General features: G+C 38.5%; 2 protein-coding genes across 2 annotated transcripts; one reads left to right on the plus strand and one right to left on the minus strand.

The window, feature by feature from the left end:
- Nucleotides 1-50,607: 50,607 nt before the first annotated feature.
- mei4 (meiosis-specific, MEI4 homolog (S. cerevisiae)) lies at nt 50,608-92,486 on the minus strand. The gene is made up of 5 exons (XM_063001133.1): nt 92,153-92,486; nt 90,278-90,511; nt 88,781-89,304; nt 78,213-78,344; nt 50,608-51,054 (listed from the first exon to the last, which is right to left on the minus strand). The coding sequence occupies exons 1-5, from the start codon at nt 92,172-92,174 to the stop codon at nt 50,806-50,808; spliced, it is 1,161 nt and encodes a 386-aa protein (XP_062857203.1). The 5' UTR covers nt 92,175-92,486; the 3' UTR covers nt 50,608-50,805.
- A 5,002-nt stretch (nt 92,487-97,488) lies between these two features.
- On the plus strand, nt 97,489-98,643 carry LOC134319869 (5-hydroxytryptamine receptor 1B-like). The gene has a single exon (XM_063001134.1). It carries the CDS (start codon nt 97,489-97,491, stop codon nt 98,641-98,643), a length of 1,155 nt encoding a protein of 384 aa, XP_062857204.1.
- The last annotated feature ends 45,536 nt before the right edge of the window (nt 98,644-144,179 follow it).

Consider the following 144,179-nt stretch of genomic DNA (forward strand, 5'->3'; position numbering starts at 1 on the left):
GCATCTGGTGATTTTTAACAATCGAATTGGGTGGAAAAAGTGGCATAATGCAAACAAAAAAAGAAAAAGAGAAGTTACCTAAAATATGCAGGTAAACAAGTATTACAGTATATTTATTTGAGGAGCTAATAACAAGTAGGGACACCAATTAATTCCAAAAATAGATTTAATCCTTTTGAAAGAACAAGTACAATTCTCCAGAGATTCAAGGGTTAAAGGAAGTGTGTTTGTGTGCATGTGTTTGTGTGTGTGTGTGTGTGTGTGGTGAAAGAGGGGGTATGGGTATTTACTTCACAGTCTGTACCTCAGAACTTACACAAATGCTTAAAGTTGAATAAATCTATTATTATTATTATTATTGAACTGGCTCTAACTAGCAGGTTAAGGGTTAAAGCCTTTAAGGGTGAGGCCTTTAACCCTCAATGGCTGAAATGTGTTTTGTATCAGAAGTAAATTGCTTTGGATTTGAGAGATGAGATGGATGCTACTATAAACTACATATACTATGGTATATATACTATAACAGTTGAGCATTGGATGAAGAAAGGTATTGTAATGAGTTTATTTTAATGTAAAAGTAAAACTAGTTGGAGTGCAGCTGGTGAATTGGGTGCCACAAAGCAACATGGGTCTTAAGAACCTGGGTTCCATTCTTGCCTCTGTTTACTGTCTGTGAGAAGTTTAGAAAGTTTTCTTCTTGTCTGATTTTGTTCAGGTACTCTTAATTCCTCTTACCTCCTCAAAAAGGCAGCGGGTTAATTGGTTGTTCTAAATTGCCCCTAGGTTTAATTGAGTGGATGTGTGAGTGTGTTTTGCTCTACACTGGGTGACTGCCCTGTCCAGGGTGTATCTGTGCCTTGTAGGCAGTGTTGCTGCGTAGCCTTTTTCATAAAATTGTAGGAGGAGGAAATATATTTAAACCAAGAACCAGTTTAGGCTTGTTTAAAAAGACTTCTCTGTGTCATTCTAACAAGTCCAGACAACAAATCTTTAATAACCTTATCTATATTCATATTCCACAATAACAGCTCTCATGTAGTTATTGTTTTGGCACTGCAGTAAATAACACCATATTTAAGTAGTACTGTCTGATAGAAACGAGACATCAAATTATAGTCTTTTGTTTTCCATTGCAGTTTCTGAATATAAATTACTTTGATAAAAAGTTACTTTGATGTGTTTTACATAAGAAAATAAGAAATATAAAGTTTATACCATATATTAATAAATGTTAATAAAAATGACACCATAATTAGGCACAACGGGCTAATGCTCCATAAGCAGCAATCTTGTGTAAAAAAGTTAATGGCATTGCATATATGCTGTCTAGTTTTTCTTTTATTTGTATTTTCCCTTTAATTTTCCTCCCAATCTAGTGGTATCCAATTACCCGATTGCATTACGCTTGCTCTCTACTGATGTTGACCTCCACCCTGACTGAGGAGAGCTGTAACTAACACACGCCCCCTCCGACATGTGTGCAGTAGCCGACTGCTTCTTTTCACCTGCACGAGGCGAGTTCATATGCGGCTCAGCTTTGTGTATGGAGAGTCACACCCTGATCACATTATCCCTCGTCTCTGTGCAAGCGCCATCAACCAGCCAGCAGAGGTCATAATTGCATCAGTTATGAGGAATCTCCTCAATTGTTGTTCGTGTAGGCACCCAGCCTGACGGTAGCAGAGCTGAGATTCGAACCGCTGAGTTTGAAATGTCAGCATGTTTTACTGCTGCGCCACCTGAGCACCCTGCTGTCTAGTATTTCTGTAAAATGAATTCACTGTAGCAGACTTGTTGTCATGAGTTTCTTCATTCCTTGTTCATCAGGTCAGTTCTTGGAGAAAATAATATATACTAGACAGTGTTTTAAAAGATGTTTATCTCTATTTAGTCTTTTGCTAAAAATAAATCCTATAGCATAATGCTTCCACCATTGTGTTTTACAGTAAGAATAAACTGACCAAACTTGTGCTGGATTTAGACCACAAATGAAATTTACAGAGAAACACAGTGTGTGTCTCCATACTAAATATGGTTCCCTATGAGACTCCATCTCTGGCAGTTAAGAAAGAAGCAGCTTGCAGCTGCAAAAAATGTCGGAGGGGGTGCGTAATAGGCTATCTCCAGTCAGGACAGGAGTAGTTCAAGCAGCAGAGATATTACTCATCTCTACAAAATAAAGAAAGTGAGTTGCATCGGCTGTGTATTACATCTCCGCCACACATGATGGATAAGATATGCAATTTTATGGCACACAATTACTAAACAGTATTTTTTTTTTTACCACCAACACACACAAAATAGTTCTGTCCAATTTATTTATGATTCACATTTGTAGATATTGCACTATTATTGTCATCAACTAGTTTAGATTGACTACCTGAACCAGTGATGAACACAACAGACTGAAGTATCAGAAATATACTGAAAGTAAACATCTTCCAATCCACATACATCGTATAGAATCTCAGCTCTGCCATCCGGCTGGGCGGCTATATGAACAACGTTTGGCTGTTGTTTATCCAGGTAAGGAAGCCGGATAGGGACCTCATAACTGATGCAATTACGACCTCTGCTGGCTGATTGATGGCGTCTGCACAGGGTGGAGGAATAATGCTGTGTCAGTTCACTCTCCTCAATCAGGGGTGGGGGTCAGCACCAGTAGAGAGGAAGCACAATGCAATTGGGTAAGAAATTGGACGCACTAAAAATCAGGAGAAAAAGGGATAAAATGCATAAAAAAAGTTGGGACATGGGCAAAATTAAGAGTGAAAATTTATAGACAGTATTAGTACCAGGGTTAATTATCATAAAGAGCACTTCCAGTCATCTAAAACTAATGTAAACTGCTTAAAATGCTTTAAATGGATTTATCTTGTGTCTGGTTTCAGGTCATATGCGGGTCCAGTTTACCTGGAATAACTCTGTCCAAGACAAAAATACACTGTCTTGGACAAATATATTTCTGAGCTTTTATTATCTCAGTGTCTTGAATTGACTGTTGATCTAATTAATACTGATGGAGGTTTAATTTGAAATCAGTTTAAATAACTATTATGTTGCAATTACACAGATAAATGATTCAGTGAAAAAAGTGAGTACAAATAACTATTACATACTAGAAGGAAAAATGCATCTGGAAAACGTCACTCTTTAAATATGCTAACTGCCAAAATATTTTATATATTAGCTTAGTGTTAAGGACACTGCGTCCCTGTTAAAGGTAGCTATCCAGCACTGACAGGTAGCCAAATAAGTCCTCTTTGAACCACAAAAAGACTGAAAATTAGACAACACCATGGAGCTAAAAGGGCTTGGAATATGATCAAGGAGGTCCAGCTGAAGCTCTAAAGAGCACCCGGCTGCAGCATGATGAGCAACGGATGTCAGTGGGGAACAGAAATCAAACACTCTCTGCTCTGTGGACTTGGCTCAGCTGCCAGATTGTCGTTTGGGCCAGGACTGCATAATTCACATCCAGTTTGGGCTGTGTTTGAAGTTAGCTTCAGGTCAGTAATTCAAGTACCCACAGGATGAGGCAACAGATGTTTAATTTTTGAGTGAGCTGATTCTCGTTTTATCTGATTTAAATGAAAAGCACCAAATGTGTTTCAATGCAAATTGTGTTCTATTATCATTATTATTATTATTATTAATTTGCTGTTTTTGTAAGAAGGGGAATAAAGGGGAAAAACTAACTAATGCTGATCTAGAAATATTGTTTCAAAAAAATTTAATATTTTTGGGAACGTTATAGAAAACTAAACAAACCAAAAATAAAACCACCTCCTTGTTTCCTGTTGATTTTATCAGCTCCACTTACCATATAGAAGCACTTTGTAGTTCTACAATTACTGACTGTAGTCCATCTGTTTCTCTGCATGCTTTGTTAGCCCCCTTTCACCCTGTTCTTCAATGGTCAGGACCCCCACAGGACCACTACAGAGTAGATATTATTTAGGTGGTGGATTGTTCTCGGCACTGCAGTGACACTGACATGGTGGTGGTGTGTTAGTGTGTGTTGTGCTGGTATGAGTGGATAGGACACAGCAGTGCTGATGGAGTTTTTAAACACCTCACTGTCCCTGCTGGACTGAGAATAATCCACCAACCAAAAATATCCAGCCATTGATAAAGGTCTAGAAGATGACCAACTCAAACAGCAGCAATAGATGAGCGATCGTCTCTGACTTTACATCTACAAGGTGGACCAACTTGGTAGGAATGTCTAATAGAGTGGACAGTGAGTAAACACGGTATTTAAAAACTCCAGCAGTGCTGCTGTGTCTGATCCACTCATACCAGCACAACACACACTAACACACCACCACCATGTCAGTGTCACTAAAAAAAACAACGGCTAAAAAAAAGTATGCAGAGAAACAGATTGACTACAGTCAGTAATTGTAGAACTACAAAGTGCTTCTATATGGTAAGTGGAGCTGATAAAATGGACAGTGAGATTAGAAACAAGAAGGTGGTTTTAATGTTATGGCTGATAGGTGTAAATGCAACATTGTACTTACAGCTCTAAGTGATTGGTAATAAAAACTCCTGTACATTTAGGTGCAAAAAGAAATTAAATTAATAACTTCAATTTGTATTTGTGGCAAAAAGTCTTAAGTGTCTAAACTTCCTAACATTTAAAGTATCAAGTTTTAGGAAACTTACAGCATGATTTTACCTTAAAAAATCCCTTTAAAAAAGTCGATTTCTCTTTTCCTGACTAAGAGAGAACAAAAGCTAGAATAACTACAGATGGTGAACTTTAAATGCAAGATGGATCTGAGAGTCTCTAATGAAGAACAGAATCTGAGAACAAGAACATCAGCCCCCGGTGCTGTATCATCCGGCTCATTTGGGACGTGGCCCGAATATGAATATGAAGACACTGGCAAGAGAGGACACCAAACCAACCCTTTGATCCTCGGCTTGGTATGCTCATGAATCTAAGTCTCCCGGTTCATCTCTGGCTGTCCCTAATGGCAACTATTAATCAGAGAAGTGGAGCAAAGGGTGTTTAACTATCATGTCATGTCCAGGTGACCCTTTTTAGATTTTACTAAAAGTGGACCAGGGCTTAATCAAGTTTTCAACCTCTGTTTGTTTGCCTCAGGTAGTGTGAGAACTGCATCAAGGTTCTGAAGATCTTCATCTTTAGAACGTGTCTGTTAACATTTTCTTTCATGTCTATGTGAATGTCCTCCAGGTATTCCGGTTTTCATCCACCAATCAAAACATGCCAAAGGCAGATCGGCTACTTTAATGTCTGCTTAGCAAACCGTCTATTTTTAGTCTCAGTATTGCTTTGGTCTCAATTATTAAAGTATTTGTCTTGGGTGGCATGGATATTGATCTCTAATGAGATAATCTTGACTATAACAATACTAAACACTGAGACTTGAAAGTATACCACATGGCCGATATCATGGACACATGACCATGTAATGGTTGGATATTTTGGTCCAAATCCACACCAATTACAATTAAATTAGCTCCTTTTTTGCAGCTCTAAAAGCCTCTATTTTTTTGGGAGGGCTTTTAATAAGACTTTTAAGTAGGTTTGTGGGAATATGTGGCTATTCAGTCAAAGAAGCATCTGTGATGTAATTTACTGATGTAATGGCCTTACTTGCAATCAACATTAATATTCATTCCAGTACTTCAATGGGTCAGGGCTCTATGCAGGCCACTAAAGCTCCTCAATGTTGCCACAACGGTAAAACCATATAGATTTAATTCAACTTCCACCTATCCATCCATCTATTCATCCACCAATCCCACCCATCCATCCATCCCTCCATCCATCCATCCCTCTATTCATCCATCCATCCATCCATCCATCCATCCACTCAACCACTCACTCACCCATCCATCCATCCATCTATCCAACCCACCCAACCATTCATCCATCTATCCACCCACCCATCTAACCACCAACCCACCCATCTAATGACCGAACCACCCAACTCATCCATCCATCCATCCATCACTTACTCACCCATCCTTCCATCCATCCATCCATCCATCCACTCAACCACTCACTCACCCATCCATCCATCCATCCACTCAACCACTCACTTACCCATCCATCCATCTATCCAACCCACCCAACCATTCATCCATCCATCCACCCACCCATCTAACCACCAACCCACCCATCTAATGACCGAACCACCCAACTCATCCATCCATCCATCACTTACTCACCCATCCTTCCATCCATCCATCCATCCACTCAACCACTCACTCACCCATCCATCCATCTATCCAACCCACCCCTCCATCCACCCATCTAACCAACCAACCCACCCATCTAACGACTGAACCACCCAACCCATCCATCCATCCATCCATCCATCCATCCATCCATCCATCCACACACCCATCCATCCCCACACCCATCCATCCACTATCCGTTTTACCACCACAGGACAAACACACACACACACACACACACACACTCTATCACTTACATCGAGGGCAAGCTCCAGTTGGCATGACTGCATGTCTTTGGACTTGTGGGAGGAAACAAGAGTGCCCAGAAAGTATAAAACCCAGGACTTTCTTGCTGTAAGGTGACACTGCACCATCACCTCACCATCCCCATTCACAATCATAAATCCAAAAAAGATGGTCTGGGTCAACTGTACGTTTATCGACAAGCAATAAAAGGACATGATGGTTAAATGAAAACTGTAAGTTATTAATCACTCTGGTTCATGGGGATGAGCGCGTACCTTTCAGGTTTCGGTTCTGGTTATGGAAGGTGAGAAAGATGTAACACTTTTAGACTGAATGTAAAAGATACATTGACAGAATCCTACACAGTTGGAATTTTTTTTCCGATTTAGAGAGACAGGGAGAAATGAGAATGTCATTCTGTTCAGGCTACTACATGTCATCCTGCTCTCATCCTTTCCCTCTCATCCTATCACATACTTACTCTCACATTTTCACTCCTCCCTCACTCTCTAAATCAGTTTCTCTCATTATCACCCCCTCCTTGGCTCATCTTCCTTCTGTCTACCTTAGCTCTCATCACTTCATCTGATTTCATTTCTCTTTCTCACTGAATCCTGTTCTTGAGATTGTGGTGCATGAACAAAAATAAGGCACTTCTACAGTCAGTACTGGCATTCAATGGTTGATCCATGACCATCACCTTCAGTCATAGCCACTGGTTTTTGTGTGCTTTAGTTTCAAAGTTCATTGGTAATCTTGGATCCTAATCTGTTTGACTTGTTTTACATGTATGTATGATGTGAAATGATCATGATTAAGGTTGTTTCTCTGCAAACTTTAGTCCTGGAATATACAAGACAGTCCAACCCAATTTACATTAAATAAACGCAAGAAATCCAGCAGCTGAGACTTCCAGAATCAACCACAAGATTTTACAAGCAGTTAAGACCTACTGAAAGGTCCTAATCACTTTCTGGCGCAAATGACTTCTGGAAGTGATTCTAGAGACTGGCGGCTAGATGTCTAACAACTGGTAAACACAAGCTGTGATCAGGACCGGATTGTTGGCAGGGCAGGAAGGGAAATTGTCCGAGTTGCCAGAGCACTAGGGGCACAATATGCCAGATTACAAATCAGTAGAATGAGTCAGATAAAGCATTTGTTTTTGTATGAAACAGTCAGACACAACACTTTTTAACTATAAAAAGCTGATTGAGTCGTTGCAGCTATCATAGAGAGGATTTAACTATGCAAAATAAAACTGTTTATGGACTGCGCACTCATCATAGGTCATGTAAAACTGATGGATTTCTCCCAGTTTAATAAAATTAAATGAAGCATTTTTATGCAAACAAAACCAGAAATCAGCATTACTGACTGCAAAAGATAACGTTATAGTAACTGCATGTTCAGAAAAAACTATACAAAACATTGCCCTGCAGTATTATTGCCAGTCCCAGTGGAATTTGTAAGACCTATTTGTGATCAATAATGTCACATGAATCATGGTAAACAAGCTCATTGGTCAGGTGTCCTCATACTTTTGAAAATAAAGTGTACATATACATGAACACACACACATAAATCCAAGCAATAACCATGTGGATGAAGAGCCCGCTATCTCTCTATAAACCCATTATTCAATTCAATATCCTGGAAACTGGAGGACTAACTCATGAGCCATATTTTAAGAGGTGCTGTATTAAACGACTGACATAGAAAAAAAATCTGATGTGGGTAAATGGTGTTACATGTCCTCACTTCTTATCTCCTATACTTAATATATTTCTTACGTTATGAGCTTTTATAGAATATTTCAGAGGGAGTAGGCTGAATGATAAAGCATGAAATACAGAACACAAACCTGAAAAGCAGCCTTTTGATTTTTATTAAAATCTGCACTATATGAACAAAATGAATTGCTGTTAATTTAAGAACTTACCTACAGCAAACACATTTCTACAAAAATCATTATTATTAGGTGCTGGCATGTCGATTCTGACTCCTGGTGACCATGGATTTGTGCTAAAAAAAAAGAGGCACAGAGGAGCTGGTTTAACATTTGCACAAGCCAAAAAAAATCAGATTAGATGAAATAGAACTATAATTTAGGTTCTTATTTTTGGAGAGGAAAAGGGTTGTGCGCATGATTCCAACATACTGGAACATTATGTTTTATTATATTAGGATTTTAATGTCATGTTTTCCTTTGGGTTCCCAAAGAAAACCCACACAGACACAGCAAGAACATGCAGGGAAGAACCCGAACCGCTCCATCTGGAAATAGAACCCAGGACCTTCATGATTCCAACATACTGGAACATTTTATTTTATTATATTCTATTATATTAGGATTTTAACGTCATGTTTTCCTTTGGGCTCCCACACAGACGGGGGAGAACATGCAAACTCCACACAGAAAGGACCCAGAAAGCTCCACTTGGGAGCTAGACCTGTCTAGAACCTAGACAGGATGAAAGTCCATTGCACGCAATCACACACTCACCCTTGTACTCACTCACTCACACCTAGGAGCTATTTAGAGCAGTCAGTCCTACTTGTATGTCTTGGGAGGTGGAAGAAATGTAACCAGAATAAAACTGGATACAAAAGTATTGGGACACCCCTTCAACTGCTAACAGGTGTAATAATTCAATGTTTAAAAATGAAGTATATGCTTCCAAATTTGCAGCAACAGTTTAGGGAAGGCTCTGTCTTGTTCCAGCAGCTCTGGAATGAACTGTAATACCAATTTCCAATCAGTGCCCAGCCATACAAATTCCCAAAGTCCTGTGAGAAGCCTTCTCAGAACAGTGGCTGTTGTTATAGCTCAAACGATGACATAGAGGTCACTCTATATTAATACCAATGTTCAATAAGCTCATGTTTAGCTGACTCAATACATGGTCAAGTGTTCATTGTCTCAGATAGGGTGTTTATAGTCTCATATAGCAGAGGTTTTACAGAGAACTAGAACACAGAAAAGTGGTCTCATAACATTGGGGTTAGCAGAAAATACTAGGATCTTCAAAGCACTTGACAGGGAAACAAAAGAGCAATAGAGCACTATCATGTGTGTGAGTTATTGGGGGCGAGCTTTAACCCCTTGTTTTAGTTTTTTAGTTTTTCACACATCCAGTGCACAATTCGGCTCCCAGTTTTTGGATGAAAAAAATTGTATTTGTAAGCAAAAATATTAAGAAAAAAACAAGCCATAAATCCTAAATCCTAAACAGCCCAAGCAGTAAAACTGTATTAATAGTAATAATAAATATAAAAATAAAATATAAAAATAAAAAAATATATAGTAATAAATAGTAATAAACAGTAATCAGGGTCCAATCAGGGTCTTGGGGTGCTGGAGCCTATCCCAGCTTTTCAACGGGTGCAAGGCACACACTAACACCCTGGACGGGGCGCCAGTCAATCACAGGGCAGACACACATACACACACACACCCGTTCACCTATAGGGCATTGTCTCCAATTAACCTGACTGCATGTTTTTGGACTGTGGGAGGAAACACACACAGACACGGGAAGAACATGCAAACTCCACACAGAAAAGACCAGGACCGCTCCGTCTGGGGATCGAACCCAGGACCTTCTTGCTGTGAGGCGACAGTGCTACCCACCGAGCCCCCGTGCCACCTAAACAGAAATAATAAATAGTAAATAGTAATAATGTAATTATTAATAATAATCTGCAAGCAAAAAAATCCGATGACTAATCCCTAGATATCACAATGTGCTCTGAGAACAATAAGGGAAAATGTCAGAAAAGCAGTGCAAGACGACCTGAAAACAGCAGGAACAATAATTACACAGTGAAAAATAAGGAATAAACAGCACCACAGTTATTTCTGTCCTGTGTTTCACACAAAACACATTTGCTAAAAAAGAGGAGAGGCTAAAATTGTGGGCCAGTTGTAGCCTAGCAGTTAAGGTACTGGACTAGTAATTAAAAGATCGCTGATTCAAGCCCCACCATTGCAAGGTTGCCACTGTTGGGCCCTTGAGCGAGGCCCTTATTTCTTAATTGCTTATACAATATACTGTCACAGTTCTGTAAGTCGTTTTGGATTAAAGAGTCTGCTAAATGCTGAAAATGTAAATTTGCACACAAGCACTTGGACAGACCAGAACAATATTCAGATGTAAAAAGGTGCAACAGCTTGGTAATAATTTAGCTTGTCATATTTGAAGATGAAATGTTAGTGTGCATGATCCAAAGAACACCATAACCACAGTAAACTATGAAAGTGAAAGCATCATGATATAAGGGTTTTCTCTGCAAAATGTACTGGGACATTAGTCATGGAATATACAAGACATTTAAAACAAATCTACACCAAATAAAGGTCAGGAATACAGCAGCTGAGACTTCCAGAATCAACCACAAGACAGAGAACTAGAATACAGAAAAGTGGTCCCATAACATTGCGGTTAGTGGAAAACACTGTTTTCTAGGAACTACAATCTTCAAGGCGATTGACAGGTAAAAAAAGGTTTTACGACATTGAACATGAACCCAGTCAATACCCACAGATAATCCCACAGCTGATGAGATCGGCCCAGAGTAACAGTTCCCTCTTAACAAGGAGCAGGTGGCGCCTGTGTGTACAAGAAAAAAAATGTTGATTGTTAACGGTCAATTTTAAAACAGGCAATTTGTCATACTAATTAGTGACAGTGGTACATAAATACGACCCATGGCATGTGTTTACAGAGGTTCCGCTCTGTCTCAGTCCTATGATGAGTCTCATGCAAGAACATGCTAAACTGTAGACAAGGTTCAAACTCAGGTCCCATGAAGATACATGTACTTGATTTTAATCTAAACTGAAATGTGTAAACCATCACCCCAAACCAGGCAGAACTTGATTAGGAGTAATGGGCAATTCTAAGGAATTGCTAATATTTCCATTTTTGTACTTTGTTCGGCTTAGTTAAGTTTTTTTTTCTATTCTAATAGGCATTATTATTCTTTTGGTGTCTACTAAAATGAATGTTTCATTGGTGTAGTTTCTAGGTAAATTAATTCTGTTGCCAAGGTCCAGTCCATCTAAATTCCTGCCACCTGGTTGTCATAGCACTTGACTGACACTACTCTAGTCTAAGCCCGACCAGGCCCGTAGGCTGTTTCTTTGCAGTCTGGCTCAGCGTACTCTCCATAATTCATTCATAGTCTTTGTACCACTGTATTAGGTCCAGCTGATCAGTTGATCTTCATTGTAAATCAAGAGGACAGGAGGAATAGCTCTAGATTACTAGATGGCAGGAGCTTCACCGCTCAACCGCCTGGTGTTTTAGTGCAAGTGTGGCATACACCAATGCCACACTACAGGAAGGGGTCTGGTGATTCTGTTATGACCACTGCACACACACAGATGTTGGGTGGGGTGTGTGTTCGTCTCGGTTCTTCTCGATTAGGAGTGGAGGTCAGCAGCAGTAGAAAGAAAGCAAAATGCAATCAGGTAATTGGATACAACCAGATTAAGAGGAAAATAGATCAGCCGTTTGAGAGGCCCTCAAAAATCAAAAATAGACCTGTAGGTAAATGGTTTGGACATCTCACAAGAATGACCAGGTGATGACCCACAGGACAGACCCAGTATATTATATCTTACAGCTGGATGGAATCTATACCAGAGCTAAAAGTCTGGATTTATCCTCAGCCTGCAGCCACCGGAACCCATACCAGGGGAAGTGGACAAACGATTACATGAGATGAGCTGAACTGATACAAATCTGAGGTGACAATTGATGCCTTTTCGAGGTCTGTTTGGGAAAGATTTGTGTTTGTGTCTGAAGTACCTAGAAATTCAGATAGGAACAAATAAGAGGTAAATAAAAGACCAAAAGCTTTCACAGTCACAGTTAGATGAACAATTTCTTTCAGAGAGATCGATTTCAAAGAATGTGTGATTAAAATCAATAGAAACGGCTCTTTCAATTCTAGCATAAGCTAATATTGTATTTTACTATGACTATTTGAACAATACACCGATCAGCCATAACATTATGACCACCTCCTTGTTTCTACACTCACTGTCCATTTTATCAGCTCCACTTACCATATAGGAGCACTTGGTAGTTCTACAATTACTGACTGTAGTTCATCTGTTTCTCTACACACCTTTTAAGCCTGCTTTCACCCTGTTCTTAAATGGTCAGGACCACCACAGAGCAGGTATTATTTAGGTGGTGGATCATTCTCAGCACTGCAGTGACACTGGCATGGTGGTGGTGTGTTCATGTGTGTTGTGCTGGTATGAGTGGATCAGACACAGGAGCGCTGATGGAGTTTTTAAATACCGTGTCCACTCACTGTCCACTCTATTAGACACTCCTACCTAGTTGGTCCACCTTGTAGATGTAAAGTCAGAGATGATCACACATCTATTGCTGCTGTTTGAGTTGGTCATCTTCGAGACCTTCAGCAGTGGTCACAGGATGCTGCCCACGGGGCGCTGGTGGCTGGATATTTTTGGTTGGTGGACTATTCTCAGTCAGCAGTGACAATATGGTGTTTAAAAACTCCATCAGCCTGCTGTGTCTGATCCACTCATACCAGCACAACACACACTAACACACCACCACCATGTCAGTGTCACTGCAGTGCTGAGAATGATCCACCACCTAAATAATACCTGCTCTGTAGTGGTCCTGGGAGAGTCCTGACCATTGAAGAACAGCATGAAAGGGGGCTAACAAAGCATGCAGAGAAACAGATGGACTACAGTCAGTAATTGTAGAACTACAAAGTGCTCCTACATGGTAAGTGGAGCTGATAAAATGGACAGTGAGTGTAGAAACAAGGAGGTGGTTTTAATGTTATGGCTGATCGGTGTATATTTCAGAAGAGTTTACAGAGCCTGAACAATGCAGCCTTATACAAGTGTGTCCTTGATTCCTCTTCAGACAGATGTGGAAAGCATGTACATTCACGTACAATACCTTCAGGTCATACAAACCTTCCCTGGAGCTTTCTGACAGAAATATCTGCATGTTACCATGGTTATATAACCGAGAGGTGGAAGAGATGAGGGAAAGATGCTCACGTCAGGAATGTTTTAATTAAAAGACAAGAGAGATGATCTGTACCTGTTCTGTTTTTAAAAGCCAGAGGTGAAAACTTCTCATGCTTTTGTGTACATGCACACACACACACACACACACACACACACACACACACACACACACACACACACACACACACACACACACACCAACTGGTCTGGAGTTGTTTTTGATTATCTAAGCCAGACAGCAAAAGAAAACATTTGATGCTACAGCATACAATAGCATTCGAAATAATGCATGGCCGGACTGTTGCATCAGTTTAGGGAATGTCCTTTCTAGTTTTAGTAAGATCCAAAAAGAAATGCGAACCAAGGTGTTCAAAATTCAGGCACTCTTATCGGCACCATACAGACTGTGCCGGTGTGACTGCTGTGATTAGGATGTTTTAGTCTGAGCAATATTTGAACAGTGGTGGTCCTGCGATGGGCTTATTCTCACTGATGGACATGTACACATACAATGCATATACAGACCTGATTAAATGGGTTGAGGAATCATTATAAATACAGCAAGATCTACTGCATGTCACAATTAAACAATTGAAATCTTATGTGATGTAAAAGCTATATGACGTGTAAAAAATGCTAAGCAACTCTAGTTGATCATTTATTTATGCATTCATTGTCTTCAACCAGCTGATTAGTTGATCTTAATTGTAAACCAAAATGACAAGTGGAAAAGATCTAGATTTAAAAAAAACTCAGATGGCAGGAGCTTCACTGCTCAACTGCCTGGTTTTTCAGTACATTTGGCAGTACACCCCTGAATGCTGTACAGTAAGGGGGTCTAGTGATTTTGTTATGACCCTGGTCTACTTGTTCCCTTAATGGGGAATTTGGCTAAAAATGAATTTGGAAACAAATTTCTTCCTTAAATTTAGTCAGAAAGGGGTGGCGCGGCAGTTGCAAAGCTGACATCCTGTAGTTGTGAGTTCAAATCTCAGCTCTGCTCCCGGCAGGCTGGGCGCCTACACGAACAATAATTGGCTCATCCGCCAGGTTGGATGCCAGAGGGGACCTCATACCTGATGCAATTACGACCTCTACTGGCTGATTAATGGTGCCTGCATGGGTACGGGGGATAGTGGAAATCAGTGCGCTAGACTGAGCTTCAAATGAACTCACCTCATGCAGGTAAAAAGACGCAGTCGACTACTGCACATGTGTAGGAGGGGGCGTGTGTTAGTCACAGCTCTTTTTGGTCAGGAGTGAAGGTCAGCAGCAGTAGAGAGGAAGCAAAATGCAATCGGGTAATTGGATACAACTAGAAAGGGACTGTCTGTAACATGCATGAAGAGGACAATATCTGACCAAACTTTCAATAATTAGTCTAGTCTAGTCACACAACCTAGGATGTATATCAGTGAAAAGGTGGACTAGGAAAAATATAGGTGAGTTTATTCCTTGCTTCATACACATCCAGTAATTCAACTGGTCCAGTTGTTTTACAAATGGTTTGAAAAAAAAAAAAAAGGTTTACAAGGTATTTTATAATATAATATGATTTGTCTCTTTTAAATTACAATGCTTCCATTCACAGTACATAAAGGGTTACAGAGGGGCCTAGTGGTTAAGATACTGGTCCAGTAATCAAAAGGTTGCTGGTTCAAGCCCCATCACTGCTAGGTTGCCATGTTGGGCCCTTGAGCAAGGCCCTTAATCCTTAATTGCTTAGACAGTACACTGTCACAGTACTGTAAGTCACTTTGCATAAAGGTGTCTGCTAAATACCAAAACTCCAAACTCCAGAAGGGTTTAATTAGCATTAATATAATAAACCTTGTGATCATTACAATCATTGGATCTCAACAGAACTGAACACCTGTAGGATATTTTGGAAAGTGCTCATCCTCACTATCATCAAAACACCATCTGGGGAAACATCTTTTGGAAGAATGGTGTTCCATTTCTTCAGTACAGTTCCAAAGATTGGTAGAATCTATTTCAAGGTGCATTGAAGCTGATCTGATGGCTCGTGGTGGTCCAACATCTAATCCAGAAACTTTTTCCATGTTTATATAATGAGTGTACCGATGATCAAAGTTCCAAGTTAGATGTATAAAAGAAACCAGTTTTTTTTTTTATCAATAGATAAAATCGCTGGAGCCTATCCCAGCTTTTCACTGGGCGCAAGGCACACAGTAACACCCTGAACGGGGTTGCCAGTCCATCGCAGGGCAGACACAAATACATACGCACACACATACACATACACCCGTTCACCTACAGGGCAATTCAGTGTCTCCAATTCACCTGACTGCATGTTTTTGGACTGTGGGAGGAAACCGGAGCTCCCGGAGGAAACCCATGCAGACACGGGGAGAACATGCAAACCCGCCCTGTCGCCCACCCTGCCTGGGGATCAGTGCTACCCACTTAGCCACCGTGCCGCCCCCTATCTATTATTATGTGACTTATTCACAGACTTGATCTGAAACATGAAGTAATGTGTATTTATAGACCCGTAAAGCATATGTGTATATTTATTGTCCGTTACACAACATACATAATCTTTGTAGTTCTTTCATTCAGGTTGATATTTAATATGGATGTAATATATTGACTCAGTGCAGTTCAGCTGAGCTTCCCATGTTCGCTTGTGAACTTTGTTTTCTGCATTCGGGGGCACTCCTAGCCCCAGGGTCGTTAGCACCAACCCCACTGGAATACTACTGATATGCAAATGATCTTAATTAAACCATGCATTGTACTTCTGCTCTGGGCTGTGTTTCCATCACTCTGCCGTGCCTTTTTCATTAGCTCTTGTTAGTATTTCATCCTTTTAAAAGACATTTACACACATAGATGTAATACGTTGAATTTATTTTAAATTAAATGAATGAATTGGTTCTATGATACAATTTCTAATCTATTAAATGTAGTCGAGTACTTAATCTCTTAGTCTATTTGTTAATCATTTTATTTTAAATGAGTATTTTATTCCAACCATCTTTGTGTAAGATAGTATTCTATGGTTGCTAATTCGCCAAAGGAACTTTATGAATGTCTCAGCTAACTTTTAATTACAGAAACCAGTCAATAATGAATGTTTTCAGTGAGTGTAACAAGGTGAAAAAAACATCAACCTCTCCAATACTCCTACTGAAATGCTTCAAAATGCTTCTACTGACTCATCCTGTACATAATATAACTTGGACAGTACAAACTCTGAAAACTAAACCTTGAAAAGAGGACACTGCTGGACTTCCGTATGTATATTCATGGCTATATAGTGCTGACATACCAAAGCCAAAAGTGTCGTGTTATGACTTAAAGACAATACCCACCAGAATTTAAAATGCCCTCCTTATAGTGTCATCAATTCAGTATCGCCTCTTTTGACATTGACCCGTCTGGAACTGCTGAGCCAGAAATCCCTCAAGATGAGACTGAATTTCCAATGCGTCCCCTTTGTCAATATGTTTGTTACCATTTTTTTGTGAGCTCTCTTCAAAACAGTCCCATTGTCAGGCCTGAGGCTGTTTTCCAAAAGAATCTACAGTACACCAATATGAAGGTAGCAATAAGCAATACACTGGCTCACCTGCTCCAGATCGAAAAAGTGAAATAAATCAATAGAGCCACTTCTTTTATGAATCATTTATGATCTGTATTCATACTGTCACATGGTTTCTCATTGCTTCCCTAACAAGGCCTTGGTGAATAAGAAACACCACCATTACATTTTAAAATTAATACCTCATTGATTTAATTTTAATTACAGTTGTGAATACATCAGCATCTATCATTAGCACCAACTATTTCAAGGTTGTTGTTCATGCCCAGGAAAAGTGGGTAGGGCTGCTCAGTACTTCTCGCTAATTAGTATCAGACTCAACGATGTTAATCAATAAAATGCTTACAGACACAACTAGAGGTTAAGGTAAGGTCAAATATCTACAAACCAAAATCAGCAAGTTCAGCTATACACTGATCAGCCATAACATTAAAAAGACCTCCTTGTTTCTACACTCACTGTCTATTTTATCAGTTCCACTAACCATATAGAAGCACTTTGTAGTTCTACAATTATTGACTGTAGTCCAGCTGTTTCTCTGCATGCTTTGTTAGCCCCCTTTCATGCTGTTCTTCAATGGTCAGGACTCTCCCAGGACCACTACAGAGCAGGTATTATTTGGGTGGTGGATCATTCTCAGCACTGCAGTGACACTGACATGGTGGTGGTGTGTTAGTGTGTGTTGTGCTGGTATGAGTGGATCAGACACAGCAGCGCTGCTGGAGTTTTTAAACACCTCACTGTCACTGCTGGACTGAGAATGGTCCACCAACCAAAAATATATCCAGCCAACAGCGCCCCGTGGGCAGCGTCCTGTGACCACTGATGAAGGTCTAGAAGATGACCAACTCAAACAGCAGCAATAGATGAGCGATCGTCTCTGACTTTACATTACAAGGTGGACCAACTAGGTAGGAGTGTCTAATAGAGTGGACAGTGAGTGGACACGGTATTTAAAAACTCCAGCAGCGCTGCTGTGTCTGATCCACTCATACCAGCACAACACACACTAACACACCACCACCATGTCAGTGTCACTGCAGTGCTGAGAATGATCCACCACCTAAGTAATACCTGCTCTGTAGTGATCCTGTGGGGGTCCTGACCATTGAAGAACAGGGTGAAAGCAGGTTTAAAAAGGTATGCAGAGAAACAGATGGACTACAGTCAGTAATTGTAGAACTACAAAGTGCTTCTATATAGTAAGTGGAGCTGATAAAATGGACAGTGAGTGTTGAAACAAGGAGGTGGTCTTAATGTTATGCCTGATTGGTGTATAAGCTGCACTTTCGCCAGCATAACTATCTAATCAAGTGCACCATGTTTAAATGTCAGTCTGCACAGCAAACACTGGAGAAGTAGATTGGGTTGTACGAAAGACTTCAGTGGAACTGTCGTGAAAGGTAACAAGCTGGTTGATTAACTGTCCGAACTTCTAGGCGCTCTAGGCTAATTTGAAGAAACAATTTAGTTCATCCAGCAGAACACACATTTGCGGAGTCTACTGTTGCAACACTCAGTAAAGAGTTCACAAGTGATTAAAAGAAATGTCAGCACGTGAACTTTCCTCCGGGAGCTATTTCAATTTTAAAGGGTAAACAGCTGCACAGAAGCTAACATCAATGTGAGCAAAGCTAAGCATTATCTAAAGATGTTAAGCACACCACTGTTAGACTCTGGAGAAGTAGCTTTTCCCCAGTAATCAATCAAGGTTTACCATGTGGCACCAGACGTCCTACCTGGATGGGAACAATAAAGAAATAATAAAAAATAATGGAAAATTCTTCTAGAAAATTCCAACTTTTTCCAAGTATGTTGGAAAAAAATTATTTCAGGTGGTCAGATGACGCAGCGGGATAATCCACTAGCACACCAGCACCGAGATTCTGAGCTCCCTCCCAGGTTCGAATCTTGGCTTTGCTACTGGTCGGCTGGGCGCTCCTCTAGCAGGCACAATTGGCTAATGCCTGCAGTCTGCTGGGTGGGAAAGACCGAACTAAGGGGTGGGGTTATCAATGCTGTATAAGGACCTTGGTTGCCCAGGGTGCCTGTACAGAAAGTGGAGGAGCGCAGAGATTGGGGCGTGGCTCTCTGTACGCAAAGTTGACCTCACACGCAAAGATTAAGAAGGAATTGCTGGACTGAGCACACATCGGAAGTGTCAGGTGGATATACACCCTCCTTGGACGCCGTCAGGGTCCCTAGCAGCAGATCGGCTACACTAAATTGGGAGAAAAGGGGGGTAAAATGCATAACTAAATACTGAGTTTATTTATGAGTGTGGATCACAGAGTCTGAAAAGAAGATGAATTTGTATGGGACTAAAATAAAATTCTCTGGTATTAATTACATCCTACACTTCATTTATTTATTATTTCATTTATTTATACTAAGCATTTCAAATTGAACAGGGTCACAATGGATACAGTGCTTCACAAAAACACTGGGAACATGACCGGAATACACCAATCCATTGCAAGCAAACACTTTCATATTTACATACTCACACATTCATTCATACCCCATTTTTTTGGTGTTAAAACAACCTGAAGCAAACCCCTGCAGATATAGAAAAGATGAAACCTTACAGAAAGTACAAGGATGCAAAGGCTGAACCCTGGTCCACGGGATCACCGTTCCTGTGTGGCATTTAAATCAAATTTCCTTTAGTAGCTGTTACCTATAAAGACCTGAAGCAAAAACACACCCTGGACCGAGCACAAATCCATCACAGAACACTGAACGCTCCATCCATTCACTTATTTAGTCCTTGAGACCGAAGCACAATTTCGAGTGATCATGTATTTGGAGGTGGGAGGAAATCGATGTACCCAGATGAAATCCACATGGACATAAGAAAAACACGCCAAACATAACACATATTGTAATTGGAGCCACGGCTCAAACTAAGGTCACTGGGACCCTAAAGCTGTAATGCACCAGCGCTGACTTAACAATACAGTCCACCTCCAAAAAAGCAAGATTATCCCAAACACATTTTACCCAAAGCCCTGCACAGCAAGCCAGGCCCTTAATCCTGTGTGCCCTGCTTTAAATCTACCAGGCATTGGCACACAATAAAGTTGTAAAAGAACATTGGTTTGCTGAAGCTGGGCTCAGGTGCCAGCAGGTTTTTTGAATGACACCTAAATCAATATTGCCAGAATTCTTTCTGAAATGCACCTTCTTTCTGCTTTGTGCCTTATCGTCAATAAGTTCATCCATAGCTCTGCGGTGTTTTTTTTTCTCCTGAACCCTAATTTAAAGTTGTCCCACGCTTCTTTGACTTCACACTTTATAGTCCAATTTGTTTGCCTATCCAGCACCAAACAGTGATTATGTCTAGAAGTGGAAAGTGAACAGAATTGAACTTTCTGAGATGCTGTTAAGAGCAGAACAGCATATTATATCACTAAAATAGTTTGGAAAATTTGAAAAGAAAAACACTGAATGTTTTAAAAGACACATCATGAGTGTGAAATGATTTAAAATGTTTTAACAACCATGACAGTTTTATTAAAAAACTCCAGACGATGGACATGATCATTTCCTTTTCTCAGATCTCTCTGTGTCCTGTTAATGCAGCACATTGAGGCAATTAATTTATGATTAATTCAATTCAAATCAATTAAAGTCTAGAAGTGGGTCTGGCTTCCTCAGAATTACTGGGTGCAATGTAGTTGTACACACCTCGGAAATAACGCCAATCCATCATGGGGCCTTGGCAACTCCTTCCCTTAGACATAGCCAATCATGTCGTATGTGGACGCCTGACCGACCAAACCCTGGATCCCAGTGATAGTGGCCTAGTGCAATTTACTGCCCAAATATGCTTTTTACTGAGACGTGCCATATTGCAAAAAAGAAATATACAAACTCCATTTCCGGAAGGGTTGAAACATTTTGTTAAATTGTTAGAACAAAAATAGAACAAAAAAGAAGAATCTGTGATCTAATATTTAATAGTCATTTATTTAACTACATAAATTGAGCTAATCTTCTCACAGTATTATGTTTGGTAGATGGTTAAAGACCTTTTTGCAGTCTTGCATTGAGAAATGAGCTACAATCCATCTTTGCTTGTAAATGCTGAAGCTTTGTTGGATCCTATTTTGTTTGTTTGTTTATTTATTAGGATTTTAACATGTTTTACACTTTGGTTACATTCATGACAGGAACGGTAGTTACTCATTACACAAGATTCATCACTTCTCAAGATTATATCAAACACAGTCATGGACAATTTTGTATCTCCAGTTCACCTCACTTGCATGTTTTTGGACTGTGGGAGGAAACCTGAGCACCCGGAGGAAACCCACGCAGACACGGGGAGAACATGCAAACTCCACACAGAAAGGACCCGGACCGAGGCTGTGAGGCAACAGTGCTACCCACTTATACCCAATCATGATTCCCTCACCTGTTACCAACTCACCTGCTTATTGTGGAATGTTTCAAGAAAGCGCATCTTAAATAGTCTATAAACTTTTCAGATTGTCCCCCTGTCCCAACTTTTTTTTGCGTGTGTTGCAGGCATACGAATCAAAATGTGAGTACAAAATACAACTGGGCGGCACGGTGGCTCAGTGGGTAGCACTGTCAACTCACAGAGAGAAGGTTCTGGGTTCGATCCCCAGGTGGGGCGGTCCGGGTCCTTTCTGTGTGGAGTTTGCATGTTCTCACCATGTCCAAAGATGTGCAAGTGAGATGAATTGGAGATACAGAATTGTCCATGACTGTGTTTGATATTAAACTTGTTTAACCAGTAACTACCTGTACTGTCATGAATGTAACCAAAGAGTATAAAACATGACATTAAAATCCTTATAAATAAATAAATAAATAAATAAAATACAACTAATTCATGTCAGTAATAAAAATTCAAGAAAATGACATGGCATAAATTCTTCTTATTACTGCACTTTACAAAATTCTGGAAAACGTCTGGTAATTTGTTTTGTGATGATTTTTGACTTTAAGTTGCAGAAGAAAAATGTCTGTTTTACATTCTCTTCAAGTCACTGAAGCTAAACTTTTTTTTCTTCACTTTTACAACCGCTGTTGATCATAAATTCATAATTTACATTTAAAGTTTGTCTCAGTCTTAGTTTATTTGTATCTAACTGCTGTGCTTGAATCATTATTGCTTTGAAGACAAGTCTGACAGTTAATTCGAAACTTTGTGTAGGATTTTCCGGCATGAAACAATACAAGGCAAAGATTCTAAATCAAGTTAGGATTTACGTCTGTGAAATTAATTTGTAAATCCTATAGTAAATCTATCAGTTCCTAAAAGGAACGTTCTGTAATGCGACCACACAACCGAAGACTTAACAGAAACAATATTATAATAGTAATAGTATTATTATTTTTGCACAGGAATAAAAATGGAAAAGATCACATCAGGTTTAACCAAAGCAAAGTCTAAGCACAGCTGACAACAAGGAGTTGAAAACGACTTTTTGTGTAAATGCTGCATTATAATAAAGCCGAGGCCCTGGAGTAATCTGCATGCTTCAGTAGATGCCAGGGAACCCTGCCTACTCTTGGCAATTTAGTGATTTTGTGCATGACTGAATTATGTGGCAGACATCACCCTAATTCTACAATGCACTGACATCCAGTCCTGGGAGTATCCCTTTACTGTGTCTGGTTTTATTTATGTATTGGTTGTATTTTTCTCCAGCTCCAGCTCCAGACCCACTGGAAATGGAATTGTAATCAGGATGACATAGTTATTAATGACGATTGAACAAATGTCACCCCAGAGTTGCTCTGTTGGGCTTTGTTGTATTTGGGGCCTTAATCTTTTAACAACCTTGTTTTTAGTAAGTAAAATATATAATATAAACATTTAGTTAAGCTTACTTTGAGTCTACATACTTGAGTAAAAATCAGATGTATTTAAATGATCTTGTTTGGGTTGTATCTACTCCTTGGTTAACATGTGGTAAAAATATTGGTAGATGACACTGTGGTTTTAAGAAAAACCCTCCCTCTCCCCTTTTTCTCCCTTTTAGCGCGTCCAATTGCCCGATTGCGTCACGCTTCTACGCCACCAATGCCGTTCCCTGCTCTGATTTAGGAGAACGAAGCTACACTTTGACGAGTGCAATGCGGATCAGCACTGTGTACGGAGAGACACACCCTGACAGCACTTTTTTCTCGTCTCTGTGCAGGCACCATCAATCAGCCAGCAGAGGTTGTAATTGCATTAGTTATGAGAGAGACCCTATCCGGCTTTAATATCCCACCCCTATCTGAACAACAGGCCAATCGTAGCAGGCAGGCAGAGCTGAGACTTGATACGATGTATTCGAGATCCCAGCTCTGGTTCCAGCATGTGTTTTTACCACTGCGCCACCTGAGCACCAAGAAAAAGCCTTTTAACCTATATGTCAACCTGAGCTGGCAGCTGAAAAATCATCCATGAAAAGTTGCATCACTTTTGTAACAATCTCAACTGTTTGATAGAGGCTCATTAAAACATACTGTGTGCCCTAGTAAAAAAATACATTTACATTTTCTGCATTTAGCAGACGCTCTTAAACCAGAGCGACTTACAGAAGTGCTTCCATAGTAAACATTTCATTTCTCTAGTTTAAGTAAACAACAGTCGAACTTTTGTTAGAACCAAAGTGGGGTTTTTTTTGGAAATGGAAAAAAATTGTTAGTAAATAAGTACAAGTCAGCTTAAGTGCTTAGTAAAAAGGTGGGTTTTTAATCGTTTTTTAAAAACAGATATTAATTGTTTGTTGTTGGTATAGTCCCAAGAAACTAAGAAATTCAAAGAAATAATTTTTTAAACATTATTTTCATTGTAAGACCATTAAAGGGTAGAAATTAGGTTGACTGACCCGATCAGTCTAGAACATTTTACAATTTGATCTAAAAACCTTGCTGTAGAAAGATGTTTTAGATTCTTGCCCTGATGCAAGGTGAAGCACCACTTACAGGGTTATAAGGCCATTATTAGACAATTCAGTAGGTAGTAAAATTTATCCTGCTGCTCCTGCTGCGTAGTCAACAAAGACAAGTAAGGCCATGTCACTACGTTTTACAGATGAAGTATGTAATTAATTTAAATCTTATCACATTAACACTCTCTTCAAAAAACCTTCAGTTAATCACTTAATAACAAGAATAATATTGTCTTAATTGGCAGTGCTTAGACGCGCAGTGTTTCCAGAAGACAAACTACCCTCTGACTTGAAGATTTGTGGATTAGAATGGCAAGTTTTACTCCAAGACCCTTCAGCGCTTATGGCTTGTCTTGACACTCTGCTTGCTATAAAGGCCGAATTTATGGACTGCTGCAGAAATGGTTGTCCATCCAAACATCCTTCTATCTCCTCTATCTCAGCACAAGACATATTAAGCTCTAATAGTAACTGTTGGGTTCTTTTTCACGCCCCAGACCAAGGCCCTTCTTGCCCCGTTGCCCAGTTTTCAGTGGACAGCCAACTCTACAGGTTCAAGGTTGTGTCAAGCTTTTTCCATTTCAAAATTATTGAGGTCATTGGGATCCTCTGAACACTTAAAGCCTTAGCTATTGTTTTATATCGTTTATAGCCCTGATTTATGTCTTGTCACAATTCAATCATGGAAATCCACAGACAGTTCATTACGCTTCATGGCTTGGTTTTATACTGACAATGTAAACGTGTCAAAGGTAAATTCTGAGCTCTTATAGATCAAGGTTTGAGCCTTTTCAAACTGGGTGGACTCCAATTCTACACATCTAGACATCTCAAGGATAATTATGGAAAACAGGATGCACCTCAACACAATTTGGAGCACTACAGCAAAGTGTCTACAAACAAGTCATTAAAGGTAATCAAGTGTAGATCAATGGGTAAAAATAGCTTGTATGTATTTAAAATCAAATCCACTGCATTTCTACATCAAGGTCAATGGTGTACTAATATATTTTGTAGCCTTAATGTAGTGAGCATTAAAAGGGACGTGCAACTAGCAGAGGTCACCTGGGTGCACAGAGCAATTGAATATAATATATTAAACCTAATTTGATCCAGATGGTGAAACCTCCCTCAAATAAAATACAATATTACATTCAGATACTAAATCTTATAACTACTGTTAAAAGGCAACGTTACAATTGGTCTTGTCTCATGTGTTATACATATCAAAAACAGCGTGTGAAATAAAGCATTTGTTTAAATTAAGAATAATTGCTGCTCGTAAGATTTGCCCTAGAAACATGTCCAGCATTAGCATAGATTTAATTCAAAATCAGAAAGAATCCTTTAACTGTTCTGTCATTTGTAGACATGTACAATTATGAGCTCGTATTTGTAAATATATAATTATAATTGAGTGAGTCCAAAAGTTTCTAAAAAAGAAACCAAGAGATTTTTATTAAACTTGTCCCTTAGTGTAGGACTTGTAAATTAGGAAAGCTGAAACATAAGCAAAGAAACTGCAGTGATTTATTGTACTGAAGCAACAGAACACAGAAGGAACAAGAGATGACAAGCAAACGTTCCTGTCATTATGTCTTTTATCCACCCCTGATCAGATTCTGCTTTGATGTAAGTGCTAATGAATATTGCTTTTATGTTAAGCACTTTAACAAACACATGAATCACAGAGACAGAGACATCTAATGTTTTTCATTTTTTTCTGTAAAAGCTGAAGCAGCCTCTGTAACCTCACACTTTCAGCAAAAGCTCTTCAACAATTCTTAGTAACACCACAACACTTAAAGCTCTTCTAGTAATTGAAGGTTAACAGCAGACATGCAGTTATTCCATCCAGTTGGTGTATGTGATTAAACCTGGCAAACATTTTCACTATAAAACTATTTTACAGAGCAAAACATTTCAATCCTAATATTAGCAATAAAAGCAGATTCATGAGGTACTTTACTTTTATAATTTTTACAATAAATTTTACTATTATATCTCCTTCTAAACTGTAGATATGCACTGCTGAACACTTCTTAAAATAAGCACTAAAAGAAAGTTTACAATGCATTATGTAATCATCTGTTAAGAACCACAAGGATCCAGTCTGGGACCAGTGTTTTTCCTTTAATTATTTTTTACATTTCTTATTTTGCTAATGGATGGCATAGTGGCTAGGTGGGTAGCGCTGTCGTCTCAAAGCAAGTTCACATGTTCTCCTTGTGTCTGTGTGGGTTTCCTTCAGGGAGCTCCGGGAAATACTTTTCTATCACTGTAGCAGCAATGCTTAATCTCCGGGTAAGGTAAATTAATGGTAATTAGAAGAGGTAATTATTATTATTATCATGGTTTGAACTACAGAGGATTGGGGGGGTATTAATTATAGTAATACTTGATTGCTTTCAGTTTATTGTGATTTGGAAAGACAATGTGACGAATAAATATAAATATAAATCACACTCAAAGCATGTTTATTAAATCCAGTAATGCTATTTTACAGCATCTCTCTTTTAATGACATAAATCATTAGAGGGATCACTCGCCTACCTTCATAGTAGTGAGATCATACATTAAAAAAATGATTCAAGCTTTTATTTTAAATGTGACATTTAGAATAATAGTCTGGGAGACGTGTAAGTGCTTGTCCTTTATATCATTTTTTCCTCTCCCTTTGCATAACATAAAGTCAATTATTGAAGTTAACATGACTGGCTGCCTTATTATTTGGTCAACATTTAAAACAATAAAACATATTCTGGAAATGCAGTAATACATAAATGTTTTCCTTTTTTGTGAGTTTTCTAAAAATATACATCAGGCAATATACATCAGGCATAACATTATGACCACCTTTTTAACTGACTGGTCTGGGGCTATGCAGCTTATACGCAACAAACTGCAACGCACTGTGTATTCTGACACCTTTCTATCAGAACCAGCATTAACTTCTTCAGCAATCTGAGCTACAGTAGCTCGTCTGTTAGATTGGACCACACGGGCCAGCATTCGCTCCCCACGTGCACCAATGAGCCTTGGCCACCCATGACCCTGTCACCGGTTTACCACAGTTTCTTCCTTGGACCATTTTTGATAGATACTGACCACTGCAGACTGGAAACACCCCACAAGAGCTGCAATTTGGCCCTTGTCAAACTCGCTTCAATCCTTACGCTTGCATATTTTTCCTGCTTCTAAGGATAAAATGTTCACTTGCTGCCTAATATATCCCACCCACTAACAGGTGCTGTAATGAAGAGATAATCAGTGTTATTCACTTCACTTGTCAGTGGTCATAATGTTATGCCTAATCGGTGCATGCATACACATACAGCACACCTTATTTATTCTTTATTATTCCATCAACTATCTGCAGTGCACCAGTTCCGCTTGTAGAACCAACATGTTTGATAGTAAGAACAGTGTCTCACCTCATTTCTAAATTATGCTTGCAGTGACTGTGGCCACAAAAACTCAGTCTTTGTTTATGTAATTAGCAACAAACTGGGGCAGTGGGGCGCCCAGGTGGTGCAGCGGGATAATCTGCTAGCACATCAGCGCGAGATTCTCGGCTCTGCTACCGGTTGGCTGGGTGCCCTTTAGCAGGCACAATTGGCTAAAGCCTGCAGCAGATAAAATTGGCCTCCAGTCTGCTGGGTGGGAAAGACCAGACTAAGGGGTGGGGTTATCAACGCTGTGTAAGGACCTTGGTTGCATAGCATGCCTGTACATAAAGCAAAGAAGCGCAGAGATTGGGAAGTGGCCCTCCGTACTCGAAGCCGACCTCATGCGCAAATCCACTGAAGGATGGGTGGACTGCACACACATCCGAGGGAGTGTGTGTCAGGCGAATATACACAGTTGGTGTCCCCAGTAGTGGATTTGCTATGCTAAATTGGGAGAAAAAGGGGGTAAAATAAAAAAAAATTTAAACTTTAGCGTAGCTTTTAGGTGCTGATTTTGGACCAGGAGCTACTTCCCTGCCTCTAAAGCCCTGGAGATGTAATGATCTACTGTTTGTTCCTTATACAAGCTTATTTAAAATGAATGCACACTAAAAAGAAAATACCTGAAATAAAAATAACACATTAAGATTAAAATGTCACTTGTAGAGACTTTTTGTGTCAGAAAATGCTGATTTTAAATATACAGTAAGTCTATAGAAAAACAAGCCTTTTGCATCACATTGCTAAAGCATGCCTCTTGTTATGTGGTGCTGGAGTGGTGGCTTTAATAATTTACCGTCTGAGAGAATGCCAGTCCCTTAGATAACAACAGTTTAGAAATATATAGACAGTGTAGATAGAAATGCATTGGCAATGAATCAGCCATCAGGTAAACAAGCTTAGAAAACAGAACCTCAGAAATGCAACATCATAAAGTGATGTCTGAATGATGTGCACAATACAGCCTTACTTTAGATGCTAGTAGAACAGAGTGTGAAGGTAATGGAAGGTAAAAGTCAGCTGTAAGCCAGCACCCTTGATGTAATTGGAACTATTTTTCTTTACTCCCTTTCCATTAGAGGAGATTATCAAAAACTGCTTTACTCACAGTCGTGACCACTAAGTTATTACTGCTGTTTTTATACGACTGTATCCATTGCTTCCTCTCTACTTATGTTGACCTCCACTCTGACCAAGGAGTGCCGTGACTAACACACGCCCCCTTCCGACAAGTGTGCAATAGCCGACTGCATCTTTTCACCTGCACGAGGCGAGTTCATATGTGGATCAGCTTTGTGTACCAAGAGACACACCCTGATCCTCATTATCCCTCGTATTGACCAGGAGAGGTCGTAATTGCATCAGTTGTGAGGAATCCCTTCCGGCACCCCCCTTAAACAACAAGCCAATCGTTGTTCGTGTAGGCGCTCAGCCTGCTGGGTGGCAGAACTGAAATTAAAACCAATGAGGTGTCAGCTCTGGTGTGCTAGTGTGTTTTCCCACTGTGCCACCTGAGCGCCCCTGGAAGGTCACTTTTGTGGAAAAGGATAGCTTATAGCTTATTGGATAAGTTATTATACGCATCATGTAATGCCAAATATATTTTAAAGATGTGCTCTGAGGGGCTGAGGAATGAGGAATTGGTGCCATTAGAGGCACAGTTGCAGAATTCAGCATCATTATTAATTGCTTAGACATGCATTATACATCAATGTTGGATCACAGAGATGCCAATTTGGTGATGTCCATGTAGGCAGTCATAGACATCAAACCTGTGTCCTTAATTATGTCTACTGTCCTAATCCTGACTTGGATTGAAGTGCCAGAAGTTTATTCATTAAATAATTCTTTTATCACAAAAAGTTCTAACATCATGACAGCAAAGCACCTCACAATATCACACTACCATAACAATATTTGATTGTTGCTTTAATGTCCTCATAGTTATTCACCAAAGATAATGAGAACCTTGTTTTCCAAAAGTGATTCATCTGCCCGTAGGCCTTTATCTCAAAAGGTTTGCAGATCATCCAGGTTTGTTTTGCAAATATATTACAAGCAGTGCCTCTGTGCTACCCTTCCATTAATCACATTTTTGTATTTTCTTTTGTTTATTGAAGGATCATGAACACTTGGGCTTAACAGACACTAGGTTCTGCGGTTCTTTTGATGATGTTCTGGAATTATTAGTGACCTTCTGATTAAGTTATTATGTTATGAATGGATAGATTCACTACTTCTTTTCTTTGTTTTGTAGATAATTGCTCTTACTGTCATTCAGTGGAGTTCTTAAGAGTTATACAATGCATTTCCCTGTGAAGTAAATGGGATTCCAAACCGTTGGGAGTGAAAACGTTTAGCTGGAGAGGGAACTTCAAACTGTGTAGAGAGTAGTGAGCAACGGTTCATCACTATACAGGATGCTGACAGTAGAATTTACCCATCAGTCATTCATTGAGAGTAGCAAAAGCTATGACCAGGATTATGACCTAGCTAACCCTGAGCAATACAGCACAATGTAAACACGACACAAACCTGTTGCATGTTCATAAAATCACATTAATTCTTACATTACAAACACAATATGGTACATGGATGTGGTTTATTAGTTTGCTAGTTAGTTCAGAAAGCAAAGGAAGGGTCAAAGGTTGCTGTCAACACGACATTTTTACGTGATAACGTTGCAGATCATTCCGCATGACGGGAATTAACCAACTGAAGTTCCCTAAGCCGATATCACGTGATTAGTATGTAGGAAATACAAGAGCACTGCGGGACCCTGTGGAATGGAATCCATCTATAGAAAGGACACTGTTAGCGCCCAGGTGGTGCAGCGGGATATTCCGCTAGCACACCAGCGCTGAGATTCTGAACACCCTGGTTCAAATCTCTGCTCTGCTAGCAGGCACAATTAGCAGTGCCTGCAGCAGAAAAAATTGGCCGGCATGTCTGCTGGGTGGAAAAATCACCGGACTAAGTGTGTGGGGTCTTCAAACGCTTTAAACTGCAAGCAGATAGAGAGCACGAGCGTAAAGAAGGGGTCCGCTAGAACTGCATGTGAGCAGCAATATAACCTCCTCGAACACAGTCAGGGATCCACGGCAGCGGAAGTTAAATTGACTTTGCTAAATCGGGAGAAAAAAGGAGAGAAAAAATGGCACTGTTACCAGTTTAGCCTAATATGGTTTAATATCTTCTTTTTTCAGCTTAAATTTTCTTAGCTTGTGGCATAGTGGTGCTGTAGAATATCTAAATGAAATCTGATTACTGACTGACCAATTATTAAAGTCCATGTAGTCAGATTTAGTTTTAACATATGGGGTGGTGAGAAAGCACAAACTTGACTCAACAGAGTCAGAAACAAAAAGGTGGGTAAATGATGTAATGTGTGTCTAACAAAAGATCTCACAGGGATGTGATGTACTTTCAGGAACAAATGTAGAATACTGAGTGATTTATGCAATTCAGTCAAATTAAATCATGTCTTAGAACAATATAATAACATACAACACTTTATACTGGAGAGAAATTCATCATTTTGGGTGTGCGTGGGTGAAACGAGGACACAGTCAGTTCTTCCATTTTTTTATGTACGAGATCAAGTATACAAGCTGATGGATGAGCAATTAGGATGACTTCTGAAATGTTATTTTTAGTATTCTAGTGGGATTTGTGTAATGAATTTGTACTTTTTTAACTTGATCAAATTTGATTACATCCAGGGTTTAGGTGCAAAGCTATTTTATCAAAATGTAGTTTTATTGGCTTGTCTACATTTTGCTAAGCCATACAAGGACAATACATAGTGCGGTAAAGTGCACCCTGTTTAGTCAAATCTAATAAAGATTTTTAGAGCATTTCCTTCTCTTTTCCCTACTGACCACCAACAGTGATTAAAAGTAGTGGAGCAGCATAAATTGGATCAGGGTCCCAACCTCAGCGTGAATCATGGACTTAAATAAGTTTTCTATGCTATTCTTATATTCACATAAGTTTTCTTTGGGTACTCGAGCTTTCTTGGACATTAACATTCATAACATGGATTGTCCACTCTAGATTGCCTTCTAGGTATAGAAGAGTATGTAAATGACTGAGTGTGCTGCGCTTCAATGGAATTGCTTCCAGTCCAATATATATTTTCTGCCTTCTACCCAGTGCTAGTGATTTAAGATGGACCTTGCTGCTCTGTAGGATCCTGATTCATACTAAAACTAGAACTTTGTCCTCAACTTAGTCTTTGTACCTGTTTAGGTATGTTCATTACCGGAAAAGAAGTTTCATTGCACTATAAGAACAAAATTATGTGGCACTTTGCAGTTATAACAGCCTCTACTCTCTTGGAAAAGCTTTCAACAAGATTTTAAAGTGTCTGTGTAAAATTATTTGTAACTATTACCAATTAAAACCACCTCCTTGTTTCTACACTCACAGTCCATGTTATCAGCTCCACTTACCATATAGAAGCACTTTGTAGTTCTACAATTACTGACTGTAGTCCATCTGTTTCTCTACATAGTTTTTTAGCCTGCTTACACCCTGTTCTTCAATGGTCAGGACCCCCACAGGACCACCACAGAGCAGGTATTATTTGGGCAGTGAATCATTCTCAGCACTGACATGGTGGTGGTGTGTTATTTTGTGTTGTGCTGGTATGAGTGGATAAGACACAGCAGCGCTGCTGGAGTTTTTAAACGCCTCACTGTCACTGCTGGGCTGAGAATAGTCCACCAACCAACTTTAATTATAGAACTACAAAGTGCTTCTATATGGTAAGTGGAGCTGATAAAATAGACAGTGAGTGTAGAAACCAGGAGGTGGTTTTAATGTTATGACTGATCGGTGTAGTATTTAAATTGTTCAGTAAAACTGTAACAACATGGTTTGCATTCAGTCAGAAGACTTAATTAGAACTAAATTAGATGAATTAGAATTTGTAAATGTGTGTGTGTTTTCATCATTCACAAAGGCTGTTACCTTAGTCTGCTAACAGCGCTCAGACAGGTGATCCAGCTTGGCAACAAACTCTTAATGTATAAAAGTTTGTGTTCATCTAGGACCTGATTTGGCTCCATGATTTAGGATATATATCAATAATGAAGGCTGCAAAATGAGAACAAACTCGCAAATTAGTCCTAATTAGGCAAAGCTGTGATAATTTACAACAATGGTGGTTCATTTGCAGCTAAATTCAGGCAAAGCTAATACGCTATTCACGTCCACAGAAAGAAAAATAAATAGCCTGGGCACTTGCATTAAAAGCAGTCGGCACTAAATAATTAAATCACTAAATCAATGTTTTTCTTAAAGATTATTAAACAAAGATTTAGCGCCACAATTATCTGGTCTCATCTTTTTTGTGCTCTGTGATGCTAGTTAGATGTCACCCTGAGGTTTAATTTATTTCTGTAAATGAAACTTGGTGCCATTATGTATTCAGAACACGTAAACCAATCAGCGTACCTGCTTATTTTCTGAGCTCCTATGTAATGAGGTGCGTTAGAACATGTGAGGGAGAGAGGATACATGTTCCAGTGTATGTGATTTGTGTGAATGAATTGATAATTACATATACACTGATCAGCCATAACATTAAAACCACCTCCTTGTTTCTACACTTACCATATAGAAGCACTTTGTAGTTCTACAATTACTGACTGTAGTCCATTTGTTTCCTCTTTCATGCTGTTATTCAATGGTCATGGCCCCCACAGGACCACTACAGAGCAGGTATTATTTAGGTGGTGGCTCATTCTCAGCACTGCAGTGACACTGACATGGTGGTTGTGTGTTAGTGTGTGTTGTGCTGCTATGAGTGGATAAGACACAGCAGTGCTGCTGGAGTTTTTAAATACCTCGCTGTCACTGCTGGACTGAGAACAGTCCACAAACCAAAAATATATCCAGCCAACAGCACCCCGTGGGCAGCGTCCTGTGACCACTAATGAAGGTCTAGAAGATGACCAACTCAAACAGCAGCAATAGATGAGTGATCATCTCTGACTTTACATCTACAAGGCAGACCAGCTACGTAGGAGTGTCTAATAGAGTGGACAGTACGGTGTGTCGGATCCACTCATACCAGCACAACACACACTAACACACCACCACCATGTCAGTGTCACTGCAGTGCTGAGAATGATCCACCACCTAAATAATGCCTGCTCTGTGGTGGTCCTGTGGGGGTCCTGACCATTGAAGGACAGGGTGAAAGCAGGTTAAAAAGCTATGTAGAGAAATAGATGGACTACAGTCAGTAATTGTAGAACTACAAAGTGCTTCTATATGGTAAGTGGAGCTGATAAAATGGACAGTAAGTGTAGAAACAAGGAGGTGGTTTTCATGTTATGGCTGATCGGTGTAAATTACAGTTACAGTATACATATTCTTCGCATATCCCAGCTTATTTGAAATCTGGGGTCAGAGTGCTGAGTCAGCCATTGGCCCAACAGTGACTGCATGGCAGAGCTGGGGTTCAAACTCTTAACATTTTCAGTTGATAGCCCAAAGCCCTACCCACTAGGCACCACTGTCCCAATTTTACAACTTATTACATACTGCTGTACTACTTTGGTAAGAAGATAAATGGCAATATTTAATGTATACCTAAGTTTAAAACTTTTCCAGAAGCATGTTGTGCATTATTTGTCAACATTTGTTAAATCTGTAATATTTTACATCTTTTTTTTCCATATAGCTAAACTTTTCAAGCTGCTGTAACATTGCAAATTTCCCCCTGTGGGATAATAAAAGACTTATCGTATCTCTTATATCAAAAACATACTGTCAGGACTCTTTTACTTCGGTTTTTCATATGCGTTGATAGTCAAGAGATAACAATAAGAAAAAACAAGCAAACAAAGAGGCCCTAGTAAAACAGTAAATACTAATAAAACTACCAAAACTACCAATGTCATTTGTTCATTTATTTTTCATTTGTTTTACTGTTGTTTTATCCTGGTCCATCATCATTATCTGAGATTATGATCAAAGCTGCTGGGTGGTGTCACAGAGACGGGATCATTTCAATTAACAGTTGTAATTATTTTCAGATCGCTTGTGGGAAATCAGGGCAAGACTTGACATGTTAATAATTACACTCCAGTATGTAATATTCATAAAATAGCTCCCCAATCACATACTGAGAAGCACCCCAGTAGTGTCCTTACATCATCTGGTTTATTGATCATAGGTCTTTGAGACCTGTGGTTATCACTTGTCTTGATAGATAGATAGATAGATAGATAGATAGATAGATAGATAGATAGATAGATAGATAGATAGATAGATAGATAGATAGATAGATAGATAGATAGATAGATGATAGATAGATAGATAGACAGACAGACAGACAGACAGATAGATAAACAGACAGACATATAGATAGACAGACAGACAGACAGACAGACAGACATAGTAAATTATTTTTAGCCTACATGGAAGCTCTGCCATCTCTATTTCTTTTATAACTAAAGTATTTGGACACCTGACCATAATCGTGATTTCTATGTGATTTTTTAGCAATAACAGAGAAGGCTCTGAGAAGGCTTCTCACTAGATTTTAAACCATGTGTGTGAGAATTTGTGCCCATTCATTCAAAAGCGCATTTGAAAGACGGGGTCAAGAAAGCCGCAATTGATTTTCCAGTTTATTCCAAAGCTGTTCAGTGTGGCTGAGGTCAGGGTTCTGTGCAGACCACTGGAGTTTCTTCAAACCAAGCCTTTCTTCATGTCTTTTTAAACTTCGCTGTAAGAGGAAAGGGCCTTCCCTAAACTGTTTCCAATTTAAAAGCAGATAATTACCTTTATATAACTGATTTATTACACCTGTTAGCAATCGTTGTGGCTTCTACTCTTCTGGGAAGACTTTCCACAAGATTGTAGAGGATGTATGTGGGATCTTTTGCCCATTCAGTCAAAAGAGCATCTGTAAGGTCAGGCACTGATGTTAAAAAGCCTGACTTGCAGTCAGTGTTAAAATACATCACAAAGGCTTTTCAGGTCACTGGAGATTCTCAACACTAAACAAATCAAAGCGTGTTTTATGGGCCTCACTTTGTACATGTGGAACAGTAAAGAGATAAAGGAGGAGGGGCTGAGAGTACATCTTTACCATCGTACAATGCCGTGATTGCAGCTATACTCCAATCATATATGAATAGCTCATATGGCCATTGTAATTATTGGTCATTGTGATTTACATATGGATCTGATCACCGGTTCCATTGTTATTCACCACCAGCTCAGACTGAAGAAGTCACTTGAGAGAGTGTCCAGATGACTGATTCAACTTTGTGGATTTGTGGACCTGGATTGTTGAGCCTGCATCAAGAGATTTCTCACATCCTGTTCTCACATTTTGTTCTCATTGCATATTCAGAAAAATGGTTTGTAACATTCATTTTTAATTTTAATACAAACTGCGAAAGAAAGAAATATTTCATTAATGATAATGCTGTGGTTCCCAAACTTCACTTTAAATCTCTTTTGTACTAATCTCTTTTTTTTGGCAAAGCCTTTGTGGGCAGTTACAGCTTCCAGACATCTACAGTACAAATGAACTTTAGCAGCTCTGCAGATTCATTTTCCATTTCATTGGCAAACTGTCTTTAATACCTCAAGGTTACGAGAGTCCCTTTCATAAATTACCATACATTTTAGACGGGATGCAAGCACTGTATTTAGTTACATACCCCATTTCCAAAAAGAGTTGGGATATTGTGTGAAAAAGTAAGTAAAAAAAAAAAAAGAGTCCCTGAGTTCTTGTGTATACTGTAGGTGTATGTTTTGTTACTTTGTTTATACAGATTGCAGATTATTTATAAGTGTTATCTAGCTTGCAGTTGTTTTGCCCCCAAAGCCTTTATTTAATCAGGACTTTTTATTTGTTAGGAACTGCAGTGTTAGCATTAGAATTAAATTACAACAGCTTAAAAATGCAGCGCCGGCAGCATATTCAGATGCATTTTCATTTTTAAAAGCTAAAACACTGATTCACCTAAGTCTTAAATAATGTATTCACTGAGTAAAATATACTACGTTTGATAAATTAGGTAATTTCATTTCTAGGTAGAGCGCTGACATTTCAGATGCTACTGTTAATCTTGTTTGCCTTCAGTAAAAATGAGGTGCTGCTTTATAGAAATTAAAGCTGCCACGCTGCTACAGCCAAGGCTACATAAACACTATCATCCTGGATTACTACAATCCTGAATTACACATCTTAATGACATGGTTTGGTAGATTGATATTAGGTTTAAAAATGTTAAAGTCATTTATTCTGGTTACATCCACAATATTTACATTTACGTTTTCGGCATTTAGCAGACGCCTTTATCCAAAGCAACTTACACTTATCGGCCATAACATTAAAACCACCCCCTGGTTTCTACACTCACTGTCCATTTTATCAGCTCCACTTTCCATATAGAAGCACTTTGTAGTTCTACAATTACTGACTGTAATCCATCTGTTTCTCTACATACTGTTTTACCCTGCTTTCACCCTGTTCTTCAATGGTCAGGACCACCACAGGACCACTATAGAGCAGGTATTATTTGGGTGGTGGATAATTCTCAGCCCTGCAGTGACACTGACATGGTGGTGGTGTGTTAGTGTGTGTTGTGCTGGTACGAGTGGATCAGACACAGCAGGGTTCAAGCCCCACTACTGCCAAGCTGCCTTTGTTGGGCCCCTGAGCAATGAACCCTTAACTTAACCCTCAATTGCTTAAATTGTATTCAGTCATGGTTGTAAGTCGCTTTGGAAAAAAAGCGTCTGCTAAATGCTGCAAATGTAGACTTCACAAATGTGATCTTTTCAGCTAGAACAGCAGCCAGGCTTCTCGCTAGACTTTAAAGTATGAACTTGTGCCCATTCTTTGAGCCATATAGAGCATTTGTTTTTAATCTTAGAGTGACATTTGTTGTAGATATCATGAATAAAAAGTGGCATGTTTCACATGACGCCATCTGTGAGTGCTGCAGAGAATTTTCCGTATCGAAGCACACAGACAACAAACTGTAAGAAAAATGATGAGGAGTCATTTATGTTTGTATTATTAATATGTTAATAACACTAGCTGAATGAATGTGTGTGTTACAACTGAGTTATCATCATATGGCCAAAAGTGTTTAGACACCTGACCATGAGCTTCTTGGACATCACATTTAAAAAAGAATTGTAGTATTATATAGTGGCCTTTATGTGATCTTTTCAGCTGTAACAACAGCTACTCCTCTGAGAAGGCTTCTCGCAAGTCTGTGGGAATTTGTGCCAATTCAGTCAAATGAGCATTTGTTTGGGTGGGTTAGTCAAATCCAAAGCTGTTCAGTGGTGCTGAGGTCAGGGAGGCCACTGGAGTTTCTTTAAACCAAGCTTTTCCTCTAGTCTTTATAGACCTTGCTTTATGCACAGGGGTACTGTCATGTTGAAACAGGAACGGAAAGGAATCCCTAAATTGTTGTAGCAAAATTTGAAGCATATATTTTCCTTTATAGCAAATTCTGTGACAAACACACAATTAAAATATTTAAAAAGGGTATCCCAACACTTTTGTTTATATAGTGTACCACAGATCACAGATAGTAAAGCCACTGTGTAAGCTCTAAACTTAATAATTCCATATTGAATTATTAAAGGAGAAAGTGATGCCTCATCATTATGCGTTGTCATGGAAAGAATCTATCTATGTTTGATTTGTGAAACTAATAACTGGAGTCCCACAAGGTTTAGTTGGTAAATCGATATTCCCATTATTTCTATGCTGATGACACACTAACCATTTCCTTCCCTCATACATTCAAGTTTCAAGCTGCATCTCGACATGCCTGAGAAACATCTCATACTGAATGTCAACGTATCACCTCAAGCGTAAGCAAAGCGAGACTGAGCTGATACATATATATTCATGAAGATACATCCCTGGATGACCAGCTATTGTTTTCTCTCCGCTTATGCTTGACCCCATCATGCAGGTTTCCATTCTAAAGCCTCCAGAGGATTTTATGATTTCTCTACATGGAAGCCACTTAGCTGGATGTTTCTCTTATCGTCTACTGCAGCTTTCTCCTGACAGGTCTTCTATTGCATACTATCAAAACCTTCAAGTGATTTTAAACAGAGCCTGTCACCCCAGCTTCCCTTAGCTGTCTACATTAGATTAGATAAAACGCCAAAAAAATTGCACTGCCACCACTTTCCTAAAGCACTGGTTAAACACTCCTGCTCTTTCTGTATTGCCTTGGGAATCAAGGAAGACAAGCATTAAGGGTATTTTCTGTACTGTAAATCTGATGAAATCTGAACTTTTCCTGGCTGTCGAATCACAATCCTGCTTTATAATAGCTGGTTTTCGCTGAATATTGTGCTTAAGGGATTTAAAAAAAAATAAGAAGAAATAAACGGCACATAAAAACTAATAAACTTGTGAAGGCTTTATGTTACATCTGGTAAACCACAATGGGACCAGAATGCCACTATTTGTATTCATTAAGTATATTTCGTTTTGTGTCTCGCATTGATGCATTGTTTGTGTTGCCAAGTCATGGTAAAAATCATAGATAAAATGTGGGTTGCTTGAAACAGTTGTTCTAGCATGACTACTGAGATAAAATGACTCTGGATAACAGTCTATTAAATCACATATGAGTAATTGTTGTGATATATTTGGCTACACTATTTGGCTAAATACATTACTAAATGCATGCCAGTTCGATTCACTGCTTGAACTCCACTGGAATGAATTAAAAACATGACATTTACATTTTCGGCATTTAGCAGACGCCTTTATCCAAAGCGACTTACATTACAGTTACAGTATACAATCTGAGCAATTGAGGGTTAAGGGCCTTGCTTAAGGGCCCAACAGCAGCAACCTGGCAGTGGTTGGGCTTAAAACCAGTCACCTTCTGATTACTAGTCCAGTAACTGTCCTTAGTTCTTAACCACTAGGGCAGTGGTCCCCAACCACTGGGTCGCGGACCGGTACCGGTCCGTGGGTCATTTATTACCGGGCCACACAGAAAGAATAAATATTTAGAGATCGCTACAAGAGCAATTACATTTCCAATACTCTTCGGGTGTTATTGTCCCCAATCACCACTAGATGGGAGCAGCATCTCGTTGCCCCCCGCCGGTCCGTGAAATTATATCCTATATGAAACCGGTCCGTAGTGCAATCCGGCTTGCTCATGAGTGTATCTTTAAACCCTGAATAGTTCCTGTGGTTACGTTTCAGACTTTTAATCAGAACGTCCAGGCTCAAGCCTCTGTGTACACAATCTCTTGATACAGCAATGGCTCAACAGTTAAGGCACTGCACTAGTAATCACACACTCATCCCCGAGCTGTCACTGTTCAATCCCTGAGCAAGATCCTTAACCTTCAACTGCGTTCACTGTAATTGGCTAGAATTGTAATAAAGATGTCTAATAAATGCTGTAATTGAATGTTGGTTGATTTTTTCATCTAACATAAGTACAGTACATGACATCACAAATGTGTGGGCACTTTTAAAAGTATGTGCCCAAATGTCAGCAGACACACTAAAAATCTAGCTGAAAGCCTTTCCAAATCATTGGAGGTTACTGGTCACAAAAGGTGGGGTTTTAGTGGGGGGCAAGTCCATAATATTGACAATGGTTTCAAAAAAAGATGTCCATCAAGCTCATTGTAGGGTGTTCACATATTTTGAGCCATATAGAGTATTCATTTTTAATCTTTAAGTAACTTTAGTTGTAGATTTCATGAATAACAAAGTGGCAGGTCTTAGATGATGCCATCTGTGAGTGCTGTAGGGAACTTTCTGTATCAGAGCACAGGCAACAGACTGAGAAAAATGATGAGTCATTAAGTTTGTATTATTAATATGTTAATAACACTAGCTGAATAGCTGAATGAATATGTGAGTTACAGCTGAGTTAGAAGGCTGCGTGCTGCCTCCACACACATCAGCAAAAAATAAAACAAAATGTATTGGATAACCATCATGGTAATATATTTTTATTTAAGGCTTCTATAATCTGGATATGTTGCATTGTGTGTCAGTAAATAGGTAGATCTCGATGTACTGTATCTTAAAATAACTAATGTTGTCAGAAAAAGCTTTAAGATACAGAGTGTATCTCAATTCTTTAATTAGCATGATTAGCAAGTCCCTGAATCAAACTGATCCCTATGAATGTTGTGTAAAATCTATAAAAATGGATCTGCTCGTAATCTGTTTGATTATTTTCATCTTACTGTTCTACATTAACATCACATTTATATAAAGCTGGTTATAATCAAGTATCAGGACGTAATATTATAAAGCTCAGTGCTTTTTTGTGTTTTGAAAGGATGTTATAAGCTTGTCAGGTAAAACTACAGTAGACCCTTGAGTTACAAACCGTTTACAATACAACATTTTAGGTTACAAACGATCTGTTTCAACTTAACATACGAACAATTTTCGGATTATGAACCGAAATTCGCGAACCACGTGATGTCACGAACAAGTTAACTCCGACCGTCTTTCTCTCTATATATATACACAGTGAGCGAACATTCGGACAGCGGACTGTGTTTTTCTGGTGTTTTCTTCATATTTTGTAAAATTCAATATTAAAATGGCCCCAAAAAATTTGCAGAGAAAGCGTCGTGGTGAGAAAATGAACAAATCTATTACTATTTGTTGTATAATTACTCCTGCCAGTAGCTGTCACTGTGTATCATACAGAAGGGACAGTGAGTGAGAGAGAAGAAGGAAATCGTAAAGTATTCTTTCTTTCGTGCAGTTACACCTACAAAATACAACACTATTGAAATAAAGAAGGAGATAATAGAGAAGTATGAGAGTTATTGTTGTTTCTGGTAGATACATTTTATAAAAAAAGAAGGAAATGTATTATGGTGTATGATACAACACACGTACTGTACTGAGATGTGGTGTGTGTTTTATGTACAATACAGTACTACTGTGTATTGTTGTTTATTATTGTTTATTACAGGAATGTCTATTCTATAATTTAAGATTTAAGTGAAAATATACTCGTATTTATAACGAAAAAGAGCATTTAAGACATCAGAAGGGTTAGGTAAGGGGGTGGCTTGGGAGGTCTGGCACGGATTAATTCTATTTACATGATTTCTTACGGGAAAAATAGGTTTAACTAATTAACATTTTGACTTAAGAACAGCCCTTTGGAACCAATTAAATTCGTAAGTCAAGGGTCCACTGTATTAGCAATACAGCCTTACAAATATGCTATAAACTATGGAAAAACAGTATTGCGACACTGGGAAGCCTTTTTAAAAGAGTGGCTGTTGTTCTAGCTGAAAAGATCACAAAGGTAACTCTATTTTAATACCATTTGTTTTTTAATACAATGAGTCCAACAAGCTCATGGTCAGATGTCCAAATACTTAGTAATTCTGTTACCAAGTTACTAAACCTGCATTTCTTCCTTTGTCCTGAGCTCTTTTTTATGATGACCCTGAGACCATTTCCACCTCCTCACAGTGGCTTTTAAACCTCACATCTCATGCAGAGTTGAACCAGCAGGCAGTGCCATACAAGCTTTGTGGAAATTCTGTGCACAGAGCAAAAATACACCTCGACAAAGCTCCTGCATGCAGTCGCACTAACACATTTAAATTTGGGAAGCCAATTTTCCTGCATATTTTTGGGGAAAATGAGAGGAAACCAGAGTGTTTGGAGAAAACCAAGCAGACATGCCAATCTTCTCAACGGCAGTGACTGGGAGGATTGAACAAAGGGAACTTGTATTGCCTGCTGCACCACCATGATACCTTAGCTTTAATTTTAACAGTTAACTTCATTATTTGAGACTTTAATGCAACCTGAGTCATCAACAGATAGTGAGTGGCTGAATTGTATTAGTTACTAAAACTAGAAAATGATTTTTAAACAAGGTTTAAACAAAAACAATTTTAGGTCATGGCAGTGATGTTTAGAAACAGTGGTCAGAATGTTATGGTTTACTCACAGGGACAGACAAAACTTAACATGATAGCCGCTACATGCCTCAAAATTACAGGCTAAAAATAACCACAGAAGTGAAAACCACCTTTATGACCACGCCTCAAAGCCACTATTTAGAAATTTGAAGTATGAATTAGGAAATGCTTAGCTAGTTGTCTTTATAAAGGATTGTGACCATCACAATGAAAATCACAATGTATTTGTAGCACAATCTAGAAGCTTACCAAGAGAATCCATTCCAACACTTCTTCGTTATTCTAATTGCAACAGTAAAGTCTGTTTAGTCAACTTTTATGTTTTCTACATGGATGCTTTTTGTATTGAATGGAAATCACTGGGATGCCATCGACCAAAAATGTCTTTTGCCAGTTGTTAAGAACGTTGGAGGATCCATAATGGCATGGATAGTCATCGGGTGAAAATGATTAGGGTCAAACAATAGCTTTGCATAACTCAGCCTAGACATGGGGAAATATTACTTAAAAGTGGTTGAATGATCAAGGATGATGTCCTTAATAACCAGATTTGACTCTGTGTCTACGTGGGTTTCCTCCCACAGTCCAAAAACATGCAAGTGAGGTAAACTGGAGATTCATTGTCCATGACTGTGTTTGACATTAAAAGACTTGAACTGATGAATCTTGTGTAACCAGTAACTCTGTCCTGTCATGAATGTAACCAAAGTGTGTAAAACATGACATTAAAATCCTAATAAATTAATAAATAAATAACCAGATTTGAACCTTCTTGTTATTATTGAACCCCTGGACAATCTGGACCTGTAAAGATACATCTATCTCTGATCTATCTCTGTCATCTCTCAAAGATCTGGAAGATTATTCTTTAAAATAATGGTCCAACATCTATCACAAACCTTCTCACAAAGCAAGTGTGCCCTACAGCTTGTTAGATCCTTGATACTAATATGTTATGAAAAGCTGTTCACTTTATTTATTCCATGTACACTTTTTTAACAACATGTTCTAGAATACTTCCCAGGCAAATAAGCACAATAAGTACACAAGGCCCTTGTGGGCTTATAAGATTACACTTCAAACCCAGAGCATTAACATGCATGGGTAAAGAAATGTGACTGTAATCAAAAGGAGTCTGTCGTATCATGCAGCTTTTATTGTGCTCAGTGGGTTCAGTACCCTGCAGTGAAGATCTTATTTTTGCAAGCAATGATCAGCATTCACCGGGGTGGCACATGAAGAGAGCTCGATCCGAGCACGAACTGCTGTCATTTTCCCCCTTTTTCCAAGCCCATCTGTTAGCCATCATGCCGCCGGCATCCTCAATTCATGCTGAAGTTTACTGTCAGAACCCGGTTTTACAAATGCAGCTCATGACTAACAAGGGTAATGACTGATTAAGTGTAATGAGCTTTTAATGTTTTCACACACACTGATAATTGCTCAACTGTAATTAAGAAGTCATCTTGCTGTGATGGAAAACCTTGTCAGATACCCAAATATGGTCGTAACGCACTGGGGAATAAACAGGAGGAGTCTTTGGCAAACTGTTTTTAGCATATTTACATTGAGGGAAAACAACATTCACCTCAAACTGACACACAGCGCTTGTTGATTTTGTACCTCGAAACATTAACAAAAATGTGCATAAGCATAAAGAAAGACCCCACAAATTAGCAACATTAGCATTTTGTTGCACATCCATTGTTGGGAAAGTCTATTTTCTAATCATCTGAGGTTTTTGCAGCATTGTGGGCAAATTTACCAATTTTATAGGGGTCACTTGAATTCTTCTTGTTCCTCAGCCTTTGTCCCGTTTTTCGGTTATGGGGTCGGTTAGGGGTCGCCGGTGGGATTTGGCACAGTTTTTACGCCGGATGCCCTTCCTGACACAACCCTCCCTATTTATCCGGGCTTGGGACCGGCACTACAATGCACTGGTTTGTGCATCTAGCGGCTAGGTAACTATTGGACAATTCAGTGTCTCCAATTAACCTAGCGGCATGTCTTTGGACTGTGGGAGAAAAACGGAGCACCCGGAGGAAACCCACGCAGACACGGGGAGAACATGCAAACTCTGCACAGAAAGGACCCGGACCGCCCACCCGGGGATCGAACCGAGTACCTTCTCGCTGTGAGGCGACAGTGCTACCCACTTAGCCACCGTGCCGCCCCATAGGGGTCACTTGAATTTACTTTCTAAAAACCTTACAACTTCTTTGGGTTCATAATTAATGCTGCTTGTGTAGAATCTTCCCTATCACTGGCAACATCTTCTATAGTAAAACCAGGTTTTACTCTTGTTTGTAGAAAATTATCCAAAACTTAAGGCGGCTCAAATTGAGATTTTAAAGCAACATACACTGATGAGGCATAACATTATGACCACGTTCCTAACTGACTGGTCTGCAGCTATGCAGCTTCATACGCAACAAACTGTGATGCACTGTGTATTCTGACACCGTTCTATCAGAACCAGCATTAACTTTTTCAGCAATTTGAGCTACAGTAGCTTGTCTGTTGGATCGGATCACATGAGCCAGCCTTCGCTCCACACGTGCATCAATGAGTCTTGGCCGCCCATGACCCTGTCGCCGGTTTACCACTGTTCCTTCCTTGGACCACTTTTGATAGATACTGACCACTGCAGACCGGGAACACCCCACAAGAGCTGCAGTTTTGGAGATGCTCTGACACATTCGTCTAGCCATCACAATCTGGCCCTTGTCAAACTCGCTCAAATCCATTTTTCCTGCTTCTAACAACATCAAGTTTGAGGATAAAATGTTCACTTGCTGCCTAATATATCCCACCCACTAACAGGTGCCGTGATGAAGAGATAATCAGTGTTATTCACTTCACCTGTTAGTGGTTATAATGTTATGCCTTGTCGGTGTATACAGCCTTTTTCCAGGAAGTCCATAGTTATTTCAGCAAGTCAATGCATAGAAAAATACAATAAAGTCCAGCAGTGAAAACATTGGACATCTTTTCTTTGTACTTTTGTCAGTTAAAGATTAAAAAAATTGAACAAAGCACAGATCCTTGTTTTATTGCATTTTACAAGATATCCCAACATTTCTGGAAAGCATTACCTTTGTAGCATTAGCTCAGCAATTAAGGTATTTTACTGTTGATTAAAGGGTCATTGGTTTAAGCCCCTGAGCAACACCCTTGACCCTCAATTTCTTGCATTGCATTTGTTCACTTTGGTTAAAGCATCTGCTACATGCCAGAAATGCTGATGTAAATGTTAACATCACCAAAAGCACTTTTAGTTATAAGAAACGTCAGATGCCTTTATTACCTTTATATCCTGAACCCTATCTGACACAGCCCAAGCAACTTATGGGGGTGGGGGGTTTACCTAAAGCCGCTGATCCCTCTGGTTTCTAACTCTTATTTATCAGGAATCAAAAACAAAACTTTCACAGAATCAGAGTTTTATTTTAACATACAGTAGCTCTTTAAAGGAGTCCTAAAAGATAAGGCCATAACCTTAAACCAGACATTAAAACCATCATAAACATTCACCAAGCTTGAAACAGCATTTGATGTTCAAGCACTTCAAGGTTTGCTGCTTTTAAATAAAAAGCCTCAGCCTGGGCATGCCAAGGTCAGCGGGTTATGAGCTTTTAGGGGTCATTTTTTAGTGTCATTTCTATTTAAACCTAGCATGTCATGAGTGGTAATAAAATAAAGCATGGATATACTTTTTATGTGATGATTAATGTGGTCACAGAGTGATTTATGTTTAAAGAGACTGCAGTGAATGAATTATTAAAATTAGTTATACTAATTATATTAGTAGAAAATAGTTTTTGAACCCCTACTAATTATCTGGATTTTATATTAATACATATAAACATCTATGGCTACTCCATATAGATGCCCATGGTTTTGGAATCTGGTATCTATTGTCTAACAATGATGTTGGGTGGCACAGTGATCTATTCCGCTAATCTACCTTCTGTAATCACAGATCTCAGGTGTACTATTGGACAGCCTGGCGTCTATACAGACACTCTATGTCTGAGATGGGGTGTTAAATAGCTGATGACCTACAATGGATTGGAGCTCTGACCAGGGTTTTCCTGTTTTACTCCTAGTGTTTCCTGGGCAAAATGGACCCGCTGCAACCGGGCCAGGATAAATCGGTTGATCAGTTGTCCATATACTTTTATTATATTTATATTAACATTTAACTGTATAAATATTAATAAGAAACATTTACATTTGCAGCATTTAGCTGTTGCTTTTATTCAAAGCGACTTATCATTATGACTGAATACAATTCGAGCAATTCGACCCAACAGTGTCAACTTGGTGGTGTTGGGGCTTGAACCAACAACCTTCTGATTACTAGTCCAATACCTTAACCGCTAGGCTACCCCTGCCGCTTTTTATATACACATTTTATAGACAATAGATATTTTTACTATAGTACAATCTAGACTATATACAAATGTTAAAGCCAGGATTACATAATAAAAAATTGCTGCCATTAATGAAGCACTCACTCACTTTCTTAACCGCTTATCCAATTAGGGTCGCAAAAAGGGGAGGGGGGGGGGCACAGTCCATCGCAGGGCAGACACACATACACACACACACCCATTCACCTACAGGGCAATTCAGTGTCTCCAATTAACCTGACTGCATGTTTTTGGACTGTGGGAGGAAACCGGAGCTCCCGGAGGAAACCCAAACTCCGCACAGAAAATACCCGGACCGCCCCACCTTGGGATCAAACCCAGGACCTTCTTGCTGTGAGGCAACAGTGCTACCCACCGAGCCAACGTGCCGTGGGCGCCATCTATGAAGCATTACATTTAAATGCATTTTTATGTTAATGTATATATGATTAATTTGGTAAAAACAGAGCTTGAAAGCCAAAACCAAGTATAAAAACTACAACATATTTATTGAAAAAAACAAAAAACAAAGATAAAGATTCAAAAATAATAAATAGAAACACTGTGTAACACTGAGAAATCAAACCACAGCACATTAAACAAGTAACCGCAACACGTTTCATTTGTACATCCTCAAATCCTAACTAGCCCATCTTACACATGAAGCACATAAGAACCCCATACAACCCCCACTGCACTTGGAGGTTATTGTTTTCATATGGTTTGTCCCCAGAGTGCTGAAAACAGGAAATGAAAGATGCAAAGATGTCAAGAGATGAATCGGGAGACGAGACAATGCCCAGACGATAGATATCAGCGGTAGCACAGAGTTGCAGTACAAGTCGCATGGCAGTGGGATGAGCTCCAGCAACATGATTCATGACGCCCTATCATACGCATTCAGTATCGGGGACGTTATTGCCTGTGCAAATGTCTCGGCACGTCAGAGTGACATCAGGGGGTTTCTGCTTAACATGGGGCTCGTGCAGTCAGGAAAGTGGGAGAGAAGGAGGCTAGGGTAGGTAGGAGACAAATACAGAATATGTGTTTAGAAAACAAAAATGGAATTTTGAATCGGTGGTATGATGGCGCAGTGCGTAGCGATGTTGCCTCACAGCAAGAAGGGCCTGGGATCGATTTCCCAAGCCAGGCAGGCAGGGTCCTGTATGTGTGAGGTTTGCATGTTCTCTCTGAGTCTGTGTGGGTTTTCTCCGGGTGCTCCGGTTTCCTCCCATAAGTCCAAAGACATGCCAACAAGAGCTACTATAAATTGCTGTGTGTATGTGTGTGTGCTCTGTGATAGACTGGAGACCTGACTGGGAAGTTTCCTGCCTTTTGCTTAATAAATTACACCCACCACAACCTTGACCAAAATAAAGCAGTGGTATAACAGTGAGTGAATTAATAAAAGAATTCGTTCAGAGAGGGAAAACCGGGGATGATGGTAAAGCTTTGTATAATTAATACATTCACACAAAGGTGTGTTTTTTAATCTAAGACAGGCCTGGGCTTTATGATCTTTATCATACACCTGCCAAATCCTACAGTAAAGGTCTTGAGGTTTGAATGATATCTGCCATTGTGAATAAAATAGATATATACATTCAAATTCGCTGGATCCAAATTGTACATAGAGCAAATTACATCATGAATTGAGTGTTGTAACATGTTCTGTTATATCATTTGTGACACGGCTTCTGTCTCGTTCTTGGTTGTGATGATTGACTGAGTTTTCTGTGCTCATAAATATCAGGCCGGTTTGATTGAATGCATTAAAAATAATGTGAAACGAAGTAAATTGGAAAAAAAAAACCAAACTGCAACCTTACACTGAAAGAATATTTGTGCAGATGGTCAGATGTAATAGTAACCACAAAGCAACAGATCTGTCCGCAGTGTCTACAAGCTAGCATTACATGCCACATGTGATAATTAGTTGAGTAGGTGCTGAAAAGCAACAACTCATTACAAAACTTTCTAATAATTGACAAATGGGACATAATTTATTTGTAAGTGCTATAAGATTATTAATAATATCTTAGGCAATAATCCTAATACTAAAAAATAACACAATTTGTCGTTTTATATTAAACATGAAAAACAGACAAATTAAAGTTTGGAGAACAGAGATGTTCAGAAATGTAAAGGCCAATTTTGAAGCAGATGAAAGCCCAGCTTTTAATCTATGAAAGATCAAATCCACCCTCAAAAGGGATCATTCAAGATAAATGGAGGATTTAGAAGGAATTTCAGACTTATCTCATTGCTCTCAGGTGAAAAAGGCCTATTAAAAGTTTGTTGAGCAGTACATGTGAGTGGTGTGGCTGATGTAATGAATTAGAATTTAATGTGACTGTTAAACACTGTGTGCTGTTCTAATGCTAAAGTGCAGCAATCGTTTTTAATGACAGTGAGAAAGTACAGGAGTCTTTATTCTGCTTAGCTGGGTTATAATTGTAGTTAAAAGTAGTTGAAAACTTAATGCATTTCCTGTCTGTATTAGCCAAACTTTGTAGCAACAAGATGTACCATTAGTTATATCTATTGTCTGAGAAGTCTTCTCCTGTCAGCATTATGCTAATAACAATCAATTTACAGATCAGTTTAAACGAGGGCTGTCACGCGATTACAATTTTTAATTTTCAAGATTAATCAAGATTGAAGAACCAAATTAATCGTAATCAATCGAGTGCAAAAATAACTAAGCACAATTTTAACAGTTATGCACATTTTTATTGCAAGAACATGTTTACCAATAGAAAATTAATAAAATTATGATAAAATTATTAAATCTAAATTATTTTTAGAAAGCCAGCCAATGCCTGTATAGAGTTGTTAACAGCTACACATCTTTCAGCCAGTTATTTAAAATAAGTCTGTTCACATTATCTGACAAAAGTGAGGATCTTTTCCTGTTCATAACCCTGCCACTGAAAACAGGTGCTCATAATATGAACCATTTCTAGATGCAACACCAGTGGTGTAACTAGGAGCTCATGGGCCCCAATGCAAAAAAACATTTTGGGCCCCCTCAACAAATTGCATATGCTGATAGCTGATCAGAATGAGTTAAAAGTCACTTAGAAGTTACACTTCAAATCCAAATTCCTGCCTCTGGTATTTTAAATGCACAGTTTTAGTTATTTTAAATTTACTTAAGGAAAATAATGTAATATAATAATAACAACGACCTGGCGAGTGCAGCCAATGGGGGGCAGTGAGGTGACACCCCTCCCCAACCCGTTAATTAACAACAGCCCTAGTTTAAACCTTTACCTACATTTGTACAAGTAATGGCAGTCTGTCATGGGAAAAGAAAAGTTCTGTAGAAATCACTAAAATCCAAACTTCTATCTTGTCATATGAAGTTTCAAAACAATTCTGGAATGATATCATACTACACTATGAATAAAACAGGAACCTCTAAACCTTTGCTCATAAAAATGCTTTCACTGTTGCAGTGCCAGATCATTTCACTCTGCATCAACTGTATTCTGTTGATAGAAGAACTGAAAGTACATTTGCACTTTCTGAACACTGTCTACATCTTAAACACAAACACCAGTGGTGTCACATATGAGACACAAATTTTGTGGAGGGTGTGGCCGAGGCACCACAATGGATTGGCGTTCTGGTGTGTTACTGCATTGTGTCCAGTGATTCCAAGGAAGGCAGACACACCGTGACCCAAAGTGGTGGTAAAACATGAAAAATGAAAATAAACACAATATTAACAGGAAACTAAGAGTTAACTTGTTTATTTAAACAGTACTTTTGTATATTATAATAAAACAGAAGGAAGCTGTTTTAATTCACTTTATTTAATTTAATACACTTTAATTCACTTTATTCACCTGAACATTTACTTTAAACAGACTGTCAATCAAAATAAAAGTACTCTCCATCTCCTTTAAGCCCACAAACTGAATATAAAATCAGCCTTCAGGGTAAAAAGCTGTGACTCAGGATAAAAAATACACCAATAACTAAAGCTCTGAGCTCAGGTCCCCAGAGTGTTACTGAGTCTAAGAAGCCCTCCGATTCTCCACATGTAGAGAGCAAACAGAGGAAATTCATCTGATAGCGAGAGGACGTGTCTCATCAACTGGCCATGAAGGTGCTGGTGCTCAGTCCTTCCTCGACCCTGTCCGGCTTCCAAAAGTTGCTCTAAGATCCAAAAAAGGTAAAACGAGTTCTCATACCTTACCCAATCTACCTGCTGCTTCTGCTGTGATCCTTCATGTGATTCCTGCAAAACAACAAATTTCCTTTTAAAAGGAAACACAAGAGCTTCCAATACTTAAATATAAAGTTCTGATTAACAGAACAGCTCATTTATCATCAACAAGTTCAAGCTGTTTGCAATTACATGAATGCTTTATTTTACTTCCATTAACTGTTTCATCCTGGGAAGATACAGTTCACCCGTCAAACACTGGGCGCAGTGCAATAATACCCTGGACAGGGGGCCAATCCAACACCCTAGCCAATCTATCAGAGGACTTCTGAGTAAACCTAGCTTAAACTTTTAAAAATATATTTTTATTTGTCTAAGAAAAAAGCTATCCAACACCACCGGGCCTTTTGTGAAAATAATAATTAACTAAATTCTAAGTTAATTAAACGATGAATTAGTATTGATTGAAATTAATAAGTGAATTTAATTAGATTAGACACACTAAAATGTTTTAACAATCTACAGGCTATGACTGAAACAAAATCAATTTTGACTAGAATAATTAAATGATTTATTAATTCAGAAATTAAAACAGGAGTCCAACAAACCACACTGAAAAAAAAAAAAAAAAACTAGCAACAAATGTGAATCTTTCCGAAGATGGCCAGCCAATCAAAAGCCTGAGGTTTTCCATCTAGCAAATTAGCAAATTATTGGTCACAAAATTGGCATCATGTGGGTCGATAAAGGTCATAATACACTGTTTCTCACCAAAAAGATAATATTAGTAAAGAACATATGACGTATCATCCAAACATAGTACCGTTTGTACTTTTACAAGATGGGTCATTAATTCTAGCAGGAATAATTAAAGATCATGTGATAAAGTAAATAAAGGAATGTTGAAATGTTGAAAATGACCATATATCGAAACTGCGCTCTTATCTATGGTAAAGATTCATTCGTTTTGCTCACTCTGTGGTGCGTAAACAACTCTGGTTAATTTCATAAAAAGATTCAGCTGTATAAACCAATCAGATTTTGGGCGGAATCTCTCTCTTCATTGGTTGTTGTATAAGTGACAGCTTAGTGAACGAATGACCAGTTTCAGCTTTTAACCGCGACAGCCGAGAGAATAAATGATCTAAAACAGTTTTTATTAGTTAGGTGGACAAACACAGTTGGAAATTGATTTATATATTCTGGAAATATTCTGAAAACATACAAGATGGCCTCCAAAAAGAAAAAAAACCTAGTGGATTATATCCCTAATGGAAGCTCAGGTAAGCAGCGGTTATGCTTTTATGCTGCTGTGTGGTTGATCTGGGTTGCGGTGCTGCTGTTAACCGTGCACTTTCATTTTGCAATGATAGCAAAGCTTTATCAAATATTAAACGTTTTCGAGATTTTTTTTAAAAACAGACAGCAGAAATGTAATTGTGAGATTCTGCTGGTTTGTTTATTATAGATAATGTCAATATGAATACAAATACAGCCTTACAATAATACAAAATATAAACAATGTAATTAGTCAGAATTTATCAGAACTACAACGTTTTGTGTTTTTAAGATAACTTATAAACAATATTAGCTAAAATACGGGCAGTGGCCTTCCGTTGTACTTTACTTAGTTTACATTATATTGTATCATATCGTATCGTATCTCGTTTAGTCATATCGCACAACCCTAATCCTAATAAACCTTCGGTGCAAAATCTGCTTAAAGTAACCAAGTGCCCACACCACTGAGTCTGGAGTGGTTCCATAAGAAAGAAACAGACTATGTTATCAGTCTTATCAAGGTCTGCTATTAGAAGAAGAGATACTAAAACAAATAACACAGATAAAGTCCTCGAACTTCAAAAAGGCTCAATATATGTTACCAGATTTGCTCTGAGTACCCCAAACCAAAGACCAATAGCTATCAAAAACAAAAGATGTCTAAAGAATGTAAGATGTTGACTGTAACAGCATCACGTTTGTCACATCTCAAATTAGCTGTGATGAAAAGCATTTAACAGGCCCAGTTCAATCAGTCTGACTAGAGGAAATGACAGAAATCCAAATTCATACCATTTACGCAGTGGAAAGCAAGAGATGACTCAGTGGCATGAAAACAAAGGAACTAATTAAATCTGGATGCACAGCTTGATCGAGGCAACAAGAATGATCCAGAAAAATGCTGTTCAGCCTTGTGTGTAATCGTTTCAGGATGAGGTTGACAAAATAAAAAAATGAAGAGGACGAAAAGTTTCCATGCATCCAAGGTGATGAGGATTCTTCTCAATGACACCTATTAGTGAAAGGGACAGCTTCCTACTTTGTTTGTGACTGATTAAAATAAACACACACTGCATGGACAAATATATATAGGGACGTCCTTCTTATTGGTGAAATGTGAGGGTGGTGGTGGATAATTGCTTACACTTTTTAACACATTTGTAACAGGCTAAACACTCCTTCAACAGAATCTTTCCTGCCATGTGTGCCTGGGTGTGTTTGGTCGGATTAAACCAATTATTAATAATATTTGGTTGATTGTTTTGGTGGCTTTACACTATATTTCAAAACATGGTTGCGGTCATGATAATTTATTTGTTTGTTTATTAGGATTTTAACATGTTTTACACTTTGATCACATTCATGACAGGACCGGTAGTTACTCATTGCACAAGGTTCATCAGTTCATAAGGTTGGACAATTTAGTGTCTCCAAATTCACCTCACTTGCATGTCTTTGGATTGTGGGAGGAAACCGAAGCACCCGGAGGAAACCCATGCAGACACGGGGAGAACATGCAAACTCCACACAGGAAGGACCCAGATCGCCCCACCTGGGGATCGAACTCAGGACCTTCTTGCTGTGAGGCGACAGTGCTACCCACTTAGCCACCGTGTCGCCCCATGATTATTTGGGTGATAACTACTAGCTCACACTTGGCATTACAATGGGATTGAGGTCACTTCTTTGTTTAGGTATATTCACCACCAATGTAATGTGTAATCAATTCTCCACCATCACCCTTACATTTTGCCAATAAGAAAGAGTGTCCATATACTTTTGCCCATGCAGTGTGTGTTTACTTTTTGAAGGTGTGTAGGTATCCCTTTGCTAATAGGTGTCATTGGCAAGAAGTGCATGCCATCCTCGTCTCCTTGGACGCATGGAAAACGTTTTTTGTTTGTCAACCTCATCCTGAATTGATTACACACAAGGCTGAAGAGCATTTCTCTGGATCTTGCTGGATCTAAACAAGCATCACATTTAGCCATGATCAAAAGAAATTCTGAAGGATAAGCAAAAGTTACAGTGGTGAATCCCAGTAGTGGCCAGCCTAGCAAAATTCTTCCAAGAGCACATCTTACAAGATCACTCATCTAGATCACAAAAAATCCCAGATGAATATCTAGGAAGCTACAGGCCCAGCTGGCTTCAGATCAAGTCAGCAATAATCACTCCACCATAAGTAAAAAAGCCTGCAAGGAAAACACCAAGGTATTCATATACCTTTTCAAATAAAGCTTTTTGGAATCATTTTTTTGGAGGACCAGTTGTGTGTCCTGTTACCTCAGGCACAAAGCTAGAGTAGTATTTTACACGAAGAGCATCATACCAACAGTCAAACAAGGTGGTGGTTCTGTGATGTGTAGGAATGCTTGCTGCTTCCGGGCTTACGCAGATTACCATATTTGACGGGACCATGAATTTTCCTCTCCACCATAATATATTCTACATCTGAGTGGCGAGTTACTGGAAGAATCTGGTTGCATTTGTTACCGGTTAAACTGGCACAACCATTAATTAACGGGGGTTTAGGTGTTTCTACCTTTTTGTGCAGTACACTAAATCATTAAATTGTGTTCTCTCCTGATTTTATTTGATATTTTGTATAAAAATCAGAAGCCACATAGAATGAGTTTTTTTTACTTTAGTTTTCCTGACAGCACTGTATATGGATAAAGACATGCTCTGCTTGTCAGACCCCTAGACCTTACTTCAAGTTTCATCAAAAATCCCCTGCTGGCTCCCCTGTACAGGAGAACTCTTTAATACATTTCTCATAACTTATTTAACAACCAATACTACAGAAGTCTATTGTAAAAATGATGATTCATCAACAGAGCGAATATCTGGATTCAGCACTGTTGTTTAAAAAGTAGCTATAGGGAAGAAAAGACCCTAGTTTTAGCAAAATCATGCACATAAGACTACCAACATAAAATGTAATTTTCATGTTTATTTAATGGGTGCATGGGTGGCACAGCGGTAGATTACACTAGCCCAGTACTGGTGGAATCCAAAGGTCAAATCCCCAGCGGTGCTGTCTGCAGGTTGGGCATCAACGTACAGACATGATTGGCTATGTCTGATGCCCAGTGATAGATTGGTTTGGGATGTTTAACTGATTGGGATGTGTTCCTGCATTGTGCCCAGTAATTCCAAGAGGAAGCAAACCTATTGCAACCCTGACCAGGATAAAGCCCTGGTAACACATGAAAATCAAAACAAACAATTGTATTTAATTAAATAACCTTTTTCCAAAGTTTATTATGGAAACATATCACGCTGTCTGATGAAAAACACGTATCTCCACTTTTAGCAGTTTTTACATGTGTTGACTATGGGTATAAATCTCTGTCTGTCCATAGCAGCTAATTTCAAAACGACCAACGACGCAATCTCTTTAACGAGTATCTCCATTGGCTGCTAGATTAAATGTGCTGATTTTGACCAGGTATAGTCTAGTATAGTAAGATTAGACTCTGCTCATGCTAAAACATGCATTCATACCAGCAGTATTTAAAAGAACACACAAGAGGCTGTGCAGGAAGTTGGACGTGCTTTTTGGAATTCACCAAAAGAAATCCCTGTTTGCTGTCTACAATACATGTAAGATATATTTTTTATTTCTGTGCTGAATTGTATCTAAATTGTGCTATCTGTGGTTTGTTTGCACCATTACTATCAGCGGAAAAAGTTTTTTCCTTTTCCTGAAAAGTTGGGTTTTTGGAGACATGTGTTTTTTATCGGACAGCGACGATATTTGTTGTTAAAATTGTGTGTACAGTTAAAAAAAAAAATTAATGCCCTTGGGTGCAAAAATGCAAGGAATAAGGAATTTTGCTGTTGTTCAAATGGCTTTCCTTCCACTTTCAAGAGTGAATGTAAATGCTATGTGTGATGCCCTCCAATGTATTGAAACACTATCCAGGTTATCTGCCTCTCTGCAGTGTTTCAACCCACTGTGACTGTGATCAGGCTGAAATGTTAATGAAGAAAATTATTCCCCCATATGCTATACGACCTGAAGTATGTAAATTTGAAATTCTATCATGATTTTTAAATATTTTTACTTTATTGCGTATGCACGTTCACATCTTTGAAAGTTTGCAAGTTGAAGGTTTGCATGTACTGTACAAAGTCGAGGCATTGGTTTTGCACCAAGATTTTAATAAGGTTCCTAAAAGCACACAATGCAGCCTTATTACAGCTGAGTAACGACTTTGATTAAATGTACCTAAAGACATACTACAGAAAACATACAACACTGTATTTTAGACACGTTTACAGACCTAAATATCACACAGGGTTGCCCTTGAATAAGCTGAAAAGGGCAGTGTTGCTGGATTCGGCTGGTGTTCTATATATTTGCTTTGCATTCAGCGATACTTCATGCGTGAAAATATCAAAAAAAGCATCATGACAGAAACATGATGAAATGATGGATGATAATCCAACGGCTGGGACACATAAGGTAGTACATCACTCCAGGCTTACTGCTAAGTCACTCAATCATGACCTGCTTAGTTTTAAGATTCGAACTTGATTTATTTCTCCCAGGTGAACGAAAGAGACTTCTTTATTTTTGACTGAGAGAGTCTAAGAGAACAGAAAGAACTAACAACTGGTGGAAGAAAATGTTAGATATTGAATGTGAAGTTTTTCTTTCCTTCTTTATGCTTAAATCATTATTCCCATCTCAACCGCAAGTCAAACATCAGATGTACTGTATATGCTTAAAAAATAAATTAGAAAGAAGATGAATAATACACCATGTAAAAGGGATGTAGAAGTGAGCTTGTGGTGCAGTGAGGAGGAGCGCACTCTCTCTGCAGAATTAACGCTCATCTAAATGCATGGACTGCTCAATGTACACAGGAGCAGAATGTCCCAGCCATGGTCACTGTATGCTCCGCTTCCGCTGAGTTTAATAGGCTACTGACAGAGGAGGAGAGAAGCACAGCGCTGGCATGCCACAAAGTAGGACATGCACTGCTTACTCCATGCTAATCAAAAACAGGAGGTTCGAACCTGGCCGTGGTTTCAAAACTACGAATGTACATTCATTCATTCATTTTCATATTTTACCACAGATTAATTTTGGTCATGGTCAGGTTGAGTCTGCTTACCTGGAACCCAACCTTGGACAGACTGCCAATCCATCAAGGGGCCTCCCCAATCCCCCACCACCCTCCCACAAATCTCGCCAATGATGTCTATATGTAGATGCATGACCAGCTGAACCATGGATCCCAGCAGTAGTGGGCTAGCATAATCTACTGTTGCACCCTCTGAATGCCCCAAACATACGTCTTTAAAGTCTTAAAAAGAAAACTTAGGAAGTTTTGTTTTCTTGTCACCATGATACACTTGATGCCAAATGCTCTTGTTTTGCCAAACAGCATGCTCTGGGTTAAAAATGCTATTAAAAAAGGAAGCCAAATATTTGACTATCGTACTACTTACCAACTTATAATAAAGAGTTCAACTGTGTAGTGATCTAATGCAGTGTGAGCTAATATCTCAATGAGTTAAAAGTAGGGCTGTCAAACGATTAAATTTTTTAATCGCGATTAATCTCAGAATTTCATATAGTTAATCGCGATTAATCGCATTAAAAAAAATCTGTGTAAATGTTATAGAAAACAAGGATTATTAAGTGAAATGTTACAATTAAAATGGTGAACACATTTTATGCTAAATGTACTGATGTTAAAAACTGCTGGGACAAGAGAAAACTGTAAGGGAGTTTTATTCACTCACATACTAGGCAGTAAATGTCAGATTGTAGGTTAGAATTTCTCCATCAGCAAACATTGTAGATCAGCGGTGCTTTAGGTGGGATAAGGCGTAGTTATTGTAACAGACTTGTCTGTGGTTGTATCGTGACGATGGTTTGATGGACGTTTCTACACGAAGTGAGTGTGTTTTGACCCTTTGGGGCTTCCATAGTTCATGAACTAACGTGCTCGACTCAGCTTTCCGGTATTCGGTACAGAAGAAGAAGTTAATTAAGTGTAATAAAGTGTTCTGCTCCCGACAACTTGTGAATATAGCGTGTATTTATTTCTTTATTATGCAAGTGCATCACTACCACGATCGGTTACATTATGTTAACAAACCGCAAATGAAAAACGGTGGCAAGTCCGACATTAAAACGTTTGTTCTACCAGTCAAGTGTCAACATGAACTAGAATTTGCGTTAATGGCACTAATTTTTTTAATCGCGTTAAATTGAGGTCGCGTTAATGCGTTATTATCGCGTTAACTTCGACAGCCCTAGTTAAAAGTACAATGCTGTACATTGATTAGTCTTTGCACATATAAAATAATATTAAATCCACTACTGAATAAAATTATTCACTCTTCTTGTTTTAAGTGTAGTATGTAGGATGAAGCATGATGATATTGTTTTTTATTTTTAGTATCTGCTTCTGTAGATCACAGATTTCACAGATTTTTTTTTCTCCCCATTTTCCTCCTGATTTAGCACACTCAATTTTGTCTTCTGCTGCTGAGAGATACCAGATTGCATCCAAAGAGAGCACGTCGCTGTACACGCCTCTCCCGACACGTGTACAGCCCTCCTCTTCTTGCCCCTGCATTCTGCACAGGCGTCTCTTCCGCCAATCAGGGTCCTTACACAGCATATGAAGACCCACCCACCCATACTTAGTCCGGTCTCCACCCCGCAGATACGGTGGCCAATTAGTATCTGCTGCAGGCACTGCCAATTATGCCCACCAGATGGCACCCAGCCGACCGGTGGCAACACCGAGTTTCGAACCGAGGAGTTCAGAAACTCGTTGCTGGTGTGCTAGCGGAATATCCCGCTGCGCCACCTGGGCGCCCCCTTTTCACAGATTTTTACAGAAAAGTGCCACATTTCACGGCAGTCATTAAATAACACTCATGGATCGAATGATAGAATAAGTGAAAGCTACAATACACAGCACAGCCTAGCTTAATGGTCAAATGTAAACCTAGAACATCTAGCGATGGTGAGAGGCTCCGGTACAAATATGAAAATTTTGAAGCCCTCTGCGTCCACAGATCTGGTTGGAAGTTTGCCAAACTCAGTTACATGAGTCGTGTTTTTAGCTGCTTTAGACTTCGACAACGTGGACCTTTTGACTAAGCGATTGCTAACTGAATTGCCGTAGGATTGCTAGGACCGCCTCATAGTGCAAATTAACCAGTAAACGTGAGGCACTTGAATGCCACGCGAATGAAAAATGTTAAATCACTAAACACAAACCTTAACAATAAAATATTTGATCATGATTGCAATTCTATAAACTGATATGAGACAGATGAATAACAAGCCTAATGGAAGCCAATTGTTAACGTGCAAAAGATCACTTTATTTATTCAATACGAAAAAAAAACAAATTCTAACAAGGAAATGTAATGGCATGAGACAAACTCAACGACTCACACTTTCCTGAAATATAAACAAGAAAATGTCTGTGATCCAGGAGCTGTACACATAGAAGTTTCTTTTCCCCAGTGCTTGTGGACAGGAATGCATGCGACTAAGGGCAAAGATTTACTGCCGTGGCTATGACCTTGCTGAAATTGGTTAACTGTAGCCTCATGTCACTGTGGTTCATATTGCTCTGACTGAATAATGCTCAACAGTGGAATCGTGTTCTGCTCTTTGCACTGTGTTCATGATATAGTGGCTGTTTGATTGGGGCAGTTCAAACTGGTGTAGCCTTACACACAGGGAAGAAATTAAGCTGAAGGTAGACATTATTCTCCCCTTGTAAATTAAGCTGTTAGCACAGCACAATACATAGGACAGCTTAATATAAATGCAGTATTGCTTAAAACTTTTTAAATCCACTACAAAGAACTTGTTTAAAAACACACTAGATCAACACATTATACACCAACTGAAGTCACAAACTTATCAAGAAAAATGCAATGTTTTTAAAATGTGACATGGCAAGTAGAATAGGGACAAGTGTGTTTATTACATTTACATTTTCGACATTTAGCAGACGCCTTTATCCAAAGCGACTTACAGTAGTGTGACAGTATACTGTCTGAGCAATTGAGGGTTAAGGGCCTTGCTCAAGGGCCCAACAGCAGCAACCCAGCAGTGGTTGGGCTTGAACCGGCGACCTTCTGATTACTAGTCCAGTACTTTAACAACTAGGCTACAACGACTTAACCACTAGGCGACTGACTGGTGTTTCATTAGGGTACACCATACACTCAGTATCCCTCTCCAAAGCAGATTAAAAATTAACTAAAATAATAACAAAAAACATGATATCTGAAATCAGTTATCAAAACTAGGACATTGCATACCAGAAAAACATCAAGAATATGTTCTTACTAGGGGTAAAAGTGGACTTAATCCAATCCTTAATCTGCTGGTAAATGGGTAAAGTTGTCCACAGTCAAGCAAGCTTTACCATGCCATGGGCTTAGAAGCTGCTGTGTGAAAAGAAAACCACTGCTACTGCTTTTTCTCTGTCTATATGATAAGCAACAAACATTAGTGCATTGTTAAGGTGCAAATGTTTAAGCAGCAGCTTCTTCTTTGTGAAGCAAGTTCATGTCAACGTTGCCCATGTTTCAGCTAATTCAAATTAATAACAAGGAATTAATTTCACAAATCTAAATGACTTACAAAACTTTCTACATGAACAAATTAACAGTCTAAATAAAAGTCACCAACAATAAACTCAAATTAACTGAAATGCGCTTATTTGGTTTCTTTTAGAAAAATGTACCATTAGTCAGTCAAGTCACATAAGAATAACAAAGAAAAAAGTCGATAATCAGAATCAAAATCACAAAACTGCCATGAAAACCTTTTTTTAGATTTCAGCAAAAATTAAATGTAGGAATTAAAAGTTCAGTATTTATTTATTCGGATTTTAACGTCATGATTTACACACTTTGGTTATATGCATGACAGAAACGGTAGTTACTCGTTACACAAGATTCATCAGTTTAAGTTTAATGTCAAACAGTCATGGACAATTCTGTATCTCCAATTCACCTCACTTGCATGTCTTTAGACTGTGGGAGGAAACAGGAGATCCCGGAGGATACCAACACAGAAATGGGGAGAACATGCAAAGTCCACACAGAAAGGACCAGGACCGCCCCACCTGGGGATCGAACCCAGGACCTTCTTGCTGTGAGACGACAGTTCATTATGGCATTAATATTGTATGAACATCAATAACACTATAATGACATTAACAACTATTGAAACTGTTGAAATGTAAGGATGTTAATCAGGATTTCATTAAGTGTATGGCTGATTGATAACCTCAACTAATCCTGTTTTATGTGAGGAAATAAAGGCTGTAGGAAATGACCAACAACTGTGTGAATGTACAGAAGTCCATTAGTCAACTACTGTAGGGATTGAAAAATGCCCATTAGTACCTCCATGACACTTCTCAAGAAACACTGGACACCTCAGTCATCAATATCTACAGACCTTCAATATATCACTTTTTTTTTTTCCCATGCACTGTCCACAATCAGTCATTTCACAAAAAACTTCATGCTGCCAGAGCGACCAGTTATCTGTCCTAAACTTTCTTGATCCATTTACAGCTTTCAGAGCAGAAACGTATTCTTCTGGTCATTAGCTGACTTTGAGTAAGGTTTTTTTTAATAGTATGGTTTCCATTTATTCTGGCACAGAATAAACAATTGCAGAAACTACCAAAATTCAATGAAGTCCTTTACATTGTACCATACAAATGCATGTAAAATTTCAACTGTAAATCACAACACAGACACGGTTGTTCAAGTCTGTGTCAAGTGTGCATGTGCATAAAGGGATAAAGCTCTGATGATAATCAAAAAAGCTAATAAAATATGTAAGCCTGAAACGTCCCTATGTAAGAACGGTCAGAGCAGCCAGAACAGTCAGTGTCTTACACAAATTGATTTTTCTCTAGCAGTGCTGTCTTACAGGGCATCTTTTTTCCCTCAGCCTCAGCGTGATATACTCACAATACAGAGATTTACAAGACAGCAAATCGATTCAGCTCCAAAAGTGCATTTGTTAAGCTTTATCTTACAGCGGCTGAGTTTTTGACATTTCAAAAAATAAAAAATAAATACATTTTTGCAGATGCAAATTTAAAAGTACATGCCTTTGTTCAATTTGTGGATAAAAGAGCTTTGATATAAATTCATGACACAACGATGAATTCTTATCCAATGTGATACAGTTTTACAGTAGAGAAAATCTTTCCACTGCACTTTAATGTTGTGCATCGTAAAAAAAAAAAAAAAAAAAATATTTTAATAGAAAGTGCACCAGGATGCACCCTGGGAGGAAAGCAAGGTGGAATAGTCCACCATTGTGGTGCACTCAGCTACTATATATATATATACCTAACTTCAAATCTTGAAATTAACTCTGGTCTTACAAGTTTGTTAAATACAAATTCAATTCCTAAAATCAACTTGGAGGACCAATTCAAGTGTTACATCTAAGCTAAGTTTTATACATTTGAAGCTGATCAAGAAAGCCTGGCCCATAATTGATGTTAAATATCTCTAACGTATCAGGGCATCACTGTGGTCACTCAACTGTGCAGACCACTGTTATTTCTCCAAACCTTGTCAAACTGCTGCCACACTGTCAAACACTTCAGAAGTATATCATTAAATGTATCCAATAGCTTAATTTGCAAGGGAAAAAACACTAAACATATACATGCCGTCCACATAATTTTGTCCATTGTATTTATTTTCATCAACCACTTTATTCAGGTGGGTGCAACACCAGGCGCAAGGCAGGGATAGCCTGGATAGTGTGCTTAACCATTGCAGGGCATTAGCCAACCCGCCACGCCTAGTCAGACATAGCCAATCATGTCTGTTTTAGTGTTTTTTTTTGTTTTTTTTTTTAAACAATATTTGTTGTGGTATTAAATTGGTACAACATTCATAAAAGCAGTTATAATAAATAAAATGACCACTATAAGTGTGAGACTTCTAATTTTACACTTCAGCAATCAGATTTGACCAGGTGTAATAAAAGCTGTTTACATGCCCCCACAATAAATTCTTCAGCTTTATGTGCTGATGAGTCCTAATATTTTCCCAACAATCACCTAAAAACGTCATGCATTGTCTACCTCAACTGTCAGCTCGCTCAGACAGCATGCTAATTCATAAATATTATTTCATTATTTATACTGCTGAAGCACCATCACTTGTGATTAACTTCTCAATGAGATGGAACATTGCTGAACTGCCTGGCGTGTTCCTTTCACTAAAAAGAATTATAAAAACTGACACCTTCAACGGCCACTTTAAACATGAACTGTTAGCACAGGATTATTTTTAATGAGGGTGCTCAGGTGGATCAGCCCGGGATTTATTATGTCAGATGTGCTATCGGCCGGTCGGGAGTCTACACAGGCATGATTGGATATGTATGACTGGACGTGGCGGGTTGACCGATGCCGTTCAATGATTTGGCATCCTTGCCCCGTGCCTGGTGTTGTGCCCACCACAACTGACCACATAAAACAGTTAATGAAAAGGAATTAAATTAATATATTGCATTATTTTTCATATCTGCTTCTTTTCAGTATCATAATAAATGTATTTGTATTTTTATTTTCAGCTGTATGACTTATCCCTATAGTACAAACAGTGTTTTTAGGTGATGTATTAGAACTTAAAAAATAGAAAAATAAGATGATTAAAAACAAGAAAGATTTTTTTCTCCGGATATGAAAACTCTGTTTTATAGAATGCATACTAAAACAGATGCTGAGCCAACATTGAACCCATCTAAGCAATAACATGACTTGTGCTCTCAATTTGTCCTTGTAGAAATTGTTTACAGCTTATCTGGTGTTTACACTCTATCAGGCCATGTCATGTTTTATTCTCAGCACAGTCTTTGCAACAAATGCTTTATGTACTGCCTATTTGTTTGCCCCGCGCTATAATGTTTTTCATTACCTTCACAATAAAATGTCTTCTATAGGGTCCTTCAATCCTGTAATCACATTTTCAAACACAATGCCACCTGATCAGAACACAAAAGAATTGTCGAGCATGAGGAGCTGGATTTGATTTGATGGTCATTTTGTCACCCTAAAACCAAATTACAGCAAATCAATTAATGCGACCTTATATGCAACATGTACACTGATCAGCCATAACATTAAAACCACCTCCTTGTGTCTACACTCACTATTTTATCAGCTCCACTTACCATATAGAAGCACTTTGTAGTTCTACAATTACTGACTGTAGTCCATCTGTTTCTCTACATACTTTTCTTAATCTAATTTCACACTGTTCTTTAATGGTCAGGACCCCCACAGAACAAATATTTTTAGGTGATGGATCATTCTCAGCACTGCAGTGTGTGTTGTGCTGGTATGAGTGGATCAGACGCAGCAGCGCTGCTGGATTTTTTAAATACCGTGTCCACTCACTGTCCACTCTATTAGACAATCCTACCTAGTTTGTCCACCTTGTAGATGTAAAGTCAGAGACGATCGCTCATCTATTGCTGCTGTTTGAGTTGGACATCTTCTAGACCTTCATCAGTGGTCATAGGACGCTGCCCACTGGGTGCTGTTGGGTGGATATTTTTGGTTGGTGGACTATTCTCAGTCCAGCAGTGATAGTGAGGTGTTTAAAAACTCCAGCAGTGCTGCTGTGTCTGATCCACTCATACCAGCACAACACACACTAACACACCACCACCATGTCAGTGTCACTGCAGTGCTGAGAATGATCCACCACACAAATAATACCTACTCTGTGGTGGTCCTGTGGGGGTCCTGACCATTGAAGAACAGCATGAAAGGGGGCTAACAAAGCATGCAGAGAAATATATGTACTACAGTCAGTAATTGTAGAACTACAAAGTGCTTCTATATGGTAAGTGGAGCCAATAAAACGGACAATGTGTTTAGAAACAAGGAGGTGGTTTTAATGTTATGGCTGATCAGTGTAAGTCATTTAAGTGGTTTAAAACGTCAGCATGTGTAGCTCTTCAGTACAATTCATTTAAAAAAAGAAAATTAAACCTATGACACTACATCTTGCATGTATTACTTTGTGCCACCTCTCTTTGCCATTAAAATAGAGCTTCAGCTATAATGCGTAACAAGATTGGAGATTTCTTTTCCCATTAGGAACAAAGTAAATTGACAGTATGTGTAAAAATAAAAAAAAAATGTCTGCACTGGATGTGTAATAAAATTACACTGTACCTATGAAAGGTTAAAAAACAACATATTCTCTACACTTCCTGAAGGCATTTAAATGCTGAATGCCAAGCAACTACATAGAGTCAGTTGTATAGTTAATAAAATGTGCTGATTTTAATAGACCTTCAATAAGAATAATGCTTAATGCTTGGTGGTTTATCAAATTAAGTAGAACTTGCTATCAAGAGTTTTTGTTTCCCATACGTTTCATATCATGGGGTAGAGTTACACTTCTGATCAGAAGATAATAGTTGACCAAGACAGAAGTTATTCCTACACTAACATCCAACCACCATTACTAAAGAAGCACATTTTCTTTATAAACAAATAAAACACTGACAAAACCTTCAAATGGACAATTTAGGGTAAGTTGACTAGTAAAGGCACTTAGAAGTAAGCAATTATTATTATCATATTATACTTGAATATATTTTTTAAACTGTTCCATAATTAAAACGTTAGGTGAAAATGAATTTTGCTTACCCCCTACAGTTTAATTACAACTGGCTTAGGCAGAAAGCCGTCAGATTTCTTGCCTTTTCCCAAATCATTCTGCTGTCTCTGCTCTTAAATTATTCCCTGAAATCAATTTGATGCTTCATCATCTCCTCCACCGTCAACCCTGATCTTTTTAATGAAACTGGAAAAAGCCAAGATTTTAGCTGAATGATTGCATGCCTATATATTCTGACAGCTCAGATTTTATCTTGGAAGTCAGGAAAGATTTCTCTCTTTTTTTCTACAGGAGCTTGGAGTTTATCAGAAGTAGGCATGAATGGCTGAGAATGTGCCAAGACAGTTATACTATTTCCTTTGACAGTGAAGTGCCAGAGCATTGATGAGGATGAATCACAGACTGTAAGCAATGCAATTCTATAAAAGATTTTTTTACAAGAAATGACGTGAGAAAATCAGTTTATTATTTTACTTAAAAACTGAGGTTTATATTCAGGGTTTGTGATAATGACAATGAGATATAGCGATATTTGGCCAGCCAAAGGCAAACATATCCAGTCTGAAGAATCTTCTGAGTGCTTCTGGAGAGTAAATCAGAGTTGGATTTCCTACCTTCTGAGTAGCTACATGAGTACCTGAGTAGTATTATGATCCATGGAGAGGGGTCTAAGTTCCTGACCTCAACCCTAATGAGAATATGAACACTGTATAGAAAAAAGTCAAACCCAGGCCAGAAATCCAACAAATTTGGTTAAACTCAATAAATTTTGGCAAGAACAGTGGTCAAAGATCCAAACTGAACTGTACCAGAATCTTGATAATTGCTATCAAAAGCAGCTGAGCAACCAAAAATGTGAGATTTTTTTACAAACCTAATTTGCTGACCAAAAATGAAATAAAATTAAGAATTTGTGATTTGTTAATGCTCTTGAACCTTTATTAAACTGACAAAAATACAAAGATGTTTTTCTAACCAATTTGATTTAGTAAATATGAACAAATTTTAAAGGCTTGCAACACACTAAAAAAACTTTAGACAGAGGCAAATAGCGGCCTGCAGTTCAGATCTGTCTCCTTTCAGAATATATGATGCATCTTGAAGAGGAGAATCGGACAACGGAGACCACAGACTGTTATCAGCTGAAGTCTTGTATCAAACAAAAATGGGTACAAATTCCACTTGCAAAACTGCAACAACTATTGTCTTTACTTCCCAAAGTGTCATTAAAAGAAAATGTGATGTAACACAGTAATAAATATGCCTCAGTCCCAACTTTTATTAGTGTTGTAAGCATCAAATTGGTCTTCTGTTTATATTAACCAAGATGGTCAGTAAAACGTTGGAAATCTGGAATTTGTAATTTTTAGTTCAAGGAAGTTCAAGGAAATTTACTCTTTGCTTTATTTTACAAATTCAAACTTGTTGGGAAATGAGGTCTGTATCTTTCTGCATGGCAGCAGTCTTTTTTTAACCCACAAAAAAAGCTTGTTTTAATTCCTCAGGCACAAAAAAGGTTGCAGAAATTATTAAAATCTCAAGACTGGCAAGGCAAGTGTATGTTAATTTTGGCAAGTGTGTGCCAAAGTAATTTTCAATTCAATTACAAGGTTTTTGACATGGCAGTTGATTAAACAGACAAGAGGAGTAACAATTAAGAAACAAAATGTTTAAATTCAGTTTTAAATATTCTTCATGCATCTTTTAAAACCCTACAGCCAAAAGTGGCAAATCTAATCATGCTCAGTCATCCCTGACACCTCTCACAGTCGCACTACACCCGTTATAAATGAAAAGTACAAAGCATGTAATAGGTTCCCGGCATGCTATTAGTCAAGAAGAAAAAAGACAAAACGGAAGAGTAAAAAAACAGACAAAAACGCGAGCCAGACAGGTAGACCTACTGTTTCACATGAGTTCCCACTAAAGAAAAAAGAAGTGCTGATTACTTTATTAATCCAGTGAGCTGCATACTGTAATGTGATCCAAACACAATGCCAGGCAAAATGGTTTTCATTTTCATCAGCAAAATATTATAATACTAGAAATGTTTTAAAGCAGCCCACTCTGGTAAACTTAAGAAAATATTTATCTTATATTTTGCCTAATCATTTTTACTAAACCGGACCCGCTATGACCCTTACAAAGACAAAGCAATGGTAAAACATGACCATTCAATTAAAAAAAATGGAAATACTGTGTGTTTGTTTGTTTATTAGGATTTTAACATCATGTTTTACACTTTGGTTACATTCATGGTAGTTACTCATTACACAAAATTTATCAGTTCACAAGGTTATATCAAACACAGTCATGGACAATTTAGTATCTCCAGTTCACCTCACTTGCATGTCTTTGGACTGTGGGAGGAAACCGGAGCACCCGGAGTAAACCCATGCAGACACGGGGAGAACATACAAACTCCACACAGAAAGGACCCGGACCGCCCCACCTGGGGATCAAACCCAGGACCTTTTAGCTGTGAGGCGACAGTCCTACCCACTTAGCCACCGTGCCACCAAAATATTGAGTGAAATAAATATATAATGTGTAAAACTGATGTGTGAAGCAAAGCACAAAGACTTTAGTGAGTTACATCAGGCTCCATGTTAGAAAATCCAAGTTAAAAATCCAGGAAAACTGGGAAACATGCTAGCTAGCAGGGCAGGCTAGGCTAGTGGGCCATTTACACTACCACATCCTGTGGTTTAGGTTAGAGCAGTTGTATAGGACAGTGGTCCCCAACCACCATGCCGCGAACCGGTACTGGTCATTTATTACCAGGCCGCACAGAAAGAATAATTAATTAGAGATCGCTACATCAGCAATGAAAACACTGCTTCCATTTCCAACACATGGGTGTTTATCATCTCATATCACCCCCAGGTGGAAGCAGTGTCTCGGTGCAGTGAAAAAAGCGCATTTGTGAGTAGTATAGTTATTCTATTTTAAATCCACCTGCCCCTGCCAGTCCGTAAAATTTTATTTTATATGAAACCGGTCCGTGGTGCAAAAAAGGTTAGGGAACGCTGGTATAGGAGATATCAAGATGCCATCAGTTTGCGTTTCTTACTTCTTTTTTGTTCTATAACAGTTTTCATTTTCTCCCCTGACGTCAAGCAACACGATGTGAAGTCACTGCTAGGTTATGAATCATTACTAAGGTTTCGATGTCATGTACTTCATGATTCAGAAGGAGCAAAATCCACATCCCTAGTTTGAAGATTAAGCTGTCAAGACTGATCAATCTATCCATCAATCCAGGCAGTTACGGAAATGACTTTTGTCAGAATAGATATGTGAGATGTGTCATAAGTCTCAGTTCATCAAGAACTTTTGTCCATTTTTAATGACATTTAATCCAATTTTCTGAAACTGGAACAATATTTACATAGTAAACTTAACCGCAATAACACTAATTGAGTTTTAAAGCATATGCCATCTACAATCCATCTACATCTTTCAATCCCCAAACATGACCTTTAAATTATGTTACCCATTATTTAACTGTCATCATTCTCCTTTCATCTTCTGAGAAGACAGGTCATGTGACATCTTCTGTGCTAGTGTTTCCATTTTAAAGGACTTTTTAAAAGTCCTCTAACTGGGTGCCAAGAAAAGACATGATCTGGAGAAATATGTTAATATTTGTATGAACCAGATATGTAGAAACCAAAGCAATTAATTGGATCCAACCAGCATTTGAATAAACAGTTAAATTACTTGTTAAAAAAAATGCAATTCACCAGTCACGAGGTGGAAAAGTTTTAAGTTACAGTACATGTTGGACTCTGGGCTACAATGCTATCTTAACATGAGCCATTATTCTGTTGGCAGGCTGGCTCAGTCATCAAGTCATTCATCTTATGAATCTCTTTAATAAAGAGCAAATGAAAGAACAGATGGAAAACGACAGTATGTCCTGTTGTTCTACCAAATGTTGTGCTGTCTAATGAGTTTATCCATCAGCAATGCCAGCACAAACATGCAGCAGAATTTTAGGCTAGTTTGAACATTTCTAAAGACAAAAATAGTCAATCCTAACAAATCTAATCTGCTAAATGTTTAACTACAAATCTTACAAACTGGCTCCTTAATTATCCAATTTCTTATAACACCATTATAATCACAAAGCTGGTGTTCAAGATTTTGTGTTTGATGATGGAAAATGGACCATTTTCAGGACTGCAAGAACTCTAACATAATAACATTTCTAATGGGTAAGCGTATACCATGCTACCTCAGTGTAGAGGTGAGTGTATAAAGTGATGTATCAGTGGGGTGAACAGTTTCCCTCCAGGCTCATTCAAAAGCAAATATTAGCTCCCAAAGTTTGTCCGTTAGCAAATGTTAATTCTGAAGCAAACGTTATTTCTTAAAGCAACAAAGAAGCTCAGCACACATCAACCATAGAAACATTGAGCCCAGGCCTTATAAAAGATTCAGGCCATGTAAAAAAAAAATCTTAATTAAAGTCCCAGCTCCTAACTGGCTGATTTTGAGGATACAGTAGAACATGAATAAAATGCATTTTACACTTTTAAAAGCAGCTCCTCAATCTGCTCGAAGTCCTGTCCACTGAACAAGAATATTTTTAAAAGCAAAAGCACAGTAAAACAACTTTAATCATGAGCAAGACATGTGCTTTAATTGTTGTCACTAATACATAATTAAAACCTTACAAAACATCGAGGCAATGTCACATTTACATTTTCAGCATTTAGCAGACGCCTTTATTCAAAGCGACTTACATTACAGTTACAGTATACAGTCTGAGCAATTGAGGGTTAGGGGCCTTGCTCAAGGGCCCAACAGCAGCAACCTGGCAGTAGTGGGGCTTGAACCAGCAACCTTCTGATTACTAATCCTGTACCTTAATCACTAGGCTACAGCTTGTCACTATATAGAAATTAAAAATTATTTTAACCAATAATCAACCGACCAATGGTTGACCATTTACTGACAAGCACACAATATTAAAAACACGTTTGTTTTCAACCTTTGGGCCTGGTCCCCTCTTGGGGTCACCTGAAATGATGGGTCCCAGGAGATTAAAACAAATAAACCACGTAAATATACAATTTGTAGCTGATAGCTCAGTCTCATAGACGCCCCAACCACTCCCCCCATTAGACAAGTATCTTTATTCAGAGCTCTTCTCACACACAAACCCATATAGAGTTCAGTATTTCCCTCCTGATTTAACTGTTGAATGTGATTTGTTCATCTGCATGTCTTTAAATAACATTAAAATGGACCTACATGAGGATTATCTTTAAATACAAACTTTAAACCTAACATTCAACCTAAGTGGCCAATGGCCAAAAAATTCCTGGCTTTAATGTTTGAGGGGAAAAGAACACAAAAGGAGCAAACATGGCATTAACATAGAACCAATGCATGAACACAAATGCTAATGCTAATTAGGGCAGTGATAGCTCAGTGGTTAAGGTACTCGATTAGTAATCAGAAGGTTGCCGGTTCAAGCCCAACCACCGCCAAGTTGCCACTGTTGGGCTCCTGAGCAAGGCCCTTAACCCTCAATTGCTCAAAACTGCGTTGTCATAATTGTAAGTCACTTATAAAGGCATAAAGGCATCTGCTAAATGCCAAAAATGTAAATGTAATCTAGGCCAACATCTAGGTCTCAGCATCATTACATTCTGTAATATGGTCAGCAAAGCTCTATTATTATACTGTGGCATGAAGCATATCATTTATTTTAATGTTACGCCCATCACACACTGAGTGTAATACAATTACTACATGCACAATATGTATGCATAATTTTACACTCCCTGTTTACAAATTCAATTATTTACATGATTAATAGTTTTCTTGTTTATGATTTCAATTATTAATAATGCATAATAGCTTTTTCGTTGACAACTGGGTGCTGAATTTACACTAAAACGTGCGTTGTGTCTAGCTGGATTGAACTTGTTCATGTGCTCTAGGGGATAACATTTTGTGTCCTTTATAGTGATATTTTAGCACAACATCAGCCTTGTCTCAATGATGCTGAAGTGTGTATTAACCACAGCTATTACCATTAACTCTCCTAATTTTAATATCACACCTAAGCTGCTAGAAATGACCATTTAATAATGCCATTTTAACTACATTTATTGAGCAATTACTTAATTTTGGTTGTTGGTTAATCTTGAATATCCCAAATTCAATCAGCAACAAGGGTCAGAATTCAGAGTAATACCTGCAGCAACTACACTGGTTAACAATGTTTTTCTTGCATTGTAAAACTAATAATAATGCCAAGTACCAAGATAAATAAACACAAAAAATCAACAGCACATTTGGGCACAATTTAAAGAGACCTGCTACATTTACACACCTTCCTCAAATTAGCTGTTTTAATAAATGTTAATGCTTCTACTGTACAAACAATATACAGAAATAATTAGAGATGGGACGATCGGGGTTTTTGGCACCGATTCCGATCTCCGATCTCCTTTCAGGGACATCTGCCGATAGCCGATTGCGATCGGGGGGGCGGGGGGGATAGCAGTAAATAAAATAAATAAACTTAAAAAGAGCCTCACAGTGAAGATAAACCGGAGCAGCGCGCGCGTGTTTGTGTGTGTGTGTGTGCGCCTTTAGAAGAGACGCTTTGTTCACTGTATCGCTATAAGTGATTCATTGATTCACGAGTCATTTTTCGCGAAGCGTAAGTTTCTCTTCTCGGTTATCTCTCCGTGTTTACTGTTATTAATTAAATGTCGTGGTTTTAAATAAACACCAGCTACTACAGAACATTTTGTGTGACTCTCTTACATTAAAAAGCTTCATTAAAAAGCTTAATTAAACTGCTATTACCACAGATTTGTAACCGACCGTCAGACTCGTTCCGTCTAAGGAGCTAAAAGTTCAGCAGATGATCCTGAACTAACGAATTTGGTAATGAATAAACTTTTGCCTCGGATTGGCTCTGTAACGTTTTCTGTTCTCATCTACATCACAAGTAAGAACCGCTTACGATTTACCAAAGTGAACCAGGAGTTTATATAACGTGCTGATAGAATCGACTCAGATGTGACCGGGTTGAATTATCTTTTTAAAGTAAATATTACAATCAGCAAAATTACATCGTATGTATGATGCACAACGTTAATGATGTTATTTTAGGTCATGAAGAGCTTTCACTGTGGTTTCTGTACGATGGTTGATGAATGGTGATGTGATGGTTGGTGCTTCGTAGCTCAAAGTCTGGATCAATCCACTGAGCTGTTAACTTAACGTGATCTTTATATATCACACGATCGAATCGTATGGAAGTAAATCTGTCTCATCAGATTTTGAAATTTAAAAGCCTTTGAATTTTGATTACTGAACTTTAAGCCTTTGAATTTTGATTACTGAACTTTTTTTGCCTTAGAATTCAACCCACACATTTTACAATAACTCATTTTCACTTTCATTTTTCGATGTTAACAAATTCAAAATCAAAAATTCAAGTTTATAAAATTCAAATAATATATTCAGGTTGCTCAAATTCGATAGGTCAAATTCAGATCACAAAATTCAGATTAAAAAATTCAGACTAAACATCCGGGACACGCAGGATGAGCAATCGATTCCAGAGCCGTAGAGAGAACAGAGCAGCGACACTCCCATAGAGAGCCGCTGTGTATTTCTCTGCACAGCTCCGGGTGGAGCTCTGTTCATTTCCACTACTGAGCAGCTTTTTCAGCTGTATGTTGCTTTGTTTTAAAAAAAATAATGAATTTGATGTCATTAATATACTTAATCCTGTTATTGTTTAGCATTTGCTCAGCACTAAATGTTACATGTTTATCTTATTTAATAGGTATAACTGAATTTAGCTTAGTCAGTTAAGCTAAATTAATGACACTAGAGTCTTTTCACCTAAAATGAGTTGATTAATCAAGAGTCTTGTTACAGAAATGATCATAAAACATCAGAGCCATAATAAATCATTATATTTTTACTTTCATACTTAAGTACATTTGAAGGTAAATACTTTAGTACTTGTACTCAGTGAAGTGGAGGTAAAGAGTATTTTACTTTTACTACTACTTTTACTGGAGTAATATTTTACCTTGGCTATCTCTACTTTAACTGACCTACATGGTTTGTGTACTTTGTCCACCACTTACATTAGACAAAATGAACTTGTGCATATTCATAATGAATTCATTAATGTATTACATGTAGGAATTAATTATTAATCACTCATGAAATAAGACATGAATGAAGCTATGTCATGTACCTGCACTATAATGTTAAAGGTACGGTAGTGTGTTTATGAATCTGTTCATTCAGTGCAGGTAAAAACCTTATGAATCCAGCCACATGGCTTAGTGTTTAACCAAAATGATTATTATTATTATGAATCCTCAGGAAAGTGAAGGGAGATTATAGTTTATGTAAAAAAATAAAAAAATAAAATAAAATCTCTGTACTGTATCTTGTCTGTACTACTTAATGATATGGCATTATGTAATGTATGCTAATATAATGTACTGTGTTAACAAGAACGACCTAATAACACGTCATTATACATCAATCTTCCACTTCATATACCAAACTGACATTAAAGCAGATGCAGTAAATGTAAAGGTACTTGAAAATACCCAGAAATTGTACAAATGTTTATTATTTAGCGTTTAATATTTCATTCACTGCTGCTTGTCCCATCCCAGCTAGCCTTGTAATTGTGGCCCACTTCCGGCGCAGCTGGGCCAGAATTGCCCCCAAAACACTACGATACCATTTATTTCCCGTTTTCTTCTCCTTTCACATCCTCATAGATAAAATAATACATTTATTCTACAGATTAACTTCAGATTGTGCAGCAGAAAGTATTTTATTAAGATAATTGCAGCAAGTATAAAAATAATAATAATAATCAGAATATTAAAAATAAGACAAATTATATAATATATTATAATATATTAATATTATATATAGAAAATAACATATAATTGCATCTGTTCTCTCTACGGCTCTGGAATCGATTGCTCATCCTGCGTGTCCCGGATGTTTAGTCTGAATTTTTTAATCTGAATTTTGTGATCTGAATTTGACCTATCGAATTTGAGCAACCTGAATATATTATTTGAATTTTATAAACTTGAATTTTTGATTTTGAATTTGTTAACATCGAAAAATGAAAGTGAAAATGAGTTATTGTAAAATGTGTGGGTTGAATTCTAAGGCAAAAAAAGTTCAGTAATCAAAATTCAAAGGCTTAAAGTTCAGTAATCAAAATTCAAAGGCTTTTAAATTTCAAAATCTGATGAGACAGATTTACTTCCATAGAATCGGCTACTTTTAGGAAATATCGCCGATCGCCGATAGCATATTTTGATTAAAAATCGGCCGATACCGATTCATAGCCGATCGATCGTCCCATCTCTAGAAATAATCATTTGCACCTTAAGCAGTGGAAATACCCCACATGTTGCTAACACCATGCACAAAACAACATATGCATACATGATTCATCCAAGTCACACTTCAGAGAGCTTCATTAAAGAGAAATACAGAGTGTACACTGGCATTTCTGCTACAAAACCTACTAACAGTTGTTCCAAGGAAAAAAAAAACTCTCAAATTAGCACACCATACACCTGAGCCAAGCAACAACTTCTTATTTTAGAGATAGAGCTGCAGCAAGAATTTGGGAACCATTTAACATTTTATGCACCTGTGCCTAAACGTCCCCTTGTTTACCACCCAAAACTGACTCAATATTTAAGTCTCATGTACATAAATATGAACAGCAGGACTGCAAGTTTGCTTCATTTATTCCAAATTCCTAAAAACACGAGAAAAAATCATCTAACTGCACTCCAGGCATCCAATAACCGGCCTAATATAATGTTTGCTGCCTCTCACCATTATAGCCACTTGACTTTTGATTAGAATTGATTATTTTTGGTTGTGAACTGCAGCATGATTAGCTTCCTGTCTAGAAAAATAGGTAATTGGAAGAACTGTTACCCAAGGACAGACAATAGTTACCATAACAGGACATGTATTTTATCTAGTCTTGGGATTAAAACAATGTCCCCCACTGTTCTTTTTGTCTGCACCCACCAAGAAGGCCATGGTGTAACATTTTTTTCTTTTTTTCCAAGCACAATGTGTCTCAATGTTTCTGTAGTCTTTTATCATAAGACATCACACAACGCTGTCAGCTTTGTATTTTAAGTTGAAGCACTATTCTTCTCCCAGCATTGACAGTGAGGTGTTTCAAAATCCCAGCAACACTGCTGCACCTGATACACTCATACCAGAATAACCGGTACACATGTTAGTATTATAGTCATGCTGAGAACAATCCACCATCCAAATGACATCTTGTCTTTAGGGGTCCTGTGGGAATCCCTTTAATTTGATAAATGGGATACTGGAGGGTGACGAAGTATACAGAGCAAAAGATGGGTTACAATCAGTTATTGTATACCCACAGAGCTAATTTGTATGGTAGGTATAGCTTATTAAATATTCAGTGAATAATAAATGTACATACCAGATAGGTGTACCTAATCAGGTGCTTGATGAGTGTATATAAACCAGACAGGTACTGTACAGTGCTTTAATAATAAATGCACTTTAGCTCAATGAAGAGAATAGAAAGAAACAAAAGAGTATTTTAGTCTTTTCGTCTTGTGTTTAAACAGCAGTGAACAGCTCTACCACTTAGTCTTTTCCATTTTTTATTTCATTTCTATCAACCCCTTAATCCTGGTCAGGGTTGTGGCAGGTCCAGTTTTACCGCAAAACACTGGGCACGATACCCTGGACAGGACTATATAGCCAATCATGTCTGTGTTGATGGCCAACGAGCCGATAGCACTGGCTAGAGTGGGCTGTGGTGAGCGAGAGTAATGGACTGCTGCACCACCTCGAGAATTCTTATTACTGATATTTTACTTTTACTTCTATATCTAAAGTGCAATTTAAACAGTTCATGCAAAGATGTTATAATATCAATTATATTTTCTTTGTCATCAAAGAAAATCATCCTTTTTTAAATGAAGAAAAAGTAGCAGTTAGGAAACCACCTAATTATTTCTGTTTCAGGAACTGTTCAGAGAGATGAAATAAAAAGCCATCCCCCTTCAGTACAGAGTACAAATTACACATTTGCTTTTAAATCATGCTCCCTTTTGTTACTTTCTTTAGGTAAGTGCAAATGATTCAGGGTCTTCTAGTAGCTTTGGCTACGATATATCAGTCCTGCAATCAAAAGAACATGCAACTGCAATTTCCTTTAACATGACACACACACATTTAATCAAAATCCCTACAAAGAAAATGTCAAACAAACATTTTCAGCCATGGATAAATTTACCATGTTTGTCTTGTTCCTTATTTGGAGACATTTTCCTTGTATGTGGAGACATGTGACAGCCCTTTATAAACCAGTGTAAAGATCAAAGAGAGTCATTTGTACAGCCTTTTTTTCCTGTTTTTTTTCTCTCCTTTACATTTCACTTACACAGTTTTGGTGGAACCAGTTTACTTGTGTAAGTGATCGTATAAAAACACATTACCTCAATTAAAAATGCTGTTCACAATTTTGCAGTATGCATTAAGCCACTGCAACCCACTAAGCGACTGAAAATATATTTTCTTATTGTACCCAGTCTTCCCTTATTGGTTGTGCAACCCCAAGATAAAGCAGTTACTACAGATAAATGGATAAACATATGCAAACATCAATAGCTGTTAAAAGCCAGAGAGCACTAGCTCTTTGAACAAAGCTTTTAAGCTACATGTGTGTCTTGTTTGCAAGTCTCAATAAATAAAAGTGACAAATTAATTACCGAAATAAACACAACGCTGCATTTACATGATAAGTGCATTGCGATTTGTTTACCGCAAGGCTGGGCGCATATTGCCATTTACCGCAGTGTTTAAGTGTTCCTACGTCATCAGAACACGCTAGCTAAGTGGAAGCTTAAACATTTCCCAGTTAATTTCCATGCAGTTTTCATTAGGTGCATTATTTTAAACATATTTTAGTTTAAAGCTTTGGATATGGTCATAATGACAAAGTCTCCATGAAAAAGACAATTAGGTTTAATCTTATTTTAATCAAAATTAATTTTTTTAATGATAATGTACTGCCTTACTCCACTGGTGATTCTGTTTGACTCGTTGGTTGACTGGTCATAATTCTTGTTAACACTGATGAGTGAGTGAGTGAATCATGGTTTGATTTTAGATTTTCAGAACATGAACTTAGTTACATTCCTCCACAATGGTCCTACCTGACAGGCAGCCCAGAGATGTTCAGCAAGCTGGATGACGTGGGTCAGGACGAGTCTGATTAGCACACATTTAAGCACACTGCTGCCTCCCAGACTGATCACACATTCTGTCAGACTTCCCTGCATCGCAAACTACAAGAACAAACAGAAAAAAAGACAGTAAGTGCAGAAGAAGAAAAAAGAGCGAGTGTTGCACTCACTTTCACCGCTGTCTACCCCAAAGTTGACTGGTTGATGGAAATGTCATCAAATATACTGTAAAATATGAGGGATCTTCAAAAAGTTTCTGCACTTTTATATTTTCATTGGAAATGGTGAGGGCGGGAGGAGTAGTAATTGGTTGTGTATGATTATACGCGTATAGTCCGGATTTAGCGCCATCTGATTTCCACCTTTTTGGGCCACTCAAAGAAGCGGTGAATCAGTGCCTAGGTGCTCAACCAAAATTTTTTGCTGATGCCATTAAAAATTTTGTACGACACTGGGGAAAAAAAGCATCTGAAGGTGACTATGTAGAAAAGTGATGTCATTTGTTTTTGAATTTTTAATAAATAGAGTTGTGCGGAAACTTTTTGAAGAACCCTTGTACTTGTGTTCACAAATGACCATTTAAATGATTGAAGGTGTCTCTCTGGGAAAAGCTAAGTTTTGTGTTGTAAAAACAAAGTAATTTGCTTATTATAGCTGCCCAATAAAAAGGTATGCATGGAGGTATGTAAAAGGTCTGTACTTCTTTAACTGTATGTTAGAGAAAATATGGTAAGTGGAGCTTTACCTTTATACTGGGACACAATGCAGAAATATTTTATCATTTATGTAAAGAAATTACATTCCACACAGACCAACATGTGCAGAGTTTAACATGCAGTCAGACTCCAAACTGACACAAACCAGCTTTCGTTTGTGATTTTGATACGTAATAGTTTCTTTCTTAAGGGCAGAACTGTAACACATTTGTACACATAAGTGAGGAGTTTTAGTTTGCTGAGAAAGAAAGCGACCTTTAGCTGCGCTCTCAATTAAGCAGTATCACATTCGAGGTTTTGCTGTTATACGATTTACGGCCTTGTGAATATGACAATCACAGTGTGCTGATATTTAGTATTTCAGCACGACCTTGAGCGTGATATTGCTTTTTTACAACAGATAATGATTCCACTCATTCTTTAATCATTTCTTTTACTGTACGAACACAAATAGTCCTGGACTGTTGCCAGGCAACACAAACTGCACACTGGATAGCTCCTTCTTTGTTTGGTTAGGTCAACAAGCTACTGCAGGTTGACTACTTTCTACCATTTATACCACACCATGTAACCAAAAAAATAAGAGTCACTTCAGTGGCACACGTATTTCTGATGAGTCAGTATAGTCAGACAGTATGTCGCTCTCCATGGAAGGAAAGCAACATTTGAGGCCTCTTTACACCCCTTCATCATCTCCTGATGAAGGTATTTGCAAGAATGCATGTCCACGGGTCTGTCTGAAAACCTAGTGAGCTGCCTTGCTGCCTACCTAGGCATCTTCCTAAGTAGAGAGGATTCTAACAAGACATCAAACTTATAAGGGAGGTTATTTAGATGCACTACTTAGACAGCGACTGCGGTGATTACATTACCAGTTTTCTAAGGTGGCACAACCCGTTAGCATGCCAGCTAACATTTCCCCTTTGTGTACTGAAAACAGTTACATTGTCACTGACGAGCCCAAACTTGCAAACAAATGACACTTGTGCACCTTCATACGAGTTAAAAATCAAAAAGAATTTATTTTTGCTCGTTGCTCTGCATTTGTCTGCCAAGTTGTTCTATTTGTGAGCATGAGAATGATGACTTAAAATGCTTTCTATGTAGAGACCCCACTAGGTTTTCAGACAGACACATTGTGTTGCATTGTATATAATTAATGGTTATTACAGGTAATTAGATACCAGTCCTGTTATACTATATATCAGTACTCGTCGGATACCTCTTGTCCAATTAAATAACTTGGACAAAAGTAACTGTTGTATCATTTAGCTGCTGAAAATGAATTTTAATTATATTTTTAGCCGACAGCTTTAACAGAACAAAGACTTTTGCAAGGGAAGCACAGACACACTAGTTTACATTAAACTAACTGAATGATTTTTGGTTGACACATTACACCTGTGAGGCATACAAATACAGCTTACCCCATGCAGCCCACGCTACATTTATTTTTCTATGAATTTTAAACCAGGCCATTCTTCGAGCTGCAAGTAGCCTATAGCTTTTTGCAGGTATAAACTAAAAGGAAAAAAAGAGTATCTGCATAAAGGTCCCTAAAAGCTTTGCTCTACCCATAACTGTGTTGTGGAAAATCGACTATCTGGTTGGAGGCGATAAGAGGCCTTTCGATTTCCTACTGTGCAGCGATCACTGATGACGAAAAAGAACCTTGCATAAACACACACTGAAAAATTACTGCATCATGCAGGTCTTTTACTTCTTGTTTAAGTAAAATAACATTAAACAACAGTAAGCCTTTACAGATCTGAAGTATACTGTATATACAAACAGGGCAATTGGGGCTCAGTGGTTAAGATCCTGGACTAGTGATCAGAGGGTTGCTGGTTCAAGCCCCATCACTATCCCCGCTATTACTGCCACTGTTGAACCTGTGAGCAGGGCCTCTTATCCTGAACTGCTTGCACTGTATACCATCACAATTGTAAGTCAGCCAGCTAGCCCACTACCACTGGGATCCAGGGTTCAAATCTGCCCATCTTGTAATTACAATGGCTTTTTCTGAGAAGGGGAATGTTTGAGGCCCAGTGATGGATTCTTGTCCTGTTCGGGGTGTGTTACTGCACTGCGCCCAGTGATTCCAACAAAACCGGACCTACAGCAACACTGGCCAGGTTAATGTGGTAGTAAAATCCTTTATTCATTGGACACAGTGGGTCCCACTAAAAACAACTTTTTGCCAGCAAAGCAAAAATAGACTTTGGACAGAATGACAATCCATAACAGGGCAACACACAAATATTACAAGCTGGATCTGCAATCTAGATCAATCCACTGCATAGTACCAAAAGGAAACCTATGGCTTATGTCTGGATATATGGGTTTTAATGTCATATTTAGCATGTGTCACTTAATTGCAAAAAATAGGTATAATGTTTCTGTCTGTTTATTTTATCTTATATTTATATTTTATATTTTCATTTCATTTTTATAGCTGCGAGGTAGGTTAAAACTCCTATGTCTGGATAACAGAAAAAAACATTGTCAGTCCTACATCAGCCTACGATGTTGGCATGTGCAGCAGCTGAAAAGCTGAAATAAACAGCACATTTGCTCCTCCTGAGCCTTGATGCACAAATTAGATATGCACATAAGAGAAATCATTACCAAAACTAATTGAAAGTAATAATGAAAATTAATTAAAGTATGAGCAAAAGAGTCATCCAGTCAGCTGTAGCATTAGTGGATAGTGAGCATCTTATTGCTTACAAGAAATCAAAACAAGACGCGTTAAAAGTGATAATTTATTCATTTCTAATCTCTTATTAAAGAAATATTACCAGCAGCACAGCCAGCAAAGCATGCAGCTGTAGATATTCACACTGCAAAACTGTATTTAGACACAGATCAAGGGATAAATAACACAACTGCATATATTTAATATTAAATATTTCAGGTATAGTGAATAATCACAAATATTTAACTAGAATAAAATAATGTGAATAATTAATATTTAACCAGGATGGCTAGGTGGCACAACTGGTAGTGTCATTGGCAGTAAGGAAGTTGGGATAATCTTGCCAGGGGTTTCAGGTGCACTGGATTCCTCTCACCTCCCAAAAGCATGCTAAGAGGTTGATTGCAGAATTTGCCCTAGATCTGAGTCAGAGAGTAAACTGTTTGAGTGACACCCGGCAGTGGACTGGCACTTTGTCAGTGGTGTATTCTCACCTAGTCCCCTGTGGTTCCAGGAAGCTTTTGGATCCACCCACCCAACACTGTGGCGCAGCAGTTGGAGTAGGTGCCAAAAGGAAATATGAGTCCTGGAATCAAGTCAGTCAGTAAGACGTGTATGTTCTTGTGTCCCAATACGTGGGTTGCTTAATGTAAACATACCCTTGTAGGAAGTGGGTGAACGAGTGCACTGCCATGGATTGACACCCTATCCAGGTTGTGATTTCTAAAATACAGTGTCTTTAAAAATAAACAAAGCTATTTGCTACACTTTGTAAGAGTCAAAATATGATCGAAACCTTACTTGTCATACTGAGGTCAATTGAATCTCAGCTCATTAAGTGCTTGAACTCAGCAAGCAGGAAACCAAAAGCCTGGGAGAAAATTGGTTCTGCTGAATGATTGCAAAAATGAACAGGCTTCAGTTCGAAGGGTTATTGTGTGTGTTCATCACGCTGACAGTGTCAGTACTAATGGAACTGTGAAGGCTAATCTGTAGGCTCTTGATAAACCCACTAAGAGACACAGCACTACACTCAGGGAATGGCATGTCATCTCATAAAGAGTTACTGCGCTCTTCTATGTGCAGTCATCCAATCAGATAGCCCAGTCTTAGACAAGGGAACGTCTTTTGGAAGTCACATTATTAGCTGATACATTGACTTCCCACAAGTACTGACCCTACAGACCAAGTAAGCATTTTCATTTTTTTTAAGCTGAAACCCTTGTCAACTTGGTGTCATTTGTCACACGTGAATACATATTTGAGAATTAATCACTATCTGACTGCTTCAGTGCACATCAACATAAAATGAAAATGAATCTGAAATATCATTCCCTTAAGCGCAAGTCAAACCCTGTGAGGTAAATGCATTTTCAATTTGATTTGACACTTTTACATCTTTTGAGTGTCAAGATGACTCGCTTGGTTTATTTGATGGAAGAAACTAATAGGTTGTGGTGCGCCAAAACCAGAATTTAAAAGCATAAATGACACTAATTTTAGCTGGATTATTTTTTTGTTATGAAAAAAAAATCATATAAAAAATGTATTAATCAATTTTCACTCACCACTTCATCTTGTTCATGGTCTGGTGAGTTCAGGGGCAACCATTTATTCACTCACATCTAGAAGCAGCTAATCTAGCTACTGCATGTTTTTGGGAGGTGGTAAAAAACTGCCAATTGACCCATGTTAATGTTGCACCCACTATACCAGCTGTGTCACCATGCAAAAAAATACATGAAAGATACTATGTACCAAAATCAAGTACTGGTCTGACCACAACTAAAAAAAAATAAACATTTATTTATAATTTTGTTTTTTGAGTAAAAAGTAAAATACTTTTAAGATTATGAAAAAAAGAGTCATTTAATAGAAATAGATTTTTATAGCATATAGCATAAAACTCTAATTCAGGATTGCCAACAACACACTCCAAAATGACGATGTTTTGTCAGTGGCATTTTGTAAACATGCTTTCACTGGAATCAGCATTACTTTATTTATTCTTTATGATTAGAAATGACATGCTATGAGCGTTCGAGTGGCGCAGCAGTGAAATACTCTAATCTTAGCTCTGCTATCAGCCCGCCGGGTGCTTACCCAGACACATGATTGGCTGTGTGTCTGTAAGGGGTTGACAATGGCCGAACAGGGTTTTCTCAAAACTGCTGCGCCTGCATAATGTTTAAGTATTGTTTACGCAAACACAGTCATTATTAGGGTATGACAAGATTTAAGTGATGTAAACATATATAACAGGTGTGAATTACATCAAAGCGAGAGTTAGTTTAGTCTGCTGATGACAACTGAACCTCTGAACTCATTATATTTATTTTTAAAGATGTTACCCACCAAATGAATGTGTAATTTAGTTAAACACACTTACACTACATGGCCAAAAGTATTTGTATGCCTGACCATGAGCTCCCTGGACATCACATTTCATAAAAAAAGGTATTAAAATAAAGTCACCTTTTGTGATCTTTTTAGCCATAACAGCCACTCTTCTGAGAGGGCTTTTTACAAGACTTAAGAAGTATGTCTGTGGAAATTTGTGCCCATTCTGTTAAAAGAGCAGTTGATGTTCCAGTTCATTTCAAAACTGTGAAGGTTAGGGCTCTGTGCAGGCCACTACACATTCTTTAAACCAGCGCTCCCCAACCTTTTTTGCACCACGGACCAATTTTATATAAAATAAAATTTTACGGACGGGGGTGGGGGGTTGGATTAAAAATAGAATAACTATACTGCTCACAAATGAGCTTTTTCCACTGCAAAGAGACGCTGCTTCCACCTGGGGGTGATGTGAGCAGTGTTTTCATTGCTGATGTCGCGTCTCCAATTATTTATTCTCTCTGTGCGGCCCGGTAATAAATGACTCACGGACCAGTACCAGTCCGCGGCCCGGTGGTTGGGGACCACTGCTTTAAACCAAGATTGTCATGTCTTTACAAATCCTTACAGAACTTTGTGCAGAGGCACATTCATCCTGGAACAGGAAAAAGCCTTCCAAAAACTGTTGCTGCAGAGCAGCATATAATTTATCAAATTTATAAAATAGATTGTTTTTACACCTGTTAGCAATTGTTGTGGCTGAAACACATGCAACCAGATATAAATTAGATGATGAGTTGAATCAGGTACATTTGAATTCAGAAGAAAACAACAACATAGTCCATTATGACCTGATTTAAATGTCCCGTAGTGCCTCTCACACAAAGGACACAGCGTGAGTCCTCAACTAAAAGACTGAAACACTACACAAAACACACATGCTTTCCACTTGCCTTTTAATAGCTTGAAACAGGCAAGGCTGAATCTAGTTAATGTGGAAGGACATCGGAGATTATTTAACAATAAAGCACTGTTATTATAAAAAGTCATCATTTTGTCTGCAACAATGCATGCACATGAAAAACATCCATCAAGGACATTTGAACAGAAAAACACCACTGAGTAACAAATTGCTTCAGTGCAAACTGCAAACACAGAAGATGTTGCCCTTCATTAAAACAGCTGTTAAATGCTAAATCAAAGGCAAGCACAAAGAAAAGCAAGCAATCTTTTCTCATTTCATCAGCTCAGAAATGTTTCAAGAGAAGCGGTTCACTTCTTTATGTAAGCAAAATGGTAACGTGCAGTGAAAATGTATTCATTAATCTTACTAAAGAAGAAGACAAATACAATTTCACTGGGCCATTGGTCAAACGTGTTGACACACACAAGGAATTTGGCTTTAGCCGTTGGTGTCTCCACACCACAGCTGGGAGCCACATCAACACAAGAATTGTTCATTTAAAGCTTTATGAATTAGGCTCCCATGACTAAGCAGCCACACACCAGATTAAAAAAATGCTAAAAGTGCAGTGGTTCTCAAATACACTGACCAGGCATAACATTATGACCACTGACAGGTAAAGTGAATAACACTGATTATCTCTTCATCACGGCACCTGTTAGTAGGGGGGATATATTGGGCAGCGAGTGAACATTTTATCCTCAAACTTGATGTGTTAGAAGCAGGAAAAATGGGCGAGCGTGAGGATTTGAGCGAGTTTGACAAGGGTCAGACGACTGGGTCAGAGCATCTCCAAAATTGCAGCTTTTGTGGGGTGTTCCCGGTCTGCAGTGGTCAGTATCTATCAAAAGTGGTCCAAGGAAAAAACTGTGGTAAACCGGCGACAGGGTCATGGGCGGCTAAGGCTCATTGATGCACGTGGGGAGCGAAGGCTGGCCCGTGTGGACCGATCCAACAGACGAGCTACTGTAGCTCAAACTGCTGAAGAAGTTAATGCTGGTTCTGATAGAAAGGTGTCAGAATACACAGTGAGTCGCAGTTGCAGAGCTGTTTTGGCAGCACAATATTAGGAAGGTGGTCATAATGTTATGCCTTATCGGTGTATTTTGGAACCATCCAAAACATTTTATGTGCCAAAAAAATAGCACACAGATTTAGAAGACGTTGAGCAAAGATTCATAGTCGTGTCTGCCAATTTTCATTACTTTAAATTTATTTCCTTTTCCCGATTTACCACCACTTTATTCTGGTCAGGGCTGCGGTGGGTCCAGTTTTTCCAGAATCACTGGGTGCAATGCAGAAAGTAAGTCTTTAGTGATCATCAGAATGAGTTCAATTTCTAAAGGAATACTAACAATTAATGTAAAAAAAAAAAAAAAACACATAACAGACAGTAACTGGCTTGTGTTTAGTGACATGGGGGTGAGTTAAAGTGGTGCAATATTACTTTTTAGATAAATATAGTAACAGCTTACAGCCATTAAGAAAATGCAATAACACTGTGGCTGGCAACTTAAAAACCCCCGTTCTAAAGAACTGTGTGCTTTTACACCTTTCATCAACACATAATGATCTCCATACACAAATAGAATGCACTAGTTAAAAAAAAAAAGACTATTTTATGGGTCTTATTATTCAATATTTCAAACCACACAAATACTCTTGTGGCAAAATGGAAGTGCATACCTGTAGTCCAGTCATGTTTCGAAATCTTAACTAAATCCTGCTTAGAAAAGTTGAGGTTCATATGGCTAAAGAAGGGGGGGGGGGGGGGGGGGGGGGCAACTGTGCCAACAATTTTTCTTCCATACTTTTCCATTCCACTGAATTGTCTGATGGTGACACACACCTCTAGGCAGGGATTAGATACTGTGTGATTTTTTTTTCAGGTCACTGAAAACATACAGTCATCACCACAGATGTGAAGATAAAGATTGATTCTGAACCTTTTTTTTAGATAGGCCAACCATATCTCAGAAAAAAAGGCTACAACTGAAGATATGGTCTCCTTAAATAACCTTAAGCAAAGAAATATATATACATATACACCAATCAACCATAACATTAAAACCACCTCCTTGTTTCTACACTCACTGTCCATTTTATCAGCTCCACTTACCATATAGGAGCACTTTGTAGTTCTACAATTACTGACTGTAGTCCATCTGTCCAGCATGCTTTGTTAGCCCCCTTTCATGCTGGTCAGGACTCTCCCAGGACCACTACAGATAGGGTATTATTTGGGTGGTGGATCATTCTCAGCACTGCAGTGACACTGACATGGTGGTGGTGTGTTAGTGTGTGTTGTGCTGGTATGAGTGGATCAGACACAGCAATGCTGATGATGGAGTTTTTGAACACCTCACTGTCACTGCTGGACTGAGAATAGTCCCAAACCAAAAATATCCAGCCAACAGCGCCCCGTGGGCAGCGTCCTGTGACCACTGATCTAGGTCTAGTAGATGACCAACTCAAACAGCAGCAATAGATGAGTGATCGTCTCTGACTTTACATCTACAAGGTGGACCAGGAGTGGTAGGAGTGTCTAATAGAGTGGACAGTGAGTGGACACGGTATTTAAAAACTCCAGCAGCGCTGCTGTGTCTGATCCACTCATACCAGCACAACACACACTAACACACCACCACCATGTCAGTGTCACTGCAGAGCTGACAATGATCCACCACCTAAATAATACCTGCTCTCTAGTGGTCCTGACCATTGAAGAACAGGGTGAAAGCTGGTTAAAAAAGTATGTTGAGAAACAGATGGACTACAGTCAGTAATTGTAGAACTACAAAGTGCTTCTATATGGTAAGTGGAGCTGTGTATATATATATTCTCACTTTCTTAGCAGAACATTTTTCAATTACACATAGTGTTTTTATTAGGATCCACTGATTTATTTCACTGTCCTGATGCACAAGCCATTTACACCTCAGTGTTAGCTCAGAAGCAGACCTGACATTCTCCTGATAGATATGAACTCAATGTTCCCATATAAACAGCAGCTATCCAGGTTCTGACACAGCTAAAACAAGCATCACCCATACCCACTAACATCGCCATGTTTGACTATGTTCCTATCAAGCTACTTTTGCTTTTACCCAGACATACTGAGACCCTTGTTTTCCAAAAAGCTTTAATTTTGATGTTTTATGCTTAGAACACTATCTTGGTTGATTAGGTATGTTCATAGAGCATTAGCCCAAATGGTTTATGGATCATACTGGTGCTTTTTGCCAAGGTCTGATCATCCCTGGTGTTTCTTGTACCGTGGAGTCTTAAACTCAGGCCTTTGTTTTTCTCCTTGCTGCTCTTTCCCCTGACTACTGCACATTTTTTCGTGTCCTTCATTTGGAGATAATGACTCTCACTATGGTTCGGTACAGTCTTGTACCATGAAATAGCTCTGTAAACCCTTACCAAGTTTATACGATTCAATAGAGAAGCTTTTCTAGACTAGCTTTAGATGGTGTAGCGTTTCTGCAACAACGTAAAATGTATTTTTCATTTTCCTCTTTTATCACCACTTTATCCTGGTCCGGGTCACAGTGGGTCGGGTTTCTCCAGAATCACTGGGCACACTGCGGTACCACACCCCAGACATGATGGCAATTCAGTTTTGTAAACTGGTTAATTGGCTAACCAAGTAAAAATACTTGTTGGATTCCTTAAATACATTTCATTATGTTTAATAAAATGTGTTTTATTTATTTACCCACTAGGTTTAATGAAAGTAAAACATTAAACTAAGGTAATTAAAAAGGGAACTATTACACCAAATGCCAGACCATACATAAAGCTAAGGAAAGACTCTTACCTTATTAAGCTGACTGTTGCTCAGCAGAAGTCTGAGCAGCTCTTCAAGCAACTCTTCTGCTCTCTCCGTATACTGCACTGAAGGTTTCTGCTGGCCTCCTCCTGTTTCCAAAGCCTGTGCTGCCAGGCATGAAGCCTGGACTAGAAGGTTTTGCTGTAAAACATCTCCAAGGCTTTCTTTCCCAGATACACGGTAGGCCTCCACTATAGATCTGATCATGTGAAGAGCAGAGTCCTGCACCACCGAATCCCCTTCATCCATCTCCATGTTCTTACCAGTCCTGCGCAGTGCACACAGGTTTTGCAGAAACTGCATGTGCTGGGACAGATTGCATTCCTCAGTGCCACCTTGCAGGTAAAAGTGATGAACGGATGATGGCAGGCTGGCAGACGGAAGCGCAGCATCTACTGGATCTACTGTTTGGGAAAAAGTCTGGGTGTTGCTGCTTGTACCACAGCCTGAGTCATTCTGTGAAAGCTGTGCATATGTGAGATCCTGGGAGAGAAGCTTCACTACATCTTCACCTGTAGAAAGATTAAAGTCTGCTGACTATTTTATTGTATTTCCAAGTATTTTGCTTAATATTAAAAAGTTTTTTTTACAGTTATTCAACTAATCTAAAATTCAAATAATTCATTTTATTCTCGCAAGGCCATCTGTCGTCTAAGATAATCCAAAGTGTTATGCCTAGTGCACACTAGAAGAATTTTACAACCATAGCTGGTTTTAAAGTTGTATGAGACCCAACATATATAATTAAATCTTTACTCTTAAATTATATCTAATTTATCAACCCCCTCACCTTTCCCCTTTTATTCAGAACAAAACACTACATGCAACAGTTGTAGTAAGGCACATTTAAAATGTCTTTGTACTTTATTAAATCCATAATGCCATGTATCCTAACAAGGTTCCCTGGACATCTAACGGAAGAAGAGCTCCAAAACATCAAACACTCCAATCTGACCAATAGGGAGTAATAGGTTCATTTCTGGAAAACCATCTTCCGTTAAATAAAAAATACACTTTATAAGTATTGGTTGCCAAAAAGCTCTGTTTTTGTCAGTTGACCCTAGGGCCAGCTTACAAATCAAGTCACAGCAGTGTCTAGTAAACTCCAGGCACCTATATTTGTGGTTAAATAATGCAAAATATTATGGTAACAGAGTTACCACTTTATTAGGCACATCAAACTTGTACCATCATTTACTGACCATCTTAACAAAAACACCTAGCACAAGTGCATGTAGCTAGCAGTCAGCAGTCTATGATGGACTAGGTTGATGATTGCTAAAAACTATACACTATATGGCTGCACATCTTTAATTATAGAGCTATGGCATTAAAGTAACATGCAAAAGAGAAATGGATCCAAAAATACATTTCTATTAAGCATGAAAGGTCTGTTAGTATTTTTTTATTACTTTTACCTGGACTGTAATCTGTTTAATAAATGTGTTTTAAAGTACGATGTGGATGCAAATGAATGCCACTTACCCTGTGCTGCCTCAGTGCCACTTCTCTGCTTTGTTAGCAATTTAGTGAGGAGGAGTTCTTGTCTCAGTTGTAACACTTCACCTCTCAGACCTTCTGCTTTCACTTTCCAGTTCACCTCCTGCTGTTTGACTTTAGCAGCTAGATATTCTGCATGCTCTCGTCCAGTCTTATCTGCCGGCTTGCGTTTTATAATGGCTAGTGCTATAGCAAGCTTAGCACTTCTGGTGAACCATTCTGTAAACAATAAAATAAAGAAAACAATGTTTTACAAGCTAGAGGTCAGTTGTGGGGGATTACGGCTTAAACGTTAATTTAGAATTTAAAGACAGTGTTTAACATTTTACATTTTCGTCATTTAGCAGACGCTCTTATCCAGAGCGACTTACAAAAGTGCTCCCATAGTGAACATTATCTTACTCTAGTTTAAGCAGACTACTTAAGTAGATTTAAGTAGTCTTTAAGACTTGAATGCAATGTGTGTCAAATTCTTTAACCAATTCTCTACTCTAAAACCAATTAGAATTAACAAATGACCATTGTTAGTCAATGATTAACTGTTAACCAGACAAAATATAAAACACATTCCTGAGTTTTAAATCAACATGGCTTTGACTGATGGCTTGTTGACAGTAATGTAGAATAGAAACATAAATGTGAATAGCATTACCAGAGCTAGTTCAGCATTCAGAATGTAGTTATTTTAGTTAGTAAAGAGCAGTTCATCACAGTCCACACACACACATTTACTCAGTCCACAGTCTAGGGGCAATCCACCTACTTTATTTTTTACATCTATTTATTTTATCTTATTTCATGTATGTTATTACTTATATTTTATTTCATTTATCTGTTAATTTATTTTTGAGTGATAAATGTTTTTTGGAAAGAACCAAAGGGTAGGTATTGACCCAGGTCATGTTGTTCTAGGAATGAACAAAAATAGACTGTCTGAATAATTTTAGTGTTTACAGCTCTAATGTTTCCATAATCCGGCTTATTTTAGAGTACATTTAACTTGCAAATACCAGCACCAAACCACAGCGGTATAATGATTTGATTTCTACCTACACAAAGTATAGTAAAATAAACAGCTAAATTCAATGTTTTGTTTGTTTTATTAGGATTTTAACGTCACGTTTTACACTTTGGTTACATTCATGACAGAAACGATCGTCACTCTTAACACAAGATTCATCAGTTCACAATTTTAATGTCAAACACAGTCATGGACAATTTTGTATCTCCAATTCACCTCACTTGCATGTCTTTGGAAACCGGAGCTCCCGGAGGAAACCCACACAGACACGGGGAAAACATGCAAACTCCACACAGAAAAAACCTGGACCTTCCCACCTGGGGATCAAACCCAGGACCTTCTTGCTTTGAGGCTACAGTGCTACCCAGTTAGTCACCGCGCCGCCCGCTAAATTCAATGACTGACACCATGGTTATTAAAACACTGACCGCACCAGCAGCTTTGTGTTTATTTAAATAATAATAATAATCCCTGATCAAAGTGTTATTGCTTTTAAAAGTAAAAACACCTTCCACAGAGAACAACCTTTAACACAAGATAATGTTGTGCAAATAACTGTTTTACTGGCATGTGCAAAAGTTATTACATATTAACATATTATTATTATTTTAGTTTTTTTATTATATTAAATGTGGCTAATAACATAAATGTACAATAAACATGAGCAAACCATGTTGTTAGGTATGTTATTTGTACTTAGAAAATCAGAACATGGAGTGTTATATGGGTGTACAAACTTTTGCATAAGACTGTAGCCTGACAGTACTGTTGCTAATGACAACACCATTTATTACACTGCTACTCTATGCTAATTAGATTAGCTAACAAACTTCACTCACCTTCATGTTTATAATTCGACATTTTGGGACATTCACCTCATCCAACGCTCAAGGAACTGTTTCATTTTTAAAAAGCGTAAAGAGAAACATTAATTATATTGTTCTAATCTCTTACTTTTTATCTTTTTAAACATTTTATGAGCCAAAACGCGTTTGTTTATAAAAGTCAGAGGAGTAACAGAGCGTCACGTGACCGCACCGCGCGCGAACAGAAGCGTCACGAGGCTGCGTCCTGATCTGCAAACTGCAGCCTGGATAAAGGACGAGCACAACTCTTATTTTACTCGTTCATGTTCACTTATTCACTTAATCGTGGTTGCGGTGAGTCCGGGGCAACCTGAAAACATCGGGCTCGTGTCGGGGTTGTATTCCACAGAGTCGTATTTACACAGGGTTGCCAGATTGGAGAGTTTGAGCTAATTTGAGGGTTGTGGTTGTTCAACTGCTAGTGTACAGATCCACCACAAGCCAGACACAGTAGTTAAAAGAATAGTAGATAAAAAGAATGAATAAGTACAGTATTGGGTAGCACTGTCGCCTCACAGCAAGAAGGTCCTGGGTTCGATTTCCAGGTGCGGCGGTCCGGGTCCTTTCTGTGTAGAGGTTACATGTTCTCCCCGTGTCTGCGTGGGTTTCCTCCGGGAGCTCCGGTTTCCTCCCAAAGTCCAAAGATGTGCAAGTGAGATAAACTGGAGATACAAAATGGTCCATGACCGAGTTTGACGAATGAATCTTGAAGAATCTTGTGTGATGAGTAGCTACTGTTTCTGTCATTAATGTAAAGTGTGTGACTTTAAAATCTAAATAAATAAACAAACAAACAGTTAAACAAATGTACACTTAATTTAACTTATTAAACAAAGCAATGTGCTGGTTGTGACTATGGTACAGGACTGGTAATCTGTTGGTTGCTGGTTTAAGCCTCACCAGCGCCAAATTGCCACTTGGATACCTGTGGAAGGCTCTCCACTCTGTTGCTTGCATTGTATTCATGTATGATTGATGGTCTGGCAGTGTATTCAGAGGTCTCTATTATATATTATTCACAAATACTTTTACTTCTTTTGTTTCTGGGAACATTAGTAATAATATACATTTTTATAATGCTTTACAATGCATGTTCATACTTTTCTTCCAAAAAAGACTGAAGAATCCAGAAGGTGGATTGGTTGCTCTAAATGTTTCCTGGGTGTGAGGGAGAGTTTGGCTCCATGTCTAGATAGAATTCCCACCCTAAGCCCAGTGTTATTAAGTATTTTAAAACCCATAGAATGCATGATAAGGATAAAGTGAGATAAATTATGTACATACACACACTGATATTAATATAATGCTATATTAGTGGTACATTTACGCATCTGGTACAGGTGGTGCACACACATTAACATGAGTTATCTGTGTCCACATTGTTTTTCTTCTGGATACTCCAGTTCTGCCCTGTCCAGGGTCCAGTTTTCTCCCAAATCCCAAAACCATACAGATGATTGATTGGCAACCCTAAATTGCGCCTAAGCGTAAATAATTGAGTGAATGTGATTAAGTATTGCTTCGGAAATCCTGCAACACACCTTAAAAGATTGACACAGACAACCGGAGTAAATGATAAAAGCAAATAACCAATTTATTTATTCAGCTGAATGACCATTTTCTTAGTGCAAACTCTTACACAAGTTTACAGAAGAGAAAAAGGGTCCCTGCTCCCCCCGCGTCTCCTTCTTATACTCCTCTTTTCCTACCCCTTCATTGCAGCTGTGCTCAGTAATCTAGCTCAAGATCAGCTAATCATCGTTATACCTTCCACAACAAACTTTGCTTGTTAAGCAGGGAGTACGAGCCTGATACGGCTTTTTCCACCAAGGCCAGCATGCCCTGAACTTAACCTAAAGTTACAAACAATTACACTTGTGATTTTTAGTCATGCTATTCTATCAAGAATATACAGTATGTTCATTAGTAAAATATAAATTTTTCCACCACAGTATGTAAGATGAGTAATTGAGTTTGTGATGCTCTGAAACAGTTTGACACTCTGTCCAGGGTTTATTCATGCTTTGCACCCAATATTTCCAAGTAGTGTACAGACCCACCACAACCCAGACTTGGACAAAGTGGTTATTAAATGAATGGATAAGTACAGTATTGTTATTTGTAGTATTTCATTAGTACATTATGCACACTCAATTTAACTAATTAAACAAAACAATGCTGGTTGTAATAGACAATTGACATGCATATTGTATAAGTTGTATGTGACCCAACAAGTTGAAAAAATACCTGGAATTAGGCCATGTGATTGTCTTATTGTTCTGCAAACTTTACTCCATTATTAATCTATATAATAATTTATAATTGCATAATTATTATTCACTTTTCTTTGGCATATTAAGCACACAGCACAGAAGTGATGAAGCAATTTAAACAGAACAAAAAGGACAAAGCTGAATCAGAGTAAGGCTCTAATGAGCACAGGAGACAGTGAAAAGGTTACTCAAGAATAATAATTGTAAAGGTGACAGAAGAAGCAAAAAGTAATCAGCATCATCTTCTATACAGTTCATGCAAATGATATATAAAGACCAAATATGATGTTAACATGTTCTTTTAGTCTATAAAAATAAATCCTTTCAATATCACAAAGATCAAGTATCACCACCAAGTAGTATACAAATGATTTAGTTTTATAGACCAAGATGATAGGGCTGTTTTTTTCCTAAATATGGTGAGTTTTCCTTCGTATTAAATCATGCTTTGTTTATAATTTTAAAACCATTTAGTGTGACAAATATATAATAACAGAAGAAACCTAATACCACTAAAAGCCAGTTAATAATAGAATTTAGGCTGAAATCAATGTTACTTTAATATTTGCGAATCTCAACTAGAGGCTACAAGGCTATAAATGCTAAAACATCTTTAATCTTTGAGCATCTTAAATAAATGTTTATTGGTTCATTATCCAAAAAGGCACCCCTAGCAGCTTTGGATCCAATGTACCTCATTTTACCTTTTACTTTTGTGAAGATATCAATATACTTTACTGTCCTTTTGGTTGCTTTCACACAAGATTTGTTACATTAGGTTCCTTGAAGGATTTTTATCAAATCATTTTTGTGTCAGTGTTGTTTCTTTACTCACCATATAAACATTTTTATCTATCTGAATCGGAAATTTCTATCTGTGAGCGGTGCATCATGCAGTGTAAAACAACTGCTATTTCATGGGCATTTCAACTGCATCATAGGCCCAATGAAGTTAGACCAACTGAAAAAATACAGTGTCTGTTGAAGAACACTGTGAAACCCAGCAGGTAAAATAGGCAGCAAAATCTCTGGAGTCGCTGGAAGTATCAGTGCTGGAACTGAATGTACTGACAGTGCTGCTGTAGCACCAGGGGAATAAAGCCACACAAACTAGAAAGTTGCTGATGTTGCTTCTGAGATTCTTGGCAGTATGTTGTGGACTGTTGTTGTAAATGTATCAAATATCAAAATTAATTAATTCATATGTATTAAATTCATATGTATTAAAAATTAAATAAAGAAAGAAAGAAAAGAAAAGTAAAGAAAGCAAGAAAAAGAAAGAAGGAAAGAAAGAAAGAAAGACAGAAAGAAAGAAAGAAAAGTAAAGAAAGAAAGAAAGAAAGAAAGAAAAGAAAAGTAAAGAAAGCAAGAAAAAGAAAGCAAGAAAAAGAAAGAAAGAAAGAAAGAAAGAAAAGTAAAGTAAAGAAAGCAAGAAAAAGAAAGAAAGAAGGAAAGAAATATAGAAAGAAAGAAAGAAAAGAAAAGTAAAGAAAGCAAAAAAAAGAAAGAAAGAAAGAAAGAAAGAAAGAAAGAAAGAAAGAAAGAAAAGTAAAGTAAAGTAAAGAAAGCAAGAAAAAGAAAGAAAGAAATATAGAAAGAAAGAAAGAAAAGAAAAGTAAAGAAAGCAAGAAAGCAAGAAAAAGAAAGAAAGAAAGAAAGAAAGAAAGAAAGAAAAAAGTAAAGAAAGCAAGAAAAAGAAGGAAAGAAATATAGAAAGAAAGAAAGAAAGAAAAGAAAAGTAAAGAAAGCAAGAAAAAGAAAGAAAGAAGGAAAGAAATATAGAAAGAAAGAAAGAAAGAAAAGAAAAGTAAAGAAAGCAAAAAAAAGAAAGAAAGAAAGAAAGAAAAGTAAAGTAAAGTAAAGAAAGCAAGAAAAAGAAAGAAAGAAGGAAAGAAATATAGAAAGAAAGAAAGAAAAGAAAAGTAAAGAAAGCAAGAAGAAAGAAAGAAAGAAAGAAAGAAAGAAAGAAAGAAAGAAAGAAAGAAAAAAGTAAAGAAAGCAAGAAAAAGAAAGAAAGAAGGAAAGAAATATAGAAAGAAAGAAAGAAAAGAAAAGTAAAGAAAGCAAGAAAAAGAAAGAAAGAAAGAAGGAAGGAAGGAAGGAAGGAAGGAAGGAAGGAAGGAAAAGTAGTTTGTGAAAAACATTGATTTGGACCCATCGCGACCCTGTGGACTTTTTGAGTTCACACAGATTCGAAGTATGGAATCGACACCGACAGTTTGGAGTCGACTCTTCTTATCAATGCACGACAGAAAGTTAACTCTTTAAAACGTTTTTTCAGTGCACATTCAGTGAACTTTTTGTAATATGTTACGTAATTTTAATAAGGAGCCAGTTTCTGTGAATTGATAAAAAAAAAAAAAACAGACTTCAAGAATAAAAAATAAAGAGACATGTGCACCAGTGAATCTATTGCAGAATGCAATATTTAAATAAAACTGAATTAAACCACAACGAAAGAACATAATGAAATCGATTCATTATTTGATTCATTATTTTAGGACCCGGGTGTTGAGACATTTTGCCGGTGATTGAGTGAGTGAATTGTGAGCGCGCTCTCCGTCAGCGCTCCCAGCGCGCGTTCCCGTGGCCACAGGAGCGCATAAAGCACCGGCGCAGCTTTACCAGCGGCATTAGTACCTGTGCAGTTGTTCAGAGACGCTGTGTTACCTCTGCTATCACACCTTACACTGCGATCTGACTGGAATTAAACCACAACAGCAGACACAAACTGCTTCACGAACCGGCTTGTTTACGCGTGGAACATAAAAAGCAACTTACTTGAAGATAATGGGGTGCAAGTGTCTTTGTGCGCGTTTGAGCTTTCGGAATATCACTTAAAGGAAAGAAAATCACGGAAACATCAAGTTTACAGAGTTGTATTAATGCTGGAGGATAATACTTTTTTCAGCTTTGCAGGATCAAGATGACACGAAAGAAACGCTGGATAAACTGAACCAGGTTGTAAAACTAGATGCCGGTTCCATAGGAAGAAAGGCGCACGGCGGCGCATGATTGCGCGTGATGGAGCGCATGATGGAGCGCTCCGATTCGTTCAAACCCACACCGTATGGTGCGTTACTGAACATTACCAACTCTACCGACTCGAATTATACAAATGACACGTCGGAAAAAAGCGCAAGTCTTCTGGCACAGACAGGTGCGGCTGTCTTTTTATCCATTCTGACATGCGCTACCGCTCTATCCAACGCATTCGTCATTGCCACCATATACCAATCCCAAAAACTGCACACACCAGCCAACCTTCTGATCGGCTCTCTAGCTTTTACTGACCTTCTGGTGTCTGTATTGGTGATGCCAATCAGTGCTGCATATACAGTGACTCAAACTTGGACCCTTGGCCAGGTTGTATGTGACATTTGGTTGTCTTCAGACATCACCTGCTGCACAGCGTCCATCCTTCACTTGTGTGTAATTGCTCTTGATCGCTATTGGGCCATCACAGATGCTGTCGGCTACTCGGCTAAACGGACACGTGCTCGTGCCGCCGCTATGATTGCTGGTGCTTGGGTGATTGCCATTTCTATTTCACTGCCACCCTTCTTCTGGAGACAGATCAAGGCAGATGAAGAGGTCACTAGCTGCCATGTCAATCAAGACCACGTCTTCTATACTATCTACTCAACCTTCGGAGCTTTCTACATCCCCACCCTGCTCCTGGTGGTGCTCTATGGTAGGATATACGTTGAAGCTAGGAAGCGAATCTTGAAACAGTCACCCAAAAAAAAGGGGAAAAGACTCACCTCGGCCCAGCTGATCACACACTCGCCAGGATCGGTGGCATCCACTACGTCGCTGACATATGGCACCGCTGAGCTGGTGTCATATGACGGGACAACATCAGTCCCAGCTAACAGCCAGGTGAAGGTCACCATGTCGGACGCGCTCCTGGAGAAGAAGCGGATTTCTGCTGCACGGGAAAGGAAGGCGACCAAAACTTTAGGGATTATACTGGGGGCTTATATTATTTGCTGGCTGCCGTTCTTTATCTACACATTGCTTGTGTCTATCTGCACAACATGCACATTTTATCTAGAGTTATTTGACTTGTTCACATGGCTCGGCTACCTGAACTCGCTTATCAATCCTATTATTTACACCATGTCCAATGAGGACTTTAAGCAGGCCTTCCATAAACTTATACGCTTCAACTGCTGTAGAGCTTCATAAAGGGTCTAACCAGAACATGAAGAACATTGGCATTAGACAGCATCATATTTAAAATGCTACAGACTAGAACCTTTCTAATACCATTGCTTTGGGAAAAATCAACATACAGACGAGTGACAAATGGAAGTCCAATGTAAAAAAAATAGTCAGGTATTGACCATCCATTCAGCAAGTCTCTTTAAATGTAATACACAGATCAAACCATTTGACCTAGAGTTTTGATGATTATGGCTAACACATCCATAATATCCTATACGGGTTCAAATGGGTTGAGATCTAGTGAATGCAAAGGCTGCAGCATATCGTCATACTCATTCAACCATTAAGTCACCCTAAAAGAACCCAGTCTGGGTAAAAATGTTCAACCAATTAATTAGCCAGAATAACTGTATTGATTTGCAAATGCACTCAAATCATCTCAGTCACATGCAAACATCCCCAACCATCATACTAGAGCCATCTGAACCTTACTGTAGGGTTTAAGCATTTAGGCCTGTAGAACCTCAAGTCAGTCCAGGAGTGACTGAAGCTCCTGCCATCTGTGCCACAATAACGAAGCCTCCTGTTTTCTGTTTGTGGTCAGCAGGATCTGCTCAGCATTACACATATCATGGTAGAATGTACACCTGTCTGGAGCCATCTGGATGCTTTTTTTTCTTGCATTTGTCACCCATCTCTATTTAAAATGCATCGTAGGTGGACTTCTCAGCTGTGCGTTTTCAATTCTGTAAGTTTATCTAATTTACTCCTTTATAACAGTGTTATTCAGTTTAATCTCTGAACCTCGTAGATGTCTGGATTTTTAAACATAAACCCATCTCTCTCATTTGCACCAGGTCCTCTGTGTTTTCTTCTTGTTTGGTTCAGGTGTCATTAGATCTGGAAGGAAAATAATCTAAACGTGTTTGAAAAAATCTCCAAGCTATACAGTGGTGTAAAAACGTTTGAATCAGCTATACACAAAATGTAAAAGAAAACTGCCAGAAAAGGTTCCTGAAAGTGGTACCAGAGAAGAACCTGTTTGGTTAACTAAAGAACCTGGTGCTCCCACAGTGTAGTAAGGAACCATTTGCCAACTATTATGTGAAATGCTCTCTGTGTATTAATGATCTTTTAATGATTAATAAATTAATGATTGTTTGCTTATTTGTAGCACAAACAAAACCATCCAAACTAGTTCTATATGGTATCATTCTAAATGACCTTTTCTGGTAGTTATATTTTTAATATGCAGTCTTGTGCAGTCTTTTCATTTTAAATGAAACAACGCCAAACTGTTGATCGAAATTTTGTATACAGTATACAGTATGCCAGTTTAGTATGATAGAAAAATTATATAGAAAATCTTCATTTCTATAAATAACATGATTTAAATAAGAAATGGAAGTCTAAATAGAAGTAAAATGTTTCATCTGGACACCATACTGCTACATAAATCACATGTTTACATATCAGGCTACTGGTTTGCATTTAATGTACCTATTAGGATGTTGTAAATTTGTCAACAAGTACATGTTTATCCATAAGTATTCATTTACATTTCTGTTATATTGTTTTTTTCCATTTATAACTGTATTTTCCAATATATTTCTCAGACCGTCTGGATTTTTCAAATCTGAACCCTAAGCACAACATTGTACATGCATACACTCATGTAACATAGTTTTATAGTGCTAGAACCATTACTGGCTCTTTTATTCTAAATGCTGCTTTTGGACTTCTGTACTTGGACTTCTGTAACTAAATCCATGCTTAACTGTCCAAATACAGAAAAACAAGCCTCCTCAAAATCATATCACTCAGCAAATAGAAATGCAATAAATTCTTTGGACATTAAGCTGTTATGCTGTTAACACCTAATTATTTGCTCTTTATTATTTAAAAATCCACCTTTTCCTAGTTTAGATATTTAGAGTGAAATAAATTAGATGTCTTTTTCCATAACATTGTTTCTCAATCTACTCCACATGACCCCCTTAAACCATCAACATTTAAGTTCAATTCCGCCAGGTTCTTTGGTGTTCCTGCTTGTTTAGTTCAGGTGTAAAAACCCTAGAAAGCAAAAAACATGCACATCCTTGGGGTTCTTACAACCTAGATTCCAAGAACAAGATCTCAGAGGTGTAGAGTAATGTAAAAATAGTAGAATCACTTATAAAAGCGAGTGACCTGATTTCAAATGGACCATTAAGTATTACTTTAAGCAGGCCTTTCATTAATTTATATAGTTTATATATTTATATAGTTGTTGTTGTGGTTTAGAAAAAGTCAAGCTAGAACATCAACATTTTGCATTAGAGAGTAACATTTTATATGCTTTTGTCATTTTCACTTCTAAACAACAGTATTTCACAAATAAGTCTTCCAGCTCAAGAGTCCAGATTATTTTGCTTAATCTCAACTAACTGAATAACAGTCTTCTTTTAGACCTAAAGCAAAAACAAACAACACTTGGTGGTTTCTGACATCTGTAATGGAAGCACAAGTTATCAGACATCTACAGTGGTGTGATAGTTAGCAAATATTTACAAACACATAGTCACTGTAAATGCTGCTTTTTTACTTCTTTATTCCAACTTATGTTTAGCTTAGAAATTATGTCAAAAAGGTACTCGTTTGTTTGTTTGGTAAACTCTATATCCATGTGCACCTCTGCTAGGCAACCTCTGCTGGTTGCACAACACCCTTGCTGGTCAAGAAGAGCCACAGGCTAGCACACACATTCTCTGTCGTATGTGAAGCCATGAAGTTCAGTTTAGGCAGGACTTCCATAAATGTGAACTCTTTTTAAGCTTTGTAAAAGGGCAGTCTGGTTCATAAGGGTCTATGCAGAAGATAAACATTGACATTTCCTGAGCTGAACCCTTTTGAACCTGTTTTGAGTTTTGTCCATTGGTGGCGTGGCAGCTTTCTGTGTTCTGTTGTCATTTCTGGTTACTGAATTCCCCAGAGGTTCTCTGGTGTTTGGGTTTGGTATTTCATCTCCCATAATTCAGATTTCATAATGTCTCCTGTCACAAGGTGCTCACTACTGATGTTTTCTGTAAGAAGTGGGTGAATGTGTGAGAATATGAGAGTTGTACTGGGATGGATTGGGCTATGTCCAGGCTATGTACCTGCCTTGTTTCTGGGTGGTGTCAGATGAATAAATCCAGCTTTATGAGGTCATAGTTCTCTTTGATAAAATGGCTCACTGGATAGAAATAAAATGCAGGCATTATTTACACTTGGCTTTTTTTATACATGATGTATCTGCATTGACATGAATTTATAGTCACAATGGGTATAAATCCATATCATAACTTCATAATAATCCCACTGGTTTTGAAATAGGATGTCCAACAAGCCTAGAGTCTAAGAACGAACATTTAGGCCAATTCCTTTAAAAAAAATAACCAACAAACTTATAGCATCCCATCAAAATATAAAACACAACACTGAGTTATGAGTATTATATCTTTATACTTTATTTAATAAAAAAAACTGTGTAACATAGTGAACGTGGCAGAAATGTAGAACAGATAAGGCAAGGCAAGGCAAGGCAAGGCAAGTTTATTTGTATAGCACCTTTCATACACAGTGGCAATTCAAAGTGCTTTACATAAGGAAAAAATTAATTCTAAGAGATCTAAAACCTTAGAAGATAACCATAAACACCATGTGCAAAACCTATTCAGCATTCAAAATGTAGATTTTAAACAGTAGTGAAGAATTTTTAAAAAACACCAACTCAGAGGTGTACGGCCGCTCAGGTGGCACAGCGTTATAAACACACGCTAGCGCACCAGAGCTGGGATCTCGAATACATCATATTGAATCTCAGCTCTGCCATCCAGCTGGGCTGAGCGGCCACATGAACAACGATTGGCCTGTTGTTCATATTAGGCCCGATAGGGTCGCCTCGTAACTAATGCAGTACGATCTCTGCTGGCTGATTGATGGCGCCTGCACAGAGGTGGGGAAAAAGTGCAGATCAGGGTGTGTCTCTCCGTACACAAGGCTGATTCGCATATATGCACTCGCCTAGTGTAGGTGAAAAAATGCATACGGCTGCTGCCCACTTGTCGGAGGGGGCGTGGGTTAGCTTTGTTCTCCTCAAATCAGAGCGAGGGTCGGCATTAGTGGAGGGGAAACATGATGTAATCGGGCAACTGTTGGGAGATAAAGGGGAAAAAACCAAACATTGAAGCTCTTTCTGACAACTTTAGTAAAGCTTTTATGAGCCTATGAACAGATTTCTACCTTTATACACAAAAAGATCTAAAATATCTATATTTTTTAAAAATAACAATGACATAATAAAATATAATATATAAATAATAATAAACAAATCCACAGGTTAACATGCATTCAGACTCCATACTGACACAGAACAACTTAAATGTGTTATTTAAATGTTTATTAGTTTTGTAGTTTATGATTTAAATTATAAAAACACCTAAAAAAAGAAAATCTGCTGTGATTAGAACGGCAGTGCTTTCCCAGACTGAGTTTGAGCACCTAGCTGGTGTAAGCACACTAAAGGTGTTAAAGTGAGTCTCAAATCAACAGTCTGAAGACTCGCTAGTTTCTCTCAGCTGTTGGAAATGAATTTAAATGATCTTTTTAACCAATAGTATTAATCAAACAAGGCGTTCTATGTTGGTACCATTACCGGATTAATCATTAGCATCCTTACTATGGTCATGTGGTTGCTGGGAGCCCAGCTGGTAAACTGGGACAGCTTCTTGTATTGTAGATGCTACAGGCACCCTACTGTTTTGAGTTTTGTTTATTGGTGGCGTGGCAGCTTTCAGGGTTCCATTGCCGTTTCAGGTTACTGAACTCCCCAGGGGTTCTCTGGTGAGAGTTTTTAAGTGGTAACTCACTGGTAGACTGAGTGGTTGGTGGAATTGCACCCAAGCTCTCTTTTGTTTCTTCTCCAAATCTGTCTCTTTGTTTTAAGAGTTTTTTTAGCAATTATGTTGTTTGGAGTGCAGCATTTCTGCTCCCATAATGCAGTCTCCTGTCTGGGTCACACCTGGTGCCTCTGTCACGAGGTGCTCACTACCCATTTGTGTGTTCTTCTTTCTGCGTTGTTTTGGTCTGGATACTGGTTGAAGATGGTTAATTGGTTTCTCTTAATTGCCACTAGGTGCAAAAAAGGAGTGAGTGAATGTTTGACAGTATGAGAGTTGTCCTGTGTTGGATTTGACTATGTCCAATTGCCGGGTTAATCATTAGCATCCCTATTATGGTCATGTGTCCAAATACTTCTGATATAGGGTGTTTTCTAAATCCTATTCACTACACTGTACACAGTTTAAGACTTGAAAAGTTCAGTATGGTTCAGTTAGCAAATTAGCTGTGATTTAGTGTTTTAGCTGTACCGATCTTGTAACTTGGAAATGTATTTTGGGTTTGCTGTGTTCACTAATGTAATTTTACCTCCCGAAATAATTATTAAAGACAAAATCAGGTTCTAAATGTAGACAGAGTTTAGTACATGGGTTTGTTGGTGCCTGTTATTGTCACTGTCAGCCTACATTGATCACATTGATCTATATAACATACAGTATATACACATTCTAATCCATGAAGTTGATTTCAAACTTGTTGCTTTATTTTTATTTGAACATTTGGATTTATGATGAAATATATTCTAATAAATCTTAGATGATAAACATCATGGCCGTATTGGATCAGCTGTTTTCAATGTAAAACAACCCTGCACAGCATAGCTTTTATGCTATTGCTTACAAGCATGCATCTGGGGGTCAAAGCCTGTTTTTGGCTATTTTTGTTTGTGCCAGAAGATGGTAATAAAAAAAATGTGAAGTACCAGCAATCCCATTAAAATAAAATATAATTTGCCTGAACTTTTTGGCATACAAAACCTGTTGCTACTAAGACTTTGGTACAGTGTGTGTTGCATTTGGCATTCCCTTACCATGTCTGCATTGGTTTCTTCAGGGTATTCCAACCTCCACCCCCACCCCAAAAACATACCTGTAGGATTGGCTACTGTAGGGTTATTTCAGTGTGAGTGATGTAAATGATTGTGTGGTGCTTTATGATTTAAACTCCAGGATGAGTTTCCACCTCTGTGGGGTGAACACAGTGTTTTCAGGCTCCTGTTCCATCATGACCCTGAATAAAGCAGCTACTGTAGATGAATAAATGGATGAATTTGTAACAGTTTGTCATATATTATGTATTATTATCCTAGTTTGAAGTTTATCATGTTTACAGTGATAACTGTAGATGAATGAATGAGTTATAAATCAGCACAAACTTATAAATTAACTACTAAACTGTAGTTGGATGCAATTAAATATTACTTAAACAGTAACAAATTAATTCTTAATAATTTATAACAATAAATGAAAACGGTAAAAAAAAACCTGGTTCAAAAAATAATCACACCACTGTGAATGTCTTCAAATAATCAAATGTACATAGTACATCTTAGTGTACACTCAAATGTCTAAACAATATGCTTTCTTATTATGGATATTTGCAGTTAGATTAAAACAAATCTTGGTTTCCTATAGTCTTTTGGCAAAGAGGTGACTTGATTTGGAGACTTTGTAAGACCAAAATGCTACCATTGTCTAAAAAAGTGAAAGTGCATAGATCATTTAAATAATTTTTTGCCATTCCATTCTCTTTACTCTATATAGAGGCAAAATACATTTCCAGATTCATTACAGCTCTAATTTTTTAAGTTCTAACTATTGCCCTAACAGTGGGAATAAGCATTTTAGACAAATATCAGCCATCACCCGATTTATAAAGGTCAACACATTTGTCTAATCTGATCTTGTCTGGTATAATCTTGTCTGATCTCAGTATTTAACAGTAAAGGATTCAGCAGTCTGAAAATATGACACATTCTGGCACTTGGCAGAACAAGAATATAGGAACTGGAAATATCTAGAGATGTAAAGATTTGTCCCTTCAAACAAGGATCAGAACTGTCCAAACTTTAATCCTCACTGTGGTGGATGTGAATGCTGGACATTTAAACATGCAGGACAGGAAGAAAATCAGTGCCTTTGAACTTTGCTGCTGGTGAAGACTTACAGTATGATGATTCCCAGCCAAATTAAACCTAACTTCTGACTTAAAGCAAATATAACCAGAAAAAAGCGTTCTTATTTTGGACACATTATAAGAAGAACCAGTTCATTGGAAAAGACAGTTATGACTGAGTTAAAGAGTTAAAGATAAAAGAGGAAGAGGACAGCCAGCAATAAGATGATCCTAACAGAAGACAGGATATTTTGGAGAAAAACTATTCATAAGGTCATCAGGAGTCAGAATCAGCCTGACATAATAATAATAATTCTGGTATCTGGTACCCGTGTCTTTTAAACACTTATGTGAACCTAGCATCAAATACATTTTTAAAGCCTTTTATACTTAACTTTAGTAATTACGCCACTAATTCTGGAGCTTAATGTGCATGCCTAGTTTCTGACGCCCTGGTTTGTGAGGCAACATTATCATCCAATTTTAATGACTGTAATGAAAAACCTATTATGTCTGCTGTACTGTGAACGAGACAGTACATCGTTTCATTCTTTTCTCTTTTGCATAAAGAATTATTTATGTATGCATACATGTTGGTTTTAATATATCTAGCTTTATATTATTGCTTACTTTCTTTATTATTATTCATGCCCTGTTTATAGATTCATTGCATCAAATTAGGCTAGACATATTCCCAAATGAACACAAGCTACCATCACTGCTAACAGCTCTAGTTTTAAAATTTTTAACAATTATTAATCCAAACATGTCTGCATGAATTAAACTACACGTGGGGCATGTGAATACCGATCTAGACTGGACCTAAATATAAGCACAAACGGTATGACATGAATGTAAATGAACTGGTGACTGTGGCCATGGATACAAAACAATTAAGAATGCAACATATTTCTGGTAAAATAAAGCAAAGCTGCTGTATTGCCTGAATTTATTTGTTTTATTTTATAAGCAAAGCTACTGCTGTACTATAAGCTTCTGCACATAAAAGCAATGTAACTACCTTGGCATTGTGGCAAGTTCACTTCTGATGGACGTAAAGATCTGCTGCTATTAAAACAAATAAAGGAAAATGCAAGTACAATTAAGGGTTACTGATTTTTAGTTGGCATGCAAGTTTTATGGACTCGGGTTCCATCCTTGCCTCCATCCATCCTCTATTCATTTCATTTATTAATAAACCTCCATTCCTGCATTTCAGGCCTGCAACACATTCCAAAAAAAGTTGGGACGGGAGCAATTTGGGACTAGTAATGAGGTGATGTCAACAGGTGATTGTAATCATGGTTTGGTACAAAAGCAGCATCCAGGAAAGGCTGAGTCTTTGATGAGCAAAGATGATCTCCAGTTTGTCAACAAATGTGTGAGAAAATGATTGAAATGTTTAAAAACAATGTACCTCAAAGAAAGATTGGAAGGGATTTGCACATTCCTCCCTCTACAGTGCATAATATCATTAAACAATTCAAGGAATCAGGAGGAATTTCAGTGCATAAAGGCCAGAGGTGCAAGCTTAAGCTGAACGCCCGTGATCTCCGATCCCTTAGACGGCAATGCATCAAGAACCGTCACTCAACAATAGCTGATATAACCACATGGGCGGGGGATTACTTTGGCAAACCTTTGTCAAGCACAACAATACAGAGTTACATGTACAAATACCACAAAAACTTTACTGTGCAAAAATGTTTATGTTAATGTTTATGTTAACCATGTCCAGAAGCAGCGTCAACTTCTCTGGGCTCGAAGGCATCTAGGATGGACCATCACGCAGTGGAAATGTGTATTGTGGTCAGATGAATCAGCATTCCAGGTCTTTTTTGGAAAAAATGGATGCCGTGTGCTCCGGACCAAAGAAGTAAAGGACCATCCAGACTGTTATCAGCAACAAGTCCAAAAGCCAGGGTCTGTCATGGTATGGGGTGTGTCAGTGCCCTTGGCAAAGGTCATTTACACTTCTGTGATGGCAGCATTAATGCAGAAAAGTACATTGAGATCTTAGAGCAACATGTGCTGCCTTCAAGACGTCATCTTCTCCAGGGACGTCCAGCATTTTTCAACAAGACAATGCAAAACCACATGCTGCACACATTACAAAGACATGGCTGCGGACAAAGAGGGTACGGGTACTGGACTGGCCTGGCTGCAGTACTGACCTGTCCCCCAATAGAGAATTTTGAAAGGAAAAATGCAACGACGACCCCGTACTGTTGCACATCTTAAGACGTGTTTGCAGGAAGAATGAGACAAAATAAAAGCTGAAACACTAAATCACTTGGTCTCCTCGGAGCCAAAATGTCTTTTAAGTGGTGAAAAAGAATAGCAACATTACAAAGTGGTAAATGCTTTACCGTCCCAAGTTTTTTGGAATGTGTTGCAGGCCTGAAATGCAGGAATGGATGTTTATTAATAAATGAAATGAAGTTGAGCAGATAAAACATGAAATATCTCAGGTTCATCCTGTCTGCAATCAAATAAAAGTCAAAGTAAATGTAAGAAACTCTGTTTTTTTGTTATTTGCTTTTTCCATACTCTCCCAACTTTTTTTGATTTGGCGTTGTATTACTTTTTGTCTTCATGGATAAAATGTCTTCATGGACCTCACACTGTTTGCCCAAACTGTTTCCACAAAGATGGAAGCATATCACTGTGATTTTATACACCTGTCTGCATTAGGTGTAGCTGAAACACCTGAACTCGTCTCTTTCGGTTTTGAAATAATCTGCATATTATGCAAATTTTACTTTCACAGATCACTCAGATTTTCACTCTCAGTAAACTGGTGTAAAAATATTTAGAAATACGAAGAGTGTTTGTAACACGGTCCAGGATGTTGTGCACGAATGAGAGGAAGTAAATAATCATTTTTGACAGGGTTCTTCCGATATAGTAATTCCTGTCTCCAACCTTTCATATTCAATCTCGTCAGAAGTTAATACGTTTTAAAGCCATGATGAGTCAGGAAATAAAGAAAATTTCAATTAACGTCGTGTCCATTTTCTTCTGTCTGTTCACCCGGATCACTGACTCAGCTTAACAGGGTAAAAATTCAACAACACCATGGTATGCAAAAAATAGTGCTAGTTGTGTAGTGGTGTGTACACTTAGATAATGTTGTGTAGTGGTGTGGGATTTCATTTACACTGGTTTTCACACAGAAAGTAATGTTCAGTGAAGGATGTGGAGGTGTTAATGCTGTTTACTTCAGCAGCAAATCTCTTACATAGATATACAGTATATCCTCAGTCTAACCTATAACCTCCTCCTATCCTCTAAACACAGTCCTCCTCAGGGTGCACAGGCTCATTAAGGAGTGCTGATGGGATGAACGATGTGAGAAAAGATGAATGAATGGGAGTGATTTAAGCGTGGGAAGAGTAAACAATCCTGTTTGCCCTTGACAGCCACAAGATGAACACGGGCAGATATCAGGTTAAAGGAAGAGACAGGGAGGCTTCTGCATCAATGACACGAGTCTCACAATGTCAATGAACAACAGTTCTTTTAAAAATGGATATGATATGCTCTTATGAATCTGTATTAATCTATAAAATATTTCTTATCTGTTTTATAGCTGATAAACTATTTAATCATATTTAAACAGAATGATTTTCCAATCCAGAAAATGTCAGGCACAACCACACATTTATAAAAAATATAATACTCAAGGATCCAAGCACCAGATGAGCCAGAAGCCTGATGTAATAAGTAATGATTTCTATTTTTACACCAATTGAACAGATCATAAAGAACAAGCATAAATCAATTGTTCTCAGCCTTTTCATCTGCTGGGTCTGATGGGGCAGAAACAGTGGCCGAAAGCCAATCTTGTGCCATATGCAATAACATATGGAAATAAGAGACCTATGGCATTAAAGTGTGCGCCACACTTCCATTTGTCACAGACTGCAAATGACCCACGGGCCACAGGTTAAGAATCCCTGTCATAAATCATACAGATATGAATAGTGGATATGCAAGTCTGTTCAGCCCGACTAGCCTGATGGCTTAATTTTTTTATAGCTGAATTGTTGGTTCAGTCCACAAATTTAAACTATTTAGTAGTAGAATATTCACACGATGTGCAAAAGCTTATAAAGGAAAGCAAGAATGTGCATCTCCAAACTGCCAGTCCTGCAAATTAATCAAGGCCCTACCCCAAACTGTAGTGACAACCTTAGAGGCATATAGTCTATCTTAAATAATTGATTCATTCTCCTTTGAACAATTAGTGTAGCTGAAGGACCTGAAGTTAATAATTAAAAGAGGTGTCCACATACTTTTGGCTATCATTTTGATTTTTATGTGGTTAATTAGCATACAGAGTAATACAGATATTCTGGTCCAATTTTATAACCCAGTGGAAAAAAAGCCACTAGCAGAAATTAATATCCTGCCTCTGTGATGCAGATACGCTTCAGACACACTCGAGCAATTTCCACACTCCCACATGATGCTACAGTTTCCATGGTTTCGGACGTTTAAAAAAATTAAGAGCAGGGTTGATGGCTGGCTCTTTATTCCATTTGATTCAGTGAAGCGCCGCTAACGGACCACTGCTTGATCCCACCACCGACCCAATAATTGAGTGATTTCTGTGTATTCACCTTAAAAAAATTGAGGCATCGGTCAGTGAGGCATTAAAACCAGCTCTCTGCCTGTTCCTTCAAGCAATCATACAGCATGTCTTCCTGTATAATCCCACTAATCAAATTCTGCCTCCTGCATGTCTGAAGCTGATGATTATTTCGAGAGTCTCAGCACAAGCACAGATTGACTTCATCTGTCAGCTTGACCTCATCGCGGCTCAAACTCATTAAATGCTGGCTGGCTAAGTCTGCTGTGCTAAAACAGGCAGTGTGTGAGATTGACACACGCCTAGATCTGGAATACGACTGCTTTGATTTCCTTTTATTTCCCATGAGAGCATTAGTAAGGTTAGACCTGGCTAACAGTCAGTATTCCAATTAATCCCAGGTGTTAGATGAGGTTAGGTCAGGGCTCTGTGCATGCAAGTCCAGTTCTTCCACACTAAACGACTAAATCTTTAAAGATAAAGCTTAATGAATCACAGTTTCTGCATGAAGGCAATGCAATGCTGAAGCATCTCCAAACTGCAAGTCCTGCAAATTACCACACTATTTGTAAAACAAGATTATTGACACTGTGATTGTATGCTGTACCATTAAGATTTCCATGTACTAATCTAAGTTAGACCAAGTCTGTCCAGGTGGTGCAGCAGGATATTCCACTAGCGCAGCAGCGCTGGGATTCAGGACTCTCAGAGGTTGAATCTTGGGCGGTTGGAGCCTAGCGGTTAGGGTACTGGACTAGTAATCGAAAGGGGTGCTGGTTCAAGACTCACCACTGACAGGTTGCCACTGTTGGGCCCTTGAGCAAGGCCCTTAACCTTCAATTGCTTAGATAGTATACTGTCACACTACTGTAAGTCGCTTTGGATAACAGCGTTTGCTGTTTGGGCGCCCCCTAGCAGGCACAACTGGCAATGCCTGCAGCAGACAAAGTTGGCCACTAGTTTGCTGCGTGGACAAAGACTGAACCAGAAAGAGGGCAGGGTCTTCTACACTGTGTAGAGACCCTGGTTAGTAGTCTGAGGCGCCTGTACAGAAGTGGAGGAACGCAGAGATCAGTGCATGACTGGCCTCATACGTGAATCCACCAAAGTATGGGAGAATAAGGAGGGGTCAGGAGACTAAACACGCGTCAGAGGGAGTGTGTGTCAGGCAAATATACCAATATATACAAATTGTAACCTCAATCTGTGAAGCTACTCAAGAACTGTTTATATGATAACTTTTTAACATTGTAGCAAAGCCAAAACCAAGGATATACACCTATCAGCCATAACATTAAAACCACCTCCTTGTTTCCACACTCACTGTACATTTTATCAGCTCCACTTACCATATAGAAGCACTTTGTAGTTCTACAATTACTGACTGTAGTCCATCTGTTTTTCTGCATGCTTTGTTAGGACCCTTTCATGCAGTGAGTGTATAAACAAAGAGGTGGTTTTAATGTTATGGCTGATCTGTATATAATTAAATGTTCTGCTTACGTCCATACCCAGTGGTAGAGTTCTGTGGAATGCTATGAGTATATGTTTATGGACCTGTAATACCACAAATTAATCTGTATTAATCCACAGCTTAGTGTTTGCGAATTCAAATTGGGGTGTTAATACAAACAGCAGAGATTTCAGGCGCCAGATTTCAATGCAAATCATGCCCGTTCCTTATACCCATCATTCTGCCCGTCACTTGGCATTTTGACTGAGAAGTTACTCAGCAGTAAGCTGTAGGCTGTGAAACTGGCTGGATCAATGATGGTCTAAATTATTTCTCAGTCCCCCAGCAGCTTTTTGGCTCTGATGACTTTATCTTCTTCTTGGACAAGCAATGAGCTTTAGTTGGCAACAATATTATAAACCCTCTGGATACTTTTTTCTAAATTTCTGCCAAAATGCACTTAATTTGTAGCCGTAATGATTCATGCATGCCAAGGAACGGTCATTGCAAAGAAACACTGTAAGGCCAAAGGAGTGTGAACACTCATCCTAATTACTGAGTTCAGGTGGTTAGTCAAACCCATTGCTGAAAGGTGTATAAACTCAGTTTTAGCTGTGGCAACTATGTGGCAACACTTTGGAGAATACTCTTTCCTGTTCCAGTATGATTTCACCCCTGTGCACAAAGCGAGGTCCATAATGAATGGTTTGGTGTGGAGGAACTCGCCTGTACAGAGCCCTAACCTCAACCTTAACCATACCAAACACCTTTGGGATGAATTGAAACATCAGATGTACATAAACTGGAATGATTTAAGTATTATAACAGGGTGGGTTGCAAATCACTATGGAATTTGAGACAAAGTCCCACACCTTCAAATGCTTTAACCAAGAAAGAACAATACTGTGGCTAACAAAAGGAGGATAATTAAAAATAAATAGAGTGGCCAAAATAACATAAAGTTACAAATGAAAGACTCAAAAACATCTGCAGCCCACAATGGAGAAAATAGATCCTGTGAACTGGTTGCCACAATATGACTGGCTGCTTTGGCTATCAGTAAAAACTCAGTTCTCAGAAAAAAAAACCCTAAATGCAAGCTGGGGGCAGCAAGCCAACCGGCACAGCCTATGCTTAGTGTTGTTCCCCTACTTAGGGACTGCTCCAGCAAAGGGGCAGTTCCAAGGTGACACACCCAAACTGCTCTGGTGATGGCCGAGTTCCCTAAAAATAAATAATCCCGGCAGAAAACCCAACCGGATCTAGTCCAGCATCACGGTTCCTCTGAGAAAAGCAGGTTTGCCAAACAGAAGAGCTGGCAAATCTGAAAGGGAGAAACCGTGATAGATAGAAGAACTTCCACCTGGAGCAAATTAATGCTCTATGCCTCCCCTGCCATTCTTTATATTGCCATTTTATATATATATATATATATATATATATATACTGTATATATATAATGCATTTTTCCCCCATTTTATCCCAATTTGAAGTAGTAAATTTTTCTTCCGCTGCTGGTGATCCACGATTTTTTGCAGTTGAGGAGGGTATATTATTGCTCACGCCTCCTCTGACCTGCATGCAGCCCTTAACAAAACCCTTTCCACCCATGCACTATCCGCCAACCAGGGTCCTTACACAGCGTTTGAAGACCCCGCCCACATATTCCGGTCATCCCTCCCTGCAGGCACTGCCAATTATGCCCGCTAGATGGCACCCAGCTGACCGGTGGCTATGCTGAGTTTTGAACCTAGGAGTTCACAATATCGGTGCTGGTGTGCTAGCGAAATATCCCGCTGCGCCACCTGGGTGCCTATGTTGACATTTTTTTATTATATTTTAAATGGTTTAAGATTCAAATATCTATTTTTTGTAAGTTAGTCAGAACAAGTTTGTATTTATTTGACCCTCTAAACACAGATACTGTAGGGATCAATCATTATGGCCATTACCATTCTCTTGGTGCAGTATTGTGTGTTTGTGTGTGTTTGTTTTTGTCAAATTTTTATGTAATTAAGTTTGGGTGTTAAATATTTTTGTGAGGAGACTTCATGCATTAAATTCACATTTGCGTAATAAAGGTCATTGTGTTCGCCTCTTTCCTCCGTGCTTCTGATTCACCTCTTCAGATGTTGTCTCTAACATACTCAGCACTCTGCCTCTCTGCTACCGTCCAGCATCAAGCCCCGGCTATTTTTACCCCTTTACTTTACGTGAACAATGGGTTGCTAATGAGAAGAGAGAGGGAGGGATGGATGGAAAGTGCAGACCCTCGCCGTCAACAAAATATGTGCATGTGCTGTGTTTCTGCCAGAATGAACAACACTGTTCAGACTGTGCTTACCTTTTGCCAAAAAACACATATTTTTAGTCATAATGGTGCAATAACGCATGATAATGAAACCAGTGTGATTCATTCAGATGGAGTGTGCTTCAAACCGTGTAAACAGAGCTGAAAGGCTAGGTTGCTTACAGAAAGGAACATTATGAGAAATCTGTAATCATGTTTGTTTACAAAAGGCTTTACATTTCCAGATAGAATGACATGACAAATGCCATAACAGTGCAGCAACAGAGCCAGGTTCACATATACTCTTACCATATGGCCAAAAGTATGTAGACATCTGAGCATGAGTTTGCTGGAAATCCCATTCCAAAGTCAAGGGGTTTGCCATAGAGTTCACCACTCCTTCACCACTCAATTTTGTTATTATGTATTTTGTTAGTGCTGCCAATAAAAGTTTATTTGCTAAGTAATTTTACAGTGTAATTCCAATTGTATTGTCTTACATGTTTACTATTATTCTAGTGTATTTATATATCTAAACTGATCAGCCATAACAATTACTGACTGTAGTCCATATATTTCTCTACATACCTTTTTAGTCTGCTTTCACCCTGTTCTTTAATGGTCAGGACCCCCACAGAGCAGGTATTATTTAGGTGGTGGATCATTCTCGGCACTGCAGTAACACTGACATGGTGGTGGTGGTGTGTTAGTGGATCAGACACAGCAGCGCTGCTGGAGTTTTTAAATACCATGTCCACTCACTGTCCACTCTATTAGACATTCCTTCCTAGTTGGTCCACCTTGTAGATGTAAAGTCAGAGACGATCACTCATCTATTGATGCTGTTTGAGTTGGTCATCTTCTAGATCTTCATAAATGGTCACAGGATGCTGTCCACAGGGCACTGCTGGTTGGATATTTTTGGTTGGTGGACTAGTCTCAGTCCAGCAGTGACAGTGAGGTGTTCAAAAACTCCATCAGTGCTGCTGTGTCTTATCCACTCATACCAGCACAACACACACTAACACACCACCACCATGTCAGTGTCACTGCAGAACAGCATGAAAGGGGGGTACCAAAGCATGCAGAGAAACAGATGGACTACAGTCAGTAATTGTAGAACTACAATGTGCTTCTATATGGTAAGTGGAGCTGATAACATGGACAGTGAGTGTAGAAACAAGGAAGTGGTTTTAATGTTATGGCGGATCGGTGTAGTGCACATTCACATCATTTGACACACGACTTCTGTTGCTGCGATGTCTGTCCTCAATTTCAAAACAGATCTTCATTACAACAAAACATGAATTTCTGTTTTGAAACGGTGTGGCCGGTAATCGTTCAAAACATAATAGAGTATATACTCACACTCATTGATCTGTTGTTTTCAAAGCTGCTGATTCTTTTGAGTGCTTGGGTATAAGGATTTTTCTTATTGTTGTGATGAAAGCGTCAGCACAACTCAAAATGTCAATGCATCCAAAAAGCACTTAGCTGAAAAGATTCTTTAGCTTTTATTTCACATTTATTCATTTGAAAGACGCAAAGTGACTCACAATGAGGCAGAAACAATTCTGAGTATACAGCTCAGTAGTGGAAGGAGACGTACCTTTGTTTTAGGGACTCTCTGGTAGTACTGGTATTTAAATTCACAAATACTACCAGTCATTGGAAGAATAACAATCACCACATGCCTATTAACAGCATGTATTAGTTAATAGGCATGAAAGTGTATATCAAACATCCTGTAGCTAATAATGAATAGCACAAACCACAGCCATATATGTTACATTTTGTTATGTTATTGTTAGATATGAATAAATGTTGATGTTTACTAAAATATAATGCTCTGGCTATTTCTCCTTACATACTTCAAGATAACAACATGCTAATCATGACAAAGAAAAGGGGTAAAGAAAACACTTAAGTTTTTATTCAGGACAACATTACATTACTATTGTAAACAACTTTAAAAATAATGGACAAGTGAAATTTACTTATAAACTCAAAAAAAAGTTTATGCAATCTACATAACAAACTTTGTTAAGTGGATTTTACTTCAAATCAAACAAGCCTGTGGCATGGGCATCGATCGAAGATGCCTGTCTTCCAGAGTGTCTTATTTTAAGAAAATCATGAAAGCTGAAGGGCTTTAAAAGCAAATGATACATTGGTGACTCAGAAATCCATCTTTAAAGATGTCTTATTTCTCTAAATGCTTAAAAAAAAAAAATTGCTCATAAAAAACAGCCTAGTTTACTGTGTCCTTTCTGTGTCCTTTCCTAAAGGCACTGCAAAAGGTAGGAGACAAAAAATTAAGATGATCTTAATAGATCTTCTTAAGCAAGAAGAAGATAGTTCTTAAACAACAAGAAGATAGTTCTTAAACAACAAGAAGATAGTTCTTAACATCAAGAAGATAGTTCTTAACATCAAGAAGATAGTTCTTAACATCAAGAAGATAGTTCTTAAACAACAAGAAGATAGTTCTTAAACAAGAAGATAGTTCTTAAATAAGATGATAGTTCTTAACATCAAGAAGATAGTTCTTAAACAACAAGAAGATAGTTCTTAACATCAAAAAGATAGTTCTTAGATAAGAAGATAGTTCTTAAACAACAAGAAGATAGTTCGTAACATCAAAAAGATAGTTCTTAAATAAGAAGAAAATAATTCTTAAACAAGAAGATATTTCCTAAACGAGAAGATAGTTCTTAAGCAAGAAAAAGATAAGAAAATAATTATTAAACAAGAAGCTAGTTCTTAAACAAAAAAATCTTAAACAAGAAGAACATAGTTCTTAAACAAGAAGAATATAGTTCTTAAACAAGAAGAAGATAGTTCTTAAACAAGAAAATAATTCTTAAACCAGAAGCTAGTTCTTAAACAAAAAATCATAAACAAGAAGAATATAGCTCTTAAACAAGAAGAAAACAGTTCTTAAACAAGAAGATAGTTCTTAAACAAGAAGATAGCTCTTAAACAAGAAGAAAACAGTTCTTAAACAAGAAGCTAGTTCTTAAACAAAAAATCTTAAACAAGAAGAATATAGCTCTTAAACAAGAAGAAAACAGTTCTTAAACAAGAAGAAGATAGTTCCTAAACAAGAAAATAGTTCATAAGAAGAAGACAGTTCCTAAACAAGAAAATAGTTCATAAGAAGAAGACAGTTCCTAAACAAGAAGAAGCTAGTTCTTAAACAAGAAGAAGATCGTTCCTAAACAAGAAAATAGTTCTTAAACAAGAAGACAGTTCCTAAACAAGAAAATAGTTCTTAAACAAGAAGACAGTTCCTAAACATGAAAATAATTTTTAAACAAGACAGTTCATATGAAAAAAGAAGATAATTCCGTAAACAAGAAGATCGTTCTTAAACAAGAAGATAGTTCATAAGAATAAAGAAGATAATTCCTAAACAAGAAGATACATAGTCCTTAAACAAGAAGATAGTTCTTAAACAAGAAGATAGTTTATAAGAATAAAGAAGATAATTCCTAAACAAGAAGATACATAGTCCTTAAACAAGAAGATAGTCCTTAAACAAGAAGATAGTTCTTAAACAAGAAGATAGTTCTTAAACAAGAAGATAGTACTTAAATAAGAAGATAGTTCTTAAATAAGAGGATAGTTCTTAAATAAGAAGATAGTTCTTAAATAAGAAGATAGTACTTAAATAAGAGGATAGTTCTTAAATAAGAATATAGTTCTTAAATAAGAAGATAGTACTTAAATAAGAGGATAGTTCTTAAATAAGAGGATAGTTCTTAAATAAGAAGATAGTTCTTAAATAAGAAGATAGTTCTTAAATAAGAAGATAGTACTTAAATAAGAAGATAGTACTTAAATAAGAGGATAGTTCTTAAATAAGAAGATAGTTCTTAAATAAGAAGATAGTTCTTAAATAAGAAGATAGTACTTAAATAAGAGGATAGTTCTTAAATAAGAGGATAGTTCTTAAATAAGAAGATAGTACTTAAATAAGAAGATAGTTCTTAAATAAGAAGATAGTTCTTAAATAAGAAGATAGTACTTAAATAAAAAGATAGTTCTTAAATAAGAGGATAGTTCTTAAATAAGAAGATAGTACTTAAATAAGAAGATAGTACTTAAATAAGAGGATAGTTCTTAAATAAGAAGATAGTTCTTAATTAAGAAGATAGTACTTAAATAAGAGGATAGTTCTTAAATAAGAAGATAGTTCTTAAATAAGAAGATAGTTCTTAAATAAGAAGATAGTACTTAAATAAGAGGATAGTTCTTAAATAAGAAGATAGTTCTTAAATAAGAAGATAGTACTTAAATAAGAAGATAGTTCTTAAATAAGAAGATAGTACTTAAATAAGAGGATAGTTCTTAAATAAGAAGATAGTTCTTAAATAAGAAGATAGTACTTAAATAAGAAGATAGTTCTTAAATAAGAAGATAGTACTTAAATAAGAGGATAGTTCTTAAATAAGAAGATAGTTCTTAAATAAGAAGATAGTTCTTAAATAAGAAGATAGTTCTTAAATAAGAAGATAGTACTTAAATAAGAGGATAGTTCTTAAATAAGAAGATAGTTCTTAAATAAAAAGATAGTTCTTAAATAAGAGGATAGTTCTTAAATAAGAAGATAGTTCTTAAATAAGAAGATAGTACTTAAATAAGAAGATAGTACTTAAATAAGAGGATAGTTCTTAAATAAGAAGATAGTTCTTAAATAAGAAGATAGTACTTAAATAAGAGGATAGTTCTTAAATAAGAAGATAGTTCTTAAATAAGAAGATGGTTCTTAAATAAGAAGATAGTACTTAAATAAGAGGGTAGTTCTTAAATAAGAAGATAGTTCTTAAATAAGAAGATAGTACTTAAATAAGAGGATCGTTCTTAAATAAGAAGATAGTACTTAAATAAGAGGATAGTTCTTAAATAAGAAGATAGTTCTTAAATAAGAGGATAGTTCTTAAATAAGAAGATAGTTCTTAAATAAGAGGATAGTTCTTAAATAAGAAGATAGTTCTTAAGCAAGAAGATGCAAAATGCAAATCCTCCTTACAAACAATAGCATCATCACATGCTAGCACATGTTCCCCACAGCAAGCAGAACATTAAACATTCATAGTGTTAGCATTAACAAAACCCACATATTCAGAGGAAAGAAATGATTGGACAGTTTAACTGTAATTTAAAGTTGGTCTCTGGTTGAATAACTGTTGCTCGGCCCTCTGAAAATGTATAGCTGGACCACCAATCACCATCATTCTTTTCAGCAACAACAGAAGCGGAGGAGGACAAAAGGGCTTCTTTCATTTTCATGTCCCAAGGCAAATTGAATAGGCAGGTATGAAGGATTTATTTAGTATTGGTTTGAATGTTGATTCTTAAATTGTGAGTGCATAAAATGAAATTAGAACTGCTCACTTATCTTAGGCCCTTTGATGTTCTGTAATACTAATTTGATTAATGCCAATGACAGGCAACATAGCCCATCTGATGTCTTCTAAACGAGACGGCATTACGAAAGGAGAGCAGGAAAAAGAAAGAAAGGAAACAACATCAAAGAAATGAGAAGCACCTAGTTTCTTTTTTCTGAAAGGAACTAACACTTAGTTGTCTGTACTCCTGACAAGCTACTTCACCACGAGCAGACAATGACAGCACGACAACTTAATTTGAGTGATGCAGCAATCCAATCAGCTATTCACAGCAAACCTGCTCATTGTGTAGACATGACAAGAAAATGATAAATATGAAAAAACAGCAGCTGCTACCTGAATATCACATCCATTCAGTTCAGTGTCTGCAAGGACGGTTCAAAACTGAACGTAAACAAACATGATGTAGACGTTAAAAATTATAATTAGTTTCTGAACTATTGGGTGCAAGGCAAGATGGGAGCTCTGTGCAGATCAGCTGCGGCCGAATGACGTCAGTAGAATTTGTACACACAGCTTCATCAGCATACGAACCAAAAATAACTGTCACGCATAATCATGTTAGAAACACCTCTCGCTTTACTCCAACATGTGAGAAAATGAGAGAAACAAAGCACCGTTGATTCTCCCTCTACTGTGAAATTCCCCTTTAATTGGTTTACGTAAACTCCCAGTTTTCAATTTATCCTCCAAATTGGGAGCTCTTATCAGCCTGGAAATTGTTCTTTGCCTCTCTTCCTCCTTCCAAAACACAGCAACACTCCGTCAGAACAATTACACTCCTGGTTAAACTGGAAAAAGTTTACTTCATGCACAAAGAATAATAATGTCCATTACTGTTACCAAATTCTGACCTGGTTTAACAACAGTGAAAGGATTTTTGGACGGATGTGTTAAGGTGCACTCACCGCAGGCCTTGGTGCAAATTACCGCTTTGCTCAGTGCTTATGGTAAAAATGTCATCAAAGTGTGAATATGAGACGAATCTGCATTTGTGTGAAATAATCTTCAAATCCATTCCGAAAGCATCCACATGTATCTGTGTTTATCTGGATTTTCCTCACTGTTTCACTTTTAAACTTGTGTTACAGCTCAGGGTGCTGAGAATTAGTGAAAATCAGCTTTTCCAAGAGAGTCTAAAAAGCTTAACGTAGTTTGATGCAGAGGTCCCCAACCACCGGGCCGTGGACCGGTACCGCTATAATTAGAGACCGTCTCATATAACCCCCAGGTGGAAGCAGCGTCTCGTTGCAGCAAAAAAAGCTCATTTGTGAGTAGTATAGTTATTCTATTTTAAGTCCCTCTGCCCCCGCCGGTCCGTGGAATTATATTTAATATGAAACCGGTCCTGGGTGCAAAACAGGTTGGGAAGCGCTGGTTTAACATACTAAAAGAACGACACAGGAACACTAAACCTCTTTTAATTATTACTGCTCATAAGTTCTCTCCAGGGCGGCACGGTGGCTCAGTGGGTAGCACTGTCGCCTCACAGCAAGCAGGTCCTGAGTTTGATCCCCAGCCGGTGCGGTCCGGGTTCTTTCTGTGCAGTTTGCATGTTCTCCCCGTGTCTGCGTGGGTCTCCTCTGGGAGCTCTGGTTTCCTCCCACAGTCCAAAAACATGCAGTCAGGTTAATTGGAGACACTGAATTGCCCTGTAGGTGAATGGGTGTATGTGTGTGTATGTACGTGTGTCTGCCCTGCAATGGACTGGCGCCCCGTCCAGGGTGTTACTGTGTGCCTTGCGCCCATTGAAAAGCTGGGATAGGCTCCATATATATATACATATACAGTATATACAGTATATATATATATATATATATACCGATCAGCCATAACATTAAAACCACCTCCTTGTTTCTACACTCACTGTCCATTTTATCAGCTCCACTTACCATATAGAAGCACTTTGTAGTTCTACAATTACTGACTGTAGTCCATCTGTTTCTCTACATACTTTTTTAGCCTCCTTTCACCCTGTTCTTTAATGGTCAGGACCCCCACAGGACCACCACAGAGCAGGTATTATTTAGGTGGTGGATCATTCTCAGCACTGCAGTGACACTGACCTGGTGGTGGTGTGTTAGTGTGTGTTGTGCTGGTATGAGTGGATCAGACACAGCAGCTCTGCTGGAGTTTTTAAATACCATGTCCACTCAATGACCACTCTATTAGACACTCCTACCTAGTTGGTCCACCTTGTAGATGTAAAGTCAGAGACGATCGCTCATCTATTGCTGCTGTTTGAGTTTCATCTTCTAGACCTTCATCAGTGGTCACAGGACGCTGCCCACTGGGCGCTGTTGGCTGGATATTTTTGGTTGGTGGACTATTCTCAGTCCAGCAGGGACAGTGAGGTGTTTAAAAACTCCATCAGCGCTGCTGTGTCTGATCCACTCATACCAGCACAACACACACTAACACACCACCACCATGTCAGTTTCACTGCAGTGCTGAGAATGATGAGACAGAAAGTAGAATTCATTGCTCCTTTAAAAATGCCAAGCTGTGTCTCGATGGGGAAAGAGAATACAAAACAATCTGTAAATCACACTGGCAGTAAACATTTGCAAAAATAGTGAGTTAACAATTAACTAGACGTAACACAACATCAAAATCTTGAATATTTTCATGTATTTTTAATTTCTATCTAGAATTTCGTTCAGACTCTCAGACTGTGCCTCATGCTTTTTCTTTCTCTTATCTGTTTGAATGTTTTATTAGTGCTGATCAGAGAACTGGCCGCTATAGCGAATGCGAACCAGCATGCTGTTGACTGAGTGCATGTGCGAGAGCCCGAGATGGCTAGATAGATGTACTCATTTCCTGTGTAATTGGCAGAAATAAATATCTCTCCCCGGGTGATTCATGAATGGCTCGGCATGGCGAGCATCTCCTAGCTGTCTCACTGGAATGAAGGAGTGAGGTCTCTTTCGAGCCTGCCTTGTTTACCACACACTGGTGCCATTACCATCAGTGCCTTTTCTATAGAGGACGAAGATGATGGGAGTCGTGAAAGAACAAAAACTAGCAAAATTCACATTAGCCAGTAATGGAGTAAAACCAAAATGTCTTGCTGTCATGTATAAGTGGGTATGAAATCATGATGGCTGTGGTGCACGGTTTACAGCTCAAGTCAAAAGTTTACATACACGTACAAGAAATACATATGTTATCAAAGTCTTAATTATTTATTTATTATTTATTTATTAGGATTTTAACGTCATTTTATACACACTGTTCTTCAGTGGTCAGGACCCCCACAGGACCACTACAGAGCAGGTATTATTTAGGTGGTGGATCATTCTCAGCACTGCAGTGACACTGACATGGTGGTGGTGTGTTAGTGTGCGTTGTGCTGGTATGAGTGGATCAGACACAGCAGCGCTCCTGGAGTTTTTAAATACCGTGTCCACTCACTGTCCACTCTATTAGACACTCCTACCTAGTTGGTCCACCTTGTAGATGTAAAGTCAGAGATGATCGCTCATCTATTGCTGCTGTTTGAGTTGGTCATCTTCTAGACCTTCATCAGTGGTCACAGGACGCTGCCCACGGGGCGCTGTTGACTGGATATATTTTTGGTTGGTGGACTATTCTCAGTCCAGCAGTGACAGTGAGGTGTTTAAAAACTCCATCAGTGCTGCTGTGTCTTATCCACTCATACCAGCACAACACACACTAACACACCACCACCATGTCAGTGTCACTGCAGTACTGAGAATGATCCACCACCTAAATAATACCTGCTCTGTAGTGGTCCTGACCATTGAAGAACAGCATGAAAGGGGGCTAACAAAGCATGCAGAGAAACAGATGGACTACAGTCAGTAATTGTAGAACTACAAAGTGCTCCTATATGGTAGGTGGAGCTGATAAAATGGACAGTGAGTGTGGAAACAAGGAGGTGGTTTCTCCACCTGGGGATCAAACCCAGTACCTTTTTGCTGAGCCACTGAGCCACCTTAATAACCTAATAATAATCATAATTTGCTTTGCTGGGTGATATTAAAGCTTTGTATTGTGACTTCACAAAACCCTCTTCAATGCCAATTTGAAGATCTGAAGTGCAGGATAATCAGGGTTAGTGCAACCAAACAAAACAAAAACTCTTTATATCTGCTCAGCTAATAGACGAGTCTTTTCCAGTGGCTAGTTGTTCGAGTCTATTTGTTCTACCGCTCTCACCACCATAACCTGTCTCAGACAGCAGATGTCAACATCATCTAATTGGCATGACATGTTACTGAGCAAGGAACATTCATGACCTGAACTGACAATTATACTTGTTTTAACACATCAGTGATCTGATGGCACACAGTCACGACGTGAAAGTGAAGAACGTGTGAACTGGTAAACAACACTGATCATTGTAACTGACAGGAAAGACATGAAGTAACTAAAAATCACATAATTTATCAGAAATAACGTTTGAAAGAATTACATATGGTCAAGAGCAGAGATCGGCTTATTAGTCTACCAGAGACTGTACACGGTTCTTTGAGTCAGGAAACACTTAAGATCTTCTTTAATCAGATCTGTTGTTTTATGGTTTTCTCAAGTCTGCCAAAATGTTGGTGGACTGACTACTCTTAATCGCCCTTTAGGTGTCAGTGAGTGATTGTTGCCTTTTGCCTATATACCCTGACTAGGCATAACATTATAACCACTGACAGGTAAAGTATAACACTGATTATCTCTTCATCACGGCACCTGTTAGTGGGTGGGATATATTAAGATAAGAGATAAAAGAGATATCCTTTATTTGTCACATATACAGATACAGGTGTACAGTACAATGAAATTCTTTCTTCGCATATCCCAGCTTGTTTTGGAAGCTGGGGTCAGAGCGCAGGGTCAGCCATCGTACGGCGCCCCTGAAGCAGACAGGGTTAAGGGTCTTGCTTAAGGACCCAACAGTGGCTGCATAGCAGAGCCTGGATTTGAACTGCCAATCTTCTGGTTGATAGCCCAAAGCTCTACCCACTAGGCTACCACTGTCCCCAAGTTAGGCATTAGGCAGCAAGTGAACATTTTATCCTCAAGGTTGATGTTAGAAGCAGGAAAAATGAGCAAGCGTAAGGATTTGAGCGAGTTTGATAAGGGCAGAATTGTGATGGCTAGACGACTGGGTCAGAGCATCTCCAAAACTGCAGCTCTTGTGGGGTGTTCCCAGTCTGCAGTGGTAAGTATCTATCAAAAATGGTCCAAGGAAGGAATAGTGGGAAACCGGCGACAGGGTCATGGGCGGCCGAGGCTCATTGACGCACGTGGGGAGCGAAGGCTGGCCCGTGTGGTCCGATCCAACAGACGAGCCGCTGTAGCTCAAATTGCTGAAGAAGTTAATGCTGGTTCTGATAGAAAGGTGTCAGAATACACAGTGCATCACAGTTTGTTGTGTATGGGGCTGCATAGCCACAGACCAGTCAGGGTGCCCATGCTGACCCCTGTCCACCACCGAAAACACCAACAATGGGCACGTGAGCATCAGAACTGGACCAAGGATCAATGGAAGAAGATGGCCTCATCTGATGAATCACGTTTTCTTTTACATCACGTGGATGGCCGGGTGCGTGAGCGTCGCTTACCTGGGAAACACATGGCACCAGGATGCACTATGGGAAGAAGGCAAGCCGGTGGAGGCAGTGTGATGCTTTGGGCAATGCTCTGCTGGGAAACCTTGGGTCCTGCCAATCACATGTGGATGTTACTTTGACACGTACCACCTACCTAAGCATTGTTGCAGACCATGTACACCCTTTCATGGAAACGGTATTCCCTGATGGCTGTGGCCTCTTTCAGCAGGATGATGCGCCCTGCCACAAAGCAAAAATGGTTCAGGAGCACAACAACAAGTTTGAGGTGTTGACTTGGCCACCAAATTTCCCAGATCTCAATCCAATCGAGCATCTGTCAGATGTGCTGGACAAACAAGTCCGATCCATGGAGGCCCCACTCATAACTTACAGGAGTTAAAGGATCTGCTGCTAACATCTTGGTGCCAGATACCACAGCACACCTTCAGGGGTCTAGTGCCCTCAACGGGTCAGGGCTGTTTTGGCAGCAAAAGGGGGACCAATGGATTAGATTAGATTAGATTAGATTAGATAGATAGATAGATAGATAGATAGATAGATAGATAGATAGATAGATAGATAGATGGATAGATGGATAGATGGATAGATAGATAGATAGATAGATAGATAGATAGATGGATAGATGGATAGATGGATAGATAGATAGATAGATAGATAGATAGATAGACAGACAGACACAAATGTGAGTATTTAAGGGTGTTCATTTTTTTCCTGTGTTATCACATTCACAGTCAGTGTGATCCTTCTCAGCAGACAATACACACAATCCAGTCTCTGGGGTATTTCATTAAGGGTTTTCCACCACAGTAGTAATATTATAAGCAGCCTTTATGCAAAGGAAAACAAAGAAGGAAGCATAGTCATTAATGCTGAGGCAATCTGTAGGAATTCACCACTGGTCAGTGTAATAGGCTGGCGGACAGCCCTCTTTGGAAAGCAAAGACGTCATGCTACCAGAGGAGATCACCAGAGTACACAAAAATAAATAAATAAAATAAAAAATAAATACATACATTTAGCATTAAAAAAAAATAAATAAAACCTTATTTGGCCGCTCAGGTGGCGCAGCGGTAAAAACACACGCTGGAACCTGAGCTGGGATCTCGAATACATCGTATCAAATCTCAGCTCTGCCTGCCGGCTAAGGCTGAGCAGCCATATGAACAACAATTGGCCTGTTGTTCAGATATTGGCGGGACTAAGCCGGATGGGGTCTCTCTCATGACTGGTGCAATTACGACCTCTGCTGGCAGATTGATGGCACCTGCACAGAGTTAGCTTCATTCTCCTCAATCAGAGCAGGGATCAGCATTGGTGGAGAGGAAGCATGACGCAATCGGGCAATTGGACACGCTAAAAGGGAGAAAAATGCATTAAAAAAATAAAGAATTAAATAACTTATTTACCATTCAAGTAAAACTAAGTTACGACTGGTGCAACAAGCCCAAGATGTGTGCATTGATGTTCAGATCTCAGAGGGAGCATGCATTCCTGAGGAATTCTAAGGAAAAGTCAACAATGCTGCATTGGAATCCTATTTGAGTTGATGTTAATTTACATAACACAAAGCACAATGACCAACATTTTGCCTATTCATCATTCATAGCAGTGCTAATAGACCTGTCGTTGCTTATTATCTACATTAGTGAGCGGGCATCATCAGACAGGAGTGGAACGTGTCATGTTCACGGCTTGAATATTATTACGATTCCTCCTCCTAACGTTTCCTTCCAAAGCTAAAAGAACAATAACACAATTAACACAGCGTTAGTGGGGCTAAATTCAAATGTCAATATTTCACACCAATATTGATTAAATTACAAAGAAACAAACACAACTGGTGCTGAATAAAGAGCTGGTGCTGAAATACAAAAAATATTTTCATAAAAATCAATAGACTCATAGATAATTACAGCTCATCACTGTATTGCACTTGTGTGATGGTTGAATATGAAGAGAAAGCTGTATTACAGCACTTAAATCATGATGGCCGCTTAGACCCTGTGGAATAATCCATCATTAGTTTAATCAACAATGCTGTTTGCTTTTAAAATGAATTTTTATTTCCTTGTAGATATTAAGCTTGAAGATCACTTTACAGACACGCTAACCTGAGAGAACAAACACAGGCAGAATAAATCATGGCCATTATTGGAAATGCTCAGATTTAACCAGGTATTTTAAGCATTTTCCACCTGAAATTACCTAAAATTAATGAGGTAGCAATTGTATCATATGTTTTGGCATATGATATGATTATACATTGATCAGCCACAACATTAAAACCACCTCCTTGTTTCTACACTCACTGTCAATTTTATCAGTTCAGTCAGGACCCCCACAGAGCAGGTATTATTTGGGTGGAGGGTCATTCTCAGCACTGCAGTGACACTAACATGGTGGTGGTGTGTTAGTGTGTGTTGTGTTGGTATGAGTGGATAAGACACAGCAGCGCTGATAGAGTTTTTAAACACCTCAGAGAATAATCCACCAACCAAAAATATATCCAGCCAACAGCGCCCTGTGGGCAGCATCCTGTGACCACTGATGAAGGTCTAGAAGATGACCAACTCAAACAGCAGCAATAGATGAGCGATCGTCTCTGACTTTACATCTACAAGCTGGACCAAATAGGTAGGAGTGTGTAATAGAGTGGACAGTGAGTGGACACGGTATTTAAAAACTCCAGGAGCGCTGCTGTGTCTGATCTACTCATACCAGCACAACACACACTAACACACCACCACCATGTCATTGTCACTGCAGTGCTAATAATGATCCACCATCTAAATTAAACCTGCTCTGTGGTGGTCCTGTGGGGGTCCTGATCATTAAAGAACAGGGTGAAAGCAGGCTGAAAAGGTATGTAGAGAAACAGATGGACTACAGTCAGTATTTGTAGAACTACAAAGTGCTTCTATATGGTAGGTGGAGTTGATGAAATGGACAGTGAGTGTAGAAACAATGTTATGGCTGATCAGTGTAAGTCTGCATACTAAAACAACCAATCACAGTGTTTCTAGTGTTTTCCTGGAAACTCATGCCCAATAATGAATAATTTCTGTCTGTTTAATTTCTTCAACAACAAGTTTACAAACTATTAATCTAAAAGTAAAAAGTAATACTTTTGGTCAAAGATATTTTTATAAAACCCACAATTGATGTATAAATAAAGTAACAATGCTGTATTTAGCAGTTGTGTCTGCATACTTTTGTCCATGTAGTGTATTCCTACTCAGTGCATGTACTCCTTACTGGACCGATATTTCTTTTATACTGTAACCCTCCCCCCAGATTGTGGCTCGATTAATTTCCAACAGGATTCAGGAATCAATATGCTCTGAGACAGGGGCCATTTATTTTAGTCCTGGTGACTGGTGATTTCCAAGGTCAAACACACCTACAAAACCTTGTAATTAACCGTTAGATAAATCATGCATCACTGAGCAGGGAAATCACCAAAATGTAATAAACACTGGCCACCCAGGACTTGATATAATAACCCTATTTTAAGACACTTGTAAAAAAACAGATCAATCTATCTTTACATGTCAGAAAGTTTACTTGTCCTGTATATTATGGCAGTCTTTTTAGCGTAGTCAATTTGTCTTCCGCTGCTGGGGGATCCCTGATTGCAGTCGAGGTGGGTATATTGCTGCCCACGCCTCCTCCCACCAGCCCCTAGCAAAACCCTTTTCCACCCATGCACTCTGCACAGGCGCCTCTATCTGCCAGTCACAGCGTTTGAAGACCCAACCCACATAGTCCGGTCATCCCTTCCGGCAAGCACTGCCAATTATGCCCGCTACATGGCGCCCAGCTGACCGGTGGCAACGCCGAGTTTCGAACGGAGGAGTTCAGAATCTCGGCGCTGGTGTGCTAGCGGAATATCCCGCTGCACCATCTGGGCACCTGGCAGTGTTTGTTTGTTTGTTTATTAGGATTACACAAGATTCATCAGTTCACAAGGTTATATCAAACACAGTCATGGACAATTTAGTGTCTCCAATTCACCTCACTTGCATGTCTTTGGACTGTGGGAGGAAACCGGAGCACCCGGAGGAAACCCACACGGACACGGGGAGAACATGCAAACCACACAGAAAGGACCCGGACCGCCGCACCTGGGGGATCGAACCCAGGACCTTCTTCGCCCAGCAGTGTTATGATTTTAATGAGTTCTCCAATTTTTCTTTTTTGTGACTAAGGGAAACCCAGACTTAATTTTCAAAAGTATGTGGACATCTGAAAATGAACTTGTTGGACGTTCTGTTCCAAAACTGTGAGCATTAATATGCAGTCTGTCCTCCCACGCTCGGATAGCACCCTTGGCTACAAAAGCTTTCACCCTACTGTAACAGCTTTCCACAAGATTTTAATGTCCAATAATCAATAATTTATGTGAGTTTAATTTCTCCAACTACAAGTTTACAAACTATTAATCTAAAGGTGAAAAACATATTTTTATAAAACCCACAATTGATGTATAAATAAAATATGTATTTATTTAGTCACAAATCATAAAAATCCCAAGACTCACAAAAAAACATGCTTTAGAATTTTAAAATTTAGCCTTTAACTGCAGACATATTTTCATATATTTTCTTATATTTGCTTTAATATTTGCTTTAATATACAGTATATGTACAAAATTTGCTCAAAACTTATTGATATTCTATTAATCATAGGTGTGCAAATTCAAGCAACAAGGTTCATTAGAATATCAATTTCACTGTCATAATTGATATAAAAGTTGAAAATCAACAGTGACCTTTGGCTCGGCTGTGCTAATCCTGATTATGCATGCTCATAAAATCCCAGCGCTAATGTAAATTCCCTTCATCACTGTCTGGAACGTAGTGCGATGAACTAACGCGAAAATTGAATCATGCAAATAAGGGAGAATAAATCTGGGCTGTGCTAGCACTCTAGCTTACTGTTTTTTTTACCTCAAACAATCCATAACCACTGCAGAAAAACTCATTCCACTCAAACTTATTATAAACCCGCTGATTAGGACAAGCAGAGGGAGGCATCAATATTTTAAATTGGCATTCTAGTTTTGGCATACCAATGGGCTGAAATGAGCAGATGTTGATTAGCAGGGTGAAGATGTGAGTATGACAGCCTGTGAAAGGCATGCAAATGCACCCAATAGAATCTAAAAGTTTACACGTGCTGATGCTTTGCCACTTTTTTGACACTCGCCAGACTGTAAGTTCCTAAAAATGTTAGCCAGCAGATATTTTTCAACAAATCTGACAGATTTTTAATTGTGAGCTATTTTCTCCTAATACAGCTGTTAACTCAAATCCATGAGGGTACCACCTATTTGGTTTCGGTTTAAAATGATGTGCTTCAACTCTTCTGGGAAGGCTTTCCACAAGGTTTAGGAGTGTGTTTATGGGAATTTTTGACCATTCTTCCAGAAGCGCATTTGTGAGGTCAGACACTGATGTTGGACGAGAAGGCCTGGCTCACAGTCTCCGCTCTAATTCATCCCAAAGTTGTTCTATCAGGTTGAGGTCAGGACTCTGTGCAGGCCAGTCAAGTTCTTCCACACCAAACTCGCTCATCCATGTCTTTAATCCCCAAACTGTTCCCACAAAGTTGGGAACATGAAATTGTCCAAAATCTCTTGGTATGCTGAAGCATTAAGAGTTCCTTTCACTGGAACTAAGGGACCGAGCCCAATTCCTGAAAAACAACCCCACACCATAATCCCCCCTCCACCAAACTTTACACTTGGCACAATACAGTCAGACAAGTACCGTTCTCCTGTCAACCACCAAATAATATAAAAAATATTTAGTAGCGAGGAAATTTCACGACTGGACTTGTTGCACAGGTGGCATCCTATCACGGTACCACGCTGGAATTCACTGAGCTCCTGAGAGCGACCCATTCTTTTACTTGTTTGTTTGTAATGTTTGTAGAAGCAGTCTGCTTGCCTAGGTGCTTGGTTTTATACACCTGTGGCCATGGAAGTGATTGGAACACCTGAATTCAATGATTTGGATGGGTGAGTGAATACTTTTGGCAATATAGTGTATAAGAAAGCAAGGCTTAGTCTGAAAAACCCCTAAACTCTGACCTCTAAAGTAAAGACAGTTGGTTATAATATTTATTTTAGATTTCAGTGGCCACTTTTCCTCATTCTTAACTTATTTAAGATTCCATTATTGATTTAGTCAATTTCTGTAATTGCTTAATCCTGATCAATATTCCAGTAAGTCCAGGGGTCGCTCTGTAAGTCCTGGGTGCAAAGACAGAATACATCATTGACAAGCCAATCAATTGCTGGGCAGAATGCTTTTACATGTGCACATGGGTAAATAATAATAACACCATAACACAACTTTTTGCCATTTTAGCCACTAGCACATTTAAAAAATATTTTTACTCTTGTTTTCCAGCAATTATAATATAACTATAAATAATATTGCCATCCAAGTCTGCCCTACTATAGCACAGCTGTTCACCTGACTCATGACTCAAAGAGTAAAGTAACATGCTTACCCTGAATCAGATCAACATGGTTGTACAAGGGTGCTAGCTATCCCCAACATACAAGCTCACAAAACCTATAGAAACAGCATACACCAACATTATTCCATAATGTGTGAGTGCATTACACCACTGTCCCACTGAAGCGCCCAAACCCTCAAGACTTCTGACAAACATGGCTAGACAAGCCAAAGAACCAGAGATTTTCGACCAAAAGACCACTAGTTCTTGAACTGGTTCCGTTCAGGCTTCTACGAACCTTGGTGCTTTTTAGAGAACCGGCCAGCATTTCCACCAGTTTTTGGAAGCCAAGCAAGCGCCATCAACGGTGGGCATTGCGCGTCGGAAGAAAAAGTAGTAACAAGGTGACAAGAGAATGTGAATTACCTCGAGCATTTGTGCTGTTGTTACAGATGTTCAATCAAGCATCAAACAACTATTGGTGATAAGAAGACGTAGAAGGCGACTCCTTACCTAGTGTTTGTCACCATTGTTGCGTCCTCTAGTAAATTTTATTTGTATAGCGATCTTTACAATAGACATTGTCTTAAAGCAACTGCACAGAATTCAGGACCGACAGACCAAAAACACCAAGCCGAGGGCGACAGTGGCAAAAAAAACTCCCCTTAAATTACAGGAAGAAACCTTAAGAGGAACCAGACTTAGCAGGGACCTCCATCCTCCTTGGGTGAGACTAATTTAAATGAATTACAGTTAGACAAATCATACAAACACAAAAATAATTACAACAAACTAACAATTATAATTAGCAAAAATAATAAACAAGCAATTGGAGTTGTTCATTTTTCAGTCCAGTCTGTAATAAACACTACATAGGTGTTAAAGATGGTTTGGGAGAGGCATTGTAACAGTGGACAGCAAGTGGTTTGATACTAGTGGTACCAGCGAGTGCACTCTTCCAAAAATGGCAAGAAATGCAGTAACCTCCATTGAAGCACAAGTAGCAAGTGGACAACCCATTCCTACAGCTCTAAAAAAAGAACGTGCTTCCCTAAAGACTTTGTGAAGGCGAAGGACAGAAAGGACCCGAACTTCTCTGCCAGGGAATCGAATCCAGGACCTTCTCACTGTGAGGCGACAGTGCTACCCATCGAGCCACCCATTTCATTGTAGAAAAAAACTGTCTTATGTGGTGTATCTTTTTAAAATGCATTTTATATATGGCATTCCATTTAAAAAACAAATGGTATTAAAATAGAATGACCTCTACGTGATCTATTCAGCTATAACAACAGCCACTCGTCTGAGAAGGCTTCTCACAATACTTTGAAGTATATCTGTAGGACTGTTTGACTAGTCAGTCAAAAGTGCATTTGCATGGCTGGGCACTGATGTCGGTAAAGAAAGCCTCAACTGATGTTCCTTCAAAGCTATTCAGTGGGACTGAGGTCAGGGCTCTGTGCAGGCCACTGGAGTTTCTTTAAACCAAGCTTTTGCTTTGTGCACAGAGGCACAGTCATGCTGGAACAGGAATAAACTGTTGCTGCAAAGTTGGAGGCCTATAATTCCCTTTATATAACTGATTTATTACACCTGTTAGCAACACATGGCTGAAACACATGCATTCAGAAATTAGAAGGAGTGTCCCATACACTGATCAACCATAACATTAAAACCACCTCCTCGTTTCTACACTCACTGTCCATTTTATCAGCTCCACTTACCATATTGAAGCAATTTGTAGTTCTACAACTACTGACTGTAGTCCATCTGTTTTTCTGCATACTTTTTTAACCTGCTTTCACCCTGTTCTTCAATGGTCAGGACCCCCACAGGACCACCACAGAGCAGGTATTATTTAGGTAGTGGATGATTCTCAGCACTGCAGTGACAATGACATGGTGGTGATGTGTTAGTGTGTGTTGTGCTGGTATGAGTGGATCAGACACAGCAGGAGTTTTTAAAAACCATGTCCACTCACTGTCCACTCTGTTAGACACTCCTACCTAGTTGGTCCACCTTGTAGATGTAAAGTCACCTTGCTGCTGTTTGAGTTGGTCATCTTCTAGACCTTCATCAGTGGTCACAGGACGCTGCCCACGGGGCGCTGTTGGCTAAATATATTTTTGGTTGGTGGACTATTCTCAGTCCAGCAGTGACAGTGAGGTGTTTAAAAACTCCAGCAGCGCTGCTGTGTCTTATCCACTCATACCAGCACAACACACACTAACACACCACCACCATGTCAGTGTCACTGCAGTACTGAAAATGATCCACCACTCAAATAATACCTGCTCTGTGGGGGTCCTGACCATTGAAGAACAGCATGAAAGGGGGCTAACAAAGCATGCAGAGAAACAGATGGACTACAGTCAGTAATTGTAGACTACAAAGTGCTTCTATATGGTAAGTGGAGCTGATAAAATGGACAGTGAGTGTAGAAACAAGGAGGTGGTTTTAATGTTATGGTTGATCGGTGTATAGTGTACTTAAATAGGTTGGACAGGGAATCAACAGCATTAGTATTCAGCATTATTATTATTATTATTACACAGTAGTCTTTCTTTAAAGTTCAGCTGGTCACCGTGGTATCTAAAGTAATTTTACCATTAACAATTTTCTGACGTTAAAAAAACACATCTAATTTATTTATATGTTTATTATTAATGTATTTCATACATTTGCATATTAGTCTGAAGCTTTATGTTGACTTTAGTGCAGATTTTTTTCACCATTTCATGGTAGTTGCCTCAAGCAGACTGCAGTACGTTGGTGGTCAAATCACAGTCTGTGTAGTTACTCACAGCCTTAACAAATCATATTTTAATGTCAAATGCATTTTAAGCACAGCATGTGGCCACATAAAGACACTGTTTTTCACCGCGCGTTCTCATCTTCGTCTCTCTAGTACTGTGCGTCCTTGTTCACACATTTATACAAGTCAGAACAAATGAGAAAAAGAAACTGCACACATCACGCAAGCATTAAGAGTAATGAGGTGAAAAAATGACTCATATTATGTCGACTTCATCCCATGTGACGACCTAACGCACTTGATACGAGGCTCTTTTTTTTTTTTACACCAGTCGGGTAATTTATTTAGTGTTCACATGCCCTCCGAGGATTCCACTTATCCTCCGTGTCTCTGTTGTACAAGACGGTTAGTCAAAGAAAATCAAAACGAAATAGGATTATTCTACTTGTAACGAGTACTGCCACTGGGACTATTACACCAATCTGATTGTGCAATGACACCAGCCTCAAGAGCATAAGATGCTGCCTTGATATGCAAATATTTGCATCACAGCTCCATTTCTAATGGATAGCTGCGCTAAGTAGTCTGTGTTCTTTGAATACAGATAAGCCTCCACTGCAGTTTAAGAAGTAATTGCATCTTATCCATTTAACACAGAGAAAATAGACTTTATTTTTATGACCTATGGTTCACTTACATACAAATTTATTCTGTATGCTAACTAATGTCATAATTATCAAAAACCCAGCTCTCACAAATGCTTTAAAATCTATATATAATTTTGTAACAGGTAAAACAATCAGATTTAATAGTCCTATACATATTTCTTTAGCATAACTTTCTGCAATAAGATTTAATATCTGATTGATTGGTGATAAACATGCTACAAACCAGCCAAAATCATGGATAAATATTGTTATCGTAATTGGAGGTCGTAATTGCATCTGTTATGAGGAATCCAATCCACAATAAAAATCATCTACTACTGCCACACCTAAACACACTGTTTAAACACAATAAAAATCATCTACTACTGCCACACCTAAACACACTGTTTAAACACAATAAAAAACACTTCATAAAAGATAAATCACTCACCTTAGATAAAGAAAACTTGTCCTGGCTTGGAGATCTCTCACATCCTTAACGATGAATCCATTAGTGTTATGAAATAAAACAAACTACACCGTTTCCTGTTTAGCCACAGGTGTCCTCTTCAAAATCCAGCAGGGTTTTTTAATAAGCACGCTTTGTTTTTTAATAATCTAAAAACGTGACAGAACTTTAAAGGAAAATTCTAATTGGTCCATCGCGACATCCACATCTTCCAACTGTAGACACTTTGGACGAACAGCTCAAATGTAAGTGAAACCAAAAATGCTGCTAAATGTTCTAATAAAAACAGCAGTTTTGCATAAGTGTGATGTTGTAGGTTCTGTATTTATTCCTTTAGAATATTTGTTTCACAGTCTGAGCATTGTTATTTAGATAGCTAGTTTAACCATGGTGCATTGAGACATGTATTATCACTGCTCAGTTGTTTGAGAGGAGAAATGATAGTATTGGATTGGTATTGGTATTGGCAGATACTCAATTTGCAGTATCGGTATCGGACATAAAAAAGTGGTATCGAGCCAGCCCTAGAATGAATGAATAAATATCACACCACAGACTTAACAGACATTTAAATAAAAACTAAAAACACTATAAACATCTGACCTGTCTGAAAGACTTGAAGGCTTTTCATTGATTTCTTTATACATTTGTATGGAGTGAGCCTGAAACAAGATTTTTTTTTACATTTATAAAACATTTGATTGATTTAAAACTAGTGCTGTAACTAGTGCACTTTTGAAAATGTAAACAAAAATATTTAGACAGCAGCCAGGTGCCCGACAGCTCCGACTTGATCTTTTATAATTGCAGAAGGTCTTTTTAAAGCTTATAGAAAAGGTCAGTCGAGATGAAACAATGCAGATGTAATACAGCGCTCTGCACTGCGGCCCTTCCACGATGCATTGATTTTTCCCGCTGAGGAGGAAGGAACTTGGTGAATTGGTGCTTTTGGTGGAGGGAAAGGGGTGCATTTGATCTCCAGCTTTCTTTAAAGGCGGAGGACAGCTTGCGATACAGTGGGGAGTCAGATTGTTGTGTAATGCGCAGTGTTTACCCAGTTCCCTCTATAAAGCATTTCCATCAGTCACAGTGTATGGTTCATTTAGATTTAAATGCCACCGGCCATGATAAGAATACCAATGCACCAAACTCCCTCCATTCTAAGTAAACACATTTATATGTTCAGAAAACTCAAAGAATAGAATTACCTTACAGATATTATACAGTGAGGGGAAAAAAGTATTCAACCCCCTTTTTAATGAACAACGTAATAACAAAAGAACAGAATAATAATTAATAACAAAATTATATAGAGATGTTTGAAGCACTTTTGAGCGCTGGATTTTTGATGACCATCATAGACATACACGTCTTTCGACTTTTTATGTACAAATATGAACATATGATCACATATAAATAACAATATATTAAAAAACACAAATTACCAAGGAGAAAATGCATTAATAAATCATAACTTAATAACATCAGTACTTTGTTGCAAAGCCATTGGCTTTGGACTTGTGGGAGGAAACTGGAGCACCAAAAGGAAACCCACACAGACACAGGAAGAACCCAGCTGGGAAATTAAACCCATGTCCTTTTTGCTGTGAGGCGACAGGGCTACCCATTGTTCCACCCGTTCAGCATTAACATCTAACACCTAACGCAGAGGTCCATTGAACAGAATAACTTGTCCTACCTATTGGGACTATTATGGCCAAAAAAGAGGAGGGCAACTTTATTTTTCATACCCATGAGCATTAATAAGATGTCCATCAACCTCATGATCAGGTATACACATACTGTTAGATACATAGTGTATTATCACTGTTAAAATCCCAATTATACTAACACCATCTGTGTCCAGGAGTCTATTGAACAAAAAATCTGATCCTACCTATTGGAACTATTATGGCCAGAAATGGAGGCAATTTCTTATTAATGCCCGATGGTTTTGGAATATGATGTGCAACAACCTCATGGTCAGGTATACACATACAGTTAGATACATAGTGCACCTGTTGGGACTACTGTGGCCAAAAAAAAAAAAGGGGGGGGGGGGGGGGGGCAACTTTATATTCCAAACCCATGAGCATTAATATCATCTCCATCAACCTCATGGTCAGGTATACACATACTGTTAGATACATAGTGTATCATTACAGTCATAATCCCAATTACACCAACACCATCTGTGACCAGGAATCCATTATACAAAAAAATTACTGGTCCTACCTTTTGGGACTATTATGGCCAAAAAGGGGGGCAACTTCATATTAATGTCCATGATTTTGGAACATGATGTCCAAGAACCTCTTGGTCAGGTATACACATCCTGTAAGCTACATAGTGTATTATCACTGTTATAATCCCAATTATACCAACACCATCTGTGACCAGGAGTCCATTGAACAAAATAACTGGTCCTACCTATTGCAACTATTATGACCAGAAAGAGGGGCAATTTCGTATTAATGCCCGGTGGTTTTGGAATATGATGTGCAACAACCTCTTGATAAGGTATACACATACTGTTAGCTACACATATAGTTTTGTATAGAATAATGGGGGTTATAACTGTAATGATACACTGTGACCAGAAGTCCATTAAAACTGGTCCTGTTCTCTGAATGACCTCAATGTTTTTTTCAGCCAATTAAAGTGATGCCTTCTGTTGGCTGATGTATGGATACAGATATTGATTTAATAGAAGTAAAAAATGTGTAATATCTGCAGCTGGCTGCATCTGTGTACTGTATGTCAGCTCTGCATAACTAAGTAAACAGATTCTTTGAACAGAAAGGTTGCTTTGCAGTTTGACTTTTTCAGAAATATTGCTTGCAGGAGGTTTGATCCTCTGACTTCCTCTTACTCTTCCAGTCTTTTAAAAAGTTATACTCGTAGATGACCTTCTGACTTTGCACTGACACTAAAGGTTTAAGAAAAAAGGAGCTAAATTAGTTCTGAAATATGAGGAAGATAGAAAGACCTCATGCTGCTTCTCTGGGTCTTTGAGTTCAGCTCTTTATAACCGTCAACCCAGACGTCTGTCAGCAACTGGAATAAGCGGCTCTAGACCTCACATTAGCTTTAAGGTGAAATACTGTAGAATAGAATGAAGAATGAAGTTTGGGTGGAGAGTGTCAGTTTTAATTTTAAAGTATTTACAGCTATATTAGTTTAACCATAAAAATGAATGCTAATAGACAATGTTTGGGAAATAATAATGATATTTCAACTGGAGCTATATGAACCTGCCTGAGGGGGACTATACTTTTCATCATGGATTACAGGTGGAGTTTTGAAGATTATGGTAGCATTACAGGGTCACCAAGTCTTAAAATATACAATTATTTGCTTCATTCAAGCCAGCAGTGTTAGAATGATTAAGGTCAGAATGTCAGCTTTAATCAGGAGAATGTATTTTATATATATATATATATATACACAGCTTTTCAATGGGCGCAAGGCACACAGTAACACCCTGGAAGGGACGCCAGTTCATCACGGGGAAGACACACATACACACACACCCACTCACCTATAGGGCAATTCAGTGTCTCCAATTAACCTGACTGCATGTTTTTGGACTGTGGGAGGAAACCGGAGCTCCCGGAGGAAACCCACGCAGACACGGTTCCAGTGATAAAGACAGGTTGGAGAAAGCATACAAGACCATCTTGAAAGTCACAGTAAACAACACTTTTGGGTTTCGAGGGAAAGTTATTCTGCCTAATGTGTTAAAGCAAAGAATGCAAAAGGAGAAACGGCTAAGGGTTTGATTTTACACCTCCAAAGCTAACATTCTTGTTAAAAAATAGTTGTTAAAATAGTTGCGATTTGTATCCCTTGCTTGGTGCCCCTGAATCACTAAAAAAGTAGAATATGAAGTAGTATATCCAGAAGAATATGAAAGTCCTGAATCATGAAGTTTGGCTGTGCTTGCTTAGTTAGACTGGAAGGTGGATATGTTCCGGTGAGTCTGTGGACTGAAGTAAGGTAAAGTTTATCATGCGGTATGTCATAAGTTTTGGCGTGCAGACTTTTTTATCCTGTCTGGAATGAGCTGCCAGCCAGGACGAGTGAGGGTGATTACTTCCCTTCAGCTGTGTGCAGTTGTCATTGGAGCTGTCCAATCTGTCTTTACCGTTGCAGGTCAGGGTGATGATTCCTCATCCTCTGTGCTTTGGGTTTAGCAATGTGTCATTCAAGTAACAACACTTGGGCGCTCGAATGCTTGATACAGTAATACAGAAATATTCAGCTCAAATATTACACCAAAGCTACGTTGAGACTTATTGCTAACACATAGAGACACATACACCGATCAACCATAACATTAAAACCACCTCCTTGTGTCTACACTTACTGTGCATTTTATCAGCTCCACTTACCATATAGAAGCACTTTGTAGTTCTACAATTACTGACTGTAGTCCATCTGTTTCTCTACATATCTTTTTAGCCTGCTTTCACCCTGTTCTTCAATGATCAGGACCCCCACAGGACCACTAGGTATTATTTAGGTGGTGGGTCATTCTCAGTACTGCAGTGACACTGACATGGTGGTGGTGTGTTAGTGTGTGTTGTACTGGTATGAGTGGATCAGACACAGCAATGCTGCTGGAGTTTTTAAATACCGTGTCCACTCACTGTCCACTCTATTAGACATTCCTACCTAGTTGGTCCACCTTGTAGATGTAAAGTCAGAGACGATCGCTCATCTATTGCTGCTGTTTGAGTCGAGCTTCTAGACCTTCATCAGTGGTCACAGGACGCTGCCCACGGGGCGCTGTTGGCTGGATATTTTTGGTTGGTGGACTATTCTCAGTCCAGCAGTGACAGTGAGGTGCTGCTACAGAACAGATACAGAACAAGCAATTGAGGGTTAAGGGTACTGCTCAGGCAAACTGGTAGCTGTAGGGCTTGAACCAGCAACCTTTTAATCACTAGTCTAGTACTTTAACCGCTGAGCTACCACTGCTCTAAACTAAAACTGTGCTTTGACTACCTGTGAGTTTTCTGTGATGAACCACTGCTTTAATGTATTCCTTTAAAATTTCATTATGTCATTAATTCCCTGCCATTGTTACAGCGAATTCAAGCTGTACAGGCATTAAGGAGGTAAAGAAGCCACAAATATTGCAGTCACTGAAGGAACAGTGTTTTGACAATTGTCCAATGTCTTGGCGTTTTTTAAAACGGACAGCGTGGTGATGTAGTAGGTAGAGCGTTTGCCTTATAATACGATTCCTGGAAGTCTTTATGTGATCTTGTTTCTAAGAAGATTGGCAGTTTTCCTTCAGCAATTTCCACCCACCCCCCAAAACCATGAAGGTGGACTGGCTGCTTTTAGTAATTCTGCAAGTTTCTCCGCAATGTATAAATACGGGGCAAGTCGTAGCCTAACCTAAGGTACTGGACTAGTAATCAGAAAGTCGCTGGTTCAAGCCCCATCACTGCCAGGTTGCCACTGCTGGGCTCTTGAGCAAGGCCCTTAACCCTCAATTGCTCAGACAGTATACTGTCACAGTACTGTAAGTTGCTTTGGATAAAAAGCGTCTGCTAAATGCTGAAAATGTAAGTGTAAATGCTCTGACCAGGGAGTGTTCCTGTGATTTCATTGGAGCTACACATCTTAAAATGTCCTTTGGATCAAGAGGACAAAAACCTACAACTACATGTTTTGAGGATAAACGATCATAAGATAAGAAAAATAATACATGCCAACACTAAAATTACATTTAACCTGTGAAGCATGATGGAGGGTGCATCATTATTTGTGGCTTCTTTACTTCCTCAATGCCTGTACAGCTTGAATTCGCTGTAACAATGGCAGGGAATTAATGACATAATACAATTTTAAAGGAATACATTAAAGCAACGGTTCATCACAGAAAACTCACAGGTAGTTAAAGCACATGATGTTCTTCAGTCTGTACTCTAGGCACAAATAGGGCAAATGCTTTGGATTTTTTTATGTTTTCAATTTCTTGTTCACTTTTGCTTCAGATTTCATTCAGTTTTCATTTTATTTTGAAGTCAGTCTCTAGAGTGAAGAATAAAAAATCATTGCTGCCTAATGAAATCATCAATGTTAAACTCACTATGGTGTAACCCTAGGTACTCCTCAAACCTCAATATTTCTCTCAATATCTCCTGTCAGCCAGGTACCTTCAGCATCGCTTGTCTATTTCAATTTAGAGTTCACATTTTAGATGTTCTGAATGTACTACATGCTTCAGAAGAACTGAGGCATCAACAGAAAAAACACGATTGATTAAGCAAGCCACCGTCTCTGGTGTATTATGTAATAGATGAATCAGAACGTGTGGAATGTGTAGATAGTGGTATGTAGTGGAATATGAGTATGTGTTGGCACGGCATAGCAGGTGATTGGACCACTGAGTGTGAATGTGATCTGTTCACACAGATTCATACATCCGTCACTGACTGGAGTGTCACACAGCATCTGCTGCTGTGAATAAAAGTGCATAGGGTATAGAGTCAGGATGATGTAGATCATGGATTATTCACTGTAGTAGAGATGAGTAATATGGAGAAAAGAAAACTGTTTCAGCAACGTAACATTTTTTGCTTAGTATAATATGAATATCAATATTATGCAGCTTGTGCATTAAAATCTCATAGGGGCGGCACAATGGCTAAGTGGGTAGGACTGTCGCCTCACAGCAAGAAGGTCCTGGGTTCGATCCCCAGGTGGGGCGGTCCGGGTCCTTTCTGTGTGGAGTTTGCATGTTCTCCCTGTGTCCACGTAGGTTTCCTCTGGGTGCTCTGGTTTCCTCCCACAGTCCAAAGACATCCAAGTGAGGTGAATTGGAAACACTACAATTGTCCAAGGCTGTGTTCAATATAACCTTGTGAACTGATGAATCTTGTGTAATGAGTAACTACCGTTCCTGTCATGAATGTAACCAAAAGTGTAAAACATGACATTAAAATCCTAATAAACAAACAAACAAACAAAAATCTCATATTCAGATTGTTGCTTGAGGAAGCACGGCTGGATTTTAAAGTACAGCGATAAGCAGCATGTCTGTCGATAAGTTGTTGCAAGATGTTGTAGGCAGATAAGGAACAACAGTTACCACAGAATGTTTTACACCCAAGCTTTAGAGGAAGTGCTGTTCTTTGTTCTGTTCTTTGTTCTTCAGCTAATACACTGTAAGAACCCAAGATCGTGCCAATAAATTCTCCAATCCAGTCAATCATAATCTTTTCCAAAATAAATCTAGGATGTTTTATTCTTCTTATTAAACCTCCTAGTGTATGAAGGACCTTTGTTTTAAACTCTGTCTGTTTAATGCATTTCAACAGTCTAATTTAGTACTGAATTATAATTAAAAGTGCTTTAAATATTTAAGTTTGTTTGTTAGGATTTTAACATCATGTTTTACACTTTGGTTACATTCATGACAGGAACGGTAGTTACTCATTACACAAGATTCATCAGTTCACAAGGTTATATCGAACACAGTCTTGGACAATTTAGTGTCTCTAATTCACCTCAATTGCATGTCTTTGGACTGTGGGAGGAAACCTGAGCACCCGGAGGAAACCCATGCAGACACGGGGAGAACATGCAAACTCCACACAGAAAGGACCCGGGCCGCCCCACCTGGGGATCGAACCCAGGACCTTCTTGCTGTGAGGCGACAGTGTTACCCACTTAGCCACCGTGCCGCCCAAATATTTAAGTAATGAGTAGTGAGTTTTAGGCTGCTAATGGCAACCTGGATAAACACTTATTTTCTAAGCCCTATTTGGATGGGATTAGTTTATCAGAGGGGCGTTTTCAACATAAAACATTTGGACAGTAATAAAATGACAAAAACAAAAGAGTTTCTGTTTGTATTTTTATTTTTTCCACTGTTTTTACTATGATTATGTGAAGAAAACATTTACCTCCATCAAGAAACAATACTTTATCACCAAACACAAAGACAAAAACACAATTTATTTAGACAGTACTAAATTAGTCAGACCACCACTGAGACTGCCATTTAAAGGAGATAATTATGCTATATATATTTTTAAAGCAGGAGAGAGAAAAACATCAACATGGCCAATTAGGCTGAAAATAAACTCCCAGAGGAGCACCTGTTAATATTGAATCACTGGATCCCCAATCTAAACAAGGCGTGACAGCATATAATGTGTTACCTGTCTGATGTTTTTGATACAGTGGTGGCATCAGCCATCTTTTATGAAGTGGTATGCTGGGGCAGCAGCATCTCTACAGACTAGACAAACTCATTAAGAGGGCCGGCTCTGTCCTGGGAAGCCCCTTAGACCCAGTGCAGGTGGTGGGAGATGGGAGAATGTTAGCCAAGTGACTCCCACCCCATGTATGAGACTCTGGCAGCACTGGGCAGCTCCATCAGCGACAGGCTGCTTCACCCCAAATGTGCGAAGGAGCGGTATCGCAGGTGCTTCCTTCCTGCTGCTGTTAGATTATACAACCAGCACTGTTCCAGACAGATCGCGTACACGCACACTTTAAACTAATCATAACAATGTGCAACATTCTTCATTTTTAACATGTGCAATTTTTCCAGTTTTTTTTTTACTTTTTCTCCTCATTGATAATTGTCTATATTGTTATACGTTAGTATTGTTAATTTGTCTATTTATTTGTACTGAGTGCCTTGCTATCCCTTTGCTGCTGCAACAGTGAATTTCCCCACTGTGGGACTAAAAAAGCATTATCGTATCTTATCTTTAATCCAATTTAATGCCTTTGGTTTAATTTCCTGTTTTAAAAGAAACAGAAAACAAACATTGTGCACTTTGCTGAAATGTACTTGAATTCTATACT

Source organism: Trichomycterus rosablanca, chromosome 9 (genome assembly GCF_030014385.1).
Source record: "Trichomycterus rosablanca isolate fTriRos1 chromosome 9, fTriRos1.hap1, whole genome shotgun sequence".
Classification (NCBI taxonomy): Eukaryota; Metazoa; Chordata; class Actinopteri; order Siluriformes; family Trichomycteridae; genus Trichomycterus; species Trichomycterus rosablanca.

Coding starts and splice junctions, on each gene's coding strand:
- mei4 (XM_063001133.1), bottom strand. CDS start 92,174: ATGTCGAATTATAAACATGAAG. Junction 90,512..92,152: donor GTCGAATTATAAACATGAAG/GTGAGTGAAGTT, acceptor TATTGTTTACAG/AATGGTTCACCAGAAGTGCT. Junction 51,055..78,212: donor ATCTCTGGGCTGCCTGTCAG/GTAGGACCATTG, acceptor GTTGTTTTGCAG/GAATCACATGAAGGATCACA.
- LOC134319869 (XM_063001134.1), top strand. CDS start 97,489: ATGGAGCGCTCCGATTCGTTCAAACCCACACCGTATGGTGCGTTACTG.